We start from the raw sequence: 144,179 nt of genomic DNA, 5'->3' as shown, positions 1-144,179 counted from the left end.
TAATGTTATTTTATCCTTATATTAGAGATGAGGAGTTTAAGTCCCAAATAAATGAAATAACTTGCATAAAGTCACACAGTAGAAGGCAACGCTCGGATTTCAGCTCCAGGAAGTGTATGACAAAGGGTGTGTCCTTTTTTAAAAAAAAAATTTCAACTTTTATTTTAGGTGCAGGGGGCACATGTGCAGGTTTGTTATATGGGTATATTCTGTGATGCTGACATTTGGGGCACGAATTGCATCACCCAGGTAGTGAGCAGAGCAACCGATTGTTTTCCATCCCTTGCTCCCCTCCATCCCCCCTAAGTAGTCCTGAAGCTGCCTTTGCAAAAATTATATCAGGAGAGCAATTATAACAGTGAGCTGAGCTAACCCACCCCCTATCTTGCCTTTCCCTTAATTATTCCAGGGCTATTGGGCTTAGCTAACTTTGAAAGACATTTAGGCTATCATTTAAATGATAAGAAGCCTTGCCCAGAACTCAACCACTTTTGTAAAGCTAATAGGAGGCGGTTAGGCTGCAGGGAGGAGAGGAGCCTGAGACCTGCGAAGGTACAGACAGGCATGATTACGAGCCATTATTCCAGAGGTTATAAACTACGCAACTTCCTCAATTACTCCTGCAAATAACACCACTACTGTAGCTTGGCCTCTTGAGATATCTTTTCAGATTTTTTGCAAGTCTGACACCCATGGCACCACCTAGACCCACCCCCCATTCTGTGGCCCCACACATAAGTGATTCAGCATGCAGGACGACAGCTTCAACCCCCTCTAATTTCACCTCTGCCCCAACCAATCAGCAGCGAGCACAGGGGAGGATGTTTTACAGTAGGTAGTTAGTCATACATGAGCAGGGCAGGAGAGGGCCCCACAACCAGGAATGTCAGGTGACCATCAGGTGATGGTTAGGTGGTTCTTAAACTATCTCTCTAAAATAATATAATAATGAGTCACAACTGGCACCAGGGAAAGGCAGTCTCCCAATAGGAACACCTGAAACTGGTGATCAGCAGCTCCCCAGTAAGATCTCAGGAGTTGAGCAAGTGGGCTCAAGCATACACAACAAGAGGAAAAATGGCAGAGCTTAACTGGTATATGACCTTCCCCTAAGAACATTCAACTGGCAAGGGAAAAATGCCTCAAGTAAACATGTGTACAACTTCAGTAAACACACTACAAATACAGCCCCTCCCAAGGGCCGGCAGACCACTGCACATGTGGACAGCCCACCCCAAGTGAAGAACTAGGGGAGAAGAGACACAACACCCTGGAAGCATGCCAAGGTAGAAAACCCCAAGTCAAAAGTCAAATAGTGCCAAGGTAGAAAACCCCAAGTCGGCCGGGCGCGGTGGCTCAAGCCTGTAATCCCAGCACTTTGGGAGGCCGAGACGGGTGGATCACGAGGTCAGGAGATCGAGACCATCCTGGCTAACACAGTGAAACCCCGTCTCTACTAAAAATACAAAAACTAGCCGGGCGAGGTGGCGGGCGCCTGTAGTCCCAGCTACTCGGGAGGCTGAGGCAGGAGAATGGCGTAAACCCGGGAGGCGGAGCTTGCAGTGAGCTGAGATCCGGCCACTGCACTCCAGTCCGGGCGACAGAGCGAGACTCCGCCTCAAAAAAAAAAAAAAAAAAAAAAAAGAAAACCCCAAGTCAAAAGTCAAATAGTGCCAAGGTAGAAAACCCCAAGTCAAAAGTCAAATAGTGCCAAGGTAGAAAACCCCAAGTCAAAAGTCAAATAGTGCACTTGACCTCTCAAGTCACCTGTTTGGCTGTCTTCCAAGTGTACTTGACTTCCTTTCATTCCTGCTCTAACAGTGTTTAATGAGCTTTTATTCCTGCTCTAAAAAACTTGCCTTGGTCTCTCCCCCTGCCTTACGCCCCTCGGTCAAATCCTTTCTTCTGAGAAGGCAAGAATTGAAGTGGCTGCAGATCCATACAGATTCACTGCTGCTAACATTTCTTTATGCAGCAGGCAGGAAGACCCCATCAGATGGTTACAGTCCTCAGTATCTATCACTGCCATCTTTATGTCCATCTGTACCCAATGGGAAAATAAATCCTTCTACCAAAAAGACACATGCATTTGTGTGTTCATCACAGCAGTATTCACAATAGCTGTGTCTTAACAAAAGAAGATATTTGACCCCACCCCCGCCCCAATCGCGTCCCTTCCTTAGAGGGCCACTTAAAATCATCACATGGTATGAGTCTCTTCAGACCATTCCCTCCACATTTAGATACATTTATAAAATATAGAGCTTTACGGCAACTTACTTTTTTTTCTCCCAAGGGCATTCCATGTAATTCTTGGTAAATACTGCAGAAGGCTCCACAACACAGACGTACAATATCTGGGGTATTTAGTCTTCCCCTACTGATGGACAATTTTTTTTTTTTTTTTTTTTTGAGATGGAGTCTTGCTCTGTCGCCCGGGCTGGAGTGCAGTGGCCGGATCTCAGCTCACCGCAAGCTCCGCTTCCCGGGTTTATGCCATTCTCCTGCCTCAGCCTCCCGAGTAGCTGGGACTACAGGCGCCCGCCACCTCGCCTGGCTAGTTCTTTTGTATTTTTTAGTAGAGACGGGGTTTCACCGTGTCAGCCAGGATGGTCTCGATCTCCTGACCTCGTGATCCGCCCGTCTCGGCCTCCCAAAGTGCTGGGATTACAGGCTTGAGCCACCGCGCCTGGCCCTGATGGACAATTAAAACCTGTTTTTATCACTAAAAATAATGCTTTAGAACATTACTGCTCATCCTCTGTGCACATACACAACATTACATGTGATATCAGGGTAGGTACCAAGGTCTGGAACTGCACATCAAAATGTGTCTAGTTTAATAGAGCCTTTTTTTGTTTTGTTTTGTTTTTGTTTTTGTTTTTTGCTTCCTGGGCAACTGCCTTGGACCCTGTCCTCTTCCCACTCCACTAAGCAGCATGTGCTTAAGTCACTAGTGACCTCCTAGCCATCAATAACATTCTACTCTATCTCGTCCTATCACATGACAGGGTGGAAACAAGCACTCTCCTTCCTGAAGCTCTTCTGTTTGTTTCTAGGATGCGGCAGCCACCTGTTCCTCTACCTCTCTGACTACTTTTTCTCATTCTCTTTATCTAGTGATCTCAGACTTCCGTGAGCAGAGACTCACCTGGGGAGCTTAAGAAATGCAGAATTCAGGCCTCCAGCTTATAGAAATTACAATTTAGTAGGTCTTGGTGTGGATAAAGAAGGTACAATTCAACAAGTCCAGGTGAATTCTTATGTAAAGCAAGATGATTCTGGTGCAAGTAACCCATAGAAGGCACTAAAAGAAACACTGAGCTGAATTATGAATTCCCAGGTAGAATATGACCTGTGTCTCATTGGAGCTAACTATTCCCGTACTGAACTCAACTCAACACCATGCACTCTTTGATTACTTAGCCTCTAGAACACAGCTCCATAAGCAAGTGTGTCATTTCCCTTTAGAGAGCTATGTGAATCACACGTACACGAACAATAAAGAGAGGACCCACCAGCTTGAGCAAAGCTAAAGATCCTGTTAGTTATCCTACCAAAGGCAGAGCCTCAAGGTAGAGCACTCCAGACAGGCTTAAGAGCTTAAGGCGTCAAGTGTACTCCTTGCTTTAATGCATTTTGCATCTGAAGCTAAAGGGAAGAATGTTTCCAAAAGTGTTCACCAGCTGTAATGAGCCTCTTGCTATCTGAAGTTCACTTTGAAATAAGAAGGATGACCTTACAATGTCTGTAAATTATAACAATTTTATAATTATTATATTTATTGTTATTATAATTATAGTTATAGTAACTGATTCCACATTTCATGGCAAATTTCTTTGTAGGATTTAAGCCATCTAAGTCTGAAAACATCCTTAGTGACAAATATGACAAAGAATCAACCCCATTTTTCCTTAAAATATCAACTTTATTGAGGTATAATTCTTAAATACAACAAAATGGGCCAGGCTTGGCCTATAATCCTAGCACTTCGGGAGGCCAAGGCAGGAGCCTCACTTGAGACCAGGAGTTTGAGACCAGCTTAGGCAACAGTAGCTGGGCATGATGGCACAGGCCTATAGTGTCAGCTGCTTAGGAGACTGAGATGGCAGAATCACTTGAGCCCAGGAGTTCGAGGTTACAGTGAGCTATGATCATGCCACTGCACTCTAGCCTGGACTACAAAGTGATACTGTCTCCAAACAAATAAAATAAAATGCATCCATTTTAAGTGTACATTTTAATGCATTTTGACAAGTTTATACACCTGTGTAATCACACATACTAGGCTGGAAAATAGCTCCCAAAGGATGTCTATGTCCTACTCCCAAGAACCTATCAATATGTCATCTTACCTGGAGGACGGCCTGACTTGTGTGCAAACCACATGAAAACAGCTCCCAAAGGATGTCTATGTCCTACTCCCAAGAACCTATCAATACGTCATCTTACCTGGAGGATGGCCTGACTTGTGTGCAAACCACATGAAAACAGCTCCCAAAGGATGTCTATGTCCTACTGCCAAGAACCTATCAATATGTCATCTTACCTGGAGGATGGCCTGACTTGTGTGCAAACCACATGGCCCTCCAAGAAGGCAGTCCCATGGCTTCAGAGATTTGAGCCTTAAGCCACAAAGGATCATTCTTAAGGCCTTGAAACCTAATGGAGTTTGTCCTGTTGAATTCTGAAATTGCTCAGAACCAGTGGCTTCTTTCCTTCAATTGTCTCCCCTTTCAATTGTGTCTGTAACTGATATGCTATACCTGTCCCTTCTTAGTATTTTGGAAGCAGAGAATTTGTTTTCTAGTTTCATAGGTCCACAGAGGAAGAGAAATTGTACCCCAGGATGGATCCTACCCAGAGTTTTACCTGTACCTGATTTCAATGATTTAAGTGATGAGATGTGGAACTTTGGAGCTGACGAGACTTAGATGAGATTTTGGACTTGAATTGATGCTACAATAGATTAAGAATTTGGGGAATGTTGGAATAGGGTAACTATATCTTGCATGTGAGACACACATAAGTCCTTAGGAGTCTGAGGGCAAATTGGTGGGCTGAATAATAGCCCCCAAAGCTGTCCCCAAAGATATCCACGTTCTAAACTGCTGGCCACCCAGAGCAACCATTCTCTACTCTCAGACACTGTAGGGTAAGATTAAACTTTTCTAGGATTCTTATTAATGAAATTATATAGCATGGATACTTTTATATCTGGCTTCTTTTGGTTGGCATAATATTTTTGAGACTTGTCCGTGTTGCTTGTATCATTAGTTTATTCCTTTTGTATTGGTAAGTAGCATTTCACTGGGTGAACATAATAAAACTTTGTCTTTCTGTTGATGGACATTTAAATTGTTTCTGATCTGGATAACTGTAAATAAAAACTGCTATGAATATTTATGGTCAAGTCTTTATGTGGGCAGATAAATGCTATTTTTAAATTTAAGAAAACTAAACAACAGAAGTGAATTGATTAGAAAGTTACCCATATTTAAGTTGGAATCATATGAAAAGATTATATATCTCGTTTAAGACTAAAAACTAATATAATCTTTATAAAATATAATTCTGCATCTGAAAAAGTCTTTGAAGTACACTCAAAGTTCTCATTCACACAATTTAGGGTAAAGTCACACCAATCTGGATTATAGAATAATCCAAAAAGAAGTCTAGCTTTGTTAGAATTGATTTCTGCTGCTATAACAGAATACCTGAGACAGGGTAATTTTTGATGAACAGAAATTTATCTACTTTTGGTCTTTGATGTTGGTGACCTTCTGATGGAGTTTTTACCCGGGCATCCTTTTTGCTGATGTTGATCCTATTGCTTTCTGTTTCCTTCTAACAGTCAGGCCCCTCTTCTGCAGGTCTGCTGGAGTTTGCTGGAGGTCCACTCCAGACCCTGCTTGCCTGGGTATCACCAGAGGAGGTTGCAGAACAGCAAAGATTGCTGCCTGCTCCTTCTTCTGGAAGCTTTGTCCCAGAGGGGCACACGCCAGATGCCAGCCGGAGCTCTCCTGTATGATGTGTCTGTCAACTCCTGCTAGGAGGTGTCAGGAGGCACAGGGCTCTGGGACCCACTTGAGGAGGAAGTCTGTCCCTTGGCAGAATTTGAGCGCTGTGCTGGGAGATCTGCTGCTCTCTTCAGAGCCAGCAGGCAGGAACGTTTAAGTCTGCTGAAGCTACACCCACAGCTACCCCTTCCCCTGGGTGCTCTGTCCCAAGGAGATGGGAGTTTTATCTATAAGCCCGTGGCTGGGGTTGCTGCATTTCTTTCAGAGATGCCCTGCCCAGAGATGAGGAATCTAGAGAGGCAGTCTGGCTACAGTGGCTTTGCTGCACTGTAGTGGGTTCAGCACTCAGTTAGAATGGCAATAATTAAAAAGTCAGGAAACAACAGATGCTGGCGAGGATGTGGAGAAATAGGAACGCTTTTACACTGTTGGTGGGAGTGTAAATTAGTTCAACCATTGTGGAAGACAGTGTGGCAATTCCTCAAGGAATTGAACCAGAAATACCATTTGACCCAGCAATCCCATTACTGGGTATATACCCAAAGGATTATAAATCATTCTACTATAAAAACACATGTACACATGTGTTTATTGCAGCACTATTCACAATAAAAAAGACTTGGAACCAATCCAAATGCCCATCAATGATAGACTAGATAAAGAAAATGTGGCACATATTCACCATGGAATACCATGCAGCTATAAGAAAGAATGAGTTCATGTCCTTTGCAGGGACATGGTTGAAACTGGAAACCATCATTCTCAGCAAACTAACACAGGAACAGAAAACCAAACACCGCATGTTCTCACTCATAAGTGGTAGTTGAACAATGAGAACATGTGGGCACAGGGAGGGGAACATCACACACTGGGGCCTGTCGGGGAATGGAGGGCAGGGGAATGGATAGCATTAGGAGAAACATCTAATGTAGATGATGGGTTGATGGGTGCAGCAAACCACCATGGCACATGTATACCTATGTAACAAACTTGCATGTGCTGCACATGTATCTCAGAACTTAAAGTATAATAAAAAGGAAAATTGATATAAAAAATATTGAATAAAGATAACAATTCCTGGAAAATAATGTATTTGGCTTATGGTTCTGGAGACTAGAAGTCCAAAAACATGGCAACACCATCTGGTATGCGCCTTTGTGCTGTGTGATCCCATGGTGGGACACAGAAGGGCAAGAGAGGGTGAGAGCAAGAGAGCAAGACGGGGAAGGGGGCCAAACTTGCTTTTATAACAACTCACTTTCACAATAACTAACCACTTTCATGATAACAATATGAATCAACTCATAAGGGCAGATCTCTCAGGACTTAATCACCTCTTATTAGGCTCCATCTCCCAACACTTTGCAATTGGGGGTTAAGTTTCTAACACATAAACTTTGGGGGAGCACATTTATATTAGTCCGTTCTCACAATACTATCAAGAAATACTTGAAACTGGGTAATTTATAAAGAAAAGAGGTTTGATTGGCTCATGGTTCCATAGGCTGTACAGGAAGCATGGCTGAGGAGGCCTCAGGAAAATTTCAACCATGGCAGAAGGCAAAGGGTAAGCAGGCACATCTTACATGGCAGGAGCAGGAGGAAGAGAGCAAATGGGGAGGTGCTACACACTTTTAAACAACCAGATTTTCTGAAAACACACTCACTAACAACGAGAACAGCAAGGAGGAGCTCTGCCCCCATGATCCAATCACCTCCCACCAGGCTCCTCCTCTGACATTGGGGATTACAATTTGACATGATATTTGGGCAGGGACACAAATCCAACCCATATCAACACTCAGACCAAAGAAGGTCTTTATGATTTCTAGGCGTATCAAATAACTGAGATTATTTGCCTAAAGAGATGTTTCTCAGGAAAGATCCTATGCTATTTATCTCAATGATCAATTATATGCTGTTGTAAGTTGGCTTTGGTTCTTAAGCATTCTCCCTGGGATCTTGATTACACTATTAATTTGCTTAGCAAACATTCCCTTCAGAGTATAACAAAAAGCATGAGCTAAACACATTGAGGTATAACAAATCCCTAGTCAATGGGGCCTAATTAGTGAAGTTGTGACTTTATGTGAGCATAATCAGGCTCTCAACGGGTCAACCCATGAGCATAGGCAAGTTCTAAGATATCAAGCAGGTGGGTGGGATTGGGGAAGGTGAGGACCCCCAGAGGGGAGGCACCCTAGTTAGCATCACTAAAAGTCTGCCTTTGGCAACACTGAGTGGCAGGCTTCTTTTGGCTCAGATGCTCCCTGGTAAGAGAGCTCTTTATATAAACTTCAGCAAAAGGAAATGTTATATTATTAATAGATGATTAAAGGTAGAAATAATTCATCTTAATTCTAAACACACCAGATCAGCCCAGGACTGATGATCAAACATAACTCTACGAAAAAAACAATAGGTCTATTAAATTCCCCCCAAAAAATAAACTAGAGAGGATGGTGTGTCTCATAACCTGCATTTTACACACACACACACACACACACACACACACACGAAAATGGGAAGGCTATGGAGCTCTTGCCAAGACTTTTGGGGAATTCAAAGGAAAGGAAAGCCACTGACCTACAACCAAACCTGCTCAGCTTCCTAGCTATTTGCCCTGGAGATGCATGTACCCATCAAAAGACTTTTATCTAGAGAAGCAATAGTCTAAGGCTCACCCTTAAGAAAATGATTTTAGCGGTGGGGCACGGTGGCTCACACCTGTAATCCCAGCACTTTGGGAGGCAGAGGCGGGCGGATCACAAGGTCAGGAGATCGAGACCATCCTGGCTAACATGGTGAAACCCCGATTCTACTAAAAATACAAAAAAATTAGCTGGGTGTGGTGGCGGGCGCCTGTAGTCCCAGCCACTCAGGAGGCTGAGGCAGGAGAATGGTGTGAACCCGGGAGGCGGAGCTTGCAGTGAGCCGAGATCGCGCCACTGCGCTCCAGCCTGCGCAACAGAGCAAGACTCTGTCTCAAAAAAAAAAAAAAAAAGAAAGAAAGAAAAGAAAATGATTTTAGCAAGGGCCCTGCTCTGCTCTCTTGGGGCACTGTCTTCAGGGGGTAGTAGAGCCGGCTCCAGGGACTCCCAAGAACCAATTGATAATATCTCTTCCTAAATCTCCCTTCAGCGAGGTCTCTGTTGGAGGCTCAACCATGGTGGGAGCGTTTACATCCCAGAAATTGACAAATGCTCAAACCAGGTCTCCTTACCCTCAAGCATTTATCAGCACACCACTGCTAGTGATGCTGTGTGGCCAGCTCAGCACGCTCTGTCCAGAGTTCAGCTGATAATAAGTTCTCAGCAGGTTCTTTTAATGAGTGCAAGAAATTTATAAGAGGTAAAAGGAAAATGAACTGCAGGAAATAAAAGACTTGTTAATTATCTTATTGCTGTTAAGTGTGCATCTTTGTTTCTAATGTATGAACTTAAAGCAGGCTAGTTTAAGAACACTCTCCCAGGTGAGTGAGAGAGCATGGAGGTATAAGGCTTTTTTTTTTTTTTTTAACACAAACAGAAAACTTGACAAAGGGTAGCTTCAACAAATAACGAGGTTAATTTTCTCACATAACATCGAGTTTAAGGGTAAAAGCCCAAAGCCAACAAATCTGCTCACAAGGTGTTTACGGTCTTCAGCCTCATCATCATCATCATGTGACTCTAAAGGTGAAAAGATGGCTGCTGCTCCTCCAGCTATTACATCTACATTTCAGGAAGACAGAAGAGGAAAAGCACAGGAGAGTCCTCCCCCAGGAACTTCTGCCTATATCTCATCAGCCAGAATTGTGTAAAGAGCCCTTTAGCTGCAAAGGAGCTACTGAAATGGAATATTTTTACCTGGTACTCTTTAGAGTGGAGTAAAAAAAAGGGGGGAAAGGGTATGGAAAGAATGTTCCAACACTGATTCAAATCCCATTGCCTCTAGAATTCAGGTTCAGAATATATTATTTCAGTTATTTCAAAGTCACAGGACATCCACATTAAAGAAACATCCACATCCTTCCCCCCGTCTCTACTAAAAAATACAAAAAACTAGCAGGGCGAGGTGGCGGACGCCTATAGTCCCAGCTACTTGGGAGGCTGAGGCAGGAGAATGGCGTAAACCCGGAAGGTGGAGCTTGCAGTGAGCTGAGATCCGGCCACTGCACTCCAGCCTGGGTGACAGAGCGAGACTCCGTCTCAAAAAAAAAAAAAGAAAGCCTTCCAACTCCTCTAAAAATACAAAAATTAACCACGTCCCAGCTACACGGGAAGCTGAAGTAGGAGAATTGCTTGAACCCGGGAGGCGGATGTTGCAGTGAGCCTAGATGGCGCCAGTGCACTCCAGCCTGGGTGACAGAACAAGACTCCATCAAAAAGAAAAAAAGACAATCTTTTTCAGCTGGGTTCTTCATCTAAACTACAGAATAAAGAAATTATTTGAGCAGCTACTTCTCAATTCTCCCAGGAGTGGAATTTCATTGCCATTCTAGATTCAGAGGAGGCAAGGTCGTTTATCATATGCAGTGGATGGGGCCCAAATCCATATATACACGGAACTCAGAGCAGACTATGTTTCTTGGACATTAGCAATGTGCTGTGTTTGGCCGGGTGCGATGGCTCATGCCTGTAATCCCAGCACTTTGGGAGGCAGGAGGATCACTTGACTCCAGGAGTTTGAGACCAGCCAAGGCAACATAGTGACACCCTGTCTCTATTTTTTAAATTTTTTTTTTTTTAATTTTTAAACACATGCTGTAAGGAAGTGGAGAAGGAAGAGTTTTGTTAAATAATTGAATGATCCAGGAAGCTTTCCCAGAGGTATGGAGATCCAGCTGGGTGTTGACAGAAGAGAGCTTCAACAGGAAGGTGCAGCAGGTTGGTGAAAGGGGATCAGACCTGTGCACCTACAGGTGTGGGTGCATGGGGTGGGCAGAGCAAGGTAAGGTTCAGAAGGTGGGCAGAAACTAACTTTTGGAAAGCTTTGAATGTCAGGGTTAGAGTTTTAGATTAGGATATCAACAGTTCAGGACAAGCAAACAAGAATAGGGAGACTGGATATAAGCAGACCAGTTAGGAAGCTGCAGTGTGGAGGACAGAGAATGAGGGAGGAAATGAGGACCATCAGCCCAATGGCACAGAGAAAGAGGCTGATTCCAGAGCAGAGGCTCTCAGCCTGGACTGCACATCAGAATCACCTGGAGGACTTCTAAGGCCCATGCTACACCCCCCAGAACAACTCAATCAGAGTCTCTGGTGTCTGTGACTCCAAAGCTCTCCAGGGACTTGAGCGTGGGCTGAGGATGAGAACCATTATTCCTGAGATGAGGCGAGAGGTGAGTCTGGTGACAAGTTCGGTCAATTCTAGTGGTCAATTCCATGAATCTTGAGGATCCCCTAATTGGGGCGGGTGGGTCTGAAGAAGAAAAGGAACAGCTGCTAGAGGGAAGGAGCGCGCTATTTTGTACAAGTTACATCAGAGAACCAGACAGGGTGCCCAGCTGCAGATTGATGCTAGCAGGGGGCCCAAGAGGCTTGCTTCCTGTTGAGGTCTGAACGTTTGTGTGCTCTCCCGGGTAATTCAGATGCTAAAACCTAGTCCCCAAGTTGGTGGTATTAGAAGGCGAGGCCTATGGGAGGTAACTAGCATATGAGGGTCAAACCCTCATGAATGGGATTAGCACCTGTATAAAGGGGAAGCCAGAGAGCTGCCTTACCCCTTCCACCATGAGAAGCTACAGCAAGAAGGTGGTAGTCTGCAACCCGGAAGAAATCCCTCATCAGAACCTGACCATGCCAGCATCCTGATGTCCGACTTCCATCCTCCAGAACTGTGAGAAACACGTTTCTCTTGTTTCTAAGCTTCCCAGTATACGCTAACTTTGAATAGCAACCCCAGCTGACATCTCTCTCGGAGATTAGCAGAGGTCCCTTCCATCTGTACCCCTGTGGCACTTGTTGGCTTAGCAGTTTGCATGGGGAGAAGAAGACCCTTCTGAAATGTTTTTTGTTTGGTTGTTTGAGACGGAGTCTTACTCTGTCACCCAGGCCGGAGTACAGTAGCACAATCACAGCTCACTGCAGCCTCGACCTCCCGGGTTCAAGTGACCCTCCCACCTCAGCCCTCCAAGTAGCCGAGACTACAGGAGCATGCCAACCCACCTGGCTAATTTCTGTGGTTTTTTGTAGAGATGGGGTTTTGCCATGTTACCCATTGCTGGTCTTGAACTCCTGGGCTCAAGCAATCCATCCATCTCAGCCTCCCAAAGTTCTAGATTACAGGCATGAGCCACTATGCCCAGCCCTGAAATGTTTTCTTTGTACCTCAGGTCTAAACAGAGACCACAATTTTGCATTTGGACTAGAAGAGCATTTGGTGGGTACAACAATGGCAAACCTCGCTCTGTATTCCTGGCCTAACATCAGGGCCAACTCGAGTAGTGAACAGGTTTCTCACATGCCATAACTGTCTCCTCTGCTCTGATTTTCCTGGTTTTTCTAAATCATCTTGGCTTTTACAATTTCTGAGGGTTGAAGAACTGATTAATTGTTCATTTTTCGGAAGTTTAGCAAAAGGCTGAGTTCTTTGGAGATCCTTTGAAGAACTTCAGTCTTTATCATAAAGCAGTCTTGCCACCCAAATTCCAATGACAAGCCAATATCAAAGCTCCGAGGGAGTCCAGAGAAAGAACTCATCTTCTCAATGCCAATCGTTTCTCCCTTATGAGTTCCGTTTAGCCACTATCCCATCCAACTTGCATTTGCTTTCTCCTTGGCGAATATCAAGGGCGCTTTCCCCAGGCACTTCTCATTCCTTGTGGTATTTTTCCCTCCAGAGTTTTATTTTTTTTGGAGACAGAGTCTCACTCTGTCGCCCAGGCTGGAGTGCAGTGGCCGGATCTCAGCTCACTGCAAGCTCCGCCTCCCAGGTTTACGCCATTCTCCTGCCTCAGCCTCCCAAGTAGCTGGGACTACAGGCGCCCGCCACCTTGCCTGGCTAGTTTTTTTGTATTTTTTTTTCAGTAGAGACGGGGTTTCACCATGTTAGCCAGGATGGTCTCGATCTCCTAACCTCGTGATCCGCCTGTCTCGGCCTCCCAAAGTGCTGGGATTACAGGCTTGAGCCACTGCGCCCAGCCTATTTCAGACTTTTTTATTCATAAGTCACATGCAGAAAAGTTCACAAGTTGTAAGCACACAAACTGATACATTCGTACTAAGTAATCACACGTGGGTAACTGCCCAGATCACATCATGGAACATGGTCAGCAGCCCGGAAGCCCCGCTCCCCACCTCGTCCCTGCAAGTTCTTCCAACTCCCTTCCTCTCACAGGTTAGGGACAATGACCATAGTCAAGACTTCCAACACCACTGATTAGTTTTGCCTGTTTGGGGACTTTATGTAAACACATTTTGTTCTATTTGTTTGGTTTTCACTCTAAGTCACGTTTGTGGGATTCACCCACAATGGTGTACGTGGAGCTGGTTCATTCCTTTTCTTTGCTGGGTGGCATTCCACTGTATGAACAAATGACAATGTATCCATTATACTTTTTGGATTGTTTCCCCTTCAGGGCTGGTAGGAAAGATGCTGCCATGAACTTTTGGTGACCATGTCCATTACTGAGTTTTAATCATGTTTCTTGTATTTAGGTTAAAAAGACAATGTTTCACTTGCAGACAGAGGGACTGAGGGGAGGAACAGAACAGTATGTCTTGGGCAAATGAAAACAACAACTAGGCCAGGTGTGGCGGCTCACGCCTGTAAGCCCAGCACTTTGGGAGGCAGAGGTGGGTGGATTACTTGAAGCCAGGAGTTTGAGACCAGCCTGGCCAACATGGTGAAACCCAGTCTCTACTAAAAATACAAACATTAGCCAGGTGTGGTGGTGCACGCCTGTAGTCCTAGCTACTCAGGAGGCTGAGGCAGGGGAATTGCTTGAACTGGGGAGGTAGAGTGCATTGCAGTGAGCCAAGATCACACCACTGCACTCCAGCCTGGGCAACAGAGCGAGACACTGTCTCAAAAAAAAAAAAAAAAAAAAAAAAAAAAACACTGATTATCCCTCAATGACAGTGCGGCCCTAAATTTGGACAGGGTGGTGTTCTTTTCTGTACCCGGAAGTTCTGTTTAAAAAAACAAAATCACGATGCTGGTGCTCTTCTTGTTCATTGGTGACACAGCTCATCTTGGATGAGAAATGCATTTGGTATTTGAATTTTTGGATAATGTCCACTAAAAACTATCAAAGCAACAGAGGGACAAAAGAATTGCGCTAGAAGAACATGGGGAAGAATATGCTTACTTACCTCAGCTGACTGCAAAGCTGGTGGGAATTTCCTTTCCCCCGAACATGTGCCCCCAACACACACACTTTTCATTTTAACCGTTTAGGATACAAGATATTTGTTGCAAGTGGCAGAAACCCAATTAAGGATCATTTATAACAGAAAATAAACTTGTTGAAAGGACACTAGCGGAGTTCAAAGAACTGGAAGAAGAACTAGAGAGTCTGGCCTGCTCTGGGGGCCTCAGCGATGGGGACTGGGCACCGGACACTAGTGGGACCCTCTCTGCCATCACCCGCACCTCTTGCCTCCCTGCTTGGTGTCTTTCTCTCCTTCTACTGAGAGGCCTTCTCTAAATGGGGGGGCTACAGGGGAAAGCAGCTGGCCCCCATTCTTGTGGCTCCCTGAGAGACACATGTGGGCCCTCCTGAGATTCTGGTAAGAACAGCCTCAAAGAAGGACTCTGATCTGGGCTTGCACGAAGCTGGAAGCTGCCGTCCATGAACAATTCCCGGGTCAGGGAGTGGGGAGTGAGGCACCCTGATTGGCCAGCACTGGATCACCCTGTCAACAGAGGTGAGCATTTGTTACCAGAGAAACAAGAAGGGAGGAGACTGTAGCCAAGCCACCGCCAGCTGCTGTGCTGCAAAGTGTAGGATCCTCCAGAATACTGGAGGAAATAATAATTCTGTACTGTTTCTGATTTTCTAATAATTCCAAGACAATGGCACCAAAATAGTTTTACCCAGAAAATCTTTTCTGTGCACCCATGGTGCGTGAAGTACAGTTCAAAGCTTGGTTCTGCAGAGTAGAACAGACATGTGAGACAAAACCCTGTCCTCAAGCTGTTTTCCTCTCCCAGCAGGAAGCAACAGAGTTTCTGAGACTGTTAGAGGGAGACACTCTTGCCGCAGGACACGTCATCGCCCTCCTCCACACATCTACTGCTGCCTGCACCGGGTGAGCGGTGTGGAAGCAGCCAGCCAGGTGGAAAATCACTCCATTCATGTTTTGTTGCTTTGCTTTTTTTATTTCTCTACATAAATATTTCTCTAAGACTAAGCACAGGGCTTATGTTGCTGAGGTTGGTCAAGCAAACTGGAGTTTATTGTATTAAAGTTTGTCACCAAAAAAGTCCACAAAGTATGTATCTCTGCTATGCTTAATGTGACTCATCTTAAGAAATGGCATTCTACCTACTCATTATGGTGATACTTAAAACGACGTTTTTCCCCCAGTGCTTTGAGGGGCTGAGGTGGGAGGATCATTCGATCCCAGAAGTTCAAGAGTACAGTGAGCTATGACCATGTCACTGCACTTCAGCCTGGATGACAGAGCAAGACTATGTCTCTAAATAAATCAATTATTTTTTAATAAAACAAAAATTTTCTTCTGTTTTATACAAAAAATACAGGCTTACTATATGAATAGGAAATTTAAATAAACCCAAAAATACCACCATGCTTCACCAAGAGTCTGGCAGTTGGACTAGATGCATTGCAGACAGTTATCTGCTCAACCAAAGGAAATCTAAAGAATAAAGGCATTCTCATTTCTGGTAACTGTTTATGGACTAGAGCTGTACTGCCCAATATAGTAGCCACAACCACATGTGGCTATGTAAATTTTAAATCAAGTAAAATAAAAAAATTTAATTTATCAGGTGTGCTCAATAGCCACAGAAGGCAGCAGCTACCATATTGGAAACTGAAATAGAGAACATTTCCATCCCCACAGAACATACTTGAACAATACTGGGCTAAATTGTTGAGATCAATAATCTTCTGGAAATAATTTAAAATGCTGTCTAAATGTTTTTTATATTTTGTTAAATGCATTGAAGAGTTGACAACATAGTGATGAATGACCAAGCCTAGACCTAAAGGAAAGCAAGACCCCAGAGAAGTCAATGAAATGCTTGATCCCCTTTACCTTCAGCCAGTCCAGATTGCAAGATAAAGCCTTATTTTGATAGACTCACAGAGTTGGGAGGGACAGAAATTAAAACCCAGGGCCCAGTAAAGTTTGTGAGTCTATTAGGATCCCAGCACATTCACTGCAACCATACACAGCTCCACAATTAGGGTTGGGGTGAGCCTGCTTGTTTCCTCTCACCCACAAACAGCTGTGAAGAATGCTGCCTTTGGTGCTTAGTGCAATATAAAAAAACAAGAAAGGAGAAAATATGTCCGAAAGTGGGCAGGTGCTTGGGCAGGTGCTTGGCAGATTTGAAGCCCAGATCCACTACACCGAAGCATTCCAAGAAACCTCAAGCTGTAAAGTTGAAGTGTACCAAAAGGTAGTGCACCTCCATGCCTAGGGAGTGGGCCTCAGAGCTGAAGGCAGGTGCTTTCATCCTAGGCCTCAGGGAATCCCATAAGTAATTTTAAGAGCAATGATCAGCGCCCAATCAAAGGAAGTCAACTACACAAGGACACAAGGCACTGTGGGGAAGAATAACAAATGGCAAAACAGGCTTGCAAGACTTCAGATACAGATTCCAAGACGCTCACGCTCCCTAAGTTCAAATTATAAAAGACAGCCTTGGAAATATCAGCAATTCAAGAAGTTCAATGATTCCCACAAAGAGAAGATAAAAATAAGTCCACATCTATAGTGAAAATGCAGAATACCAGACAAGGGAAAAAAATCTTAAAGCAAAGAACTGACAGACCAGTAGCTGGTTTCTCAGCAGCAACAATGGAAGCCAAAGGGTGGTTGGAATGAAATCTTCAATGTCCTAAAAGAAAACAACTGCTAACTTCCAATCCTATATCAATTTTCAAGGAGATACTTTCTGCAGAAGGAAAACAATCCCACATGGAAGGTCTGAGATGGGCAAAGATAAGCAAACATTACCTATAAAATAATAATAATAACAATTAATGGGGTTGAAATGAGAGAATTATGATATGTGACAACATTAACTCGTGTCAGGAGGAGAATAACTATAATTAACATGTTTAATCTCTTTGTATGAACCAAGAAGAGGATAAAGGCATTGATTAATTCTAGATTTTTATCAAAGAATTATGGTTGTGTGGTTTCAGAGTGACCACTAAAGCAATAGAATCAGAGTTCACAATTTCCAAACTATTAGAGGGACAAAAATAATTAACTAAACCCAAAATAAATCAAGATGGGAGAAAAAAGGAAGCAGAACAGGTAATACAAATACAAAGCTCAAAATAATAGAAAATCCAAATATGTCGATAATTATATTAAATGTAAACAAATTAAATACTTCAGTGAAAAGGCATAAAAACTGTTGGATTAGAAAAAAATCTCACTGTATGCTATTTACAAAAGACACATGTAAAATATAGGGATATACTAAGGTTGAATATTGAAGGATGGGAAAAATACAGCATGCAAAAAGTAAGAAAGATAAAGCTGATATATTAAAATCAACAAGAATGGAAGGCACAAAACATTACCTGAGTTAAAATGGGTCATTCACAATGATGCAGCGCTCAGCTGACCAGGGTGATATACTCTTTTAAATTAATATATATCCAGTAACTTGGCTTCAAACTATATGAAGCAAAATCCACAATACTTATGGGAGAATTTTAACATTTTTCTGTCAGTAATTGACAGAACAGGCAGACCAAAAAAAATGGTAAAAATAAATACCATGAATAAACAAATGTCATCTAATGCACATGCCTGAGAAATCCTCATCAGTTAGATAATAAACGTTACCTAACTGAAAGTTTGTGGAAATACTACACGTCAAAACTTGTGGGTTGCAGTTAAAGCTGTGTGTAGGAAGAAACACATAGCCCTGAATACACAGATAGAAAGGAAGAAGGGCTGAAATGAATGGGCTGAGAACCCATCGCAAGGAGTAAGAAAAGGAACAGCAAAGAAAACCCAAGAAACAGATGGTGAGCCAGGGGGATATAACACAGTGCAACAGAAGCATTCGCTGCACATTCTGAGTCTCTTTATTAATTGAGGAAACTCAAATTAAAACTTCAGGGATGCACTGTTACCCACCCACCATACTGGTAAACACTACGGAACTGGGAATACCAAGGGCTATGAAGCATTTAAAGCAATGAGACTGCTCATATACTGTTTGTGGGGCTAAGTCAGCATAATCAATCTGGAAACCCATTTGTGTTTTGTATTAAAGTCGAAAATATGCATCACCCGGCAATGCCACACTAGGAACATATGCCCTAAGGAAATCAGTGTATTTGGGCACTGAGGACATCACCAAGACGGTTCAAAGCACATCGGTCATAATAGCCAATAGATGCAAACAATGAAAATGTCCATCAACAATAGAGAGGGTCAATGAGGTTCCATTCACGCAATGGAACATCCTACAGTTTCATTACAGTGTAATGAAACATTACATTTACAGTGTAAACTACAGCTACAAAGCTAAACAATTTTTTAGATACAAGGAAACAACTGGATTGTTTAGGAGTCCATGCACAGGCAGAACTACAAAGGCAAGAAATGGATTATCAAAAGAATCAGGAGTTTTCAGGCGAGGCATGAAACGAGCTTTAAGTGCTAGTTGACCAGGTTATGGTTTCCTGCGTTTGCCTTATAGCGATTCATTAAACTGTACGGGTGTTTCAAGTTTCATGTATATTTCATTTTTTAATTTGAAAACGTAGATGAAAGACAAGTAATACCAAACATGCAACACTAATTAAGTCTGGAGAGCATTTAGCATGTATTCTTTTTAAGCAGGAATTAAATCCAACAATGATTAAACACTGCTGCTGGGAATGTAAATTAGCTCAGCCATTGTGGAAAGCAATGTGGTGACTTCCGAAAGAACTTAAAACGGAATTACCATTCAGCCCAGCAATGCCAATACTGGCTACCTACCCAAAGGAATATAAATCATTCTACCATAAAGACACATGCAATCACTGAAGCACTGTTCACAATAGCAAAGACATGGAATCAATGTAAATGACCATGAATGGTAGACTAAATAAATAAAATGTAGTACATATCATATATACCATGGAATACTATGCAGCCTGAAAAAGAATGGAATCATGTCCTTTGCTGTGACGTGGATGGAGCTGGAGGTCATTATTCTCAGCAAACTAACACAGGAACAGAAAACCAAATACCACGTGTTCTCACGTATAAGTGTGAGCTGAACCCCTGCGTACAACAGACACAAAGGAGGGAACAACAGACAATGGGCCCTACTTGAGGGTGGAGGGTGGGAGGAGGGTAAGAATCGAAAAACTACCTATCAGGTACCATGCTTATTACTTAGGTGGTGAAATAATCTTTACAGTAAACCCCTACAACTATCAATTTACCTCTATAACAAACCTGAACTTGTACCCCTGAATAAAATAAGTTTAAAAAATCCAACAAATAGTAAATAAATAATTCATACTACTACACACTTATTAGAAATGGCAAAATCCAGAACACTGACAACACCAAATGCTGGTGGAAAGTGGAGCAACAGGAACTTTTACTCATTGCTGGTGGGAATGCAAAAGGGTGCGGCTACTTTGGAAGACAGTTTGGCAGTTCTGCACTAAACTAAACATACTTTTACCCTATGATCCAGCAATCACACTCCTTGGTATCTTTCCAAAGGAACTGAACACTTATGTCTGCACAACAACTGCACATAGATGTTTATAGCAGCTTTATTCATAATTGTCAAGACTTAGAAGCAATAGGTGAATGGATAAACTGTGGTACCTCAAGACAAGAGAATATTATTCAGGACTGAAAAGACAAGAAATGAGATAACAAGCCACAAAAATATAGGTAGGAAACTTAAATGCACATTTCTAAGTGAAGAAAGCCAATCTGAAAAGGGTGCATCCAGTATGATTTCAACCATATGACATTCTGGAAAAGGCAAACTAAGGAGACTATCAAAAAAATCAGTTGTTACCAGGGGCCAGAAGACAGAGAGATAAATAAGCAGAGCACAGATTTTTAAGGCAGTGAAACTATTCTGCATGGTGTGATAAGGTGCATGCATGTCATTATACATTTGTCCAAACCCATAGAGTTTACAAAGCACCAAGAGTGAACCCTAATGTACGCTATGGACTCTGGGTGGTAGCGATGTGTCAGTGTAGGTTCATTGATTGTAACAAATGCATCACCACTCTGCTGGGGGCCATCAATAGTAGGGCAGGCTATCCATAGATGGAGAGAGGGGTGTCTGGGAAATCGCTGTACCTTCTCAATTTTGCTGTGAACTAAAACTGCTTTAAGAGATAAAGTCTATTACATGGGGAAAAACTAATGGAAAATCTATATTGCCAAATAAATAAACATATGAAGATAAGAGTGTCTATGATCCGTCGGAGATACATAATGACCTCTTTCACTTCCATCTCTAGAGGTCAGTATCCTCCCTAGAGCAGTGCTTCTCAGGCCTGGCTGCATTAGAATCACCTGGAGAGCTTTTAAAATTCCTGATGGCCGGGATGTAACCAGACCAATTAAATCAAAATCTCTCAGGAAAGACCCAAGCATCGGTGTTTTTCAAGGTCCTTGGGTCATTACACCGTTCAGCCTGAGTTGAGAACCACTCTCTAGATTAAGAACCACTCTGTCGCTAGATTATGGGAATTTCCCTTTTGCAAACATTTTAAATTATTTTATGTATGTGTCCACTGAAGGCTCCTCCTTGGCCATTTTCCCCCACAATTACTGGGAAAGATTAGCAAAGATTATCTGTATAATTTAAAATGCTCTTGGGTTGACCATGGTAGGGAGTAGGATGGATAGATAGATAGATAGATAGATAGATAGATAGATGATAGATAGATAGATAAGGTAGATGGATAGATAGATGACAGATAGAGATAGATAGATGATAGATAGATAGATGGTAGATTAGGTAGATAGATAGATGACAGATAAGATAGATAGATAGATGTTTTTAAATGTTCTAATGCCTAAGGACAAGCCTGAGAGCTCTTTATAATAAGAAACATATCACATTAAAAACATGGTGAGATATATATATATATACACACACACACTATGTGGCCATAAAAGAGAATGAAACTATGTCATTTGCAGTAACATGGAGGGAACCAAAAGTCACTATGTTAAGTGAAATAAGCCAGGTACAGAAAGACAAATATTACCTGTTCTCACTCATATGTGGGAGCTAAGAAAGTTGATCTCATGGAGGTAGAGAGTGGAATGATAGACACCAGAGGCTGGGAAGGGTTGTATGGGTGGGAAGGGGATGAAAAGAGGTTGGTTAGTGGATAAAAACATACAGTTACATAGAAGGAATAAGTTCTGATGTTCAACAGGAGAGTAAGAAGACTTAATTAGAAATAGTGTACTGTATATTTCAAAGTAGTTAGAAGAGAGGCCTTGAAATGTTTCCAACATGTAGAAATGATAAATGCTCAAGGTGACAGATACCCTGACTTGATCATTACACAGTCTGTGCATGCAACGCAATATCACAGGTACCCCATAAACATGTAAAATATTATGTAACAACAAGAAGAGCATTTCACAGAAGATACAGGTTGAACCATGTCCCTCTCATATGTTCACTTAACTTGTGTAACATGATGTAACTGTTGCAGGTAAGTCGTTAGCCAAATGTCAGTTTTCTTGTTTTGCATTGCCCATGGAGATGCCTACCTTTCTGCAGAGTTGCTATTTAGTTTAACTGGGAAAGTCCAAGAAAGCCCACTTAAAGCAACCTGGTTTCTGTGGAAATGGTTTGGGGTGGCATTGTTAGGGAGAGTAATGGTAATGGTAATGGTAAAGGCAGTAAGAATTTCAGGATATAGGAAGACTGTTAGAGACCAATTGACTTCCATCTTTGATACCCAAAATTTGGTTTACATGTGCTCTTTTTCCCTAAAATTTCCAAATCTTCATTAATTTCTAAAATCTCTGAGATAACAAGGTTATGAATTTCCATTATAACATGCAAGTATGATCATGTTTGGGCTTACCACATTTCTGGCGTATAGAAAACCCTTTCAGTGCTAAAATTCTTGTATTGCACTAAATGCATTTCTCATAGGACTAAAACAGTGTTAGATATAATGTAGCACATGGTAAATTGGGGGCAGTATATTCTCCATATTGCTCATGATTTCTGTTTACTAATGTCTTTTTAAGTTTCATAAAGCAGAGTCTACAAATGGTTTCTAAAAGTTGAATAGTGCAAAAGGTTATATAGTGAAGTAAGTCTCGCTCCATCCCTAACCTGTTTTCCTCCTCAAGGGTGACCACTCCCAGTGTGTGCTTCCAGAGACAGACTGGGAAGGAAATTATTTTCTACTCCATTTCTAAGTCCAAACTATCAAACTATCCACAGCAATATCAGCAAACATTTTCACATAAGCAAGATATCAAAAGTTTCACCTTTCATGCATCTTTTCTCTGGAAACTCCAAAAGGGTGTGCTCCATTCACAAAAGACTATAAACCAAAAAGAAGGAAGACATAGACTCCAGGAAACAGGATCTGGGATGGCAGCTGAGGAGCCATCCAGCCAGACCCAACCGTGGGAGGAAAAGCAAGTGCCATGAGTACAGGCTCCAATCAGAAAATGATCCATGACCTTTAGCCATGTGGAAACTGGAATTGACAGGCGCCTGAATGAGGAGAGTAGCATTATTGATGGCTACGTACACAAGCTAAGCAAATAAAAAATAAAGAGGAACTTACACAGAAAAAAATATATATGTACTCGAAGCACACTACTTGTCCTAGCAGTCAGCAACATTTACGTGGTTATAAATAATAAATAGTAAATTCAGATTTAGCCAAAAATTGTGATATAATGAGAATATGTGAGAAGATGGGGGAGGCGCAGTGGTGGTGAGGGGGGAAAAGGTGGCTGAATCTTCATCTGCAGTAGCAGAAAGTCAATAGAAAATGTCTGAAACAATAGAAACAAGACACAGCAGGATAAGTGTTTTACAAATATCGACATAAATGCCAGGGGAAACTGCAGAAAGGAATCAGACCTGGGAGAGAAAGGCTGGGGCAGAGAGCTGCTGCTGTCAGTACTCATAAGCCTGACAGCACCAGTGACATTTTACACTATGTAAATGTAGGATTTTGATAAAAAGAATTATTTTTTATGATTCTGCCTAAGGGAAAACTCATGTAAAGTTAAAAGTAGAAATGATACTGATCATGTGCTGGAGTGTTTCAGCATTCCAATTTCAGAGCCCCAGTTTCTAAGGATTCTTAGAAACATCTCTTAATGATACACTTAGAAGGGCTGGAGAGTAAGTAATTTTATTAATCAGGATAGGATATGTTATGATGAAACCACAAAATAAACCCTGAAATGTCAGCGTCTTCACACAGGAAAGGCTACTTTCTGATTTCTAAGGCTGACAGAGGTCGTGGGCTACACCGTCAACTGGAATACACAGCCTCCACGGTCAGCTCAGCGGGGAGAAGGTTGCACAGGGCACTGTGGCTCTCAATTGCCTTCTATCTTAAGTCAACGGCCGGTAGGAGTTGGTCCCAAACTAATTGCAAGGGCAGCTGGGGAATCTACAGGAGTTCATGAGTTATGAACTGAGCTTAACACACTCTGCATGGAGAACAATTTGCCAAAGCATTATCTGTAAATGGACAAACAAAGAAAAGAGTGTAGAGTGCTAAGTAAAGCTAGGAAGGGGCATGAGGGTGAATGAGGACATGAGGGCACCCTCCCAGGAAATGGGGGTTTAACCCCTCTACCCACCTCTCAGAGTCATCCTGAGGCACTAAAAGAGAAAACGCTTTGTAAATCATTAACAGTACACAAACATAAGATGTTAGATTATCTACTCTAATTATCAGTGTATTGCCTTGTGGCTGGGAGAAAACTTCCTTACCATTTATCTTGTTTTCAAAGGTCTTAATCTAAGCGTGGTATGGGCAAATCTCTAGCACACACTCTTATCTTTCTAGTCCAGTTATATTATTATTTTGTCCTGTCTTTATAATTCTCACAAGATACAAATATTGCTTAGCCTCTATTTATTTTCATCTTTGCCAAGCCATTTTTTTCTTTAATGGCAATAAGAATCCTTAATAAGCAAATAAGATACATTGATGTCAGACAGTAGAACAAAGAAATATTAACTTGAATACACAGCCCTGCTCACTGCAAGAGTCTCAGATTTTGTAGTGGAAACACACACTGTTTCATAATTGGTTAACTCTTATTATGGTGTTAACATCTCTGATACCGGCGTTAAATAGTACTTCAGTGGTTCACTGAGACCTAAGCCACTTCCAACCTGGGGCTCTACCATGTCAACAAGTGGCCTCAAAAATCACCACTAAGGGTGAAAAAAAAAGCATGGAGAATTCACACTTGCTCTTCCATATTTCAATCCAGAAGCGACGCCTGACACTCTGCTTGCAACCTATTGGCTAGAACCAGTCACATGACCTCAGCTTAATTGCAGGCATCACTGGGAAACGCCATCCTCTGCTGTACAAGGAAAAGGAAACTTACGGGATTTAGTGACACTGTTTCTATTTTAATTGGAAAATAAAAAGCTGCACCGGGAGTTCACAGAGTTCATAGGTTGATGTGAGAGCTGAGCAGGAAGGGCTGCTGGGGAGAAATCCCAACGTCAGTGACCATTAAACGGATACCTTAAATGTTATACCTGGTTGTATCTAGTGTTTATGGAAAATGTAATATGGATTTACATGCATCTTTTTCTTAATAAACAGAGTATTCTGAACACATCCCAGCATTTCTCTGGTGGTTACCAAGGCAATTTGGTGCAGTGGAATCAAAAGAGCTTGGTCCCGTTCCTCATCTTGCCAGTTAACCAAGAAAAGTTAAAACGAGTCATTACTTCCGAAGTCTCAATTAACTTCTTCAACTGCAAAAGGATAAAAGTATACATATCCTGCCCAACAGAAAGGTTGTTGTGAAGTTGAATGAGAATGAGTACAAGTGTTTTATAATGGTAAAGTGCTATTTTTAATTGATTTTTTCCTACCAATTAGCTTCTTTTTATATAACTCACCACCACATTACAGTTTTGCTTTGAAAACAAGAAAATAAATTAGGCAAACTAAATTTTACCTGTAGCATCATCCTATAATGGTTCCTCTTTCTATTCAATGCTTTAGGTGCAACCTACATAGTGATGAGATTACAACATCTGCATTTTCCTCCTGGTGTCATAAATAAGGCAAAGTTAATATCCTCATTACCGTGGACCATGTTCAATTTTTGCTCTAAGCTTAATTGGTTGTGCAGACAATTAATAAACACAGTCTATAGAAAAAAATGAAGGGTATGCTTTTCCTCAGGTAACTTTTGTTTATTGTTTTCTACATTCTATTGTGGAAAATGTTTAACATATAATGTGGTAGACAGAATAATTCCATCTGCCAAAGATATCTACATCCTAATTCCTGGACTTTGTGAATATGTTAGATTACATGGCAAAGAGGAATTAAGGTTGCTAATCACCTGACCTTGAGATGGGGAGATTATCCTGGACTAACCTGTGAGCCCAGTGTAACCACAGGAAGTTTTTAAAGCAGAGGATATTTCATGGCTGGTGAGAACCCAAAGAGACGGCAGCATGAGAAGGACTCAACCTGCCCTTGAGGCTTTGAAGGTGAAGGAAAGGGTCACAATTTAGGAATATTCAGCCTCTAAAAGCTGGAAAAGGCAGGGAAACATTCTCCTCAGAGCTTCCAGAAAGGAATGCAGCCCTGCCCACTGCTATGGCTAGACTATGTCCCCCAAAAGGCATGTGTTGGAAACTTAATCCACAAAGCAAGTGTTAAGAGGTAGGCCTTAAGGGTTTAGGTGATGAGGGCTCCACCCTCATGAATGGATTAATGTTGATTATAAAAGGGCTTGAGGCTTTGAGTTTAATCTCTTACCCTCTCTTACCCTTTCTTGGTCTTCTAACTTCTGCTATGGGATGACTCAGCAAGAAGACCCTCACCAGATGCCAGCCCCTTGATCTCCGACTTTACAGTCTCTAAAACTATTAGTAACAAGTTTCTGTTCATTATACAGTACCCAGCCTCAGGTATTGTTATAGCAGCACAGAACAGACTAAGACACCTACTGACACCATGATTTTAGCCCCATGAGACTCATGTTGGACTTCTGATCTACAGAACTGTAAGATAAATTTAACCTTGTTCTAAGTCACTAAGTTTGTGATTATTTCTTACAACACCCACAGAAAACTAATATATATATATAAAAGTAGAGAAAATAGTATGATAAGCCTACATGTAACTATTAGCCAACTTCAATATTATGAACTTATCTTGCTTCACTGACACACCCACCCACTTCCTTCCAATTATGTCAAATTATTTGGAAGCAAATACCAGATTTTTTACTGTTCATAAATATTCCAGTATGCATCTGTAAGAGACAAGAACGCTTTTAAACACAACCATAACTATCACATCTAAAATTTAACAATAATTCTGTGATATTATCAAATATCTAGAATGTGTTTAATTTCCCCACTTACATATGTTTTATCAGAGTATTTGTGTTGTAATCAGAAGATAACAAACAGCCATAAATTGCAATTGCTCACAACGTTGCTTTCTTTCTATCTTAATCCATAAGATCTTCCCCATCCCACCACTGCATTCTCTTTTCCTTACAATGTATTTGTGGAAGAAACTGAGTTGTTTGTCCCATAGTTTCCCACCGTCCAAGACTTTGCTGTTGGCCTGTGTTGCTAGTCAAGAGATTCTTCTGTCCCCTGTATTTCCTGTAGATTGGTAGCTAGCTATAGAAGTCTGACCTGATTTAGGTTTGATTTTTCTTTTTTTGTTGTTTTTGCAAGAATATTTTATAAGTGGTGACATCGTTTGGCTGTGTCCCCACCCAAATCTCATCTTGAATTCCCATGTGCTGTGGGAAGGATCTGGTGGGAGGTCATTGAATCATGGGGGCAGGTCTTTCCTGTGCTGTTCTCATGATGGTGAATAAGTCTCATGAGATCTGATGGTTCTATAAGGGGGAGTTTCCCCGCACAAGCCTCCTCTTTGCCTGCTGCCATCCATGTAAGACATGACTTGCTCCTCCTTGCCTTCCACCATGATTGTGAGGCTTCCCCAGTCACGTGGAACTGTAAGCCCAATTAAACCTCTTTCTTTTATAAATTGCCAGTTTCAGGTATGTCTTTATCAGCCGCATGAAAACGGACTAATACAGGTGGTATCGTGCAATTCTATCAGAAAGCCCTTAGTATCTGGTTGTCTTTCTTCAGTAATATTTGCAACCATTTATAATTATTAATTTGTTCCCCCATTTGTATTAAGAGGTGCAAGTCGGTGGTATTCTATCACTCCTTTTTTATTTATTATCTTCAATACAGCTATTAAAAGACAGTTCCCGGCCGGGCACGGTGGCTCAAGCCTGTAATCCCAGCACTTTGGGAGGCCGAGATGGGCGGATCATGAGGTCAGGAGATCAAGACCATCCTGGCCAACACGGTGAAACCCCATCTCTACTAAAAAAATACAAAAAACTAGCCGGGCGAGGTGGTGGGCGCCTGTAGTCCCAGCTACTCGGGAGGCTGAGGCAGGAGAATGGCGTAAACCCGGGAGGTGGAGCTTGCAGTGAGCTGAGATCCGGCCACTGCACTCCAGCCTGGGCGACAGAGCGAGACTCCGTCTCAAAAAAAAAAAAAAAAAAAAAGACAGTTCCCTTTATATCAAAATATCTCATGTGCCCCATAAATATATATGCCTACTATGTACCCACAAAAATTAAAAATAAAAATTATATTTTAAAAAGGATAGCTCCCCTTGTCAAATATATAGATACCCTAAAGCAGGGTTCAACCTATTTTAGGGCCCAGTGGTAAATACACTTGGCTCTGTAGGCCATGTGGTCTTATGGCAACTACTTAGCTCTACTGCCATAGGGTGAGAGAGGCCACAGACAAACCTACAGTGTTCCAATAAAACTTCATTCACAAAAACAGAGCAGCAGGCCCAATTTGACTCTCAAGCTCTGGTTCTCCAACCCCTGATATGCAGTTTATTTTATATAGGAAAATCAAGGTACATGTTATACCCTTTCTCTTTGTTTATACTTCCAAAAAGAGTGAATTGGTCCTCTGATATTTTCTAAATATGACTGATGTGTGTGTGTGTTTTGGTATCATTAGACGACTAATGGGATTCCAATACAATGATGTTTGTTGGTTGGTTGGTTGGTTGGTTGGTTTTTGAGACAGGGTCTCATTCTGCTGCCCAGCATAGAGTGCAGCAGCCCAATCATGGCTTACTGCAACCTTGACCTCTCAGGCTCAAGTGAGCCTCCTGCCTCAGCCTTTCATGTAGCTGGGACCACAGGTGCATGCCACCATCCTGGGCTAATTTTTTTTTTTTTTTTTTTGTAGAATTGGGGTCTCAGGACATTGCCCAGGCTGGTCTTGAACCCCAAGACTCAAGTGAACCTCCTGCCTTGGCCTCCCAAAGTGTTGGGATTACAGGCATGAGCCACCACACCTAGCCCAATTATTCTTATTACAACTAATTGTAATGAGACTACAGGCTTGTTATATAGACTACAGGCTCCTAAGTCTTTTTGACATGATCCTGTGTGTTTGCTAGCTTGCCTGCTTTCTGGTAGGATAACATATTTCAAGCTTATCTTCTACAATTTCTACCTCAATTCTGAAATCAGCCATTTCTTCAAGGATCTCTAGATTGTGTGTTTTGTGTGTGTGTGTGTGTGTATGTGTGTGTTTTTAGCACAGTATGGACAGTGAGAGTCTTCATTGCTGAAGGATTATTCATTGTCTCTAGTCCTGTAGCCTAGACAAAAATAAGGAAATGTTTTTAAGACAGAAAGAAATTACATCATGAGTGTAGCTTGATATTGCCAAATCAAGTTCGGAGCAACAATGTGTTTATTTAACCTCATAGATCTTACATTCCCATCTCCTCTCAGCAATACTGAACATTCTAGTTCTCAACATAATTACTCACTTGCTTCATTTCACATTACAGATACAATAGTCTAGGAATGACCACATCAACTCTACCACCACAGAAAAGATCCCTGAACAGAGTTTTAAATATTTTTTTGCTGTTCTTTTGATTGTTAGGGTTTATCCTACTAAGGGTAGGCAAGGTACCATGTTTTAAAGTCACTTGAAATACTGTGAAACCGTGTGTTACTATGCTGCAAAGTCAATACACAGCGAAATTCATTTGTTTTATTTTGCTTTTTTCAATGCACTTTGAAAACTACTTTTTTATTTTGGTGTATAATCATAAAAATATTCATACTGTTATAAAGTCAAATTTACAAAACAAGATGTTCTCAGTGAGGTTTAGATCCTAACTCTTCTATCCAACTTGTTCCTTTGTACTATGTATGGGTAGTCATTTTTGACTTACACAATCACCACTATTATCTCCCAGGCCGTGTGCTACAAATTTAGAACAAATTCATTTCTCAAGGTACAGACAAAACATTTCTAAAGCACTGGCCTTGTGTTGCATTTTAAATACAGTCTTGTTGCGTAACAATAGGGACATATTCTAAGAAATGTGTGCTTAGGCAATTTTGTTGTGAGAATATCATAGAGTGTACTTACACTTAGCCTACCCCAAACTTATAAAAATATTTTTCTTTCTTCAATAATAAATTCACCCCTGCTTGCTATAACATTTTCACTATATAAGCTTTTTAATTTTTTAACTTTTTGAATCATTTGTAGTAACAGTTAGCTTAAAACATATACAGAAATGCAAAAATATATTCTTTATATCTTTGTTCTATAAGCCTGTTATATTTTTTAACTTTTTTTTTTTTCAGATGGAGTCTCACTCTGTCACCCAGGCTGGAGTGCAATGGCACAATCTCGGCTCACTGAAACCTCCCACCCCCAGGTTCAAGCGATTTTCCCGCTTCAGTCTCCCAAGTAGCTGGGACTACAGGCACCCGCCACCACACCCGGCTAATTTTTTGTATTTTTAATAGAGACAGGGTTTCACCATGTTACCTAGGATGATCTCGATCTCCTGGTCTCGTGATCCACCTGCCTCGGCCTCCCACATTTTTTAATTTTTCATTTTGCTTTTTCACTTTTTAAATTTTTTTGTTAAAAACTAAGACAGAAACATACACATTAGCCTAGGCCTACACAAGGTCAGAACCATCCATATCACTGTCTTCCACCTGCACATCTTGTCCCACTGGAAGGTCTTCAGAGTCAATAACACACATGGAGCTGTCATCTCCGATGATAACAATGCTTTCTTCTGGACACCTCCTGAAGGATCTGCCTGAGGCTGTTTTATCGTTACCTTTCTTAATATAAGTAAAAGAGTACACTCTAAGAGATCAAAAGCATAGTGTAGTAAATATACAAACAAGTAATATAGTTGTTTATTATCAAGTATTACATATTTTACATAATTATGTTTGTTAGACTTTTAGACAACCAGCAGCCCAGCAGGTCACACCAGCATCACCACAAACTCAATGAGCTACAATGTTACAATGGCTATGGCATCACTAGGCCATGGGAATTTTTCAACTACATTATAATCTTACGGAACCACCATCATATAGGCAGTTCATTGTGATCAGAACATTGTTACATGGTGCATGACTGTATGCTCAAATAAAGTGTAGCATCTGACCAGTACAAAATACATAATAGATTAATACATAGAAGATAAATGACAAGACAGATTAGATAGATAAATGACACATAGATGATGATGATGTAGATAGATAGATAGATAAATAGACAGACAGAGAGACAATATATAGAAAGAAAAATCAGCCCAATGTAAACCTACTACAATCGGCAGCACCTCCTTCTCTCTTCCTGTCTCTCTCGCTCTTTCTCTCTCCCGTTTACCCCCAGGTTCTGTCTGTTTTAATTTTAATTGCCATTTAGCCAAGATTTCATTCTTGCCTGGTCCCCCCAAAAATTATAAAGTCATTTTAGGCCCTCTCAGTCCCCTATTTTACTATAATCATTTACAATAGGTGAGCCATTTTTGTAGGTGAAAAATAAACAATTTCCTGTGGTTCTAGCTAATATTTACATACAGGCTCACACAATTATTTCACACATATCATCTCAGATACTTTCCCCAGAAATGCTGAGTAGGGCCACTGTGATTGCAACTTCTACTCATGGCCCTGAAGCAATCTTCTCCCCCTGAGTAGGGATAGGACCCAGATATTTACTTCTAATGAATAGAATGCAACAAGAGAAACAAGATGTCATTGCATCTTACATGGTCAGGCTAAAGAAGATTCTGATGTGGGCCTTGCATGGACTCATCACCTGCCGTGTTGTGAGCTGAGTGTGGGGAGCTACCTGACAGGGAATCGAGGGTGGTCTCTGTCGACAGCTAGTAAGGAACTGAGACCCTCAGTCTCACATCCCCAAAGGAACAAACTTGTAATGATCAGGCTGGTGTGTCCTTATGGCCAGGCTACAGTCCCCATGATTTGATATGACCCTAGCCTAGGTGTTGCTGTGAAGCTATTTTGTAGATGTGGTTAACATCTACAATCAGTTGACTTTATACAAGAGAGGTTATCCTGGATAATGTGGGTGGTCCTAAGCCAATCAACCAGAAGTTCTTAAAAAACAAAATTGCAGCCCCTTTGAGAAATAAGAAATTCTACCTGCAGACTGCAGCATCAAAAGGATTCCTGCCAGCCCTTCCTGATGGCCTGCCCTGTGGGTTTCAGACCTGTCAGGCCAATAACTATAATTGCACAAGCCAATTCCTTGCAATAAAGACATCGAGGTAGAGCTACAAATACGGATATGGATGGAAATACATCTCCTGCTGGTGCTGTCTCTCTCTGATAGAGTCCCAACTAATACAGAACTAAGTCCTGCCAACAACACTAAGTGTGCTGGGAAGAGTACCCATCCCCAGTCAAACCTTCAGATGAGACACCAGCCAACACTTTGTCTGCAGCCTTGTGAACAACTCTGTGCCAGAGACATCCAACTAACCATGCCTAGAGTCTCAAAGACATTCTGCAATGATAAATGTTGATTTAAGTTGCTGGAGTGGTAATTCATTACATAGCATCAGCTAACTCATGCAGCCATCACTGAAGCTCGTGCAGGACGTCCCCTTCCCAAGGACATCCAGCGGAAGAGCCAGAAGAAAGGGATGCTTTTCTTTTTTATGCACAGGTGGTCTTATGGGACAACAGTGGCCCTGGGTGGAAGGTAAGGAAAAGATAGTTATCTTTATTTTGCTGATAAAAAAAAAAATTTGCAGAGGCCTAGGCTCAGAGAGATTAACTCTCTTGGTTAAAGTTCAAGGTCCAGGGCTAAGACTAAAACCAATAGTCAGTTTGCAGCCTGGATTTCTGCCACCTGATTTTTTTGCCCTGTGTCCTTAGTATTCTCTATAGCACGCCATGGTCCCCACTCTTCCTGGTTTGCAGACGGTCACCTTCTTGGCCTTCTTTTCCTGTCCTCATATGGAAGGGAGAGAGGTCATTTCTCTTGTGTTTCTTCTTATAAGGGCACTTACTGCATTTATGAGGGCTCCACCCCCATAACTGAATTACCTCCCAAAGGCCCCATCTCCTAATATCATTACACTGGGAATTAGGGCTTCAACATGTGAATCTGCGAGGGGCATATTCAGACCATAACAGGCCTCATCTCTGCGTCTTACCACTTTGGACTCAGTGCTCCTGCTGTGTTGAACCTCATGCCCTTCCCCAGCCCCCTGCTTCAGCTCCTCAGGCCCTTGCTTCTTTTCACATGCTGGCCTGTCTCCATGGAGCCCCCTTCTCCTCCCATGTGACTAGGTCTTACTTGGGTTTCAGGTTAGACTTCACTTTCTTTGGAAAGCTTTCCTGGCCTCTCAAGAATACTGTTGGAGGCCAGGTGTGGTGACTCATACCTTTAATCCCAGCACTTCGGGAGGCCGAGGCAGGTGGATCACCTGAGGTCAGTTCGAGACCAGCCTGGCCAACATGGCGAAACCCCATCTCCACTAAAAATACAAAAATTAACCAGGCACAGTGGCACATGCCTGTAGTCCCAGCTATTCAGGAGGCTGAGGCAGGAGAATCACTTGAACCCGGGAGGTGGAGGTTGAAGTGAGCCAAGATCGCACCACTGCACTCCAGCCTGGGGGATAGGGCAAGATTCTGTCTCAAAAAACAACAACAACAATAACAAAAACATTGTTGGTGCCCTCTCTGTGTACACCCACTTGCACCCGGCAATATCACGTGGCATTGTAAAGTCCTGTTTACAAACAGAAAATAAGTTTCTTTCTTAAACAGAAAATAAGTTCATGACACCAGGAACTGTGGTGCATGATAAGCATCCAACTAAAATGTGCTGATAAATGCTTAGCAAGTGCCAGTCAGTACGCGACTGGAAGTCTGAGCACAGAATTATAGCATGCCTCCTTTAAGATGTACACCTTTGGGTCTGTTTTTGAATTCTAGGCTTTAATGCAGTAAAGTTGAAGTTAAAACTCCAGGGTCAATTTCTAGCTATATGACTTGGGCAAAAAAAGTAAACTTTCTGAGCCTCTGGATGGAATGGTTTTCTCTACTCTTATATACAGTCTTAACTATAGTCTTCTCTGATATATGGCAGGATCAGCAAATAACACAGAAAGGATTTTTTTGTTGTTGTTTGTTTTTTTGAGACAGAGTCTCTCTCTGTTGCCCAGGCTAGAGGGCAGTGGTGCAATCTCAGCTCACTGTAACCTCTGCCTCCCAGGTTCAAGTGATTCTCCTGCCTCAGCCTCCTGAGTAGCTGGGATCACAGGCATGCATCACCATATCCAGCTAATTTTTGTATTTTTAGTAGAGATGAGGTTTCACCATGTTGGCCAGGCTGGTCTTGAACTCCTGACCTCAGGTGATCCACCCGCCTCGGCCTCCCAAGTGCTGGGATTACGGGCGTGAGCCACCGCGCCTGGCCAAGGTTTTGTTTTTCAATGTAACATCTTACGCACTATTATTTATTGTGGCATTCAATATCCAGAAACAGCTAAAATTACAGACATGAGTAGGAAGGCCTTGTTTCTGATGCCATTTCTTGTGGACAAGGCAGCTATGAGTGCCTTTCGTCCTCTGTACAATAGAAAGGTTGGGCCAGGGGATCTCCAGGGTCCCTGCCCTGTCTGACACTCTTCTTTCTTTCCTGAGATGAGCAAGCATTACCCAAAGCACTGCTGCTAAAAGCACTAATAGAAATATTCTCTTAAGTGAGGCACTGCCAGGTTCTCATCACTGAAGGGAATCTAATTGTTGCGCTCCAGTCTCCATCTGCACTAACAAAGAACAGAACCTGAAAAAAGCCTGCAGGGCCACAGCACTGTTCAAACAACCATAGAATAAACATATTCAAACAACCAGAGAATAAACAGACACATCTGTGTTCCGAGAGCTGGGAGAGGCCTGCCAGGGACAACGTTCCTGGCCACGGATGCCTGACAAAAAGAATGTTTCGTCATGGTTCAGAGGCGTAAGTCTGAGCATGTAAACCACGATTACCTAGAAACCTAAAGACAGTCATAAGTGCATTGTTCTCGTGGTTTTCTGCCAAAGCGATTCCTTCCTGTATCTACCTGATGGTTCTCACAGGATAGCACAATCAAATAAGGACCTCATGACTAGGAGAGGGCATTCCTTTGTTCAATCTTTATGCTTGTGTGGCTAGAGAAAGTCATTAGGCCATGTAGAGGGAATGGTTGATGTCATGGTTTATTTCTCCTTTGGCTTTCCTAATAATCTAATGCAGGCCACTTGTGTCTGTTGTAAAGTGGGGATAATTCTAGTAGCTATTCAAATGGCATGAAATGAAATATGTCCCCACATTCATTCTTCCAAGACACTGTGTGACAGGAGGCAGGTACCGCCGCTCTCTTTCCTCACACCCTTTCCTGGCTGAAGCCCACTCAGCAGCCCCTCCACCAGGTAGTCCTGGCCAGTGCAGTCACAGACCCACCCTCCAGCTCCTAAAGTCAAACACTCTCAGACTCAAGTCCTTCAAACCACAAGCTCATCCACTTGTTCAGAAAAACGGATTGCTGGGTGGGAGGCACCATTGTAAACGCTGTGTAGATGCCATGGAGTGTAGGCAGGAAGGCAGTGTTTGCACTCATGGAGCTTACAGTCCACGGGGAGAGACAAGAGTTGCGTAAGTGTCCAGTAAAACGTGGGCAGGGATGAGTGACATGAAGAAAATAGAGCACACTGAAGGAACAAACAAGGCGGGGGGGTACAAGAAGTACTCACAGAAGAGGGGGGCTGTTAGGAGAGGAATTGCATTCCCCCAAGATCCATATGTTGAAGTCCTGACCCCAGCACCTCAGAATGTGACTATATTTGGACACATGGTATTTAAAGAAGTAATCAAGGTAAAATGAGGTCGTCAGGTTGGGCCCTGACCCTATCAGACAGGCGTCCTTGTAAGGAGAGGAGATGAGGACACAGACAAAGAAGGATGGCCCCGTGAGGACACAGGGGGAAGATGCCATCTGCAAGCCCAGGAGAGGAGTCTCAGGAGGAACCAGCCCTGTGACAGCTTGATCTGGGACTCCAGCCTCCAGGACTGGGAAAGAACTGAGGTCTGTTGTTGAAGCCGCCTCGTCTGAGAGGCACCCATGGGAAGGTCCTGGGGAAACACATGACAGTGACGGGGCTGGAGGGGCTGGGCTGGCTGGAGGAAAGCACAAGGGCTGCTGTGTGCTGGCCCAGGGGTGAAAGGCAGGGTATGGTGGGGAGTTGCAGGGGCATTCAGGAGCCGGAGGTAATCTTGCGAGTCACGGTAAGGACCTCACGGTCACATTGAAGGTAAATAAAAACTTCTAGAACGATGAGCAGCAGTGGTCCACGATCTGATTCATGCATTTCAGAGACCACTCCATGCAGATCAGGCCACACACGAGTCAGAGAACACACAGGGAGGCTCACTGGGAGACTCCTGCAGAAGTGCAGGTGAGGGATGATGGCTGCCTGGGTGGGGAGCTGGGGGCAGTGAAAATGGCCCGATTTAGGCTCTTCTCCCCCTGAGAAGGCTCAGGACCTGCTGCTGCAGGATGTGCAGGAGAGACAGGAGCCAAGGCGAACTCCTGAGCATGAGGCATTGGAGCAGAAATGTGGAGATAGCAGAGAGGCCAGTCTGAAGGGGAAAAGTGAAGAGTTCAGCTTTGCCCATTTTACATTAAAGTGATGCTACTGAACAGGAAGTGGGATATCTGGGTTTGGGGTTCAGTGAAAGGTCAGTGGTCGTGGCCCATATTTGGGAGCCATCAACATAAGAGATGGAATTGAAACTCATGATGTTACAGGTTGAATTGTGACCCCTGTCAAAAAAATTCATCTGTTGATGTCCCAACCTCCAGTAGCCAGAGACAGGGTCTCTAAAGAGATTGTAATCGAGTTAAAATGAGGTCAAGAGGGTGGGCCCAGATCCAATGTGACTGGTGTCCTTATAAAATATAAAAGGAAACAGACAGAAACACACAAAGAAGAGGCCACGTACAGAGACAGGAGGAAGGTGCCATCCACACCCCAAGGGGAGAGGCCTCAGGAGGAGCCAGCCCTGCCGACACCTTGATCTTGGACATCTGGCCTCCAGGACTACGGGGAGAGAAACTCCTGTTGTGTTTCTTTTCAGCCAGATGGCTTGCGTACTGTTTCCCCAGTCCTTAGACAAACGAACACATGCAGAGACAGGTGCTCTGACTGGGAGGCGGTGCTGATGGCAAGTGGGAGACCTGGGGTCTCAGCCGGGGACCTCCACCACGGGAGGGTGGGACGAGGAGGTAGAGTGAGCCAAGAAGAGTGAAGGGAGCTGCTGGGAGGGGAGGAAAGGCTGCAGGTTGAGATGTCCTGGAGCCAGGAGGGTGCGGGAGGGAGCAGGGCAGGCTCCAGTGCCAGGCGCTGCCAAGGCCTGGCCAGGCAAGCACCCAGGGTGACGTGGTGCTGACCCAACCCAAGCGCTGTGGGGCCCCCAGAGCTATTTCAGGGCCATGGTGGGGGAAAGGAGAGGGGGACTGAGGTGGCAGTGGAGGGGAAGGCCACTCTTGGGAGGAGCTTTAGCCTTAAGGGAAAAAAGAGAAAGAGGCACTACTAGAAAAGAGGAAAGTCCAGCAAGTCATCTTTGAGTGGGCAATGAGAGCAGGCTTGTGTGCTGAAGAAAGTTCTAGAAGGGAGGAGAGACCATTGGGGAAAGGAGATGATAGTGGGCATGGAGTCCCAGAAGAGGGAGCAGCCAGTGAGAAAGGACCCAGGGTCCAGGGCCAGGGACAGCTCCCACATTGCCACAGGTGGATGGCAAGGCCAGCTGGTGGGGAGGGAGCAGTAGAGACCCTCACCCTCTGAAGCTGCACCACCCCCCCGCCCACCTTCAGGATCCATCACTCCCTCCCTGCCACCTCCAACTCCAGATTCATTTCTGGGCGGGCCCTGGAGGCAGCCTGCCAGAAGCGTCAGTGGGCAGATTTCCAGGCCTGCAGTACTACAGGAACGGTGACCCACGCATGATGAATTCACAAACATACATCGGTTTCAGACCTTTATTTCCATTTAAATGAAACTTTGAAAGATCGAGGAGCCAATCTGTACCGCAAAGACAAGTTATCATCAAAGACTCTAGAAGTACAATCGTATCAATTCACAAGACTTGATTTCTTCAAGTTAAATGATAGCTTTTAGTTAAAATATACCTGAGAGAAGAAAAACTCCAAAGGATGCCTGCCTCATAATCCACCCTGGACTTGTCATTCCCAACAGGACACCTCAATGGACACTGCCCCACCCCATTAAGACTCTGCAGCATAGGGTCCCATTGCTTCGCTTCCGAAATCCAAGGGGAATAAGAAGTACCCATCTCTTACAAAAATAAGCATGTCAAAACTGTTCAGTATATTTTTCTACACATATAAAATCAAAATAAATTTTTAAAAATATTTTTCCAGGTACAAAATAAATATAGAAAACATCAATGTAAAAACAAAAGGATTGTCCAATTCAAACCACACTTTGCCAAATTTTCAGTAAGAATGAAATTATCACATCAATCGACAACCTAAAACTCACCCGGTTAAGTGCATTATTTTTATAATTTAATTTTTGTTAAAAATAAATGATTTTTAACCAATATTAAGTACATATACCCATTTCCAAAAGATGATGACATAAGAGTCCAGCAGATCCTCCGAACATACAAGGAAATGACACTTTCAGATATCATTCAGTGACATGTAAATTTAATTTCATATTTTTTAGGAAAAGCAAAATTTGACCCCAAAGTCTCCTCCGGGTGCATTAAGTAATTTCCAGTCATGGTAGATTTTTCTGATGTCTTATTGACCAGGTAAAACAAGTCACCTATTTTCCATCTCATACCTTCTGGAGCAGAAATCAACCTAGTATCACTATGTCTTTGGCTTACCGCTTCGGGGACCAAAGGACTGGACCCCTGAGCCAACAGCTGGCTTCACTGTTGGGAGGGTCTGAGCCTGGCTGTGTCCACGCCACACTGGCCAACTCAACTCTGCGTTTCTTTGACCAGTGAATGGAGGTAGAAGAGATGATGTGAAACTGTATGACACAAAACGTTGCATTTAGCTATGGAGTTCATTTTTCTGCTCGCACTTAAAAGTGATTGTATCTGATAAGTAGGAAGATCATTTTTTAAATTAACTAAAAACTATTTTTTTGTTTGTCAGTCTTCAAAACAATTGGCAGGTGCCAGGATGCAATCCAACTTCCTCCTTTTGGCGTGGCTCTTTGCCCTGTGCGGAGGCTGGACAGGTTCCCTTCAGCTTCAAGACCAATCTGAGAGCAAGAGGTCCATTCCTAGCACTCAGATTTCAACAGCAGGAAAACAGACAGAAACTCATGCCTCTACATTCCCAGGGGCCACACGCTGCAAATCCTTCTCTCTACATTCCCAACAGAGAATGTAAGCACCTTTCGTATCCCAGAGACATAGTTAAGAGTTTACTTCAAATACACCTCAGCCCATGATAAAGTTTCCTAGTATTCACATATAGATTCTGGGGCTATGTAGAATGAAACAGAAATAAAAACAAGTCCCAACAATAATGAATAAAAGAGGCTTCAGGAATCGGTGTTCGAAGGAACCTTACAGCTCACTTCCAGGCCACCATTCTTTCTTGTGATGGGAGTTGCCTTGTGGGTGCCTGAATACCACCTTTGAGAGATCCCCTTAGAACCCAAGAGATAGTTATCAAGTATCTACTCTCCAGCAGGCACCATGCCAGGGACCCAAACAGAGAGAGGAATCAGGCTGGAAGAACTTTAAAAATCTGCCAGGAGAGACACAGCTATGGAAATTGCTATAATGTCCGTTCAGATATAACAAATGCTGAAAATTCATTATTTAAAAAATGTTACAAGAAAGCAAATACTTCCTGCTATGGTTTGAAAGTGTCCCCCAAAGTACTTGAGTAAGGAAACTTAATCCCCAATGCAACAGCGTTGAAAGGTGGAACCTTTTATGAGGTGGCTGGGTCAGGAGGGTTCTGCTGGCATGAATGAATTAATGTTATTATCAGAGGAACGTCAGTTGTTGCGAGAGTGATTTTATCAAAGCAAGTTTTGTTCCTTTGCCCTTCCATCCACCATGACACGGCACGAAGGCCCTCACCAGAGGCCAGTGCCAAGCTCTTGGACTTCCTAGCATCTAGAACTATGAGCCAGATTAATTTCTATTGTCTATAAATTGCCCAGTCTGTGGTATTCTGCTACAGCGACACAAAGCAAACGAAGACACTTCCAAATGGAGAACATGGAGAAAATGTAAATATTGTCTCAACTGTTTTTAAAATGAGGGTGCATGGCAGATGTTATATTAAATCAGGCTTGTTAATTATTTAATCTATCACAGAGTCATAGACTCTTGGCATGGAGGGCCCATGAGAGTCACCAAAGCCTGGCTTTTTTTCTTTTGGAACTAAAAGAATTATCAAGTGTAATAAAAGTGTATCAAGGATTCTAAATACTATTGCCTCCCCAGTTCTTGCTTGTAAAAACCACAGATACTCAATGGGCTGGTTGATCTGTTTCACGTTCACTTTCTAAATGTTCGGCCTGAAAGTTGGTGTCACATCCTTCAGAGATGTCTGGAACTGTGGACCACACCCGCAGCTGGCTCCCACCTTACTGAACATGGGTGTGTGGCACATAGCTGTCACGTAACAAATGTGTGACTGATTGTGCAAAGCTGAAAACGAGTGAGGCCCTCAACTCCACCCTGCTACCCCAACAGCTGAGGAGGGCAGTGGGGGTGCCTGATGTTTTCCAGCCCAGGTAAAATGAAACTGCCCCTTGCTCTTTCACTGCCCTTCATGGACAAGGGCAGGGCAGTTCACATTGTTCAGAACCAGCTTCCACTGAGCATGGTATCTCTAATTAGAGCCAAGGATCTGTCTGTCTGTCTCTCTCTCTCATAGACACACACACACACACACATACACAGTCTGAGTGTGGAGCCCCTAGGCTTGTTTTGCAAGGGCATTAGATAGGGAGACAGGCAAAGTGGGCTGGACTGGAGAGTTTATTTTCTGAAGCCAGACATTTGTTTGGGCTGCCACCTGGAAACTTGAGTGACCTCAAGAGAGGGCTGGCCAGGACAGGACAAGTCATGGGATCCAGCTAAACAGGAAGTTCTTGGGAAAGACACAGACAACTAAGCACCAAATCCCGGGAAATCAAACAGGCTCAGGAAGGGGCAGACTGAGACTCATGTCAACACTTGGAAAAAAAAGTGGCAGCAGACAGGAAAAGGGGCCAGATGGCACACTCCTTGGGCAGGGCTGGTCCCAAGCTTCCTGTGAAAGCAGATACATTGGAAGACTCGCCACTGTGCCAAGTGGAGAAAGGCAAGGCTGCTCGTGGGAGGCAGCATTTGGAGGCCGAGGGGCTGTGTCTCCACCACGTCTGAGCCCCCAGGGAAGTCACTGAGTCACTCTGACCCTCAGTTTCCTCCTCTTAAATCCAGGGGCGTAATTATAAGAATGGTGCCCTCCAGAGGCTGCTGTGGGGTTTCAGTGAAACAGTAGGTAAGGATGGACATGGCTTATGATGCTCACAGGGAAGGCACTGGAACATTTCTTTACTCAGCTGTCAAGGGAGCAGGTGCCCCTGATAATCTTCTCAGCATTGTGTATCTACCCAGTGAAAGCTCTGTATGCAAAACCCACAGCCTCGAACCTCAGCTTGATCCTCATTCAGGATGTCCAGTCAAAGCACTGAGCACCCAACAAATGAATAAATAAAAGAATGAATGTCTGACATGGGATTTCTGATGCCAGCTTTTAATCCTGGATGTGCCACTCACTGAAGGACTTAGCAAAGTCACTCCATTTTTCTGAGCTTTGATTTTCCTATCTGTAAAAGGAAGGTTTTATCTAAAAAATAAAAAAATAATAAAAATTTTTAAAAACTGTACATAATTTCTAAGGCATCTTCCAGCTCCAACTTCTTTTACCTCGTTCGGATTTTCACATATTCTGATTTAAGAGGGTCAAGAACACAGTGCTCTGATTGTGAAGCATCTCATGAACAAAAGAACTTCTCCAAGAGTTCCAGGAAAAATTCAAATGAAGGAAAAGAACAAGAGCTGAAACAAAGCCCTACAGACACAATTGGAAGAGGTCTTGATTTGCACAGAGATCACCAGACACCAGCAGGTACACTGAGAGAGAGTGCTGTATACACCACCACAGAATCCACCAAAATTCACAGCCCAAACGTTGACTATAATCATAAGCACCTGCACTGACTGAGCACCTACCATGGGATGTTGAGCAATTTATACTCATCCTCTCATTTAACCCACATGATCATACCATGAGGCGGGAACTACGATGGTCCCATTCTTCAGATAACAAAACTAAGGCAATTAGAAGGTAAGTAACTTACCTCTCACGGGACTGTGCGAGGAACGTAAAATTCAAACCCAGGCAGCCGGACTTCGGAGCGCAGGCCCTGCACCAGCGAACAGAGCCCCGGGGGTTAAGGGTATGCCCAAGGTCCTACTGGAGGGCTGAGGCTGAGCTCTAAATGCACCACAGCTGGGTGCCATGCAAGCCTGTCCCTCCCGCATGCATACATCACTCACATTGATTCAGAGCAGGAGGGGGAAAATGCCTAACACTGAGCACGTGTGAGGATGATGTCACGGGGAGGAGGTGGCTACAACTTCCATTGAGCCAACCATTTCACACCTGAGCACTCCACACCACGCCGTCTTAACAAGACCTCCTTCTTCATATCGTTACTCTGCAAACCACACAGCCCTGTCCCCCAAATCAGGGATACTTGGAATATATATCCTGAGTTTGCAGAGGCTAGCTTAGAGCCTCGATCTGCAATGGTGGTCTTGGAATCTCAGGTCACAAAGGTTGGCTTGGTACCAAGGTCTACCAGGATAAGCCTAGACCCTGGGTCTACTTGAGCAAGTTGTAACCTGGGTCCTCTGCAGCCTGGGACCATGGAGACTTCTCTGGTACCTGGGGTCAGCCCGGTGCTGGGGATAACATAGAACCTTGGTCTCTGGATCTATTTCCCCCAAATCAGGAAATAACCAAGCAAACCTGTTGCTGCTAAGCAACCACCACAGGCCATTAGACACAACATGGCGATGGCAGCCCACACATTCAGCTTGCACCCAGTGCTAGGCACAGCTGTGCCAAGAACGCAATGTGAATTATCTTAATTTCCACACCTCTGACAACCTTCTAAGGTGAACACTATTATCATCCCATTTTACAGAGGTGCAGAGACTGAGGCGCAGAGAGAACGACCACCTGGGGTCCACAGCTAGCAAGTTGTAGAGCCAGGGCTCAAACCCGGAGGCGGAAGCTTGAGTGGAGATATAAATGGAATGGGGCCTCCCTAAGTGGGTCGCCCAGCACTGGAAGTGAGGTCTCCTCTTCCCCAATTAGTATCCTCCCATTGGCCCTTTTCCCCAGCTTCCTCACCAGGTAGGCAGTAACCTGGTGTCCCAGTAACCTCCTTACCTGGTGGGTCTCTATTTTCCATGGCTCCTGCCACCATGGAAGCTGGAGGTTCTGCAAGGCTGTACGTCAGTCCAGTTTCTACAAGTGCAGAGGGCTAGCTGTAAAGAGCGGACAGAATCCACCTTCTGCACTTCCAGCTATTCTAGCTGCACAACCTTGGGGTGTGCACACACACACAATGCTTCCTTATTCTTACCATTCCCAGGGGCCCTTCTCATATTTGTTAGCTGAAATTTAAAGCTTAGGAAGGAATTTTAATAAATTGCTTTTGAAACCAAAGTAAACATCGGGATAATTTTTTGCACAAAAAAACCCACACTCAAAGGGATCAAAAACTCGCATGAAAATTAATTAATTTTGCTTTTCAAGTTCATTTGGGCCCTCCGTGCCAGTCTTTCGGGATAACCGGTGCAGCACCCGGTGCCCAGTGGGAGCTGGAAATCACCAGTCAGACCTCTCATGGACAGCATGGCCAAAGTTAACTTAGCAAATTGAGGGCACTGCGAAGCTCATTCAATAGGCAATGACGGTTGAAGCAATGAGAATTGCTGCTCTTGACCACGCTCACCCTCCTGCAGCCTGCAGGGAGGTAGCCTCGGGGCTCACTGACCCTATGCCAGGACGCTCTACCCTCAGGACAGGGTGCCAGAGGGCAAGTCCCTGGCTTCTCTAGGCCTCTGAGTTTCCTCATCAGATTTGCTGTTTTAAAAAATTACTCTAAATGTCAAGTGGAGGACAGACTGGAAAGTGGCAGGGCCAGGCCCATGGGACCAGTTAGGAGGAGGCGGCTCAAGTCGGGCTGAATCCAGACAGGGGCCTGGCCGAGGTTAGCATGGTGGATGCGAGATATGGGGCTCAAGGACAGAAGGCCTGGCGCGTTATCGTTGACTTGGATTTTTCTTTCCTCTCTTTTCACACAGTGTATTATGTGGTTACAATGGTGCGTTTGAAAAGGAGCAGGACTTAAATACATTTAGGGTTTTGGTTTTTTTTTAAGGCATGGAGGATGCTACCAGGCTGAAGAGTCAGGAGGTCTGGTCTTCCCACTGCCACTAAATGCTGAGCTGTAGCACAAATTCTTGAAACAGGAGTGGGTGCAGTAGCACACACCTATAATCCCAGCACTCTGGGAGGCTGAGGCAGGTAGATCACTCGAGGTCAGGAGTTCAAGACCAGCCTGGCCAACATGGTGAAACTCTGTCTCCACTAACAATACAAAAATTAGCTGGGTTGGTGGCACATGCCTATAATCCTAGCTACTCGGGAGGCTGAGGCACAAGAACCCGGGAGGCAGAGGTTGCAGTGAGCCAAGACTGCACCGCTGCACTCCAGCCTGGGTGACAGAGTGAGACACTGTCTCAAAAACAAACAAAACAAAACACAAAAAAGAGTGTGCATGAGAGTGTAGATGAGACAGGACTGGCCAGGTATCAGGCTGGAGGACAGGCACACAGACTGTGCCGTGTGATTCTGTCCACCCTGCACTGTGTGAGGTATTCCATTTTGGAAGAAAAGGGGTGAAGAGCATGGCTGTGGAGCACTACTTGGTTTTCAGGTCACAGAGTCGCACCCATTTCCTACTTACTGACTCACGTGAAACCACGGTGTTGGCTGGCTTTGAAAAATATTTGATTTCTTTTCAGTCCTGGTTCACCCATTCCCTTCTAAAAACCACCTACCATACCGATACATTCAGTTCCACTCAACAAATGTTTATTGAGCATCTACTACGTGCTGGGACCATGCTAAGAATCCAAGGTGCGTCAGTGAAGAAAACACAGAAAGACCCACGGCCCACACAAAGGTTACATTCAAGTCAGTTGAAACGTAAACCATAAAATACAGATATGTTATAATAAATAGATATTATATGCTTTGTTAGAAATTGGCAAGTGCAAGGAAGACAATATAAGGGATGGGGCACAGGAGTGAGGTGAGCTGCATTTTCCTACAGGGAGGTCAGGGTAGGCCTCACTGAGAAGGTGACATTGACCAGATGTCAACCAGGCAAAGGAGCAACGCATGAGAGCACCTGCGGAAAGGGCACTTCCGGCAGAAAGGACAGCCAGCGCCAAGGCCGACAGGCATGGGCAGATAAGGGGAAGGGGGCCGCTGTGGCTGGAACAGACTGCTGTTCAGGGAACAACAGGCCAGAGTGAGCGAGCAAAGGGACGCGATTAGGGAATCACAGGCAGACAATGGTATGAAGCATGTGGCTTTTATCCTTAATATCCCTGGCGATGGGAAACCACAGTTTTGAGCAGAGAAGTGAGATTTTCAAAGGATCACTCTGGATGCTGCTGGGAAGAGACTAAAGGATGCAACGATGGAAGCCTGGGGAGGGTCTGGAGGTGGCTGCACGAATGCAGGTGAGAGGCGACGCAGGCTTGGACAAGGGTGGTCACAGTGGAGGGGCGGGAGGCAGTTGGCTCCTGGAGATAATTTGAAGGTAGTTCCCACAGTCTTCCCTGATGCACCAGATGGGAGAGGAGTCAGAATGGCTCCAGGGCTTCCCACTTGAGCTGCAGGAAGATACGGGAATGGCTGCAAATGGGGTGGTGTGGGGCAGTTAATCAGAAGGTCAGTGTTGGATTTGTTCACTGTGGAAACTCAGGTAGGCAGTGGATTGAAGAGCAAGAAAGAGTTCTACACTGGAGATAAATGGAAACATCATCAACATATTTAAAGCCATGAGACAGGGTGGGCCCCTCGGAGGACTGGGTATAACCAGGGAAGAAAGGGGGCCCCAGGCAGAGCCCAGGAACCTCCAGCACAGTACAGTCAGAGCAAAGAGAAGGAACAAGCAGAGGAGATGGAAAAGGCGGGCAGCAAGGAGGAGGGAGACCAAGAGCACCCGGCATCCTGGAAGCTGGTGATGAGGACTCGCCATGTCAAGCAGGATGAGGACAAGAACTGCCCACAGGACCCAGCCACAGGAGGTCGTGGGTGCCCTGAGAAGGGCCATCTGGGTGGAGTAGAGGTGCAAAAGTCTGATGAGACAGCATTTGGGAAAGAAGAGAAGGATTAGGATGAGGCAACAGACAAGTAAAACTCTCGTGCGGGGTTCCACCAGACACGCAAGAGGATGGAGCAGTGGGAGGGGGAGAGGGTCAGGGAAGGGGTTGGGGAAGGTGGTGGTCGTTTCTGGTTGGGTGGGAAATGGCAGTGTGTCTGTGCGCCTATGGGATGATCCAGCAGAGGGGACAGCAGGTAGCAGGACGAGAGTGAGCTGAAGCAGGAGTTGTGGAAGAAGAGCTGGAGTCAGTCCAATAGCAGGGGTTCTGGCACCACGGGGGCCAAGTGGCTCCTGCCACAGTCACAGGAGAAGGCAGAGTACAGGGGTCTGGGGGCTGGGGGATGGGTGTGTGTGGTTGGGGGAGTCTGAGGAGGCGCCCCAGAGAGGCAGTGGGAGCAGCCAGTGCAATGAACTCCTGCAGTTTGTCAGCAGGTGGCTGGGGAGGCCACAGGGCACCTTAGGGTCACCCGTTTCCACCACTTTTCACTTATGTAACCTCGAATGAGTTGTTCGCCCTCTCTCTCTCTGCCTCAGTTTCCTAATCTGTAAACCTGAGCAACTGGGGGTCCCTGTCCCCGGAAAACTCATCGACAGCATGTAGATGAGGCAATACCTATACAGCCCCTAGCTCAGCATCTGCCCATCAGAATCCTTCCTCTCTGGGTGCCTGCGGTGAAGCCCCAGCCCAGCCAACCCGGGCCTCTCCAGTCCCATTCTGGAGCTAGCACTGGGTGTTCCTGGGGAGGCACCGCTTGGCCTCCTCATTCATGCTTTCACGTCATTTCTCACTCTCACATCCACACAGACAGCACCATGAAATCCAGGCTGAGCTGGAACCCGCCTTCTGCAACAAACCAGCTGGGAAGGTCCTGGCAAGTTGTTAGGTCTCTCTGGGCCTTGTTTGCATCTCACATAAAAGAGGAGGCAGAGGGCCGGGCGCGGTGGCTCAAGCCTGTAATCCCAGCACTTTGGGAGGCCGAGACGGACGGATCACGAGGTCAGGAGATCGAGACCATCCTGGCTAACACGGTGAAACCCCGTCTCTACTAAAAAAAAAATACAAAACACTAGCCGGGCGAGGTGGCGGGAGCCTGTAGTCCCAGCTACTCGGGAGGCTGAGGCAGGAGAATGGCGTAAACCCGGGAAGCGGAGCTTGCAGTGAGCTGAGATCCGGCCACTGCACTCCAGCCCGGGGGACAGACGGAGACTCCGTCTCAAAAAAAAAAAAAAAAAGAGGAGGCAGGATTGAATGAGCTCTAAGGTTCCTTCAAGTTCTAGATTCATGTAATAATGTCTTCCTCAAGAAAAAGAATTAGTCGTTGTGTAAAGAAATACACACGTGTAATCCCAACTACACATTGGCTGAGGCAGGAGGCTTGTTTGAGGCTCATTGAGTTCAAGGCTGCAGCGAGATCAGGCCACTACACTCCAGCCTGGGTGACAGGGTGAGACCCTGTCAGAAAAAAAGAAAAGAAGAGGGGAGGGGACAAGAGGGGAGGGGAAACAATGGGGAAAACAATAGGTCTCAAAGAAAATCCTTTAAGAACACACAGAAGCAGTAGAGAGAGCCCACACCTGTCCTCATTTGTCCCTGGAGCTGTGGGCTGATGCTGTGAAGACCAGACCCAAAGCCAGTCACACAGAGGCAGCAGCTGGACAGGCCTCGCCGACTGAGACCAGTGGCCACACAGACACACACCTGACAAGGTAGACCATGAAACACAGACCCAGGCCTACTGCCAAAGCACAGTTGTCTTCAGAATGACAGACAGCCCAGCCTATGGAACCGAGGGGCGTGGCTCTTAAATTTGGGCTTCAAAAGACAAGCTCAGTCCCTGATTTTTTCCACCTGAGAAGGAGGCTTTTCTGAACAAGACCCAGTGCGTTCAGAGCGGCCAGGATGAGGAAACACGTCTACAAAGCAGCAGCATAATCCAGATACAAGAAATGGTATGCAAAATAGGATATCAAACGTACTTTTGCAATTGAACATGGTCAAAACCATTTTGCAGCAAGTAACTTTTCCTGAGTTCAAGTAAGAGTTGAGTCCGACATTTATATGTGACACAGCCATGTGAGGCCTGTTCTCTGAGTACAAAGTAAAGTCCGGTAAAGTGAAAAAAAAAAAATCATTTCTATAATTAGGAGCAAGATTACTTTGCATGTCACATGACCGTGGCTGAATGGGCAAAACCTCTTACAAAGAAGTGCCTTGGTTTCGCACAACCCTGCAAAACAGGCTCGCACAAACCTCTGGGTGGGAGGCAGCGGAATAAACTGAAGGCTAAACACCAAACCACGAACTTCAGTTGTTTCTCGGCCAAATGAGAAATTGAGTGAAGATGAGCTTGGCTCAGGCTTAGGAAGTGGACGCAGGACCACCCCGCCTCACCAGGGTCCACTTTGGGGCTCTGTGTCCGAAAGGTCCTCGAGAGCATCTTGACTTGACTCCAGCTGAATTCCCAGAAAGCTCCCAGAATCCCGCATGAAACACATCTGAGTTCAACTGTCCTTTGGTTTGAACTGAGAGCCCTAAAGTGCTCTTGGGGCAGGGGCTGGTCCCCATTGATTGAAAACAAGGGACAGCTGGGGTGAAGAAACGAGAGCGCAGCAGATGACTCAGAAGTGACATGCTGCTCACCAGCGAGGTCAGCAGTGTGGGCAGTCTGTACAGCAGGTCAGACTGCAGTGGTTTCTGAGCCTAATTTATACATTTATAAGAACTCTGTCCAGAGCTGGGCGTTCCTCAGCATATGAGCTGCATCCACTGCGAGGACACTTCCTGGGATGAAACTTGGGTTGTGTTGAGTACCGAGCCGGTAACATGGACTTGGTCCCAGCTACGTCCAGCCCCGTGAATGAAGGAGCTGGGGCGAATTTGGTCATCCCAGGCTTAGCTCTAAAAAGCACAAGGATTGGGAGCTGAGGTGGAGGGGACTCTGGATAGGGACAGAAGGGTGTCGGCTCAGAGACTTCATCATTACTGTTCCCTCCTAAGGGAGGCAGCACACGGGAGTGATTCAAGTCAGGGGCTGCCCACCAGATTCTGAAAGTGCTCGATTTTCATTCCTGCTCCTATGTCTACTGGCTGTGAGCCTTGGGACAAGTCTCTGTACCTCTTGCAGCTGCTGTTTCCTTACCTGTAAAATTGGGATGGTAACACCCATCGTGTCATAGGATACTAACCCCTGACATGCGAAAATCCAGGTGTATGTCAAACACTTAGTATAGAGACTGTGCGTGCCCAAGAGACAGGGTGCCTATTATTGCCTGGAGCACTTAAGTGGGAACTCATCAGCGGCTTCATGGACACCGACATTCTGGCATTGATTTCCGCACTAAAGAACGGCATCCTCTGTCCCACCCCCTCTTCCAAAATCTTGCAAACACTGTCCCCACAGGTTATCTGAAACTTGTCCAGATGTGCCTCTGGGCTCCTCTCAGACAGGCGGACAATCTTTCTCCTGAGAATTCTCTAGAGCCTGCCAGTAGTCCAGGAGAGTCTGGGGCTTGATGAAGTGGCAGGCCACGATCCTCCTGAAGCGGCACACAGAGAAGACTAAGCCCTCTGGGAAAAAGGTCTGCTGGGAGTGGAGCTCCTCCAATCTGATGTTCAGCCTTTCGAGGCAGAGCCCTACAAACACGTCTTCCAGTTTAATGTATGGGACGCTGTCGGAGACATTGTACACCTGACTTGCCACGTCGCCAGAAAACACGTAGCCAGTGCCAGAGCAGAATGGTGGGTACCTGTCCCACGGATATTCAGATTTACTGACAAACCACTTACTGAATGGCTGCCTGATGGGAAACTCATGGAGTTTCAAGAAGCCAGTGAAAAACCGGGTTGTTCTGTTTTTCTTCAGAAGCAGTTCGGTCAGATAGTCGACATTGATGAACATGTCTGAGTCTGTTTTCATCACAAATGCTGCCTGAGGACAAAAGCGATGGACCCATTCCATGCCCATCATGGTCTTCAGGGTCAAATTGTAATAGACGTCTAGGAAATCCTTCTGGATAATGTCCTTGTGTCGCTCGCTCTCCTGGTCCACCTCTTTTGTTTCTGCCGCACCGCTGGTGGTCCCCAGGAGGAAGAACGTCTTCAGCTGCTTTCCTTTCACCATTCTCTCTTTCCCCCACGTCTGCCGGATGGCCATGCGCTCAGCCAACTGTTTGTGGGAAGAGGTCACTAGCAGGACAAGGAAGGGGGGTGTTTGACTGCAGTCTGTATCTGGGAGCTTAAGGAAGGGCCTGTCCTCTTTCTTGTAAGCAAAGGACTGTTGTTCTTTGAAAGGATTCAGATTGTACATGCTAAAATACCAACAAAGAGCCCCCAGAACCAGAAGGCAAATATACACCAATTTCATCTTTGGGCAAGCCATCTGAAAGGAACAAAATCCAATGATTAGACCTCAAAAGCATGAGAATGTGTCTAGTTTCATGCTAGAAGGCTGAGGTGGGAGAGGAGACCCATGTTTTGGAAACTCTAGAACCTCGCTGAATACAGAAGTCGGGTGCTGCCTGGTTAACCAGTTAAACACAGAGGTCTAACATCTGCCAGCATCTGTCACTTCATGGTGTAAGACAAAAAGCTCAGAGATTCTGGGCATTGGTCCCGGCTCTGCATCCCTTAACCTACGGGAGTCACTGATTGCCTGTCTGTAGGGATATGGGACCAGGTCCCTCACTCACTCCTCCATCTCTGCCTTTCTATCACTCCATGATGACGCGCAGCAAAACAAGCTGCGGGTCTGGAAACCACGCTTGCGTTCTTCTCTGATCTAATTCAGCAGCATTCCTGCTCCCCAAAAAAAGCAAGTCCAGTGTTCTGATGTGCACAAGTCCCTTCAAATTCCGTCTCTGCCAGAATTATTATTTTTTTTAATGTTACTTTTTACAGTCTCTGATCTGATTCTCTCCTCTTCTGCCCACCCGTCTCTGCTATCCTCAGCAAGTTCAGGATCATCCGTGGTAATGTTATAACATTAAGAAAGCGTATAACTCACTTTTTGCTGGGTAAGAGGAACCTCCGGTTTGAAAGCTAAAGCCACAGTGTAAATGCCAGGAGAAAATTTGTTTCAAAGAACTGTCAGTATAGAGTGCTTCACAATTATCAGGTTCTGGGCTTGGTTTGTTTACCAAAAATGATGATTCTGTCAGGAATCACTAGGAAAAAAAAAAAAAAAAAAAAGAGTGTCGTTCAAATCAATCGTGCCTTACCAGCAGGCCTTCACAATTTGCTGTGTCTGTAGTGTCATCTTCCAACCTACTTATGTGACTCTGAGCATGCATTTGAGCCCCCATCCCAGCCTCACTTTTCTCATGGGTATGATCAAGGCAAACAAAGTCCACAACAGTAACAATACGCCAATCCCCCAGAATCCTTCAAGCCTAGGAAGTTAAGATAGGACCTAGCAGCTTTTTAAAGCGACACAGTAAACTCATAAATTAGAGTTTCACTTCTCATCCTGATAATTTACCTTATTTACATAGCCGAGTCTGTAGGTAATGCTGAGAGAATTTAACACAGAGAATAAATCCAATTCTTTTTTTTTTTTTTTTTTTTGAGACAGAGTCTGGCTCTGTCGCCCAGGCTGGAGTGCGGTGGCGGGATCTCGGCTCACTGCAAGCTCCGCCTCCCGGGTTTACGCCATTCTCCTGCCTCCGCCTCCCAAGTAGCTGGGACTACAGGCGCCCGCCTCGTCGCCCGGCTAGTTTTTTGTATTCTTTAGTAGAGACGGGGTTTCACCATATTAGCCAGGATGGTCTCGATCTCCTGACCTTGTGATCCGCCCATCTCGGCCTCCCAAAGTGCTGGGATTACAGGCTTGAGCCACCGCGCCCGGCCGAATAAATCCAATTCTTAACACAATAGCGGCACTTTAAAAATGTCATCCTGGGTGAGAGGACAGAAAGGACAGCAAGAAATGAAACTGAAAGAGTGAAAAGCAGAGTTGGTTTGGGCTTTTAAATTTTATTTCAGAGACCAGATGTCACCCTGTCTCCCAGGCTGGAGCACAGTAGCACAATCATAGCTCACTACAGCCTTGAACTCCTGGCCTTAAGCAATCCTCCTGCCTCAGCCTCCCAAGTAGCTGTGACCACAGGCGCATGCCACCACACTCTTCTAATTTTGTATTTTTTGTAGACATGGGGTCTCATTATGTTGCCCAGGCTAGTCTCAAACTCCTGGGCTCACGCAGTCCCCTGCCTCGGCCTCCCAAAGCACTGGGATTACAAGGGCAAGCAGCGGTGCCCAGCCAAGAGTTGGTGATTTTGATGGCCAAAAGAGCACCTCAAAATTTCACTGTCAAAATTCTGTTCTAAATATATTCATCAAAAGCAACATGAAATAATAATGGAGCTTTCTAGAATCAGCTCGCTCTCCAGAGACTTCTTTCCTGGAGGCAAACTACCTGCTCTGCTTGGCACCCCTGGGGAGTTCCTGGTCAGTTCCTGCCCCCAGCAACTTCAGAGAAATCACAGCAGAAGGCAAGGAGGAGACCAAAACTTGTCTGAACTGGTGCTCCAGGATGCTGCAAAGTTTCTTTCTTTTCTTTCTTTCCTTCCTGCTTTCCTTCCTTTCTTTACTTTTCTTTCTTTCTTTCCTTCTCTTTCCTTCTCTTTCTCTCTCTTTCTCTCTTTCTTTCTTTCTGTCATTATTTATTTGCATGGCTAGGATGTGTAGCTGATCAAGGGGATTGGGGGCCTGTTTTCTCCCCCACAATACATTTTACAGAGAAGCATAAAAACCAAGTGCAAGGGAAAGAAGATATTTTTCTACTTTGTTTCCTTGCTTGAATAATTCTGCTCTTTTTCTATGGGTTGCTTTAACAGTAAACCTTAAATTCTCATTCTCTCTGATGTGCCTTTTCTCAGGACCCTTCACAGGGATCTAAATTCCAGGGATGGGCGCTCACCTCATGCAGTGCGTTGGCCAAACTGCTTCCCAGGAGTCCGAGCAGGTGCCAAACCTAACTGGCCAAAGCCCCAGGGTCGCTTGTTTTCATGAGCAACTGAACATTTTTCCTGCCTAAAGTGGAGTTACCAAGAAACCACCACCAGAAGTCACAGCTCGGAATCCTCATACATGAGGCATCTGCATCTTTGGTTGAGTCTGTATTGTGCCTAAAGAGGACTGGGGGGCCAGCCTTCCACTGGAGGAGTCAGGGGTACCTGCAGCACCAGTAGACAGAGCCTGGAAAGGGCAGCCTGTGCCCCCAGATCCTAGCCATTCCAGGCCAGCTGGAAAGCAGAAGCTCTTTGCACAAACTAGCTCTGCCTTACCTGGGACTGAGCCATGAACAGGCACTATCTGTGCTACAGAAGCCCTACCTCCAAACACATCTAGACCCCCAGGCTGTGTGGCCTGACCAGCCAGTCAATAATGGAATGGCAGTTTCTCCAGCAGATTCTGCACTCTAGGTGTATTAGTCAGGGTTCTCTAGAGAGATGGAAACAACAGGTTATGGATAGATAGATCAATAGGTAGATCAATCAAAGGATAGGTAGGTAGGTAAGTAGTTAGATAGATAGATAGATAGATAGATAGATAGATAGACAGACAGATAGATGAGAAGAAATGTCTTAGGAGAATTGGCTAGCGTGATTATGGAGGTTGGGAAATACCATGAAGGCCATGCAAGCTGGAGACCCAGGGATGCCAAAAGTGTGGCTCAGTCCAAGTCCAAGAGTCTCAGAACCAGAGATGCCAATGGTGTAACTATCAGTCCAAGGCCAAAGACCTGAGAACCCAGAAAGCTGCTTGGTATAAATCCTCAGGTCCAAAGGCCAGAGAGCCTGCAGCTCTGATGTCCAAGGGCAGGAGAAGAAGGATGTCCCAGCTCTAGCAAAGAGAGAGGAATTCACATTTCTTCTGCCTTCTCGTTCTATCTGGGCCCAGTCAATGGATGGTGCCTGCCCACATTGAGGGCAGATCCTCCCCAGTCAGTGCACTGACTCATAGCCAATCTCCTCTGGAAACACCTTCACAAACACACCCAGAAATAATGCTTTACCAGTTCTCTAAGTATTTATTAATCCAGCCAAGTTGATACCTAAAAGTAACCATCACACCAGGCTTTGCTCTGTAACTTGTGAGCAATATAGATGCCAGGAGAGAACCTTGGAACTGAAGGAGATAAATACAGTTCAGAACGTGTAGACCTCCCTTCTCTGCCTCTGCCTGCTGCAGGCTCCTCTGAGTACATCCCATCTGCTGGCTCCCGCCTCCTGCCTAGGTCACCGCCCCACTTCTGGCCATAGTGCCTGAAGGACAAAGGTTATGTCTTACACCCCTCCTGAAACCCCAGAGAGCTGTGCATAAGCTGGTTGCTGGGTACATTTTGAATTAAAGTGGAACAAGTAAGTAACACACAAAGCTAGAGCCGTCAGGACAGGGAAAGGCTCTCTAAGGGGAAATCTGGGTAACCGCATCCTATCCGCGCAGGCATGTGCAGCGTCCTGGGACTCTCCCCAGGCCAGGTGAGGAGACCTTGCCTTAAGCCTGACCTGAGGCTACAGGGCACAGAGACAAAGGAATCAGAAGTCCACCTCTCTAAGGACTGGAAAACTGAAGGGAGGGTCTGGAAAGTTCAGTTCAAGATGCACCTCCTGGATCTGAAAGGAGAGATCTGGAGTGAAGGGACAATGGCCAAGCCCCACAATGAGGCCAGAAAGCGTACGCGAGGACAAAGTACTCAACTCAAGGGGTCTCCAGGGGCTGTGGCCCTCGGTGGAGAGGGAGCTAGTGAGCATCCCGAGCCCTGCGAAGGGCACAGCACCTGCACTGTTCCGTGAAGGGGAGGTGTGATGTAACCGGTGGAACCAAGGGATGGGAATTCCAGACCAAGGAAACCCGGGAAGGGTGTTGGCAGTCCTGAGTGCTAGGGTCCACGTTCAGGACACTCGCTCCAGATCACTGTCTTGTATCCTTGGAGACTCTCACCACTGCACAGGCCTTGGGAGAACAGCACGGCATCACCAGGAATGCAGAAGGAACAACATCAACGTCCCTGCTATCTGAACAACCCCACGGTTCTCAAATCCAGTGAGTGTCAGCCTGGGAGGCGTGTTTAAAACCCAGGCTGAAAGGTTCCGCCTCACACAGATTCTGATAAAGTGGGTCTGGGGCCCAGGAATCTATATTTTGACATGTGATCATTCCACTCTAGGCTGGCCTGGTGAAAAATGCCAGTGGAAACTGCCTGCACCGAGCCGACTAGTAACAGGCACCATGTTATAAACAAGAAGACCTCAGACCACCGTGCCCACCTTAACGTGTCAGTGGATTCGTTGTAGAGACTGAAAATATCCCTTCCCCTGGGGAAGGTGGAAAAGAACATGACAGGGGTGGACAAGAACGATGCTTCTCCATTGGAAACTGGGATAGGGTGAACTCCCGCGCCATACATGGCCTGCAGCCTCCCAGCAGCTGACCCCAGACTGACACCAGCCTGGTTGGGCCTTTGGAGGCCTGGGCTTTCTCAGAGGAAAGACATTTTAGGAGGCAAATTTTCCATGAGACTAGTGGAGCTAAGCTGCAGGACGACTCACCCCTACTGTTTTCTTTTTCTTAAAGAGGAATGCCCCCCCACCCCAATTGTATAAGCTTCAGACCCCATAAGACCTGGGCCTACCCCGGCCTCAAGCAAAGAGAATCTCCCAAGTGAGCTGAAGTGAGCAACCAGGGTGACCCTCCAAGTAATTAAGACGTCACAGGGCGGAGGGAGATTCTCAGAAACTGCCCAGGCCCACACTGGGCTGGCAACCCCAAGCCCTCCCAGCATCCAGCTCCCTGCCCACTGGAGGAGGGCTGAGCGTCAGTGTTAGAAGCAGAGAGGGTTTTGCAGCTCTTGCAACGTGATGGTGAATGTTATGTGCCAGCTTTTCTGGGTCACTCAGTTGACAGCCTGAACAGAACAAAACGCTGACCCTCTCGTGAGTAAAAGGAAAGTTCTCCTGCCTGACTGCCTGGAGCTCGGCCTTCAGTCTTTTCCTGCCTTCAGACTTGAACTGAAACCTCAGCTCTCCCTGGGTCCGGAGCTTGCCAGCTTTTGGACTAGAACTTAGACTACTGGCTCTCCTGGTTCTCAGGCCTTGAAACACAGGCTGGGGCCACACCATCGGCTCTCCTGGGTCTCCAACTTGCTGACTGCAGATCTTGGTACTCTCCAGCCTCCATCATTGCATGAGCATTTCCTCATAATAAATTTCTTTCTGTATACAGGCGTACCCAAGAGATATTGTAGTTTCCATTCCAGACTACTGCAATAAAGCAAATATCACAATAGAGCAAATACTTTTATCTCCCAGTGCATATAAATGTTCACCTAGAAATACCATATGACCCAGCCATCCCATTACTGGGTATATACCCAAAGGATTATAAATCATGCTGCTATAAAGACACATGCACATGTATGTTTATTGCGGCACTATTCACAATAGCAAAGACTTGGAATCAGTGACAAATGTCTATCAGTGACAGACTGGATAAAGAAAATGTGGCACATATACACCATGGAATACTATGCAGCCATAAAAAAGGATGAGTTCATGTCTTTTGTAGGGACATGGATGCAGCTGGAAACCATCATTCTCAGCAAACTATCGCAAGAACAGAAAACCAAACACCGCAATGTTCTCACTCATAGGTGGGAATTGAACAATGAGATCACTTGGACACGGGAAGGGGAACATCACACACCAGGGCCTATTGTGGGGAGGGGGGAGGGGGGAGGTATGGCATTGGGAGTTATACCTGATGTAAATGACGAGTTGATGGGTGCTGACGAGTTGATGAGTACAGCACACCAACATGGCACATGTATACATATGTAACAAACCTGCACGTTGTACACATGCACCCTAGAACTTAAAGTATAATAAAAAAAACAAAAGTTATGTTCACAATATACTGGAGTCTATGAAGTGTGTAATAGCATTATGCCTAAAAAATAGCATACATATCTTAATTTAAAATACTTCATTGCTAAAAAAAATGCTAATGTTCCTCTGATCCTTTAGAGAATCATAATCTTTATGTTAGTGGAGGGCCTCACCTCAATGTGGATGGCTCCTGAATGATCAGAGTCATGGTTGTTGAAGGCTGGAGTGGTCGTGACAATTTCTCAAAATAAGACAACAATGAAGTTTGCCACATCAATGGACTCTTCTTTTCGTGAAAGATTTCTGTGTAGCATGCGACGCCATTTGATAGCATCTTACCCACAGTAGAACTTCTTTTGAAATTGGAAATGATCCTCTCAAATCCTGCTACTGCTTCATCAACTAACTCTACGTAATACTGTAAATCCTTTCTTGTCATTTCAACAATGTTCACAGCATCTTCACCAGGAGTAGATTCCATGTCAAGAAACCACCTTCTTTGCTCATCATAAGAAGTAGCTCCTCATCCGTTGAAGTTTTACCATGAAGCCACGCACAGTGGCTCATGCCTGTAATCCCAGCACTTTGGGAGGCCAAGGCAGGCAGACCACTTGAGGCCAGCAGTTCAAGCCTAGCCTGGCCAACATGGCAAAACCCTGTCTCTACAAAAAATTAACCGGGAGGGTGGCACACACCTGTAATCCCAGCTACTTGGGAAGCAACTGTATTTCTCCTACCTTGCTAGCATGCATGTAAATTAACACACTTTGGAAAGCTGTATATACCTTGGCAGTTTCTGCTGCAGCAAAACATGTGTGCTATGATCTAGCAAATCACTCCTGCACACAGACCCAGCAGCAATTATTGCTTATGTCCACCGAGACACGGTCAAGAATGTTCACAGCAGCATTGCTCATAATTGCCAAAAATTATTGTATCGATCTAGATCCAAACAGGAAAGAAAAACCACATAGTACTTTGACCAGGTAAAGTCAAATACAAAGAATCATTTAGTATGATAAGGAAATGGAGTCATGAGAGACTAACAGTAATAACATCAAGACAGCTCCAAAGAATATACAAATAACTATATATAAGGAATGGCCACTGGCCCTAGGGCTGAGATTGAGCCACTGAGAAAATGCCCCCAATCAGGGCTGAGATCTAGACCCCACTGAAAGGGCACAACTATGCCCACTGAATGGCAGAGACATTACTGCAGATCCACATTGGAGAAACATGCTTGGAATCCACCTTCTGGAACTTGCCAGAAATCTGCCCTCTAGGTTGCCAGGAATGCAGTTCACCAGATGCACTCTGCTACAAAACACCTAGTGGGTGTACCCGGAGAAACTGCTGTCTTGCCAAGTACTCCTGTAACACCACACGGGCTGCTAAGCCAGTGTCCCTGAACCGGGAAGGAAAAACTTGTTCCCCTGCAATGCCCCTCCGGGTCCCTCCACTGATAAGTTTCAAGAGCCAGATTGCAGAGGGAAACTATTTAGAGGGCCCAGACCCATTTCCAGAGACCAGGCAAAAAGGGTGAATTTGGAGCCAAGAGGCAATACATCGATAACACAACTCTAGTCAAGAAATTTCCCTCAACAGCAGAATGGATGAATGAAATGCTACACAGCCATAAAAACTACAAACTATTGACACATGATGTATTAATCTGACAGACGTTACACTGAGTGAAAAGAGAGACATGAAATGATTCCATTTATACGAAGTTCAAAACCAGGCAAAATTGATCAGTGATGAAGGAAGTCAGCAGAATGGTTACCTCTGGTGGAGAATGATTGGCTGCAAGGGAACAGAGGAACCTCTGGAGAGACGAATACATTCTATTCTAGAGCTGCGTGGTAGTTACATGGGTGGACTTATACGTAAAAACTCATGGAGCCGTGCAGCTAAGATCTGTGCACTTCACTATATGCACATTGTACCACGTTAATATTTTAAAATAATTTTAATGAAAAATAAGTCTCTGAAAAAGACACATCTTCTGTAGAATTGCCCAAATGTATTCAACCATAGACCCGACTATTTTGGGGAGAGCATTTCATGGGCCAGTGTCTCACAAAACAGATCCCAGGAAATAAAGTCTGGAGTTTGCTTTTTTGGTCAGCTCTGAAGTTCTTGCAACTGCTTTTGCACATCAGTTGGCCAGATATGGAAGGCAGGATCCTTGATCAAATTGTGAGATCTGCTATGATAATTCTTTTTTTTTTTTTTTTTTTTTTGAGACGGAGTCTCGCCCTGTCGCCCAGGCTGGAGTACAGTGGCGCGATCTCGGCTCACTGCAAGCTCCGCCTCCCGGGTTTACGCCATTCTCCTGCCTCAGCCTCCCGAGTAACTGGGACTACAGGCGCCCGCCACATCGCTCGGCTAGTTTTTTTTTGTATTTTTTTTTAGTAGAGATGGAGTTTCACCGTGTTAGCCAGGATGGTCTCGATCTCCTGACCTCGTGATCCGCCCGTCTCGGCCTCCCAAAGTGCTGGGATTACAGGCTTGAGCCACCGTGCCCGGCCGGATAATTCTTATAATATTTCATTAATTGCCACATCAGGATCTACTCTGTTTTCCCTTATAAATCAGCTGAAGAAGCTGCAGAGCAGATACAGGAGTCCCCTTTTGTTAACTGCAGGCAGCCTACTAGGATGGAAGGAATGAGGAATCAGAAGGCCCTGCTTCACATCTCAGCTCAAATACAGTGGTGGTGTAGCACGGCCCAGGGCATTTACATGCTCGACACCTGCATCCTTGTGTCAAACTGGTGAGACACTGCCGCCTCACAGGATGCTTGGGAAGCACTGCATGCCCAGCAGTAACTATTTCTGTCCTAACTTCTAACAAACCTCAACTCAGTTTTGCCTTCAAGGTCTACCTTGCCAGAGGCGTTCTGCCCACCACCCATCCAGTTATAAGACAAGCAGAGTGTACACTTTCCATGGCCTGACCTGAACCCCAGGGAGAGTGGGAAGTGTGGTCCAGAAGGTGCTGAGCACCTCACTCCTGGCTCACCGCTCACATCCCAGGTCACACCTACTGAGAGCCCGGTGGCACCTGCAGGGAGAGCCCAGCCTGGGGGCCACCAGCTGCTACAAGGACAATGACCTTCTCTTGGAGCTCCAGGGGGAGGAACAGAATTGGGCCTCACAGGGTTCACTATGGAAGTAGGCTCTTTCCAGAGCCAGTTAAGGAGCCACAAGCCCCTCCCACAAACGTCCTTACATCACAGGTCCTTTCAACACAGTCGGGGAAAGCCTGTGAACTCCTCTGAATAATGTTTTTACACGCACAATACAAAACATACAGAGTTACAGGGGAAATCGATTACATTGAAATAAATGAATCAAAATATTTTTTAAAGTGAGCCAGAATAATATACACACTTCTTCACTGCTGCATTTAATAATGATTTCCAGCTCTAGATCTGATAAAAACTACCTCAACTTTGCAGGCAGGACTAGCTTCACCCGTATGTGGAGATGTCCACCGCTGCTACAGTGTGATGTGAAAATAAGTGATTTCTTTCAGTGACAAAGTCACAAGTTCTACTACTGTAGATGAGGGCCCCCTCCCAAAAAACTCCCATGTTAAAGTCCTCACCACCAATACCTCAGATGTGACCTTATTTGGAGACAGGCTCTACACTAAGTTTCAATGAAGTCATTAGGGGGATCCCTAACCCGTATGACAGGTATTCCTTAAGGGAAATTTGGATACAGACTCACAAATAGAGAAAACACAGCGTAAAGAGGAAGGCAGGACTCGAGGCATTGTGTCTCCCAGCCAAGGAACGCCAAAGGCAGCCAGCCACCCCCAGAGCCCGCGAGAGGGCCTGGAGTAGATTCTCCCTGACAGCCTCAGAATAACCAACCTCAGCGACACTTTGGTCTCAGATTTCCAGCCTCCAGATCCCTGAGACAGCAAATGTCTGTGTTTTAAGCCACCCAGTTTGAGGCACTTTGTTACCACAGCAGCAGAGAACTAAGACAGTGCCTATATTCATAAAGAAAGGAAGAGCTCAATTTCAGTTAGAGGTTCCGGAAAATAAGGATGTCATGTTTTGGGGTGCTCAGGGTCTGCTTCCACCAAAGGTGAACAGTGGTGGACAGGCTCACATAGCGGGGACCCCTGAGCTGAGTGACCGTCACACTTCAAAACCACGATGGCACCGATTCAGGGAAAGACATCAAAGTGGCCTCATTCCCAGCCACTCCAGAAGGTTTTTCTTTTTTCTTTGCAGTTGTTTTATCTGACCTTGTCTTCTGGCTGGACCACGGCTGAGGGAGGGCATTGGCGCCAGGGTGGAAGAAGCGGGACATGGTGAGCTGCTCATTATCACCTTTTTTTTTTTTTTTTGTAAAATACACTTTTTAATCTTATTAAAAAATGGTGATAGTAGCTGACAATTTTCAATTGTTTTTCTATTAAGCAAAATAAACTGTCAAGTCTATTTCAGCGGCTCCTCCATCTAAATGATGTTTGAACCATCTCTCCGGCATCCTGTGGCTGCCCCACCAGAGCCACAGGAGAGCGCCCCGGCTCAGCTGGGACCCTTGCTGGTCACCAACAAGCCAGGCGCTGATATCTGCACGCAGGTATGAACAGGGTGCCTCTGGCCTCCCCTTGCCTGAAAGGGAATTTCAAGCGTCCCCACCCAGGGAGGAATGGTTTCTTTCTCAGTCTTTCCCATCTGCTTGTGGCAGCCCAACCAAGAACGGTGGACAAAAGTCTCACTCATCGTCCCCTTTCAAGCTCGCAGATGCTGCTGCTGCTGTGGTAACAAAGTGCCTCAAACTGGGTGGCTTAAAACACAGACATTTGCTGTCTCAGGGATCTGGAGGCTGGAAATCCGAGACCAAAGTGTCGCTGAGGTTGGTTCTTCTGAGGCTGTCAGGGAGAATCTATTCCAGGCCCTCTCGTGGGCTCTGGGGGTGGCTGGCTAACTTTGGCGTTCCTTGGCTGGGAGACACAGGAAGTTCCGTGAGGTACTGCCCTGGCCACACGGCCTCAGGAGCAGCCTGTGCCGGCCTTTTGCAGCTGACCGGTGAAGGCAGGAACACACCCTGTTGGAAGGGCTCTCATATCACCTGCAGCTGTCACCTACAAATAAGGTCACATTCTGAGGTCGTGCAGGTTAGGACTTTAACACAGGAATTTTTGAGGAGGGGGCCCTGACCCACAGGAGTAGAACTTGTGACTTGGCTACCAAGAGAAATCATCCGTATTTATTTTATTTTGTCTCTCAGTGGAGGCGCAAAGTCCCGCCCCTTCATCCCAGGCCCTTCCACTGGCTCGGGAAGCCTCTTCCGACCACCTCCCCTGGGGCAGGCAAGGGTCCAGGTGCTGGGGGTTCCACAACAAAGACGACAAATCTTTGCAGGGTTCAGGGCTCACAGGATGAGCCAAGCAGTAACTGGGATCTGACACAGTAGGGTGGGGCGTGAGGTCTGGCAGAGACCCCAGTTGGGTGCCTCTGAATCCCTAACCAGGCCTCCACCTTTACATTTCCATGTCTGTCTCTGCACTGCCCAGTTTTAGCAAGAATCCTCCATTCGTTTGGCCAGGATCCCCCACCATGGCTATCTGATCAGTTCCTTGTCCCCCACCCTCAGCGTCTGGTCACCCTGGCCTCAGCCTCCAGATTCCCACCGTCACTATCTGATCAGTTCCTCATCCCCCACCCTTAGCATCTGGTCACTCTGGCCTCTGCCTCCAGATCCCCACCATCGCTATCTAATCAGTTCCTTGTCCCCCACCCTTGATGTCTGGTCACCCTGATCTGCCTCCAACAAGGTGGGTTTAGCCAGAATCCCCCTCGCCCCTGGGGTCTCTTCTAAGTAACTTTCCACCCACTGAGCCTTCCACCCTGCTTCTGGGCTGCACCTCCCCACTTGTCCACGCTGTATTCAGAATTAAGCCCAGCTCTATACTGAGGTCTCTTTCCCCTACTGCAATAGTTCCTGAATAGAAACTGTCTTCACCTTCTACCTCCTGTCCAGCTCTGGCTTTTCTTTAACGGGGAAGGGGAAAGAACAGAGGACCTGCCTGTGGATATTCAGGGAGACCTGCTCCAGGGAGGCTGGCCAGCAGAGGCAGGGAATCCGGAAGGGCCCCGTGGGTTCCAGAAACAGCATGGTATGCAGAGGGAAAGCTGGGAAAGGAGGCTGGAGACAGGCAGAGTGGCTCAGAGTGGCCGAGAGGAGCAAATGAGCAGTCTGGACTCTGGCCAAGGACATCATGTGGCCCATGGTTCTTCTCAGGGCTTTAAGGGCCCATGAGTCTCGAGTCCAACAGGGCCTCTCTGTCCCATTCATCAATACAACACAGAAGCCTCCAATCAAATTAAGTGACTGGGGAGAAAAGCGATTTGGACACATGATCATTGGTCTCAGGACTGATGAATTTAGAGCTGGAAGGCATTTTAAGGATTGTCTTAGTCACCTCGGGCAGCCACCACAAAAAACCATACACCGGGTGGCTTAAATATCAGAAATATCTTTTCTCACGGTACTGGAGACTGGAGTCTAAGATCAGGGTGCCAGCAAAGCCGGGTTCTGGCGAGGGCCTCCTCCTGGCTTGCAGATGGTCGGCTTCCTGTTGTGTCCCCACAATGGCAAAGAGACAGCCCTGGTGCCTCTTTCTACAAGGACGCTCATCCCATCATGAGCGCTCTACCCTCAGGACCTCGCTGAACTTACTCAGCTCCCAATGTCCTCATCTCCAATCACCATCCCTTTGGGGGTTAGGCCTTCAACATACGAATTATAAGGAGACACAATTCAGTCCACAGCAAAGATCGTCTCCCAGCATTTATTGAGCACCTGCTGTGTACAGCATGGCACTGGTCATGGGGAGTAGCCATTGGGGTCTACTCAGATTTCCCTCAACTGCATGGAGATCCAAACTTGCCCCCAGAACACACCACCAGAGGGAAGTGCTGCTCTCTTCCAACCTATCCACTGTGCTTCATGCTAGGAAGCATCATTTAACCCCCTAGACTCTTATTCTCTCCTAAACATGGAGAAGATGACCTCACCCGGTCTTGGGACTAGGACTCAAGACAGTGAGAAAGAGAAGGTGCACATGCTAGGAGGGTCTGGCCCCCATTCAGGCTCTGTCCCCTCCCCTCACTCTACAATCTACCCTCTGCTGAAGCTCTTTCTCTTTTTATTTTTTTAACTTAAGTACCTCTACTAGGAGCTCCCAATCTCTAAGCAGCCAAAAGCACAGTCAATATTTTTATAACCCGATTCTTTTAAATCTCTGATGCATTGTTTTCTGATTAATAGCCCAAATAACACTGAATGATTTTATTTGAACAATTTTGTCCACTGTGTCAAATATGGTGTCTACAGATGCAGGAAGGCCAATCTACAATGGACTTTTTTTAAAAGTAAGCTTTTGATTACACAATAAGCTAAGAATCAAAGCACTGAAGTCTTTCTTCTGACCCAAAACTAAACTAAACAAATTAATACCATAGCAAAATAAGATCACCAGAACATCATTAATAGGGCTGCCAATTATTCTGTGCAACCAACCACACTAGAAATCTCTGACAATTCTGTAAAACTTTTTAACTGTCTACATCTAGTGAGATAACAGGAGGATGGCATCTTTAACCGCACATAAAACACCTTGAAAACAAAGACAAGTGCTGTCTCCCAAAGAACATCTTCTCCCAGGTTATTCTGGAAACTTGTTGCCCTAATGGTAAAGCCACAGACTCTAGGCTGCTTAAGTAAGGTCTCCATGAAGAATTTGAGAGCAATAGGAATTCAGCGTGCAAACCACAGGCAAAGGGGTGGGGAAGAAAGAGGAAGATTTTAAACAAGCGGCCGAGCATGGTGACTCACGCCCATAATCCCAGCGCTCGGGAGGCTGAGGTCAGTGGATCGCTTGAGCTCAGGAGACCAACCTGGCCAACATGGCGAAACCCTGTCTCTACAAAAAATACAAAAATTACCTGAGCATGGTGGTGCACACCTGTAATCCCAGCCACTCGGGAGACTGAGGCCCGAGAACCAAAAATTTCATTAATTAAATAATTAATTAAAACAAGGGAGTATGATCATTCTAGAAACCGGCCTACTGGATTTCAATTTATATGAGGCACCCTAAACCAGAGGCAATGGAACCAATTCCCAGCACTCAGATTTAATTGTGCTACATGAAGTCATCTTAACTCTACACGGCGTGAGATTTTGTTCTCGACAAACAAGTTTGGCAATCCTTAACATAAGCACCAAAGACTCCTTCAGTCGGCTGGCAAGGTCCTGCTGTTCCAAGTGACTTCCTCTGCCTCTCAGCCATCAGGATATCCTTGTTCCCTTTCAGCTCTGTGGAGCTTTTGTTTTGTGTTGTTTTGCTTTGCTTTTTTGAGACAGGGTCTCACTCTGTCACCCAGGCTGGAGTGCGGAGGCACCATCTTGATTCACTGCAACCTCCACCTCCCAGGGTTAAGTGATCCTCCTGCTTCAGCCTCCCAAGTAGCTGGGACTACAGGCATGCACCACCACACCCAGAGAATTTTTGTATTTTTTGTAGAGACCAGGTTTTGCTATGTTACCCAGGCTGGTCTCGAACTTCTGAGTTCAAGGGATCTGCCTATCTCCATCTCCCAAAGTGCTGGAAATAGAGCCATGAGCCACTGCACCCAACCCCCTTTCAGTTCTTGACCCTCCTGCTCTTTCCCAGTTTTGCTTTCTTCTTTCTCTCTCTGCTCAGCTAACTCTTCCTTACCTTTAATCCTCATTTCCTTATCACTACTCACAGCACCCCATATTATACTGTATCACTTTAATTATTGGGATTGTATTTTATTAATTCCTGATACAAACCTTGGAATACCACTCACCTTTCTCACTAGTCAATCACTCCAGAAGGTCAGCAGGCACCATTTTCTGTATCTTTCATCATTCTGGACAGGATGTGGCACTTAGAAGCCTAGCGGAGAGTTCTGAATGAACAAATGAGAAATGAAGCTGCCCACGTCTCCAAAAGCCAAATGATGCTTCTTTGTGACTTGGATATACTTTCTTACTTGAACACAAACGCATGGTTTCAATGGCCTCTTTTCCAGATGAAACTGTTGTACGAAAAATTTCAGAGTGTTAGGTAATTTTGCTTATAGACACTGCAAAAGACTTCAATTATTCCTCAGAAGAAAGAGAATCTGGCTTATTCAATGGAGGAAGAAGTAACATCAAGAGTTTCACCCCTGCTGTTCATACAGAGGAGGCCAGTGGATGATTACAGCCAAAGGGAACTCCTCGGGAGTGTTGAGAAGCAGTAGTCCAGGGCACCAGCTTCTGGGCAAAGCTGCAGAGGCAGCCTGCTACCTTTCCACACCAGCAGGAGACCTTTGGTCACATCACACGTTCTCTGTTCTCGCTTTTGAAAATGGAATTTTAAAAAGCATGCAGAATCAATAAAAGAGATGTTTTCATAAGCACTTTACTCCAACCGTGCAAGGGGCAAGAATAAATGCACTCAAGATCATCCCGCCCGTGCTGGGAGGCAGAGGGTGGCTGCGGGATCAGCGTCCGAGTCTAAGATTTCACTGAGAACATGTTTTAATGTGGGGACCTTTGCTTAACAGAGTGAAAAAACTATTATACTAACAAAGTGATCGACCCCCGGGTCGGGACAGTTTGGCTAACAGGGATGCTGACAGTGAATCATTCTCACCGTTTGACCACTGCCTGCCCTTGGGTGTGCGGTGTTTCTCAAAGCTTGTCCCAACTGGAACAGGGACAACAGGTCTGTATTCCAAGTCCAGCATGACTCCCCCAATTTGCCTCTTAGCCAGCAGAGACTCTGGAAGGAGCTAGTCCAGGAGGTGCTGCTGGTCTCCAGCACCTCAATATGTCCAAGCCACCTCACACAGATAGGAAATGGGGAGATACCACGTGGTGGCAGCCACAGAGAGGCTCCACACACACCAAACCCCTGCTGGGGCAGTCCCCACTGGTTATTTTCCAGATGTGAGGAAACCAACGCATCCATCATGACCCACTACCTCCTGCTGGGAAAATTCTGATAAGGAAGAACTTAAGAAAAAGAAGCCACCTCTGGCTGAATCCACCAGGATAGGAGAACTTCCTGCTTCCCTCCAAAGGCAAAGAAAAGCTTGCACACGCAGGGCGAGACCTGAGGGTGATTCCCAGAAAAGGAGAAACGAAAACAAAAACATCAGTTGAGAAAGTTGTCTCTGTTCCTGGACCAAACTGCATGGTAGGAAGAGGGCAACTGTGCCTTTATATGCCCGCTGCCTGTGGTTACCAAAAATGACTCCGGGAATGGTCAGGAAAGTGCGATTTTGAACACAATAGAGTTGTCAGCAGCAGGGTGAGTAGACACAGGCCAGCAGAGAAACACGTGGTGTCTTCCAGCCATGACTTAGGGAGCACGTTGCTAACCAGGCCATGCCTGACGCCTCCATTCCCTGTGGCTCATGCTCTTGACAATGACTGCATCATAATTTGGGCCAATCATTTGACAACACAACCCACTCCTGGCAGTATAAGAAGAGTGAGAAGACAGGGGGGTGAGCCAGTCAACACCCATTCGTCCCCCCAAGACAGTCAGTGCAGCATGGTGGGGAGGTAGAAGCCTGTGACCCTGAGGAGGCCAGGGCTGGGGTCTTCCAGTCACTCCTGCATAATCTTAGCAAATCATTTTTTCTCTCCCAACCCAAGCTCTCATTTTTAAAAGGTCACAATGCCCAATCTGAAGGTTGCTGTGAGAATTAAACGAAAGCGTTCATGGCACAAGGTAGGAGTTTAATCAATGCTGGCTCCCTTTCCCTCCTTGTGCATCACAAGAACACAAGACATTCCTTCACCCCCTCTAGGAATATACGCCATCGTTTCAAATGTCAGACAGTGGTTCCGTAAGCCGCTGAAGCTGTACCTTCTCTATGTTTCCCATCACTGTGAACTTTGCACTTTTTGCAATGGAACTGTGAGAGGAAAATAAATCTTGGGACCCCAGACTTACTAAGCCAAAGGGAAGAGTCAAGCTGGCAGCTGGCTCATGCAAGTCTGCCTCCCATTTGGGTTCCTAAATAAGATGGCAACAAAGATGAAAAGCTACATACCTCCCTCATATTTTGCCCACAAGCTCTGAGCCCCAAGCTCTTTACCCTACAGCATTTCTGCTAAAGTTCAACATGGTAATGTAATTAATGTTAATGTAAATTAATAGCTTATCTTCACAGGTGTGGGGGACATAGGACAGAACTCAGAGTCGTCTCTTTGCCCGCCTGAAATAAATGCATGTCTGATTGTTTCCTCTGCCCTGCTGTCTACATTACCTAATGTAAAAATGCAGATCCACCGAGCCAGACACAGGCATGAATGACTATTTACCCACCTCTCACATGAAAACCGCCTATTTCTTAATATCCTGCCCTTTCCCCTGTAAATACTGAAGACCTCAAAATCATCTTAGGAGAAAGGCATAGACCTGTCTCCCGGGCGCCCATCCTTAACTTTCGCAAATAAATGTCCTGAAATGATTGAGACTTGCCTTGGTCATTTTCCTTGATTGACATAACTGTCACTGTCAGTCACTTCCACAAGAATGCATGATTTTACGACAAAATAAGCCACAGAGAGGAGCAGGGAAAACTCATACTCCCCCTGCATACCAGCCTCGAGGAGCTGCGGGAAGGTCAGGGGAGCAGGCATGATCTCCTCTTGCCAAACGCTAAAGCACCTTTCCCTCATCAAGGAGCATCTCTACCCCATCTTTAAGCACACATAATAAAAAGCTTTAAAAATTTCAGCTGTCTCCTAGCAATCTGTGGCACCCTTCAAAACTTGGGAAGGAAGACGCTGACAGAGCAGAGAATGTGGGTACACTTCTTTTCAAACAATAACCCACAAATGAAAAAGGAAACTCAAATTCAACCAGAAGAAAAAGCTCAATTGTTCTCCCATCCGCCTGTCACCTACATAAAACAGCTGCAAAAGCAGAGGCAGGCAAGGCAGCTGTTGCTGCCAGGAGTGCTAATGCTAAGGCTTTTCACACAGGCTTTTCTTTTCTTTCTTTCTTTCTTTTTTTTTTTTTTTTTTTTTTTTTTGAGATAGAGTCTCATTCTGTCAACCAGGCTGGAGTGCAGTGGTGCAATCTCGGCTCACTGACCCTCTGCCTCCCAAGTCCAAGCGATTCTCCTGCCTCCCAAGTAGCTGGGATTACAGGCATGCACCACCACGCCCAGTTAATTTTTGTATTTTTCGTAGAGATGGGAGTTTCGTCCCAGTGGCCAGGCTGGTCTCAAATTCCTGACTGCAGGTGATCTGCCTGCCTCGACCTCGCAAAGTGCTGGGATTATAGGCATGAACCACTGTGCCTGGCCCAGGCTTTTATTTTCATCAACATGAAACTGCATTGACAGGCTTTGTCAATCCTGCGACGCTGCCCATCTCCATCAGCGTCTCCACAAGGCCCTCGCCAATGGCCCCACTGAGTCCAGTTTAGTATTCATTTCATTGCATTCATGTAATGGATGCAAGCTACCCCTCCCTGTGTCTATCCCATTAGTAAAGAATATTCACAAAATCTTTTTTTTTTTTTTTGAGACAAGTTCTCACTCTTTCACCCAGGCTGGAGTGCAGTGGCACGATCTTGGCTCACTGCAGCCTTGACCTCTCGAGCTCAAGCAATCCTCCTGCCTCAGCCTCCCAAGTACCCAGGACCAAAGGCGCACACCACCATGCCCAGCTTTTTTTTTTTTTTTTTTTTTGGTGGAGATGGAGTCTCGTTATGTTGCCTGTTCTGCAACTCCTGGCTTCAAGCCATGATCCTGCCTCAGCCTCCCAATGTGCTGGGATTACAGGCGTAAGCCACCATGCCCAGCCAACAAAATATTTAAAATAGGCTATTTTGACTAAGACAAAATCAAAATTATCCCACTTCCTCCATATGTTAATCCATTTTAAAAATTGAGGAAAATGTTCTCGTCTGTATTTTCTAACGTCTTCAAAAACAGCTGATCCTGCAAGTACTTTCCAAAGAAAGAGACACAGCAAACAGAAACATCCAAAAACAAACAAAAAAAGAAAGGTAAAAATTCAAATAGGAGGTATATAAGAAGAGGAACCTCAATGTGTGTAACTCCTCAAGTAACCGTACCTCAACTGCTTTGTCTGTGCAGGTCCCTAGGCCTGGAATGTCCTTCCTCACCTTCTCAGGTCGGCCATTCCTACATTCTTCACATGAAATGTCCCATCCTTTGGTTTCCCGAAAGCAGAGATAAATAATTTATTACCATTTATTACTAACTTTCTATGTGCTTCTTTAGAGCAATTATTACATTGTAATACAAAGGACACTATTTTATGAATGTCTCTGAAGCTGACCTTTGCTTTCTTCATTTGCTAATTCTCGTGCCTAGCTCAGAGCCCGTGAACCCGAGTGCAATGTACACTTGATGAATGAGTGGATGTGATAAGAAACCAGCCAAAGGAGAAATTAATTATTTAAACTTGAAGCATGTAACTTGGTATAGGGAAGATTTTCCTATGGAAAGTAACACTTACGGAGAAAGCTGCTACAGAACAGAGACAAGTCAAATTGGTATTCTACTGCGAAGGACCGGTGCCTCTTTACTTTTCATATGTAAAATGGGGATCATGAATTCTACTTGAAGTTGTGGGATTTGCTACCAAAACAGCAAAAGTCCTCTTAGTCAGGCTATCAAAGCACAGCGTTTAGAACACAAATCAAAAAAACTTCTGGACAGTCAGTTCTATACGTCTCACTTTTACCAGAGATTTATAAAGCCTGAATTACAATTATAAAGCCTGAATTATGTTCAGAAGAGAGAGGCCAGGAGAAAGAGAGCATATATTATATGATAGAATATATGAAGAATTATATGATGGAATATGAAGAATTTTCAACATCACTTATAATGCTTAACATTTAGAAACCATGTCTCAGAGAAAGAAAAGACTAGAACAAGAACCAGTGGGTAGAAAATACTGAGATCAAATTCAATCAAAGACTTAACAATGGTTATGCAAATAATTAGTAAAATCTAAAGGTGGAATGAGCTATTCCAGAAAACAGTTAATTAATGTATCATGAAGATATTTAAAAACTTGGAATTCAAGCATTAAATGGACTGTAAAAGACTAGCTTAATTTTAAGAACTTTTTTTAATCTAAATTCCATAATGCTAATATTCTAGTTCACAAAGTTAGAGTAAGACTTTAGGGCATCAATTTGATATCACATTTCAGCTTTTTAAATTTTTTTATTTATTTTAATGCTTTAAAGAGACATCATTGACACTTATTTTCATAAAATCAGTTTAACCGTGGAAATCCCAGGCATAAACATGGTTCTGTAGTGTTGGAAGCTAAAATACAATTGCTATGGATTTTAACTTCATGTTTTTAATAATGTGAGATTTATCATGTTTGTAGTAGTGCATAACTCTAGCTAATATCCCAAACTTTCTTTACAAATGGCAAACTACTTTTTGGCATTTTCTAACCTTGAAATACCCGTTCTCACCACCATATTATACTAGAAGTCTTCACCATTCAACACAGCAAGAAAAGGAAATAAAAATGCAGCTGGGTGCAGTGGTTCACACCTGTAATCCCAGCACTCTGGGAGCCTAAGGCAGGTAGATCGCTTAAGCCCAAGAGTTCGAGACAAGACCAGCCTGCGCAACATAGTGGGCCTCCATCTCTACAAAACATAGAAAAAATAGCCAGGCATGGTGGCATGCGCCCATTGTTCCAGCTACTCAGGGGGCTGAGGCAGGAGGATCGCTTGATCCCAGGAGATAAAGGCTACAGTGAGCCATGATCATACCACTGTACTCCAACCTGAGTGACAGAGCAAGACTCTGTCTTGAAAAACAAACAAAAAAAGCATCCAGATTGGAAAGGCAATATTAAACCTGTCTTCATTCTCAAAAAAAAAAAAAAATAGAATGGATTTCATCTTTCTTGATAGAATCCATTTGTCATCAAATAATTCATCTTTGCAAGGCCTCATAGTTCAGTACAAGCTGGGCAAATAATTGTTTAACTCCTTCAAAACGTGTTTGAGAATTTTTAAGGATAGGCCCAAATACTGACAGCCTTACAAGTACTCTCAAGGCGTTTTCCTGTATTGAGACACATAGATCCTGAAAAGAGCTGGACTTCTCACCCACGGTGTGAGAGCAACTGCTGACCCAGGGAAGAGGGTCTGAGCCAGGGAGCATGAGGGAGAAAAGGGCCTCAGGAGCAGGGATGGGTGCATCTAGGCTCCTACGCAGCCACTCTCTAGGGTGACAAGCCAACCAAGACAGGAGGAGCAGGGCTGGTGGGACCCCCTGTTTATCAACCACAAGACACTGCCCACCACCGAGAGTTATGATCGGTGGTTTAAACCACGTGCTCCACAGAGGGTCTGAATCAAACACAGGCAGCCTGGTTGCAAGGCTGTTTCTGCCTGTCACTAACAGTGAGAGCTCAGGTGAGTTATTTACCTTCTCAGACCTGCGCTTTCCTCATCTGTCAAATGGGAATAACACCGTAAAGTCCACCCCCACCCTCTACCATGGCAGCAACTAGAGGAGCTTCAGGTATCCTTCTCCATGCCAGAGGCTTGCTAAAGAGCCCTTCAGGTACATTTTACAGTTATTTATTTACATTTTACAGTTACATCATTTACATTTTATAGTTATTGATTGACAGCTTGTTATTCAGCCCTTTACAGACCTTCTCTTCATGTGCATGAAGAGAGGAGACTCTAACAAGCCCTGCATCCCATAGTTTCAGGTTAGCCGCTGGGAGAGCTACAGGATGCAGGGGCCACTGACTTAGAAAATGCCAGATGCAGGCTGGGCTGGGCGCGGTGGCTCACGCCTGTAATCCCAGCACTTTGGGAGGCCGAGGCAGGTGGTTCATGAGGTCAAGCGTTCAAGACCAGCTTGACCAATATAGTGAAACCCCATCTCTACTAAAAATACAAAAATTAGCCAGGCGTGGTGGCACCTGCCTGTAATCCCAGCTACTCGGGAGGCGGAGGCATGAGAATTGCTTGAACCCAGGAGGCAGAGGTTGCAGTGAGCCAAGATCATGCCACTGTACTCCATCCTGGGTGACAGAGTGAGACTCCGTCAACAAAGAAGAAAGAAAGAAAAAGGAAGGAAGAGAAGAGAAGAGAAGAGAAGAGAAGAGAAGAGAAGAGAAGAGAAGAGAAAAGAAGAGAAGATTAGAGAAGAGAAGAGAAGGGAAGAGAAGGAGAGAGAGAGGGAGAAAGACAGAAAGAAAGGAAAGGAAAGGATAGGAAAGGAAAGGAAGGAAGGAAGGAAGGAAGGAAGGAAGGAAGGAAGGAGAAGAGAAGAGAGGGAGGAAAAGAGAGGAAGAGAGACAGAAAGAAAGGAAAGAAAGGAAAGGAGGGAAGGAAGGAAGGAAGGAAGGAAGGAAGGAGGGAAGGAGGGAGGGAGGGAGGAAGGAAGGAAGGAAGGAAGGAGGGAGGGAGGGAGGGAGGGAGGAAGGAGGAGGGAAGGGAGGGAGGGAGGAGGAGGGGGGAGGAAGGAAGGAAGGAAGGAAGGAAGGAGGAAAGGGAGGGAGGGAGGGAAGGAAGGAAGGAGGGAAGGAAGGAGGGAAGGAAGGAGGGAAGGAAGGGGGAGGAGGGAGGGAAGGAAGGAAGGAAGGAAGGAAGGAGGGAAGGGAGGAAGGGGGGAGGAAGGGAGGGAGGGAGGAAGGAAAGGAAGGAAGGAGGGAAGGGAGGAAGGGAGGGAGGGAGAGAGGAAGGAAGGAGGGAGGGAGGGAGGAAGGAGGAGGGAGGGAGGGAGGGAGGAAGGAAGGAAGGAAGGAAGGAGGGAAGGGGGAAGGGAGGGAGGGAGGGAGGAAGGAAGGAAAGGAAGGGAGGGAGGGAGAAGGAAAGAAGGAAGGAAGGAAGGAGGGAGGAAGAAAGGAAGGAAGGAGGGGAGGAAGGAAGGAGGGAAGGAAAAAGAAGGAAGGAAGGAAGGAGGGAGGGAGGGAGAGGAAGGAAGGAAGGAGGGAGGGAGAAGGGAGGAAGGGGGAGGGGGGAGGGAGGGAGGAAGGGGAGGAAGGAGGGAGGGAGGGAGGGAGGAAGGAAGGAAGGAAGGAGGAAAGAAGAAGGAAGGAAGAGGGAAGGGAGGGAGGGAGGGAGGGAGCAGAAGGAGGGAAGGAAGGAGGAGGGAGGGAGGGAGGAAGGAAGGAGGGAAGGAGGAGAGGGAGGGAGGGAAGGAAGGGGGAAGGGAAGGAGGGGAGGGAGGGAGGGAAGGAAAGGGAGGGAGGGAGACGGAAGGAGGGAGGGAAGGAAGGAAGGAAGGAGGGAGGGAGGGAGGAAGGGAAAAGGGAGGGAGGGAGGAGGAAGAGGGAGGAAGGAGGAAGGAAGGAAGGAAGGAAGGAGGAGGGAAGAAAGGAAGGAAGGGGGAGGAAGGAAGGAGGGAAGGAAAGAAAGAAGAAGGAAGGAGGGAGGGAGGGAAGGAAGGAAGGAAGGAGGGAGGGGAAAGGGAGGGAGGGAGGGAGGAAGGAAGAAGGGAGGGAGGGAGGGAGGGAGGAAGGAAGGAAGGAAGGAAGAAAGAAAGCAAGGAAGGAGGGAAGGGAGGGAGGGAGGGAGGGAGGCAGGAAGGAGGGAAGGAAGGAAGGAGGGAGGGAGGGAGGAAGGAAGGAGGAAGGAAGGAGGGAGGGAGGAAGGAAGGAGGGAAGGAAGGAGGGAGGGAGGGAGGGAGGAAGGGAGGGAGGGAGGAAGGAAAGGGGAGGGAAGGAAGGAAGGAAGGAGGGAGGGAGGGAGGAAAGGGAGGGGGGAGGAAGGAAGGAGGGAGGAAGGAAGGAAGGAAGGAAGGAAGGAAGGAAGGAGGGAGGGAGGGAATGCCAGAGGCCTGAAGCTGCTTGCAAAGGAAACAGAATCACACTTCTGGAACGGGTTATGACTTACCTTTCATGCTACACAAAGTCAGGCAATCTAAAGGAAGAGAGGTGGCACCTCACCTACAAACTCCATGGAGTATGACCTGTTTTGTTAGTTTAATGGGTGGCTTCCGTCTACACGGCAGACATTTACGTGGACCTTCCCTTCGTGGTAATGTGGGAGTGAGGCTGTGGGAAAGGGGTCCACCCGGCCCAATGTCTCATTAGCAGTTTTGTGATCTACTACTAAGACTGAAGAGCTGTACACGGGAAACTGGCTTCGGTCAGCACGCAATCCACCCATCGCTCACCTCTCGCCAACAAAATCCTTCTCTTAGTCACACACCCCATCTCTGTGTCAACATGAAACGGGAGAAATTCCCTTGTCCCCCTCTCAGGGAGTGTGATGCAGGAGTGGCTCGCTTCTTCCATGTCCCGCTGCTCATACCTCCAGGGGAGCACGCAGACGGGCAGGCTGTGGGGCTCCAACCCCATGGTAGTGTCTAGTGGTGAATGTTTACTGCGGCGGCCCCAGTGGGCATGTGTTCCAGGGTGTTCTTTTAGTTTAGCCATAGGAGGCTTCTGTTAGCTCAATCAGACCCCTGCCTTATTGCAAGGACAGAGGGCTTTCTGTATCTTGGGTTCTTGCCTTGCTGTATCCGAAGAATCGGATCACATGTGGGCTTGGAGAATGAGTGCAAGGTTTTATTGAATGGAAGAAGCTCTCAGCAGATGGGGGAGCCAGGAGGGAGATGGATTTCCCCTGGAGTTAGGCCGCTGAACGGCCTGGGGTCTCCCCTGACTGCCCTCACCCAACTCCACATCCTTCTACCGATCGGTGGCCTGCAGCCTGCTGGTGCCTGTCGGTGCCTGTCTGTGCGCCCCTCTTGACATCCAGCCACCCATGTGTTCCTCCGCTGACGTGCTCCTCTCCACATCCAGCTACCTATGTGTCTGTCTGCTAGGGTCCTGGGGATTTTACAGGCACAGCGTGGGGATGTGGCAGGCCAGGGTGGTCTTGGGAAATGCAACATTTGGGCAGGAAAACAAAAATGCCTGTCCTCACCTAGGTCTGTAGGCACAGGCCTGGGGATGGAGCCCTAACCAGGGACCATGCCCTTCCCCTTCAGTATATTTAAAGGGACCGCACCCTTCCCTTCCCAGTATTTCTCTTCCCCTTTTCTGTATCAGACATAAAAGTGAGAAATGACCCAGTGAGGCAAGGACATTATGACAGGTGGACCCAAAAGGCAACACCCTGACCCTGACTTGCTCCAGGAAACATCCAACCACAGAAAGCTTCCTGCTCCCCTCCCTTAATAGTAAATAATCCTTCCTCTTTCGAAATGTCCCCAAAGGGCTCACCTGTTCCCTTGCAGCCAAACCATGGTCTGCCCAAGGTACCCTAAGACCAATTAAGTCTTCCTGCTTCTAAAACTGACACCTTAAGAGAAGCATGGCAAGTATTCCCTTTTGACTCTAGAAAAACCATTGTCCTCTCTAGCACCTCTGATGCCTGCTGCAAGAAAAGCCAGGCAGGTGGGTTCCCTGGTGGAAAGTTAATGAATCAATGACTTCTGTTCCTTTTGTCTTTGCAACCACAGCTGGGAGCAGTGCTGCTAGGTGTGCCCAGGAAATAAGCCCTGGGCGGGGCAGTCATCAGGGAGCCTGGGACACACAGAACATGGCAGGACTGACAAACACCCAGGCAACTGTTTCCTGCATACAACAGGGAAGCAGTGAAGATTTTTCAGTTGAAAACATCGTAAGCCTCGGCTGACCGACATGACAAGAGTCTACACAGTGGTTTCATGCCAGCAAGGGTTGGACCAGGGATACTTCGTACCTGATGGGCTTTTGCATGCAATGCCTGGTCTCTACCCTCCAAAGAGGGAATGCACACAGATCATCCATCTTTAGGATTCCCTGTCATGCCCATCAGAATGGCAATGGCCCTCCTGGGAGGAAGGGGGCTTTTCTCCTCTCGTGGAGCCGCAAGTGCAGGAACAGACATCTGCCACAATGACCCTAGAAAGGAAAAGGGAGGAACCAACAGTGCTCCTCGGTTTTAGGACTCGGAAAAAGTCACAGCTTTCCAGGTAATCCTTGTGAAATTTAATTCAGAAAGCTATGTGCTGGCCCCGTGTGCTCGGCCCTGATGGTAAATGTCCCAGGGGATCAAGAGGAGCACAGCACAGGTCCCCTGTTTTCGAGGGCAGGGTCGCTCCAAAAACACAGACACTAAGAGGAAAACACTTGCAAGCAATAGTCCCATGAATGAGAAAGACAACACGTGGCTCACTGTAAAAATGTGGTGCAGCTGTAAAGGCTAAAAATCATGAGAAACAGCGGATCCCTTCCACCACCACGTTCTGAGCATGTTCTGTGTGCTCTGCTCCCCAGCAGACTCTGGCAACACCAATAAAAGAACGCCATTTGACCGCCACCAAGACCACACTGGAGACAACCTCGACCTTTCCTCTGTATGAAGGGACTGGGTGAGGAGAGTGATCACAGGGTCCTTTCCAGTCCCAGGATCCTGAGATCCTATACAGAAGGAAGGACTGGTCAGGCCAAGGACTCTGGTAGAAAACAGGGAATTCGTGGGCAACAATAAGGTGTGTGCACAGCCCCTGGAGAAGATGTACCAGTCCTTATCTAAGCCACAGGAGCCTGTCTCCTGTGAATGCCATCATCTGGGGCTGCCTTGTTGGCCAACGTCCTCTGGATTTGGTCATGGGGAAGCAACAACAAGGGGTTTGGATCTGGCCAATGGGAAGCAGCAACAAGGAAAGCAGTTGGAGTTTCTCTCCCCAGGATGCCTCCTTGGCTTCTCCTGGCTACAGCCACATTTCTCTGCTCAGCTCCTTCTTCACAGCCCCTCCCAGTACAGCTGCAGTTCCATGCCCTCTCTCCAGGCCACAGCATGGTCTCACTCTTGTTATCCTGGTTCATTCTGTTAAATTCTTGAGGAAGTTAGTATATCAACAATGGAGTGATGTCTCTATGTGTCAAGCACTGCATTAAATTCTTTACATGCATTTTCTCAATTAACTTCACAATGATTCCATGTGCTATTATCATCCCTGCTCTAAAGATGAGAAACTGAGGCTTAGAGATATTGGGCAAATTGCCCAATAGTAAACATTCCAGTACTTAACTTCTGTGGTTTACGGTGGATCGTGTCCATGGATGGAAATTTCAAAAACTTGTCAGTTCCGCAACATAAAATGTCCTGTCCTAGTTGTTGGGACAAGAGAACGCAAAAGACATAGTCCTGGCCCTAGCAAAGATTCTAATCTTGGAGTATCAAAGGGAATAAAAAAGCTATGCAGAGAAGAAGGACAAGGAAACAGCACATGTACAGAACTGACAGTTGGAGGTGAATAAACACAGATTCCAGCATTGAGACCGTTGGTCCCAGGAGACAGGTATGTGAGGATTAAGAGCATGGAAGCGGCCGGGTGCGGTGGCTCACACCTGTAATCCAACACTTTGGGAGGCCGAGATGGGCGGATCACTTGAGGTCAGGAGTTCAAGACCAGCCTGACCAACACGGTGAAACCCTGCCTCTACTAAAAAAATACAAAATTAGCTGGGCATGGTGGCGCATGCCTGTAATCCCAGCTACTTGGGAGGCTGAGGCAGGAGGATTGCTTGAACCCAGGAGGCAGAAGTTGCAGTGAGAGGAGATCGTACCATTGCACTCCAGCCTAGACAACAAGAGCAAAACTCCATCTCAAAAAAAAACAAAGAAAGAGCATGGAAGATAATCTCTATTCAGAAAGTAGTACAGACACAATAACAAACCATAGATGTCCACACAGGAAACTCAAATGCATCCGTGATTTGTTAATATGGCAGAAGAGATTCTCAGAAGCAGCCACCCCTCCACAAGACCACCTCTTGACTCACACATCTTCACTCTCCATGGCACATCTTGCCCTCAACCTGCTATTTCCTCTAGTTGTGGGAAAAATCCATGGATTTCACCACACACGGCTACCTCCCAACCCTAACAAAAGATGACCCCCAAAAATCTACAAACAAGCAAAAATCCAAATCCAAATATCAACACAGGTCCCACCGGCAGGCCCACTCTTCAGAGACTGCCATTGTTCATTGTAATCATTGCCATTTATCTTACACTATCATGTCTTTTGGACTGTGGGCTTTGGGGGGCCTTCAATTTCATTGCAGATGGCATGGTAGAACATTCTGATTTCACAGTGGGACATTCTTATAGAAAGTGGGTGATTTCTACCTTGAGGTGATGAATGATTTCTTACGCCTGCCGTTTTCCTCTCTAGGGTGATTACAGAGCTTCCTCTGGCCTGCCATAACGTATTGTCTCTGGGAAAATGGGAAGATTTTACTGCCCCGACATGAACAGGGAATGTGCTTTGAGTTATTTTTCTGATAGATATAGAGCAAACGTCATGACTTCTGTTTTTCGGGTTCAAGATCACCTGGCCTGGCCTGAAGCAGATTCCCACGTCCAGACTTCGGGCAACACTTTGAGACCAAGATGCTCGGCCAGGATCAGAGAACCAGGCACTGACGGGGGAGGGTTAAGGCCGCCTGCAGCCCCTGCAGAGATGCAAACGCTGGCCTGCACAGCTGCCAAAAGACTCCACTTGAACCTCCAAGACTGTACAACCTAGACCGTCATTTACAGATGTGAGCGGCTCCCAGTAAAACAGTAGACATATGAAGAGAGCTAGCAACCAGAAGGAAGAATTGGGCAGAGCCAACCAGCACAACAACGATGGCCACAAAAGTGGACTGAATGCAAGAAACAAGAGGTGCGGCAGACAGTGATGCTCCCCACCCACCTCACCAGCTCCCAACGTTTTCCCACCTCTGAAGTCAGATTGGAACATGGGAGCAGTTCTGACAAGTGGACTGCGAGAGGCCATTTCCCTCCCACACCACACTGGAAAAACACACACCCCATTCTTTTCCCACCATCCTCCATTTCTGACCTTCCTCTACTTCTTAGGGAAGGAACTGAGTGTAATTTTTTTCAAATTCTGCATCATGACCCATTACTGCATCACCAAGTCAATTTAATAAGACAAGACATTGAAAAGAAAACAGAATTGGGTAGAATAAAATATTAGAAGGCCTGGGGAATGGTCAAGGCAAGTACTATTTGGTGGGTCATATGTGTGTACTGAGTCATCAGGTAAAAGGAATTTACTGTGGTTCCAAAGAGCTTAAAAGTCACTGACTCAGAAGGAGAGCTGTGTAGTCAGTCATGCACAAATATTACAGAGGCCAACACCCAGTGCTTAGAGCTCCACCACATATCCCATCCTTGCCATTTGACTTTAATCAGCTTTCTTAAACTGCTAAGCCTCCATTTCTTCAAACAGAAAACAAGTTACACAATAATGAAGCCAAGGACTGTCCGGAGGGCAAAATATACCAAATATATGTGAAAGCAATTTGCACAATAGAAATAACCTTGCCAATGTTAATAGCTGAAACCTTAAATCCATGCCTTTGCACAATCTGAACATTGGTTCTAGAATTAAAAGCTTCATTCTCTGTGGAAGGAATTTCAAGCACTATTAGAAGGAGAAACCTGAGCCACGGAAAAGCTCTGGCTTCATCCATAGGGATGCAATGGTTTCTGGTAAGTTTACAAAGAGTTTAGGAGATGTCTTTGTAGTCAATGCACTTAAGAAAGCAAATTATAACATCACCCCTTAGAAACCAATTTCACAGTGGCCATTCATGTATAAGTATTGTGCCGGTTACAAATACTCTCACCCAGATGGTAGTTCAGAACTTGTCAAAGTGCCTCCATAGCAATATTCTGTTAACCATCTTGTACATCCAGGTGTCACATAAGCAAAGAACCAAGGAAAATGAATGTCATTACAAAAAATAACCTGTCTACATCCTCTTCCCCTTTTAGAGGAACCACAGCCACTATTTCCTTGCTCCCAGGTCTAAATCGCTTAGCCTTCTATTAGAAGAGTGCAATCATCATTTTCCAGTGGAAATGTTCAGATCAGGAAAAACTTAGCATGAGAATGATGAGATATTGCAACTGCCTGCCTACAGCCCCAGGACTCACAGGAACCCCAGGACTCACAGGAACTCCAGGACCTACCTAGCTCAGTGGGAAAGAAGTAGGAAGAGATACACAAAGGTTTGCTGAATAAATCATCTGAAATGTATAAACTGGATAGACTGCATAACCATAAAACAAAGGCCACTTTCTCCCTGCATCCCCGGGCTCCATCCCTCTTGGCTCATTCCTTCCTCTCAAGGAGCACCCACATTCACACCCCCATCCCTACCACCAGAATGGTCCAAGGGGATTTTCAAGCCACTCTAGTAGGAAATGTCCACATTCCAACATGCAGGCTTCCAGCCTGGTGAGACGGTGACTGCCTTCTTCACCAGGTCCAATGGATGAAGTTCCAATGCATATTAATAATGAGGGATGCAAATGGTAATTGATTTTTCTGTTAAAATGAGGGCCATTTCCTTTGTAAATTTCTACTCTATTAACACAAAACAAAATTTCAGGCCGGGCGCGGTGGCTCAAGCCTGTAATCCCAGCACTTTGGGAGGCCGAGACGGGCGGATCACGAGGTCAGGAGATCGAGACCATCCTGGCTAACACGGTGAAACCCCGTCTCTACTAAAAAATACAAAACAACTAGCCGGGCGAGGTGGCGGGCGCCTGTAGTCCCAGCTACTCCGGAGACTGAGGCAGGAGAATGGCGGGAACCCGGGAGGCGGAGCTTGCAGTGAGCTGAGTTCCGGCCACTGCACTCCAACCTGGGCGACAGGGCAAGACCCCGCCTCAAAAAAAAAAAAAAAAAAAAAAAAATTTCACCCCCAAAAAACATTCAACAGACCTTACCTCAATTACCTGGCATCTCCTAGTCAGCCTCTTATTTTCTTTTCCTTCCAAATCAAGCTTCTGCAACAAAGAGCCTGTACTCACCACTCGTACCGCCTCATCCACCAAGTAATTAATCCTCAACTCACTGTACTCTGGCCTCCACTCCCACTGCTTATCTGAACATACCAAAGGTCACCAATAGCCTACTGGGGGCCAGAAAATACTTAACATAGGAATATTCATATTCCTTTCCCCAGTCTCCCAAAAGTGCTTTTACCAGCTTGTTCCTTTTGCAGATTTACCGTAAAGGGTAAGGGAAGACTTGGGAAATGCTGGAAAAGACAGACAGTTACTAGTAGAACAGGATGGACATGGAAAATAAGAGGTACCTGACAGCCCAGCTCCATGCCAGCCACCAGGCTGTCAGGCAGAACTTCTCAAAACCGCAAGTCCAGTAGTTTCACTCCAACACTTGAAACTTCACAGTGGCAACCCATCACCTCCCAGTAGACACCACACTCCCATATAAGATGGCTTAAAGTCCTGCAAACACACCCTTTCACGTCAGATCTCCACACCGTGCTTTCCGTCCAGACTGCCCTGGAGCTCCTCTTAACACTTTGATATGCAGCCCAAATGTAGCCCCTCAGTGACATTTCCCTGACATCTCCCCTAAAAAGCAGGCTTCACCAGCATCCCCTTTCTTGGTACCAACCCTATTCCTCGTAAATGGCTTCATATAGCTCTGTCGTATTCTAGTTATTAAGTTATGTCTCTCTACTTCTTTACTGAAAGCGACTTGGATACAGGAAAATATTTAAGCCTATCTGTTTCAATCTCAATACCTCATGCATGTCACATCATGGATGCTCAATAAACATTTACTTCCTAAATAAATATCAGCTTCCTAAAGTGAGTTAATAAATCTTCACTGTTATGGGTTGATTTACGTTCCCCTAAAATTCATGTGCTGAAGTCCTAACCCCAATTACCTCAGAATGTGACCTTATTTGGAAATAGGATCTTTGCAGATATAATTCATTAAGAGAAGGTCCTACTGAAGTGGAGTGGGCCGCTAATACAATATCCCCGCTGTCCTTATTATAAGGGGAAATTTGGACACAGACAGTCACACACAGAGAACACCAAGTAAAGATGAAGGTGGAGATGAGGGAGATGCTTTCACAAGCCACAGAACATCAAATATTGCCATTAACCAGCAGAAACCAGGAGAGACGCACCTAACAGATCCTCCTTTGGCGCCCTCAGAAGAACTCACCCTGCTGAGACCTTCATTTCTGACTTCAGCCTCCAGAACCGTGAGATCACAAATTTTTGTTATTTAAGGCTTTCAGTTTGTGCTACTTTGCGATGCCAGCCCCGGCAAACTAATACATTTACCAAATGAAAACAATTTCTCAACACAGCTAATACCTGAATATTTGCAATGTGCCTTCTATGTACTTTGCTAAGCAGCAAATGCAATCATAGCAACATTAGACAGCATTGTGTCCGTGCATGCTTCCTCTCTTCTCTAGGAATATTTTGAAAGGAAAATGGTTTTTTGCATATAATTTTCCCCCAATCGATTTTTATTTCTGTCTGGCAAACACTCTTAAAGCAGAGACACTTATCAGAGGAGAGAAATGATGGGATGAAAGGCCTGAAGGCTGCTGAGGAAACATCACCACTGAGCTGAGGCCTGCCCCACCCTCTGGTATTCCTGCCTCACCTTACCTCCCCATGGCCTTCTCTCTTCTGGTCACCACTCTCGGCAATCCCGGCTTTGAAGTGAATGCACGGAAACTACCTTCGCTGAAACTAAATGAGTTTGGCCCCACTCAGTTTAACATGCAAGAAAACGCTGACATGCAAACACCATCCTGGAGTCAAGTGCAAGCCATCCCCTTGTGTATTTCACTGTTTCTCACTTGAAAGCATAAACGCAGCACAGATGCTATATGGGCTGATGGAGGAAGCCAGCAATATGTGAAAGAGAGATTGCACTCACCCAAGTCACTGATTCCCAAGCAGTTCCGAGTGAGTCGCTGTAATGGGCGTGGTGGAAGAGCGTGGCCAGGAGTGTCAAAGGAGGTACTGAGAGACCTAGGACTCCGACGCTCAGAAAACCCCCCTCCAACATTTGGGTTTCTTGCAGAATCTGCTTCCAGCTTCACTCACATTCACTTCACTCCAAATCTGGCTGCCAATACACAGTGTTTACTAAAGATAACTCTGGCAGGAAAATCACAGATTTTAATGTGAAGTGATTCACAGCTAAAATATGACACTTTTTTAAAGCTCATTAAGATTGTTAATTAAGATTGCTAAACACTGATGGGTTTATCAGAGAGGTCTCCTGTTCCATTTAAAACACGTCAGTTTTTTCACAGGTATCTAGCTTTGAGTGTTGGTTATTACAGAATACGCTGGACCGTTTTCCCACAAAAACCAAAACTAGTCATTTGCTCTATAATTTTTCTTGAGAATATATATTCTATTTAAATTTTCAAAATCAGTTGGAAAAAATTCAAGCTTATACTAAAATAAGTGACTTACAAGTACCACTTTCGAATACTAAACATTTTCATTTTAAACCAGCATTACTGGTATTATATGTGCTTCTGTACATCAGTGTAACTGTACACAGACTTAAGAGAAAAATGATAGCCCACTTATACTAGTCACAAAACAATAAAACCAGAAATTAACAGTAAGTTTTATAAAGATCGTTTTAAAATTCCAACCACTCAAAAATAAAGAAAATTAACTATGAGGTCAAAGGAGAAATGACATGTGCAATAACAGATCATTTAGAAAACAAAACTAATGAGAACACTAGATATGATTCCTTTAGTGCATTCAAAGTTGCTTTCAGAGGCAGCTTTAGACTTAAGCATGCTCATTATGCAAGAAAGAAAAAGACTCAGCTCTCAAAGAATTTAGAAAACAATTTCTAAAAAGTTACAAAAAGTTATAAAAAGTTTTAAGAAACTAGCAGGAATAATAAAATTAAAAAGCAGGATTGAATTAATTCAAATATTAAAACACAGTATTACTGATAAATATGCACTCACACTCTAAAATGGATTAAGCTCCAGTGTATCTAATCAGTATAGAAAAGAAAAAAGAACAAGAAAAATGAGAAATAGACAATGTGAAATGGCACGTATAGAATACAATCAAGATGTTAAGGCTGGGCGCGGTGGCTCACACCTGTAATCCCAGCACTTTGGAAGGCTGAGGCAGGCGGATCACTTGAGGTCAGGAGTTCGAGACCAGTCTGACCAACATAGCGAAACTTCGTCTCTACTAAAAATACGAAAATTAGCCAGGTGGGGTGGCGGGGGCCTGTAGACCCAGCTACTTGGGAGGCTGAAGCAGGAGAATCGCTTGAACCCAGGAGGCGGAGGTTTTGCAGTGAGCCAAGATCACATACCACTGCACTCCAACCTGGGCAGCAGAGTAAGACTCTGTCTCAAAAAAAAAAAAAAAAAAAAAAAGGATGTTAAGAGTTCTACATGTGGAATCCAAGGGAACTGGGTAGAATCTCAAGTCAACCACTTTTTAGTTACAAGACTTTGGCCATAGCTAACCTCTTAAGACTTGATTTTCTCTAAAAATAAGAATGGAAAAATAAAATGAAAGAATACTACTAACTACTTCCTAAAGATTTTGTGAAAATCAGACAAGTACTTCATAGAATCCAGGGACTAGTTAGCACTCGGGTCATAATTTAGACCATTCTCAAGACTTACATCTGCTCAAGATGTAATCCCTTGACATGGTCCCATTAGGTCCCCTGTTGAGGGTGACATTTGTGATTTCATCTTCAAAGCAATGTATTTCACAGAAACTGGTGAAAGGTCAAATTCTTCCATCTCTGACATGGTTGTGTATGAGCCAGTGGCAGCTGATGTGGAGTGATGTGACAAGGGTGGAAACGTCCTCCAGGAAATACATCCTTAGGCGCCATTTTGTGCTACAGGAATCCTCCCACTAAAATGTTGAGAGAGCATCCCTAAGTGGGTGCTAAAACATGTGCACATGGATGTAGAGAGTGGAATGACAGACAACAAAGACTCCGAAGGGTGAGGGGGTGGATGAGAAATTAACGGGTAAGATACGTGTTATTCGGGCAATGGACACCCACCCTAAGAGCCCTGACTAGACCACTACACAATCTATGCATGTAACCAAATTGCATGTGTACCCCCATAAGTTTATATGAACTTTAAAAAAGATTACATGGTTATGTTGATTTCTCCATCTTTTCACTCATTTGGTTCATCAATTCCCCTAATTTACTTAATGTATTTATAATAACAATTTTAAAGTCTTTGTCTGCTTAACGTATTTGTAAGGATTTTGAAGTCTTCATCTATCATGTCTAGTGTTCTCATTAGTTTTGTTTTATAAATAATCTGTTATTGCACATGTAATTTCTCCTTTGACCTCATAGTTAATTTTCTTATTTCTTAGTGGTTAGAATTATAAATGATCTTTATTAAACTCAGTGTTAATTCCTGGTTTTATTGTTTTGTAACTAGTATAAATGGCCTATCACTTCCTCTTAAATCTGTGTACAATTACACTGATGTGCAGAAGCACATATAGTTATAATACCAGTAATGCTGGTTTAAAATGAAAATGTTTAGTATTTCAAAGTGGTGCTTGTAAGTCACTTATTTTACAGTCCATTTAAAGTCTAAAAGACCACCTGCAAGTCGCTAGGAAGATGTATCATCTTCTAGCATTTAGACATCCTAGCACCTCTGTACCCTATGCTTTCTTACATCTTAAATAAACAAACATAGATAAGTAATAAATTAATAAATAAAAGGTAGAGAGAAGACTTGGCTGGAATCTCCTGAGTAAAGAGGAACATTGAAATGGCAAGAATGGGAAAACGTCCAGGAACAGAACAATGAAGAGCAAAGAACAGAATTTAGAAAACAAAAGGTTGGGGGGAAACGGAGGTGAAAAGGGATCGACTGAACACACGGGCAAAACCAGCTTAATGCTCCAACAGTGGCTAACCTTGCTAACACTTCCTCTCTGCCAGTCACTGTTCTAAGTACTTTTCATGTGATTTCCCAACAAATCCTCACCACCAGCTGCAAGGTAGGTGCTAATGTCCTCTTTCACTAGGGAGAAACCCCACAGGTGACTTTACCAGCCTGGGATCAAGAGTGAGTTCACAGGCAAAGACAGCATCTGAAGCCAGGTGATGCACCCCAAAGTCTGCACCATAAACCCTCCTGCTTGTTCCCCTTTATGGCATCACAGGGAAGTGTCCCAGAGACCAAAGGAGCCTCAAGAACAAAGGGCAGTCACCAGTGTCAATTCTACAGGAAATCTGGGAGCCAGAGGCCTTGAACTTCCAAAATGCAACTTCAGCCAAGCTACTGTGGCTAAAATCAGAAAGCAGATGACACTCCTTTAGGAAGGAAAAGGAAGGTGATCATGGCAGTTAGCTTCAATAAAATCCCCCCCTCCACAGTACCAACAGCTGAAAAGAAGAAAGTCCATGATATGGAATGTGGGAAGAGATGGGAGGGAATGAACTCTTAGATCCAGCCTCAGAACAGGACAAGCTAGGAATGTAAGAAATGATGACTGCTGGAGAATCATGATGGGCCTAGGAAAGCAGAAGAGAAATGAATGCAGCCAGTATCTTCTCAGAAGTCAAGTTCATCACAGTGAGAGCATCATATCTGTTAAGAATTAGGAGGCTGTCAACAACAAAAAACAAAAATGCCAGTTTAAAAAGGGGCAAAGGACTTGAATAGACATCTCTCCAAAGAAGATATACAGATGTCCAATAAGCTCATGAAAAGATGCTCAACATCACCAATCACCGGGAAATGCAAATCTCAGTCACAATGAGACAGCACTTCACACCTACCAGGATAGCAATTAAAAATAACAATAACAACAAATGTTGGCAAGGAAATCTGGAAAATCTGGAACCCCTGTGCACTGCGGGCAGGAATATAAAATGGTGCAGCCAGTGTGGAAAATTATATCACAGTTCTTCGAAAAAACTTAAAACAGAATTACTGGCCGGGCGCGGTGGCTCAAGCCTGTAATCCCAGCACTTTGGGAGGCCGAGACGGGCGGATCACGAGGTCAGGAGATCGAGACCATCCTGGCTAACATGGTGAAACCCCGTCTCTACTAAAAATACAAAAAAAAACTAGCCGGGCGACATGGCGGGCGCCTGTAGTCCCAGCTGCTTGGGAGGCTGAGGCAGGAGAATGGCGTAAACCCAGGAGGCGGAGCTTGCAGTGAGCTGAGACCCGGCCACTGCACTCCAGCCTGGGCGGCAGAGCAAGACTCCGTCTCAAAAAAAAAAAAAACAGAATTACTGTATAATCCAGCAATTCCACTCCCATGCATATGCCAAAAGGAAGTGAAAGCAGAGACTCAAATATTTGTACACCCACGTTCATAGTAGCATTATTCACAATAGTCAAAAGGTGAAAGCAAGCCAAGTGTTCATTGGTAGATGAATAGACAAGCAAAACGTCGTATATACACACGGTGAAATACTATTCTGACCTAAAAAGCAAGGAAATTCTGTCACATGCTCCAACATGGATGAACCTTGAAGGCGTGCTACATGAAATACATCAGACACACTAGGACACATACTGTATGGTTTCACTTACATGAGCTACCTAGACTAGCAAAATCCATAGAAACAGGAAATAGAATGGGGGTTCCCAGGGGCTAGCGGTGGAGAGGAGAAATGACTGATACCGGGTACAAGGTTTCCTCTGGGGTAATGAAACACCCTGGGGCTAGACAGTAGTGAAGGTCGCACAATACTGCGTATGGACAAAATGCCACAAAACTGTCGTTAAAATGGTACATTTAAATTTTGTGTATTTTACCACAATTTTAAAAGAGTTAGGGGTTCACTGAATTGTAAACTTCACAAATGACATGTATAATATTGATTATACCCCCAAAAAACTATGAATAAAAGAAAGAAAACATTCAAGGGCTTGAAGGGAAGCAAAGACTAGGGCTAGAGGGAACGTGGAGTTCTCTCTGCAGGTGGAGGCAGAGTTTCCCTAACCGTGCTGCTTCTGACATCAGGCGTCCCTATGTGTGCCCCTGCCGGGGTGAGAGGAAGGTAGCATTGCAAACTGGGAAACCACTGGGTTAAACCAAATGAAAACAGATTTCTTTACTGAGGACTTGTTGGAAACCTTCCAAAATTAATATGCAGAATGAATCTCAAAAAGGAGACTCACAGGCAAGATTACCCAAATTTATTTGAAACAAATAAATTGCTGCAAATGCCTGCACATAGTTGGGAGGGGCCAAAGGCAAAGCAAAGTGAGCAAGGCCTCGTGCAGCTAGGTTAGGCGAAAAGAAGTTAAGCTTGTGAGGAACACACCCCATGGGCTAATAAGGAAATCAGATAAATAAAAGGACCGACTGGGGTTGCAGCCGGGTCAACCGAGGTGGTCAGCAGGCGGGGTAGAGCCATCAGGCTCTGTGAATCAGAACGACTGATCACACACGATAACTGCTTTCTAACTCCATCACTCTTCACTAACCTTTGGTATCATCATGTTTCATTAGCCTGGAAAAACTCCTCCCTCTACCTGAGGTATGAATAGCATGCACAAGCCACCTGGCTTTTTGTGCCATAGGTGGCTACAGACATCAATGAAAGAGCTTCCTTTAGACATGTGTAAGTGGCATGTATTAAAAGTCACCAAAACAGGAAACTGAAAAGGTGTGCGTGTAATACTGGACATAAGTGTTACACCATAGTCTGCGATGTGGAGTGGAGAGCCAGCCATCAAAGAAGAATGCAGAGAAAAATCCTCATTTTCCATGTAGTTTAGTTATCCTTCATGCAAATGATTTTCTGTCTGGGAGGGAGTCAGTTAGTAAACTGAGTCTCAGAGTAGAAGCACAAACGGGATTTTCAAGAGAGCGAGGATGGAGAGAAAAAAAAAAAAAACTATGACTTTGAAGGAGGTCATTTTATTTGCACATTTTTTTTAGGTAAACTGATTAGCTAACAACTAGCAAAGAGGTCATTTGCACATTTTTAGCCTTGAAGAAGCCAAGTTCTGAAAAATCAAAATTCAGTCATTTATGGATTCTCCAGAAAACCTTTGGAGAGTTCGCTGTCGCAACATTCACGACAGGCTGTGTCTATGGAATGTCCACCACCATCCTTCCACCAGCATCTCCACCTCGGTAAAACCAGCACTCCACCATCTGCCTCATTCAAATTCCTCAATTCCTTCATTTATGTCCAATTATAATAGGCACCTGTTTCTCTTCAAAGCTTCCAGACACCTGGGCCTTGTGCCAGACTCCCTACAAAACCGAGTCATTGAACACCCACTCCGAGCAACTGCTGATGAGTTGAATAATATTCACAACTGTTACTGCTCAAATGTGTAGTAGGGTCTGGAGGCATTTGTTTCTCTCCTTTGCCCACACTGAAATGAAAAAAGTTAAGTTCAAATTGGCCAAAACTATACAGCAGCACCCAAACAAAGGGACACAACTTTTGGAATAGTCCTTGAAAGTGGTGGCCAGGGAAAAACACTGAAAACACCAGAATTTTACATGTATCTTTTATGGGGGAGCGAATGCAGAAAAGGGGTGAGGAACTGAAATTCATGAAAGTTTCACTAATAGTTTCCCTTCCCAGACTGGAGAAAGGTAAACAGAGGTGGTGAAGAGGAGACTTAAGAGAAATGATCCTCTGGAGATAAATGAGAAAAAAACCTTCAGACTTGCCATTCCACTTGTCACAGAGAGAAGGAAGGCTGTGACTGAAAGAATCACTCTCCTTCCCCAGAGATGACTGTCTCCAGTAACAACCAGGACTTATTGGACAGACAAAAGAGATGTGGCAGATACATGGAGAGGGCTGGCTTACTCTGATAAGGGTTCCTGAAGAAAGGAATGGAGGAAAAGCAGAGGAAAAAACATGTGAAGAGAAGACATATCAGCTGAGAATTTTCCAGAATTGAAAATATGAGACCTCAAATCAAAACTGGACTCTAGGTACTCACCATGATAAATAAAGATAAACTCATATCGTCCACATCATAGTGGTCTACAGAACGTCGAAAATGAGAAAGTCCTAAAGCTAATGTGGAGAAAGGCAAATTATCAACAAAACAGTCACAATTAAGCTGATAGCCATTTTCCATGACCAATAATATATGTAAGCCAGAAGATATCAAAATGCTGGAAGTAACTGCCCATCTAAAATTTTACACCCAGTTAAACTAATACACAAAAGTAAAGCCGTAATTAAAATGTTTTCAAACACAGAAATAGTAAGAAAGCTTATCATTAACGTAGCCTCAATAATAGGATGATTCATGAATGTAGTTCAGCAAGAAGTTGCATAAACTCAGGTGTACGTCAAGGGACACAGGACACAAAAATGAGCACCGAAATTGATCAAACATATCATTAAATTTAACTAATTTATGCCCATAAAAATAACTACATTTTCATGTTTAAAAAATCCAAAAATATAGGAAATTACCCAAGAAAAGAGAAAGAGAGGAAGGAAGGGAGGAAAGGAGGAAGGAGGGAGGGATGGATGGAAAAGACACAGAGAGAGAGAGAAAGAAAGAAAGAAAAGAGAAGAAAGGAAAGGAAAGGAAAAGACAAGAAAAGGAAATTTACAAGTTCGAACTAAGGAACAGTTACAAAATAAGGGAACAAGGTGGTTAGTTAAATTGTGCTTAGGTCCTTGTCATGATAGAGAAAATAACAGGAATACCAAAAATGTTTATATATGGTGAAAATACATGATTCAAGACTAAATATAATCATTAAAAATATATATACAGTCTACAGTCTGAAAACCAGCAAAAGAAGTAAAATGGGAATATAGAAAACTGTATCAATCCAACAGGAGACAAAAAAATGAAGAAAAGAGAACTAAAGAAAAAAGGTATTAAAGATAAAATACATATGAGATAAAAGAATTAAATCCAAAGGCCTCAGAAATTATGTATATTATAAATGGATTAAGTTCACTTGTTTAGAAACACAATAATCAGGTTGGAAAAAATCTAGCTATATGTGAGTTCAAATGACACACCCAAAGTAAAGTTACAATGATAGGCAGGAAAGATACTTGCAATTAGTTAGGGGAAGAAAAAGAAACCAACCCCTAGTAAAGCTATGTAAAGCAAAAAGAATTCAAGCCAAAAGTATCAACACTACATAGCAATTTACCATATATTATTATAATATAGATAGCACAATATAGATCTTTAGAAACTTGTAAGCTTCAACAACATGGCCTCAAAACATATAACAAAAAACTGACAGTATTCTAAGAATAAATTGTATTTTTATGCATTTCTCTCAGAAATGTGTAACCAAAAGAACAAAAATTAGTAATAATGATTTGACAATGAAAATTAATAAACTTCATTTACTAAACACACAGAAACAGAAAGTAAACATTCTTTTCAATTGCACACATACCACTTGGGGGAATTAAAAATCAACAATAAAAACATACTAGAGAAAAATATATGTTTTGAAACTTTCAAAGGCAGGCCTCAAAAAAACTTATGGCTTAAAGAAGAAATCATAATAGATATTTTAAACCAAATAACAATGAAAGACCAACATATCAAAACCTGTGGACAGCAACTAAAAATTATTTAGGAATAAAGTTATAGGTCAAAAAAATAAATATGTAGAATACATTAAGCATATACTTCAAGAAGCTAGGAAAAAATAACAATAAACATTTGAAAGGTAAGAAAAAGAAAAAGAAAAAGACGAGGATATAACTATCAAGTCATTGATACACAGAATAAAACAACCTAAGAAATTATCTACATACTCAAAAACTGTTTCTTTCAGAAAAACTAATAAAGTAAATAAAACTTTACCAAGATCTAACAAGAAAAAAAGGGACAGAAATAAATCATATTTAAAGTCAAAAAGGTCTGCAACAGAGAAATTTTTAAAATTTTAAATCATAAGAAAATACTCTGAAAAATTTTATGCCAATAAACTTCAAAACTTTGAAATAATTTTCCAGCAAATAATGAATTAACATAGTTTACTGAAAAGGCAATAGAACCTGGATAAGTAAAAGGATATAGAACCTAAATAAACAATGAATGTGTCATCAAAAGTCCACCGCCTCCACTCTAAAATGCAACAGCCCAGAAAAATTTAGAGGTGAGCTTTACCGAATTGTAAAGGAACAACAAAAAAAATCCTTTTTGGCCGGGCGCGATGGCTCAAGCCTGTAATCCCAGCACTTTGGGAGGCCGAGACGGGCGGATCATGAGGTCAGGAGATCGAGACCATCCTGGCTAACACGGTGAAACCCCGTCTCTACTAAAAAATACAAAAAACTAGCCGGGCGAGATGGCGGGCGCCTGTAGTCACAGCTACTCGGGAGGCTGAGGCAGGAGAATGGCGTGAACCCGGGAGGCGGAGCATGCAGTGAGCCGAGATCGCGCCACTGCACTCCAGCCTGGGCGACAGAGCGAGACTCCGTCTCAAAAAAAAAAAAAAAATCCCTTTTTGTACAAGCCATTTCCAAGAGACAGAGAAAAAATACACAACTTCAGACAAGGAGAGTAAACGAAAAGAAAATTACGAACAATATCTCTTCTGAATACAAATGGAAAGTTCCTAAATAAAGCACAAGAAATGTATTAATAAACTATACCAGTAAATTAAAGTAAGAAAAAGTACATGATTATTTCAAAAGCTACATCAAAAAAAGAATCAATAAAATTCAGCACCAATGCATAATAAAAAAAGAGATCTTTCTTAATTTGGCAAAGGGCATCCATCAAATACCTAAAATAAACATACTTGATAGTGAAACTTACAAGCATTCCCATTAAGGTGAAGATCAAGACAAGGATGTGCATTATCACTTTTTTTCTTAGAGAAAGGGTCTCACTATGTTGCCCAGGCTAGTCTTGAACTCCTGGCCTCAAGCAATCCTCCTGCTTTGGTCTCCCAAAATGTTGGGACTACAGGCATGAGCCTTTATACCTAACCTGTCACTGCTTTTCTTAAACATTGCCCTTGAGGTCCCAGCCAATGGAATAAGACCAGAAAAGATGTATATAAGCAATGAAAGAGAAGAAACTAAGCTATTCTTGTTTATAGACAATCTGATTATTATGTCAGACCACATAGGCTAGGTTATGCCACAAACAACCCCAAAATCTCAGGGTCTTAACACTGCAAGTTTATTTTCACATAAGCAAAATCCATTGCTGATTCAGGCTACTCTTGAAGGCAAGAATACAAAGGTCGGTTTATTACTGTATGCTATTTTGATCTAATGGCATGCTCATATCAATACGTGCTGACACAAGCAGAGCAAAGAGAGCTGGGAAATCATGCACCTGCAATCCAATGTCTCAGCACACATCCCTTTAGCTCCCTTTTCATTGGCCAGGAAAAGTCACATGCTGTGCCTAACTTCAAGAGGTGGGAGAACCAAAATCCTCCCATGTGCTAGAAAGACACAAATAACCAAAATACCTAATACAATTAACTAGAGAAAACATTCAAGAGAATCTACATGTAAACTATCTGAACCAATAGAGAACGTATCACATTTATCAAATTTCCGTGGTATTATTACTAAAAATGCATAACTTAAATCTGCATATAAGAAAATATCAGGCAACTCCAAATTGAGGAACACTCTACAAATAACCACCCTGAACTCTTCTGAAATGTCAAGTTTACAAAAGAGAAGACTGAGGAACTATTACAGATTGAACATGAATAAAGTAACATGAAAACCCAATGCAATATGGGATTCTGGCTGGGATCCTGGACCGGAAAAAGGATATTACAGGAAAACTGGAAAAATTCAAACAAGGTCTGAAGATTAAGAATATTACGGCCGGGGCACGGTGGCTCACGCCTGTAATCCCAGTACTCTGGGAGGCTGAAGCAGGAGGATCACTTGAAGTCAGGAGTTCGAGACCAGCCCAGCCAACATAGTGAAATCCTGTCTCTACCAAAAAATACAAAAATTAGCTGGGCATGGTGGCACACGCCTGTAATCCCAGCTACTTGGAAGGGTGAGGCACGAGAACTGCTTGAACCTGGGAGGTGGAGGTTGCAGTGAGCCGAAATCACACCACTGCACTCCAGCCTGGGTGACAGAGCAAGACTCTATCTTAAAAAAAAAAAGAAAAAGAAAAAGAAAAAGAATGGCTGAAAAGAACAAAGTGGTAACTTACCTTCCCAGAGCAAGACATAAAGTCAGAGCAATTAAAACGTGGTGTTTTGGCAGAAACAAACAAAATACATCATGACAAAACAGAACAGAGATCTCAAAAATAAACCTACAAATTTTGGGACCACACTTGACAACTGAACCTAAGATTCGTACGTAGACTAAAAGGCAAAAAATAGCTAAATACATTAAAAAGTAAAACAAGATGGGATAACTCGACCTAACTTGATCTAGTATATATAAAAACGTATTACATCAATAAGATACTTGTGATGTATAGACCAATGCTATGGACTGAACTGTGTCCACCCGAAGTTCATGTGTGTTCAAGCTCTAACCCCAATGTGACTGTATTTGGAGACAAAGCTTTTAGGAATTAATTAAGGTTAAATGAGGTCATAGGGTGGGATCCTAATTCAATAGGGTCAGTGGCCTCATAAGAAAGAGAAAGGAATCTCATTCTGCATGCAAGGACACAGACAGAATTTTTAGGATGTACCTGCATTCCTGAAGAGAGTCCTCATCAGAACCTGGTCAAGTTGGCACTTTGATCTCAGAATTCCAGCCTCCAGAACTGTGAGAAAATAATTTTACGCTGTTTAGCCATCCAGTCTATGGTATCTCATTATGGCAACCCAAGCAGATCATAAAATAGAATAAATAGCCTCAAAACAGATCTACACAAGTATGACAGAAATGGTATTACAAATCGCCAGAAAAAGGAGTATTGAGTTAACAACCTATGACTACTGACTATTCATTTGAAAAAATCAAATTTGAATCCCTAACTCACAACATATCAAAAATAAATCCAAGGAGGATTAAAAACCTAAGTGTGAAAAGCAAAACTTGAAGACTTTTAGGAAAAAATACAGTATATGAGACAATATTTAAAGGCTTAAGAGTGGGGAAGAATTTCATAAGATGAAAAACTTCCTCTTAAGAGAAAGCACACACCATAAAAAAAAAAAAAACTTGGTAAATTTCATCAAATTAAAAATGAAAACCTATTGTTCAATAAAATGTAAAAATACAAGCCACAGACTAGGAGTAGATATTTGCAATGTATATTACTAAAATGAAGGATCTAGAATTTCTAAATGAACTTCTATAGATCTATAAGAAAGTCATCCCAGATGAAAAATGATCAAAAGACATGAACAGGCCATTCACAGAAGAGGAACTCCAAATGGTTGAGATACATAATATACGAAAAGATGATTAGTTTTACTAGAACCAGGAAAATGCGCCTTAAAACACTGAGATTCTATTTCATACTCATGACAATAACAAAAATTTTAAAATCCAATAATTCCAAGGGTTGGGGAAGGTGTGGAAAAACAGGAACTGAGTTAGAGTTATACTATGTAGGAGCATAAATTGGTATAAATCCCTTGGAAAACATTCTTCAGTATCCAGGAAAGATGCTTTATCACCTGATGTATCTTTTCTAGGTATGTACTCTAAAGTACACTCTAACATGTATGCAAAGGAGATACATAAGAATGTTTATTATAGCATTTTTATATGAAAAATGAAAATCATCTAAACATACATTAACAAAACAATAGCTGAGCCAATTGTAGTACAATCCTACAACATAATTTTTTTTAAGAGACAAGGTCTTGCTCTGTTGCCCATGCTGGAGTGCAGTGGAATGATCATGGCTCACTGCATCCCCAAACTCCTGGGCCCAAGCAATCCTCCCATCTCAGCCTCCCAAGTAGCTAGGACTACAGGTGCACACCACCACATTTGGCTAATTTTTTATTTTTCATTTTTTTTATAGAGATGAGGATTCGCTATGTTGCCCAGGCTGGTATCAAACTCTTGGGCTCAAGAAATCCTCCCACCTCAGCCTAACATTTTATATAGCAATGAAAATGAATGAACTATACCTGCAGAGGTGCCCAATCTTCTGGCTTCTCTGGGCCACATTAGAAGAATTGTCTTGGGTCACACATAAACTACACTAATACTAACAATAGCTGATGAGCTTTAAAGAAAAATCTCACAATGTTTTTTAAAACTTTATGAATTTGTGTTGGGCCACATTCAAAGCTGTCTGGGGCTGCAGGTTGGACAAGCTTGAACTACAGCTATGATATAGTTTAGCTCTGTGTCCCCACCCAAATCTCATCTCCAATTGTAATCCTCAAGTGTCGAGGGAGGGAAGTGATTGGATTAAAGGGCAGTTCCCCCATGCTGTTCTCCTGACAGTAAGTGAATTCCCACGAGATCTGATGGTTTTATAAACGGTAGTTTTCCCCACACTCTCACATGCTCTCTCACTTGCTCTCTCAGGCCATGTAAGACGTGCCTGCCTCCCCTTCTGCCATGATTGTAAGTTTCCTGAGGCCTCCCCAGCAATGCAGAACTGTGAATCAATTAAACCTCTTTCCTTTATAAATTACCCAGTCTCTGGAAGTTCTTTATAGCAGTGTGAAAATGAACTAATACAAGTTATGTCTCAACATGGATAAATGTTGAAAACAATCAAAAAGAGCTGCAGTAGGACTGTATGAAACCATTTTAGAGAGCTTGAAATATTGAACTCAATACCATAATTCATCACAGATTTATACATAGAAGTGATGTGGAAACACACATGGAAAAGACAGTAATAATTCAGGATAGTGCGAAGGGATGAAAGGAGATGAAGAGAACTAGGGAAGGACAGAGGGAGCTTCAATGATGCTTTCATATTGTCTTCTAAATCTAAGCAAGTATGGCCAAGTGTTACGACTCAATAGAGCTGGGATGTGGACTCACACATGCTTTTTCTATTATTATTTCACTTCTGTATGTTTGAAATACTTCAAAATTTGAAAAATAAAAAATGTAATGTCTCCAAGTTACACCCTGAATTTGGGGGCAATCCAAAACCTGAGTGTATTCTGACAGCAACTTTTAATAAAAGTATAAATTTTAATAAATTTAATCAAAATGAATAGAGACTAAATCCACCAATCATGATTATCCATCATTCCCACTGCTTCTACGACTTCATATCCTCAGGCCACAGAAAAGCTAACAAACCACATCTCCAGGACACCAAAGGATGCTCTGGGAAGGAAACAATGTTCACATAGGAGAGAAGCAATCGAGGACAATCAAAAAAAGTTATCTAAAGGTTCAGCTCAACCTGCCCTTGTTAAATATGCTTGACAAATAAATGTCAGAGCAAACAGGCATAAACACTACAGAAAGGAAGAAGGAAATGAAACAAAAGGCAATGTGCAAAAGACAAGTGAAGAAGCCAGAAGCTGGAAGAAAATACACTCCCAGCAGTGGATTACACGTTTTCACAGTAAATGATTTGTCGCTACAAGAAACTAAGAACGGGAAATCAACAAAACAGGGCCACAAGCGATGACAAAGAGACGGAATGAGATTAAAAAGGGAACTTGCAGAGTTTAGGAAGCACAGTTATCACCAAAACACCTCTATGGAAAAATGAATAAATTAGAAACAGTAAGAAAAAAAGAGAGAGCATTGCAAATGTGAATAGGAACACTGAGGAATGATTTCCAATAATTATAAAGAATCAGAGCTCTTTTATTTTCAGAGACGGGGTCTTGCTACATTGTCCAGGCTGGTCTCGAACTTTTGGGCTCAGGCAATGCTCCCGCCTGCGTCCACAGCTTAAACAAAAAAAGACAGGGACCAAAATTTAAATAACAAACTAAATATTGTTCCCCTGATGTTTGTTAGTCATCTTATTAAAATAATTCTGCTGTTGCTCATAATATTTTTTTCACAACTTTTTGGGAATAACTTTTCAAATCATATTATTTTTAAAAATTCAGTAAGAAACAACTAGTTTTGTTTCCTTCTTTCCGTACCTCATTCTTGATCCAAAACAATTATTACTCAGCATGGTAAAGTGCCTGGCACACAACAGGAAACCATAATAACAATAGCTATAACTTACATAGCATGTACATATCTGGCAGTGTTCTATTGTTCTTTATTACATACAGAACGATGTAATCCTCACAACCATCTCTATGAAGTAAGTACTATTATTCTCTTCAATTTTAATTAACGAAACTGAGGCATAAGGAAATTAAGTCACCTGCCCAAGGTCGTATAACAAGTACCTGTCAAAGCTGGGATTTGAACCCAGGCATCTGGCTGAGCTATTTATCTCTGCAAGAATATTTATTCAGTGCGTGAATGAGTGATCAGCCACTTTATTTACCCAACTTGGTCCCAAACGACTTCTGGCTCTGATGTCTTCTATTGAGGATGTGGGGGTGATGTTCAAAATTAGATATAAAAATTCCGGTTGATTTTTTTTTTTTTTTTTTTTTTTTTTGAGACGGAGTCTTGCTCTGTCTCCCGGGCTGGAGTGCAGTGGCCGGATCTCAGCTCACTGCAAGCTCCGCCTCCCACGTTTTACGCCATTCTCCTGCCTCAGCCTCCCGAGTAGCTGGGACTACAGGCGCCCGCCACCTCGCCCGGCTAGATTTTTTGTATTTTTTTAGTAGAGACGGGGTTTCACCATGTTAGCCAGGATGGTCTTGATCTCCCGACCTCGTGATCCGCCCGTCTCGGCCTCCCAAAGTGCTGGGATTACAGGCTTGAGCCACCGCGCCCGGCCGATTTGTTTTTCAAATGAATCTCACTACACCTGCACGATACTCAGAGCTCCTAATTCTGGTTTTCAACTGAAGGCCATGTTAGTTCTCAAAATCTCTATAAATCTTCTTACCCACCCCTTCACCTGACACAGGGTCAGTTATCTCCCTCCTTCCACAGGCAAAGCAGTGTTGTCAAAACTCAGAAGAGGTCAGCCACAAAGCTTGACGGAACCCTATCCTCAGGCCAAGGCAAAAGAGAAGAAACTGGAATTAACAAGGAATAGGGGAGCCCTCACCAAGTCCAAGGACTTACCTGGCAGCAGGAAGTGGCAGCAGAGGAAAATAAGGAGTAGAAGGAGAAGGGTCAACAGAAGGAAAAGGAACACAGGCTGCAAACCTGGGTTTACCCAGGGCCACGAAGCCTGCGTGGGGCCCAGGAACAAGGATGTTATAGTCAAGGAGGTAGACGTCTGTCAGGTCCAAGGAGGGACTCCATCCTCATCAGCATCCCGGTCACCTGGGGAGAGAGGCTGATAAAGCCCAGGCAGCTTTTCAACCAGGATTCAGGATCAGGCTCTAGGCCTGGCAGAAAACCAAGCAGAAATCTGATCAGACACCCAGTTAAATGGACAAGTATGCATGGGGAAGCATCCCCTCGGATGCCAGTACTGGGCTCAGTTCCATGCCCAGGAAGGAGAAGATGGAGACTCTGAAACTCTTCTGGGACCCGGCTGAACTGGCCTCAATCTGTAGCTGTCCAGGACAGAGGAGGGAGGGCTACACCCTGGTATCCTCTGCTGAATGGATGAAGGTTACCATCCATGTGGAGAAGTTTGGCCATGGTGAATTATGCAGATTTTCATAAAACCGACTATCAAAGGTGGCCCTTGTTCATTCAAAGTACCTACTTGGAAATCCTACAAAAGAAGGGATGCCCCTGTCTGGAAGAACCTTTGCAAAGACAACCTTGTCCTTGTCAGTCCTCTGAGGTAACAGCATAGTGAAACATCTCTTTCCGACTTGCATTTCCGGGAGGTAACGTCCATGGGCCTCACACTGAGTTCCTTCCTGAACACATCAGATTTTTATTATTATTAAATTTACCTAACAAAGAAACTATTTAAGACGAACTGACTTTAAAAGAGAGGGAAAAAATGAAAGGAGATAGGAAACAAGATTACATATGCAATCATTCCTTAAAAGATATAAAATTCTCTCTTTGAAACCAAATTTGCATATTACACGCACCTGTTTTAAAGAGGAAACACGACAAAAGGTACATGTAAAGATGGGCAGAATCAGCATGCATTTACCCACAAACGCCCCTCTAAGGACTTCCTACATCTGTAAAATACTCTCAACAGCAGCCACTGCCCACTCCAGGCACCCAACGAAACATGACACTTCCCCAGATCTGTATCTTCATTAAATTCTACTCCTCCTCCATCTCCATCTCTTTGAAAAAGACAAAAATAGTAAACAAGGAAGATGTGGAGATGAGAAGTAATGTTAACATTTACAATAGGTGGCCACTCATAACAAAGACTTAAGTTTGTTATGCTAACATAAAGGACATGTGAAAAATTATTTTCCAACAATCTGATTACTGCAGATTCAGTTGCTATCATTTGGAAGCTGTATTTATCCCTCAAAAGTCAGAAACCTAAACAAAAAATGAAACAAACCCACGAAGGAAAACTACAGTGCGGCGTGTGTGAGAGCACACTTGCACATGCACACACATAGGCGCACACACGCACACGCACACACACTCACACACACACCTGGTACAGATATTGTTTTTAAAATAACGTTCATTACTGAATCTTAAGGTACCTCGCTGTATTTACCAATGACCTACAGACTCCCTTCTGGTCCTCCCAAACTCAAAACCCCTGGTGTCATCCCTTAATGAAAAGCTGTCTTTCTCACCATTCTGCCTATCAGCCCGCTCCACAACCCCCACGATACAGAAGCTGCCTGCCGCAGGGTGCTTCAGAGTTTGTTTTGTTGTTGTTGTTTAAGATTACGCTATTCTTTCTAATTGTGTGATGTTTCCATCCAGTACTGATTCCCTAAGTCTTGCGTCCGCACCGTGCCCACCCAGGAACACAACTTCCTGGGTGCGTGGCGTGAGTGGCGATAAGACTTGATAAATGAATATGTTTTCACATCAAGTTTGATGACATTTGGTCTGTAACAATTTTCTTTCCCTTCATTCAAAAGGAACGAAGGAAAACAGAAGAGCACGCCTGCAATGCGCGGCCGCACCGCGGTCCCCGGTGCCCGGCACCCACGCCCCCGCGCGCCGCAGGACCCGGCCCCGCGCTCCCGGCCAGCGCTCCCCGCGCCCCGCGCCCCAGCCCCGGGCCTTACCGTGCGCGGGACAGCCCCGGCAGGCCCAGTCGGGCTGGAAGCCGCCGCGGGCTCAGAGCCGCACCCCAGCCCGCAGACGCAGGGGGCGCGCGGCCGGTCCCCGGAGGCGCTGGGTCCAGGCCGAGGATGGTTTTCCGCCCCGCTCCGCACCGCATTTAGGAGGTGGGAGGAGCGCGCGGCGATGCGCACAGGAAATCTGATAGGTGAGGAGGCCAGCGGGCCGCGCAGGGCGGCGCGGGCTGGGGGACGCGGGGGGCGGCTCCGGACCCCAGCGCGGGCAGCCGGGGGAAGAGGCAGGAACTATCTACAAATGCTCCAGCTCCGAAGCCCCGAGGGAAAGAGCATCTTTCACGGAGCACCAGGAATTGACGAAGGTGGAATTTACTCAGATCCCCTGAGGCCGGTTCTTTGAGTTTCTGTCCGGCCCTCCGGAGAACGGTCCCAAAGTTAACTTTGAAAACACTCACAGGAGAAGGAAGCCTGCAGGGTCCTGCGCTTCTCAAACCCCACATGCCCCCGGAAAGAACACCGCCCCTCCCCAACCACCACCAGATCTTTTTAAAAAGAGATGCTACCTTCACAGCAAAAGGCCTAATTATGAGGAATGAGCCAAAGTCATGCAAGGCGTGGGGCGCTATGGGGCTGCGCAGTGACGACCCAATGAAGTAGGTGCCTTGACGATTCCCATTTTATGGATGACACGACTCCGGCACACAGAAGTCAGAGGGCCTGTCCTGGGTCACACAGCCACAGGCGGCCCCCAGGTGACTGAATACTGATGTGTCATAGCCACAGTGCGGGGCGGGAGGGGGGAGGGGAGCTGCAGGAGCTGAAGCCAGTAGGACCCCACCTTTCTCTGGCAGGAAAAATAGACATATATTTAAGTAAACAAATACACATTTTTAAAGAGTTGAGAACATATTCAATTCAGTGATCTTCAACCCTGGCTGCAGTAAAATCTCCTGGGAAGCTCTTAAAATTTCCAGTGCTCAGGCGCCTACCCCAGGACCAATGAAGCTGGCTTATTTTCCTTAATGTCATAACTTAAGCAGCTTCAGAGCAGTGCCAGCCCTTTCCTCCCCATGGCTGACAAGTGATCCTTTTTGCACAAAGATGACGTGAGCTAATGGGGAAGTGGGGAGAGACCCCCCGCACAAAGAAATTAGGAACATGGAGTCCAGAGCCATGTTCTGGTGTAGAATCGCTTCAGAGAACGGACAGACCTCAGAAGCTGGAGCGTCGGGTTGGAGGGAAGCCTGTGAGGGGTCTAATGGGGAGGAACGCAGCAGCAGGGCAGCAATCACCAGCTGGGATTATTAAACTCCCACGCGATTCTGCACGTGGCTTTGTGCAGCTCCCATTTCCTGGGGTAACCATACGGGCCTGGCACACTCACAGCCAAGCAGGGCCAAACAGGATGCCGCCTCAGGCAGCATCAAGTGGGGCGGGTACCACCCCAGAGGGGGCAGGAGGTGAGCCTGCCTGCCCTCCGGGGTGTCCCCTGCCCTCTCCCTCCCAGTCACCGGTTGCTGTTCCCCCGACTCCCTTCCCATCCTTTCCTCCCTTCCCACCCAACACCTCCTGCACCAAGAAGCACATCAGACCTCTGTCCAGCCACGGACACCTCAGTTGAGCCAGTACCTGAGGGGCTATGACATGGGGCAGGTGTTGTTTTAATAAAGGTGGCAGGGGGGCCGGGGGGGAGGAAGGTGCAGGACCCCGAGAAAGGGCCCTGGGAGACTTATACTTAGGGCTGTGCTCTGAGGGGGCAGGGGGCCAGTCTTAGCGGGGGCCGCAGAAACCCAGCCTGGATATATGTAAATACCGACAGAACAGTTAAAATACATTTATTGCATTCCAAGTATAAAAATCAGGGAATCGTTTAAGTAGAATTTCAGCTTTGGGTGCAGGTGGTGGAGCCGGAAGCTTCTTCCCTGAAATTGTCCTGGGGAGGAGGGTCCTCCGTTTTTTGTTTCCAAGACTAGCATAATCTAATTATACTACAATGACTTCTTCATTTGAGTAGCTTGTTTTCAATTAGGCTAGTAAGTGGTATGAAAACAAGGATGAAGGAAACGAACTGGAGGGGTGAGGGCCTCTGCATGGGGGCAGGGTTCCAGCTGAGACCCGGATACTGAAAGGGCAGGAGAAGTGAGGAGGGAGCATTCCAGGCAGATCAGATCACAGCAAAGGCAAACACCCTGCACCAGGAATGTACCTGCTCACTGCTCAGCACTACCATGTAGAAAATAGGCTGTAGCAAAGGGCAGATCATAGGTCAATGTGTGCAAATTGCTTAGCCCAGTGAGCACCACAGTGAGATGAGCTAGCCATGGCCTTGGGTCTTGGAGATACCTGTCAAGAAAATAAAAGCATCCATCCATCCATCCTAAGCCAGAGCTCATGGTCTCAGGCTCTGACATTGGTCTTTGCTAAACTATATGAGAGGCCGAGGCAGTGGCCCAGGCAGTGGTCTGCTCTGTCCCGGTCACTGTGGGGATGGGTCACCTGTGAGCCCTGCAGACTTCTCTCCCATGGGAGAAGGATTTGCAGAAGCCAAGCACCTCTTCCCCATATGCCTTCCACCACCCACAAGGCCCTCCAGAGCCTGGTACCAGGGACTGTCAGTCAAAACGTGCATGCTTCCCCATGCTCACTGACGCTCCTATTTGGACTCAAGGTTCTTAACCTCAGCGCACTTGACATTTTGGGTTGGATAATTCCTTGTTGTGAGATTGTCCTGTGCACTGTGGGATGCTTAGCAGGACCCTTGGTCTCCACCCACTGAATGTGCACCCCTGCACACACACACAAGTTGTGACAACGTCTCCAGACTTGCCAAATGTCCCGTGGGGAGCAAAGTCACACCCAATTGGGAACAACTGCTCTCGTAGAAAGGAACGGGACCCAGTGCTCCACCATAGCTACAGAAAACATTTATCCATGACAGCTCCATGGAAAGGGCCACTTAAGAGATTAGAAGATTGTGCCCCATGATGGAGCTGCCAGTCAATGTCCCCTGCTGCCCGTCCTGCGCCGCATGAAGGAGTCGCTGGTCAAATTTCCCTGCGGCCAGTCCCTCCCTCTATGTCAGCCTTCAGGTGCTCCTTTCACAGGCCAGGCCCATGTCATTTCAGGACCTGCTCCTTCGCTGCCCTGTGCCTGGACCAAGCCTCTCCCCCGAGTATACATGGGACTCTCCTGGACTCTACCAGATCTCTGCTCAGAGACCACTTCCCCTTCCCTGAGGCCCTGTTTAGTGCACACGTCCTCCCACACCTCAGTCCCCCACTTTTGATCCTTCTGGCTCAGCATTGCTACCTGACATTTCGGGGTCCACTTACTCATTTGTCCATGCTCTGTCTCCCCTGCCAGAACGGGACTTCAGGGTGCACCACTGCACCCCAGCAGAGGCCTCCACCTGGCACACAGGGGATGCTGGAGCAATACTTGAACAAATAAGTGGAGGGATCAGCCAATGGCATCCATGGGCAGTGGCTGGGGAAATGGAGCAAGTGAGGGCTCTTTTTTTTCCCTTTCATCTATCTTAAGACCCACTACGAGGGCCCTTTTCTACCATGGGGTTTAGTTGCAAAATGTGCAAGCAAGTTCCTTCTCCCCTCCTGATGCAGGCTGGTGATGGTGGGAGGCAGGAGAGCTCACCTGCTCTTCACTCATCCCAAGGAAGCTCCCGCCACTACCAGTGGAAAATTCCTGCATTTCTGATTCAAAAACCTAAGTGGAATGAGCTTCATGGTTGAGATGTCCCAGGGACCCTCATGAAAAGTTAGAGAATCATCAGAGGTTCTTTGAAGCCTGGAAAATGATTTTCCCAGGGAAGTCACAACACTAATTAGAATGCCTCTGCCTGAAAAGCTTTCCAGGCCCACAGCAGTTTTCTGAAGCATGAAACAAAGCTTTCTCGTGGAGCAAGGTGAAGCGTGGGAGAACCGAGTGGGCCGGGGAACTGGGAGCTGAACCCTGGAGGTAGCGGCTGCTGCCTGGAGTCTGAGGTGTGTGCCGCCAGCATCCTGGGGCCCCTGGGAGCCGCATCACTGCCTCACTTGAGGGATACCCTGCCCATGTGGGCTGATCTTGCCGCAACAAACAGGCTGACTTTTCCTCAACTGGGTGGGAGCCTTCATTGGGACTGCAGAACATGATTAGAACGACCACCACTCCCAGGGGGCTGAGGAAACGTGGCCCAAGCCAGGGTGGCCCACGGGGTTATTACATGACAATTGTGTGTTATACGGATAGGTAAAGCTGTGGCCAGTTGCACCCTATGGGGTAGGATGAAGGTGGCCCCTCATTCCTATAAGTAGGTGGGACCACGCCTTCCCAGCTAATGAAGGAATTCGCTCTCTGAATGGGACCAGAAGAGTCTATGCTGGTTAACAGAAGGTCACATTAACGGAAGGAGGCTGTGTTTGGACGGTCCCTGGTCACCTCTGAAAAAACACAGCCCTCCAGCCCTGAGGCCACAGAGAAAGTACTGTAACCAGTTTATAAGCATGCATCAGTAAGCTTTTCTTTTTATATTTTCATAGAACTTTTTGATTTGATTTTGGGGATTTTTCCTGAATAATACAATTTTATGACACATGAAAAACCAAGGCCACTTGAAACATGATCACCACCTTTCACTGTTGAGCTGGCTTCTTATCCATAATTCTCAGCACAATGCACCCGCTTCCCCACGGCTGTCCCTTCCCTGACATTTCTAGTGAGTTCTGGAGCATCTAAACCTAAACTGATTCTAAGGTCTCTAAAATTAAGGTCCATTTGGACTCTTCAGCATGGAAGTTCCAAGCCAGGGAGAAGATGGAGTGGTAAGAACATGTAGAGTTTCGTCAACTTGGTTTTGCAAACTCTTGCTCCGTAAGTAAGCTCCACCCCTCAGTTTCCCCATCTGCACAGTGGGCATAACAGCGTTGTTGTAAAGCTTAGGGAAAGATGGTGCAGCCAAACGCTGGAGGACTCCTGTGGTACTCTGTGCTTTCTTTTTGGTAACACAACAATTCTCAGGCGTTTTTGTTTTTGTTTTTGTTTTTGTTTTGAGACTGAGTCTCGCTCTGTCACCCAAGCTAGAGTGCAGTGGCACGATCTCGGCTCACTGCAACCTCCACTTCCCAGGTTCAAGCACTTCTCCTGCCTCAGCCTCCGGAGTAGCTGGGATTACAGGCATCTGCCACCACACTCAGCTAATTTTTGTATTTTTAGTAGAGTCGGGGTTTTATCATGTTGGCAAGGCTGGTCTCGAACTCCTGACCTCAAATGATCCACCTGCCTCGGCCTCCCAAAGTGCTGGGATTACAAGTATGAGCCACCGGGCCTGGCCAATTCTCAGACATTTTTGTGTTTGTTTGTCTTAATTTCTGTCTTTACTACAGGCCTCCTTCATGTATCTCACTGACTTCTGTTTCCACCAGTGCCTATCACAGTTCGTGAGATATAGCAGGTATTCAAGACAGGTGCTAAGTGAATAAACGAAGTGATGCATTAATAAATAAATTTTTTAAATGAGTGACTGAGTAAAACTCAACACAGAGCCTAAACATAGTGAGCATTCACATAGTAACAATGGCACCATTCATCCTTAAAACATATGATCTTTTGCTTTTAGACCACAAGGGCCTTTAAATAGTGCAGTAAGCTTGGGAGGAAAGTTAGTCACTTTAAAGTTAGTTTAATGTATAGTAATATTGGGAAAGAGGATCTAAAGGCAATCCCACTTCCAACATGCAAACAAACAAGTGAAAACCACTTTGCTTTGGTCCTTTTCCTATTTCTTTCAGGAATAAAAATTTCTATTTAAAAATTTGGGATAAACTAGGCTAGGTGGTGTGCGCCTGTCATCCTAGCTGCTTGGGGAGGCTGAGGCAGGAGAATTGCTTGAGACCAAGAGTTCCAGAGCAGCCTGGGCAACATATTGAGACACAGATCGTTTAAAAAAAAAAAAAAAAAAGGCCAGGTTTGGTGGCTAGCCCCTGTGATCCCAGCACTTTGGGAGGCTGAGATGGGTGGATCACTTGAGGCCAGGAGTTCAAGACCAGCCTGACCAACATGGTGAAACCTCGCCTCTACTAAAAATACAAAAATTAGCCAGGTGTGGTGGTGCATGCCTGTAATCCCAGCTACTTGGGAGGCTGAGGCAGGAGAATCACTTGAATCTGGGAGGTGTAAGTTGCAGTGAGCGAAGATCATGCCACTGCACTCCAGCCTGGGTGATAAAGAGACTGTGTCTCAAAAAAAAGGGGGGGGAGGGATCTCTTTTGTAGAAACAGAGTCTCAGTATGTTTCCCAGTGTGGTCTTTTTTAATTTTTTTTTTTTTTTTTTTGTATAGACAGGGGTCTTTCTGTGTTGTCCAAGCTGGTCTTGAACTCTTGGACTCAGGCAATCCCTCCCAAAGTACTGGGATTACAGGCATGAGCCATCACATCCAGGGTCTCTTTCTATCTGTTGGTGGTGATCCTGACTTCTTCAGGATGCAGCACCTGTGGACATGCCATGTTGCATGCAGCTAACCAGTGCTTGGAGACACTGGACTTAAGCTCTTGTTTTCAACCCAGACCCAAGGACTGCCTGTCCCTTTGCAGAACTGCCTAGCACACAGAGTTCAATGTCATGTAGCTTGTACAACTGGGAAGGAAGCAGAATTCTGAAATAACAGAACTGATTTTTTTTTTTCAACCAGCATAGCAGCATTTCATGTTAAGAAGCCTTCAGAATCATTTCCTACCCTCTCAAGGAACTCATTCTTTAAAGGCACACACCGTTCCCGTCAGAGAGATGATCTTCCTAGTGCTAAACGATTTTTTGATGCACTGAAAATTAAGTTCACACTCAAAGACTTTTCTGCATTTGAGGAGATTTTCCTGTACCTTGAGCTCTGTCGAAAGAGGCATATTGAAGAGAGGGTAGTTCTGGGACCATTTGCAAGACAGCGCATTGATCAGAAGCCTGTACATTCTGGAGTGTCGGCTTAATATGTTGATCATCCTTTGAGGTGGGGCACAAGGAAAAATAAACTATTTCTCCTTCGTGAACATGCAGTGGCATAAGAGATACCAACTTGGTGATAACTGACCATGCTAGGATTGGACCAAAGTGCAGAAGCAAACAGAACCTCCACAAAATGTAAAGATGTCTTGTGCCTGCAATCCTAGCACTTTCAGAGGCCAAGGCGGGACGATTCCTTGATCTCAGGAGTTCGAGACTAGCCTGAACAACACAAGACCTTATATCTATTAAAAAATAAAAATAATAAAATTAGCTGCACACCTAATTGGTGGCACACACCTGTGGTCCCAGCTACTCGGGAGGCTGAGATGAGATCACTTGAGCCCAGGAGATCAAGGCTGCAGTCAGCTATGATCATGTCACTGCCCTCCAGCCTGGACAACTGAGCAAGACCCTGTCTCCAAAAAAAAAAAAAATTAAAAAAATGTGATGGAGTGCAGAGGAAAGGTCAGTTGATTCTCACTAAGGGTTGGACTTCATTGGTGATTTTCTATCTTTTTAAGAGTTAGAAACTCCTTTTGCAAATGAAATGTGTGTGGACCTCTAATGTCTTAAACCAGGTCAGAGATGTTTTGTTAGGGACGGGGGCTTCCAGCCCACTAAACACCTCTGTCCTGCCGTAGCCCCAGAGGTACCACCCTGGGCTTTGCCCAGTGCTACTTCAACACCTCCAGATGGAAGGAGAGGGACCTTTCCTTCCAGTTCTAACCTCCACATCGGTCAATGGGAGCCCCGTACAAAATGCTGAGGAAGCTAAGAAAGTCAGAGTGCAGGCAGTTTCTTGTGACTTACCGCGGGGGCTCTTTGTGTCTCCCCTCCTCCTGCCTGTTAGACTTCTCCTTGCTGGCTGGGCCCACGCGTGGATGCACGGGCATGGAGGACGGAAACCCAAGATCACTCAGCAACATGCTTCTTGTCGGCTTCCTGCAAAGGGGAGAAATCACGCATCAACCAGAAGCTTTTCAGTGAAAACTTGAGGACCTCCTACATTCATCTACCAGAACACTACAGCCTTCAAAGTACTTTCTAGACACTCAGTGTCATTCAAGCTTCTGATAATCCCACCGGGAGGGATGAATGGGAGGTGTTATTATTTCACAGATGAAATTGAGGTTCGCTGGTGACTGAGCGCCTCTTGTCACCTCACTGTCCCATGTCCACAATGGAGATGCAGGAAAGGTGCTTTGAACTTTGCTCGGCACCTGGTAAGCCCTCAGTGCACGTTAGCGCTGGTCATTCGGTAGTGACCCAGGAGCCCATCACTAGGAAGTGGGGGACTGGGAACCAGGACTCTGACCTCCAAATTCCCCCCAGGACCTCTCGCTCACTCTGCTATTCGAGTGTCCAGACCAGAAGCATTTTTGGATCTCCAGAATAAAGTAAAAAGTGCCAGCAATGCTTGGTGAATTAATAACACTGTGATGTTAAGGCTCTGTTTTCCAGGATTTATCATGATTGATTTTATTGAGTAAAGCCTGGGAAAAAGAATTAGATGTAAATTTAGAAAAACTCATTTAAGTATCTCTTTAGAGTAATATTATTATTATTGTTTTGTTTTGGTTTTTTGTTTTGTATTTTTTGTTGTTGCTGTTGTTGTTGTTTTTGAGACAGAGTCTCACTTTGTCGCCCAGGCTGGAGTGCAGTGGCGCAATCTTGGCTCACTGCCAAGCTCTGCCTCCCGGGTTCACGCCATTATCCTGTCTCAGTCTCCCGAGTAGCTGGAACTATAGGCACCTGCTACCATGCTCGGCTAAATTTTTTTTTTTTTTTTTTTTTTTAGTAGAGACGGGGTTTCACCATGTTAGCCAGGATAGTCTCGATCTCCTAACCTCGTGATCCACCTGCCTCGGCCTTCCAAAGTGCTGGGATTACAGGCATGAGCCACAGCATCCGGCCTTGTTGTTGTTATTATTATTAAAGCTCTGTGCCAATCATTATTCTAAATGTTTGACATTTCTTTCTGGCTACAATTTTGTGAGTTACATACTGTTATTCTTCCATTTTACTGATGAGAAAAGTGAGCCACAGAGGAACCAAATAATTGACCCAGGTAAAGCAATCTCCTGACAAACAGAAATAGCCTGAAGTTTTAACATGTACATATTACTTTGTTAGTCCACCTAATTCCTCTCCCACTTTTTGGACTGACTTAGGACTTTGTTGGTTTTTGTTTTTGTTTTTGTTTTTGTTTTGAGACAGAGTCTCACTCTATCACCCAAGCTGGAGTGCAGTGGCACGATCTCAGCAGACTACAGCCTCCACCTCCTGCCCAGGTGAAGATTGCACAAGCAATCTTCCCACCTCAGCCTCCCGAGTAGCTGGGATGACTGGTGTGTGCCACCACACCTGGCTAATTTTTGCCTGTTTTCTGTAGAAATGGGGTTTTGCCACATTGACCAGGCTGGTCTTGAACTCCTGGCCTCAAGTGATCTGTCCACCTTGGCCTCCTGAAGTGCTGGGATTACAGGCATGAGCCACCACACCCAGCCTCCTCTCCCCCTTTCTATCATTAACAGTATGAATCTAAAGTGAAGGGAGAGATTTAGGCCTACAGAGCTTCCCACTTTAGCTTGAAGTGAATGAGAAGCTGGCAGTATTTAGCATAGATGTATTTCAAAGAAGGAAATCCATAAAGCCATAATTGGTCCCTGAGCTGGAAGCCAGATGAAATTCCTTTAAAACAGAGATAAGGAACTAATTACCCTACTTTCATCTGAGGCAAAACACCAAGAAATGGGGTGAAGAGCAATAAGAAAAATTGATTAGAGGCAAAGTAAAAATGGAAAAGGGAGATCAATGCAAAAAGGAGTGAGATCCTCTCTTGAGGGCCAGGAAAAGCCTGCTGCCCATTTCCCAAATTTCCTCCGCTTTTACAGACTCAACAACATGACTTAGAAAGGCTTTCATGGTTTGTGTATCCTAGGGTGGTCTTCACGGAAATCTGTACCCTGGCTGTTCAAAACGCATTTAGAAAAAAACAAAAACCACTAAGCGGAGTCCAGGATCTCATGTGTGACAACTTGGGGAGACCCTGTCTGCACAGTTTTATAATGCAGGCCTTCTCAGAGCCTTTATTGTGAGTTGAGAATTGATGTGCAACAGGAGCACAGGGAATGCAATATTTCCCAAGCATCTGAAAATGAAATCCATTTTTCAAAGATTATGTTGTAGGACTAGCATTTCAGGAGTTCTGCTTTGGGTAATGGTGTTCTAAAGTAAAATAAATCCACGGGAAATAAATCAATAAATGTGTGATACATGCGTTATTTCTGCCACTACCTGACACTCATTTGACAACATGAAATTCAAGTCCATGAACACAGATAGGGGGAGCTTGTGGAGGCCTTTGGAGCCTGAGAAGTGAAAGTCTTTGCATAAACTTGAGTTTTTGACATCTGTGGAACCAGACAACACTGTCGCCAAAGCCCGGGGGGCAGAAAATAACTGCTATGCTAGGAAAGAATGATGAGCGTTTTCAGAAAAGCCAAGTGTTCTTGTCACATTTTTCAGGCACTAGATCCCTCTCTCCCTGAACCAGAAGATCTCAGCACTTTGTGCTTTGCCACACCCCTCAGAAGCAGCTGGGGAAGGACTGAGTTCACCATATACCTTGTCTAAAGAAAAGCAAGAGGAAAGCGGGAAGCTCCACATTTCCTTGCTCGGATGAGACCCAGCCGCTGGCCTGTGGACTAGCACAGGCTAATAGAATGCACAAGCGTGGGAGCACCAGCCCAAGCCGCCGCTGGCCCCCACAGAAGGAGGCGTGGGCAGGCTTCTCCAGGTCACACTCCTCCTGTGCACCCCCTCCAAGCTGGGCACAGCTTGGGCCATGGCTCTGCCTCTCCCGGTGAGGTTCCCCGACGCTCACCAAGGCTCACAAGACTGACAAGGGCAGGGCAAGGGGCGAAAAAGAGAGAAAGTAGGCAGATGCCTCGAGGGACTTTCTACCAGCTTCCCCACCAACCTGCTGGACCTCCTCTGACTGCCTTTCTGGGTGCATGGTGTCACCGTCCACTCGACACTCCCATCAGAAGCTGCGGGTCTCCCATCTCACTCCCTCACAAATCGCAGTCGCTTCTCCCTAAGCATGTCTTTTGGGTCCAGCTTCTCCGTCCTCCCCAGTCCAGGCCTCACCATTTCTGGCAGGCGCTTGGTAGCCACCCTATGCCTGGACTTCCTCCTGAGCTCCACGTTAGAAGAATCTGATCTATTTAAGTCCTTGCTTGAAAACCATGACTGTGCCTGGCCAGAGCCATACACACTAGAAAGCCCATTCATAGTCTGGCCCTGAGCTGCCCACCCAGCCCTACTGCTGACTGGGTGCTGCACGGCCCCTCCCACCAGCTGTACTGACAGTCCACCGTTTGTGACACAGAACTCTGGCATTATTTATTTCTGCCCTGTCCACTCTTCCCTTCCCCAGGTTCCTAGGAAACTCCTGTTCAGCCATCAAAACCCACATCCCATGCCCCCTTTTCTCTCTCTCCCGCTCCCAGTTAGTGGCTTCGTCCTCAGGCATGTCTGTCCCTCCTTCTGCAGCAGTACACAGTACACAACCCCCCGCAGGGGCTGCTGTCCTTTGGTCTGCACGCTACTCATCTCATCTGGGGAAGAGGACCCGACGTCATTTGTTTTTATGTCCGCGAACTTCGCATGGTGTTACCATGTGAGTGTTAAGTTGTGCACAAGTGGATGCTGAAGCAGTCCTGGCCTGCTTGCTCCTCCTCTAAGAGCTGACCTTCTGCATCATGCTTGGCTGAGGAGGGAGAAAAGAGGAAGCAGCAGCAGCTCTTCTTTTTGTTCTCTAGTTTCTGCCTCCCATCACTGAATACAACCAGCATCAGCCATTCGGGCTAAAATATGGAAGAGCTATGTTGAAACTGGAGTGATAGTTGCAGAAGGAGTAGCACATTAGGCTGTGTGCTGAGACACAAGACAGGTCTGTCCCATGAGCAGGCAGTGTCTACGGCTGCAGCACTGCCAGGGACAGCAGCCTCCAGCCACAGTGAAGCTCCAAGAGTCAGGGTGGGGGTAGTTTGGGGTGGGGAGGGTTGCTCCATATTTGGGGGGTGGCATTTTTGTTTACTTTGCCACTTACTTTAAACCCTGGTCACAATGAAAGGACTCTGGGGAACGATGCTCTGAACAATTATTTCTTGCTTATCCACTGAATTACAATTAAAATTTCAACAATACATCCTCATTGGGAGCCTCATGCAAACAAGTCAGGATCCCTCATATTACCCAAGTTCTACCTGCAGAACTATAAACAGGACATGCTCATGTATTCCTATTGATGACTGACAATAATTCCACTGTCAACCATAAAAGAACTCCCTTGTATGAGAAAGTACAGTGCCATGCAGTTAGTGAATAAATTTATGGAATAAATTGAACCACTAGAGTTAAATCAATAAATTTAGAAAACCTAGGAAACCCAATAAATGGGAAGGTAGAACTTTGCAGTGGGCACAGGGGTCTGTCACAGTCAGAGAAGGTAAGGTAATTCACCCAGGCCTCGAAATAGCAACAGCAATGAACATTTTCCACATCAAAGATTTTAATCTTAGAAAAGGGATCATTAAAAAAGACACATCATTAATCTTATTTTATAGCATTAGAAAATGGTTTAAGTGTTTAATGCCTAGATCTTCCAATCTCTAAATGTAGCGCTATAAATTTTATGACATCTATTTTTTTAGTGATAATAATAGATGTTCTGAGATGTTCAGCTTCCCACTGGTTAAAAAAAAAGAAAGGAAAGGAAAGAAAAAGTTGCTATTCAATAATTTACTCAGCCCCATTCTTCCTTATAGAGTTCTATAGGACAAGCCATCATTTTCACAGTTTTCATGCCTGACCTGCCTCCAGAGCTCTTGAAAACTTTGGAACCAAGAATGTTTTATCGGCCATCCTCCAGAATCACCCTCAGGTTACCTGACCCCACCAAATCCAAAATGAGAGTAAAAATCTCTGCTGCAAATTCTTCCTGGTTTGCCATCTTGGCCAGTCATTCCACCAAGCCTATTGTGCCTTGCAGATAAAAGTTGTAAAACTGAAAGGAAAGTGGCAGTTACAAACTGATTTCCTAATTGATCCTTTTGTTCAACCTGCGTCTACAGGGGAGTTACTGTGTCCGGCACAGTGGTGGACGCTGGGACACAAAGGGTGCATCTTGGAGGTCCTTAAGGAAGAAGCATTCTCAGCCTGTAGAAGGCTCCCAGAAGAAGAAGGGGGAGAAGTGTGTGAATCATGACTCTGAAAAGCATGAGGAAAGATGTCCCTGCAGCTGGGGGGTTCTCCTCCCAGCTTTCCCAGCCCAGCTGCCTCACCTCTGGCCAGCAAGGTCAACTGCACACAGAGATAACCATCGGGAGAAGCAGCTGGAAACCTCAGCTTCTTTCCCTGTAGGGAGCTTCCAATTCATGTCTGTTGTCCCTCCAGGAGCTTCCAATTCATGTCTGTTGTCCACATGCTGAGGCTTCTATCCATTCCTTGACGCCTGCTGCACAGGAGACCCTTCCTGCCTCTTCTCTGGCACTGAGCCCCTGACTCTCCCATCCAGCTTCCAGCTCAGCCCAACATATGTCTCTCTGTGTCTCTGTTTATCACTGGTGAATCTTCAGCCTTGGGGTTACCCCATGCCAGCTCAAGGCCCTGCTGAGCCAGCCTGGCCCCCAACTTGCACTGTGGAGATGGGGACGTGGTCACAGAGATTAAAGTAGATAGTGGGGGTCAGGGAGGCCAGGGATGGGAGGGAACTTAAATAAGGCCACAGGTAAGTGGATTCATGTGCTTGGGCTGCCGTAAGACCCACAGACTGGGCAGCTTAAGTAACAGGCATTTATCCGCCCATAGTTCTGGAGGCTAGAAGTCTGTGACTGAGGGGTCGGCAGGGTGGATTTCTTCTGAGGCCTCTCTGTTAAATGGTAAACTGAGCCACCATAAAAGTTTAGAGTTTATTTGTGAAAACACCGATCCAAACAGCTCCAAGCCAGAAGTGGTCGGATACACTACTGAGCTAACACAGACTAAGCCAGTTAGGCCTTGTAAGAGATGCAGATCTTGCTTGATTTCCCAACATAAGCAAAACTTAGCTTCAGCTATTTCTTGTAAATGCCTGTATGAAAGAAAAAGGCTAAACCATTAGCAGACCCTGATTAACCTGTAGTTATATAACTAGGGACTTTATAGCAGGAAAGACTAAATAAAACAGCTATACAATTGTCATCAATCAAATGTTTTCTTTGCTTTACTTCTGTGCGTACCCTAGGTTTGTCGTAAGAATTAAATGTCATTGCGAATGTGAAAAAAGCCTTTTGGAAACTATGTGTGTAAATATTATTGCAGTCACCTTATAAAAAGGAAGTTTGAGGAGAAAAAGGAAAGCGGCACTCTATTGTGCCCCAGGCAAATCATGGCTGAAGCAAACACAACCCTGTGATGAGCATTCCTGGTGCCCCACACCTTCCTGCAGATGGCAGATGGTCTATGCTGTGGGAGGAAGACTCATGTGTGCATATACATGAGGCTGCCCTGACAGAGAGACCAGGCCAATCCTGCTTCCTGGTGATTGTGGCTTGTCTCTAGGAGGCCTTCGTCCAATTAACTTAGCAGATGTTTATGAGGCCCTGAATATGTGTAGCCTAGAAGGTCTATGAGAGAATGAAGGGCCCTGGGTCTGACTTAGGCATCCCTGTATACCTAGTACCTATGACACATCTGTGTGGCACAACATAGAATAAATAAATATTTGATTGACAGGCAGACTATGAGGCACTGGGCTAGGGACAAGGGTCAGACTGCAGCAAAAGGCGACCATCGCGTAGATGCTAACCACTCACCGCATGCACTATGTTGAGATAGAAGCAAAATTCTCCAAGCACAGAGAAGAAGGTGATCCATTCTGTTCTGTCATTAAGGGCAGGGCAGTGCTGCTCAGGGTGGCCGTGGAAGCTGGGCCTTCCAGGACAGGTGAGATTTTAACTTAGTGGCGAGCTGAAGCACAGGTGTTCCCAGCAGCAGCAGCACGCAAGAAAGCATGCAAATGAGGACATGTGCGGGGCAATGTTTCCTGTGGCTTCTGGAATCAACTGCGACTAACGTCGTTTAAAACGATACAAGTGTATTATCTTACACTTCCCAAGGGAGGTCAGAAATCTCACGGGCTCTGCTGGCTTCTGTGCTTCGTCTCTCAAAAGCCAAAACCAAGGTATCCTCAGGGCTGAGTTCTGGGGGAGGATCCACATCCAGGCTCACGGAGGCTGCTGACAGAATTCAGCTGTGTGAGGTTGTAGGCATGAGGTCCTTGTTTCCTTGCTGGCTGTTGCACAGGGGTTGCCCTCAGCATCTGGAGGCCGCCTGCCCTCCCTGGCTCATGGCTCATCTTCTCCTGACAGCCAGCACCCGCGGAAAGAGTCCCTCTTGCACTGTGACTCTCTCCCGCCTCTTCCACTCTCCATGGCTTGTCTGCCTCCCTCTTTCATCTTTAAGAGTGCATGTGAGTGTATTGGACCCACCTGAATCAGCCAGGATACCCTCCCCATTCTAAGGTCTGCAACCTTTTGCCATGTAAAGTGCCATATTCACAGCTGTTAGGGATCAGAGGGCAAGTATCTTGGGGTTACATTATTCTGCCAGCTACACAGGGCCTTATATGGTCTGGCTCTGTCCCCACCCAAATCTCATCTTGAATTGTAATCCGAATTGTAACTCACACGTGTCGGTGGAGGGACCTTGTGGGAGGTAATTAAATCATGGGGCGGTTAACCTCATGCTGTTCTTGTGATAAGTGAGTTCTCACGAGATCTGAACGTTTACAAGGAGCTTTTCCAAAACCCTTTTGCTCAGGACTCTCCTTCCTGCAGCCAAGTGAAGAAGGACAATTTTGCTTCCCCTTCCACAATGATTGTTAGTTTCCTGAGGCCTCCCCAGCCCTGTGGAACTTTTGAGTCAATTAAACCTCTTTCCTTTATAAATTACCTAGCCTCGAGTATTTCTTCATAGCAGCATGAAATGGATTAATACAGGGCCCATGTACTAGAAGACAGAGGACATAGAGTGGAAAGTGATGTGGGAAGAGAAGGAGCTTGGGGCTTTAATGTGAAGGCCTTTTTTTTTTTTTTTTAATTGAGACAGAATCTTACTCTGCCATCCAGGCTGGAGTGCAGTGGTGAGATCTTGGTTCACTGCAACCTCCGTGTCCCAGGTTCAAGCAATTCTCATGCCTTGGCCTCCCAAATAGCTTGGACTACAGGCGTGCACCACCACACTGGCTAATTTTTGTATTTTTAGTAGAGACAGGGTTTCATCATGTTGGCCAGACTAGTCTTGAACTCCCAGCCTCAAGGGATTCTGACACCTTAGCCACCCAAAGTGCTGGGATTACAGGTGTGAGCCACCACGCCTGGCCACATAATGTGAAGATTTGTGAATGACTTTCTGAAGAATTAGAATGTGATCATGCAGCCACTGAGAAAACCCCAAAAGACTTAAAGCCAGGGCGTGGCAGACTCTACATTTTACAAGAAAACACAAGTAAAGGATGGAGTCAATATGTCTTTGGCCTGGTGTCACCTTCCACTGAGCAAAACTATTAGATCAGAGAAGGCAAGCTGACTCCCCTCCATCAGTGGTCCAAAGGAGAGACTGTCTCAGCATCTTAGTCTGCATGGGCTGCCATAGCAAAATTCCACATACTGGGTGATTTAAACAACAGGCATTTATTTTCTCACAGTTCTGAAGACTAAAGTCCAAGATCAAAGTGCTGGCAAATTTGGTTCCCAGCAAGGGCTCTCTTCCTGACTTTCAGACGGCCACCTTCTTGCTGAGTCTTCACATGGCCTTTTACACAACAGAAAGAGATAGAGGTCTCTGATGCCTTTTCCTCTTCTTATAGGGACACCAATCCTATTAGAGTCTCATCTTTCTGATCTCATTTATCTTTTATTACCCCCTGATAAGCCCTACCTCCAAATACAGTCACATTGAGGGTTAGGGATTCAACATAAGAATTTGGGGCAGAGGGCACAAGTCAGTCCCTAACACTCAGGTTTCTCGATGGAGGATTCAGGAAGTAGGAACAAGGCTCATATTCTAACCCTTCATGCCTCAACGGTCTCTGGCCATGGTTGACATTAAAATACATCAGTGCACTGATGGAGAAGAGAGAAAAATCTTATTTCATTTCTTTAATGTTTACTTCTTGCCTTCCTTTTGCTCTAGCTGTATTTCCTTGGTGTGGCAATTTATAGCTATTGAATCTTAAAGGAAAAAAGAAAACACAATTTTTATTGAGAACTCATGTATGCTGAGTATACATTAGTCAGAAGAAAATCTTGGTAGGAAATTAGAGGAAAGAAAATCTTCCCACTTACAGCAGCACTTGCCAAGTCATTATCAAAATGAATGTTGTGCTTTGTCTCAGCTGGCTCCAACCAGCTGCAGTATGAGTATCTGGGACCTGGGATGTCAGAACCCATTGGACTTCACGGAAGACAATTTCCTGATCAATGAGCAGTGGGAATTATTTTGACAGACTGCATATAGACCCATGGAATAATTTCATCCTGTCTAGAAGACAAAAGTCAGTGCTTAATTAGCATAATCACTCTGAACTTCCCCATTCTAGCAGTTAAAATCCCCAGAGTTTTCTGTTCAGCACACTAGTTGTATTATCCAAGGTCCTCCAGAGAAACAGAAACAATAGGATGTGAAGAGAATGAGAGAGACAGATTTTAAGGATTGAGTCACACTATTTTAGGGGCTGGCAAGTCCAAAATCTGCAGGGCTGGCCATCAAGAGTAGAGACCCAGGGAAGAGCTGCATTGAAAGGCAGTCTGGGCTGGGCATGGTGGCTCATGCCTGTAATTCCAGCACTTTGGAAGGCTAAGCTGGGAAGAACACTTGAGCTCAGGAGTTTGACACCAGCCTGGGCAATGCAGCAAGACCCCATCTCTACAAAAAAAATTAAAAATTAGCTGGACATGGTGGCACATGCCTGTAGTCCCAGCTACTCAGGGGGCTGAGGTTGGAGGATCGCTTTAGCCCAGAAGGTTGAGGCTCCAGTGAGCCATGATCACACCACTGCACTCCAAGCCTAGGTGACAGAGCAAGACCCTGTCTCAAAAAATTAATAAATAAATAAATAAAAGCAATCTGGCAGCAGAATTTCTTCTTGCTCAGGGGAGGTCAGTCTTTTTCTCTTAAGGCCTTCAGCTGATTGGCGGAGGCCCACCCACATTATGGATTCTGCTTAACTCAAAATCTGTTGACTTAAATGTTAATGACGTCTAAAAAAAATATTTATATTGTTGAAACAAAGAACAGGGCACCATGGCCTAGGCAAGTAGACACATAAAATTAATCATTACACCACTCAGTAAATTTCTTCACTGGCATATGTTCCTTTCCCTGTCAAAATAATAAAGATGGCTTTGTATTATTTAGCACTGGTGGTCTTTGTTTTATTCTTGGATGGTCTGGTGAGTCCACTGACATTGTCCAGCCGGAACTTATAAAGCAGAAAAGCACAGCTCCTGGAGCCCTCAAGTGCTGAGGCTTGGTCTTCCAACTCTCCTGCAGCCTGGGTGCCTTGCAGAGGCAACTGAGCTCAGAGTGCTCCTGGACTTTTCACTGAAACTACAATTTGTTGTGTTGAAGCTAAGCTGTCCAAGTACCATAGCTCATGCCTTGTGTTGTAACTGATCAGTAGTCTCCTGTGAGACTTTATTTTTTTTCAATTTTGTGTTTCCATTGGTTATTGGGGAACAGCTGGTGTTCGGTTACATGAGTACGTTCTTTAGTGGTGATTTGTGAGATTTTGGTGCACCCATCACCCGAGCAGTATATACTACACCCACTCTAGAGTTTTGTCCTCTGAGGTTCCAGTCTCAGTTTGTTTTTGGTATGTCTGTGATATGTCAGAAGATGAAAAATTGCCACATTTCCCAGGACTCAGGCTGTAGAGGGAAACGCTTCTATGTCCCTGACGTGCTCAGCCTAGGACAGCTGAGTTTGAAATGGTTAACGCCACCCCCACCACTCCTTAAGAAACTATTTCAATTCTGCAATGGCCATTATCTGCAAACTCTAGAATTATCTAGTTCAGACAGTTAACACTAAATAGAAGAAAATTAACACATCAGTTTCATGTAATAAATGCTTTATACAAACTTGTAAGTACTTAAATAAATTTTAAATAGAATAAATCCAAAAGGAAAAAAATGAACTCCTAATGCTTCAAATGTTTTGGTTCTTTTAAGCAAAACATTCTTACTGAGACTGCAGTTCTGAAAGCAAAAAGAAAGGTTTAGCTAGAGTTGATTTAATAGCCTTGGCTAATCATATTTGGCTCATAAGGAGGGACACAGCTGAATCACCACTGTTAACAATTTAAAGAGAGAGAGTTATACACTCATATCCGTATAGACAGAAATTTCTCAAACAATTAAACAATGTTTAATCAAAATGAATCATTCAAAATTAGACCATTTTGAGGCCAGATATGGTGGCTTACACCTGTGATCCCAGAACTTTGGGAGGCCAAGGAGGAAGGATCACTTGAGGCCACAAGTTCAAGGCCAGATTGGGCACTATAGTGAGACCTTGTCTCTGCAAAAAGTTAGCCAGGCAAGGTGGCACTTGCCTGTAGTCCCAGTTACACGGGATGCTGAGACAGGAGGATCCATCGAGCACAGGAGTGCAAGGCTGCAGTGAGTAATGATCACACCACTGTACTCCGGCCTGGGCAATACAGTAAGACTCTGTCTCAAAACAAAAATAAACCATTTTGATAATCTGCTTTCTCTTTGGTTTAATAATAGTATAAAAACATTAGTAGTATAATATTCTAATTTATGTACATTTACTTTATTTACTTCCTCATAGAAAGCTTAGTTAATCTGAACTTCTTAAATTTCCTGTATTAATTTCCCCTGGTCTTAAACTAACATTGCTTTTATACATTTTTAGATTACAAAAATGTGTTCAACTAAATTGAATTTGGGCCAGGTATGGCGACTCATGACTGTAATCCTAGCACTTTGGGAGGCCAAGGCAGGAGGATCACTTGAGCCCAGGAGTTTGAGACTAGCCTAGGCAATATAGGAAGACCCCATCTCTACAGGCGAAAAATATCAAAAAAAGCCTAAGAGTGGAGGATGAATCTCCATATGGTTTCCCCTTTCAATTTTTCTCTTTTGACCATTTCCCAAGGTGTGGCTGTGGTGTGGAACAATCTGGAAACAATATTGACAGCTTTGTCTTTCTGGCAGGGAGGAGAAACTGGAGAAAGAGACCTCTGTGTTCCAAAGAGTGATTTTTTCTTTCTCCTTTCTCTTACTGCTTTACCCTAAATAGAGCTCCATCTGCATAGGACTGTATGGCAGCAATGGCAGCAGCTGGAACTCTGATAGAAATTTATTTTTCAGGAGAGAAGAACAGACAAGGAGCCTCTTGGGAGCTGGGAATATATAGATAATTCTGACGTTGAAAACTGAACTGACCTTGAAACTACGGCCAGAGAAGGTGAGAAAAAACTTGTGGTCTGAATGTAACCAGGTTGACTGAGTGCTTAAATAACGATGATAAGAATAAAAAAAAAATCAACATTCTTCAGAAGATTTTAATGTGACCCAGAGTCATATTACAACATAATATTCAGGCTATCCAGGATACAATGCATATTTACTCAATATACAAAGAACCAGAAAAATGTAGCCAATTCTCAAGGGAAAACACAATCAACAGATGCCAACCCTGAGATTACCCAAATGTTGGAATTATCAGACAAATACATTAAAGCAGCTACTATAATTATACTCCATAAAGTAAAGGTAAACACTACTGAAATGAGTAGAAAGTTAGACATTATCAGCAAATAGAAAGTTTAGGACTGAAAAATTCCCTCATCTGAAATTGAAAGAGAAGTTACTGGATGGGCTCAATAGCAGACAGCAACTAGAAAAATGGGTTTTTTCATCAGGTTCTTGTTGTCCACAGCTAAAGCATAGTTCCATGACTAGGACCACCCACAGGTCAAAGACAAAAGGTGAAAGAGGGCAGGCGCGGTGGCTCATGCCTGTAATCCCAGCACTTTGGGAAGGCAGGTGGATCACGAGGTCAGGAGTTCAAGACCAGCCTGTCCAATATGGTGAAACCCCATCTCTACTAAAAATACAAAAATTAGCTGGGCATGGTGGCAGGTGCCTGTAATCCCATCTACTCAGTAGGCTGAGGCAGGAGAATCACTTGAACCCAGGAGGCGGAGGTTGCAGTGAGCCAAGCGTGCCACTGCACTCCAGCCTGGGGGACAGAGTGAGACTCTGTCTCAAAAAAAAAAAAAAAAAAAAAAAAAAAAAGGTGTAAAGAAGAAAGACAATAGAGAGCTTACCTCATATGGGTCACTTTTTTGGGCTTTGACTCCTCTCCTGAATTTGCCTTTTATTTTTACTTTTCAGAGTCATCAGGTAATTGCTTTTTTTTCTTTTTCTTTGTAGTTGACATGTAGTAATTGTACATATTTATAGGATATAGAGTGATATTTTGATACATGTATGCAATGTGTAATGATCAAATCAGGATAATTTACATATCAATCACCTCAAACATTTATCATGCATTTGTGTTGTGAACATTCAAAACCCTCGATTCTAGCTTTTTGGACAAAACTTACTGTTAACCATGTTTATCCTACAGTGCTGCAGAAAACTAGAACTTATTCTTCCCACGTAGCTGTAACTTTACATCATTAGCCAGCCTCTCCCTATCATCCCTTCCCTCCTACCCTTCTTATCCTCTAATAACTAAAATTCTACTCTCTGCTTTTATGAGCTCAATTTTTTTTTAGTTCCCACAAATGAGTGAGAACATTCAAAGTTTGTCTTTCTGTGCCTGGCTTATTTCACTTAATATAATGACCTCCAGTTCCATCCATGTTGCTGCAAATGATGTGATTTCATTCTTTTTAATTGATGAATAGTGTATGTGTATATGTATATATACACACCATATATATTTTTATATATACCATATACCATATACATATACCAAATTTCCTTTATCCATTCTTCCATTGGTGGAGCCTTAAGTTGATCTCATATTTTTGCTATTGTAAAGAGTATTGCAATAAATGGAAGTGCAGGTATCCCTTTGATATACTGATATCTTTTCCTTTGGGTAAATATCCGGTAGTAGGATTGCTGGATCATACGGCAGTTCTATTTCTAGTTTTTTGGGATATCTTTATACTGTTTTCCATAGTGACTATACTAATTTGCATCCCACCAGTAGTATATGAGTTCCCTTTTCTCCTGACCCTTACCAGCATCTATTATTTTTTGTCTTTTTGATGACAGCTATTCTAACTGGGGTGAGATGATAGCTCATTATGATTTTTATTTGCATTTCCCTAATGACTGCTAATGTTGAGCTTGTTTTCATATCTTGTTGGCATTTCTACATCTTCTTTTGAGAAATGTTTATTCAGATCTTTCGCCCATTCTTTAATCAGACTATTTGTTTTTCTCCTGTTGAGTTGTTTGAGTTTCTTGTATATTCTGGAAATTAGTTCCTTGACAGATGAATAGTTTACAAATATTCTCCCCCATTCAACAGGTCATCTTGTCACTCTGTTGATTGTTTTCTTTGCTGTGCAGAAGCTTTTTGGTTTGATATAGTCCCATTTGTCTATTTTTGGTTTTGTTGCCTGTGCTTTTGAAGTCTTACCCATAAAATCATTGCCTACACTAATGTCCTGAAGTATTTCTGCTGTTTTCTTCTAGCAGTTTTATCATTTCTGGTTTTATGTTTAAATCTTTAATCTATTTTGAGTTGGATTTTTATATGGTGAGAGATAGGGGTCTAGTTTCATTCTTTTTCATATTGCTAGTCCGCTTTCCCAGCACCATTTATTGAATAATACGTCCTTTCCCCAACGTATGTTCTTGATGTCTTTGTCAAAAATCAGTTGGCTATAGATACATGGATTTATTTCTGGGTCCTCTATTCTGTTCCATTGGTCAATGTGTCTGTTTCTATACCGATACCATGCTGTTTTTATTACTGTTGCTTTGTAGTATATTATGAAGTTAGGTAGTGTGATGCCTCCAGCTTTATTCCTTTGGCTCAATGTTACTTTAGCTATTTGGGGTCTTTTGTGGTCCCAGACCAATTTTAGGGTTGTTTTTTCTATTTCTGTGAAGAATGTCATTAGTATATTGACAGTGATTGAATTGAATCTGTAGATTGCTTTGGGTAGCATCAGATATTTGTTTTCTGTGTTTGCCTGGAGTTTTTAGTTATAATCTGTGGTAAAAATAAGCTATACTGGGCTTAATTCACATTGGCCAGCACCAGAAGTAGGTGTCTTCGGTTATATTAGATGAGGCAATACAGATTCATCTTTAGAAAGAATTACAATTCTTAATTATTATTATGTTAACTTTCATCATGCTCATTTTTAAATGTGTATTTTCACTCTTGCTAATGTGGATACCAATATAACAACTGTTTCTTATTCTGTAATCGATCTATCCTGAGTAATCATTTAATATTGTTTTGCCCAAATTTAGTCTCCAAATTTAGAATCATAAACTAAGATGTCTTCTAAACCTAAAATGTCTTTGGGGTTTCCTGAGTAGCTACTAATATACGTGACTATTGGCTACTTCACTGTATAAAAGGGAAAATAACAAAAATAATTGAGTTTGTTTGGCATTCTCCAGATTTTGATTAGGCAAAACTATCTTGACAGCTCTTCTGCTTATCAAACTCAGGATATAGGAATATCCTGGATGGGCACAGTGGCTCACGCCTGTAATCTCAGCACTTTGGGAGGCCGAGGTGGGTGGATCACAAGGTCAAGAGATCAAGACTATCCTGGCCAACATTGTGAAACCCCATCTCTACTAAAAATACAAAAAATTAGCTGGGAGTGGTGGCGCGCGTCTGTAGTCCCAGGTACTCAGGAGACTGAAGCAGGAGAATGGCTTGAACCTGGGAGGCAGAGGTTGCAGTGAGCCAAGATCGTGCCATTGCACTCCAGCCTGGCCACAGAGCAAGACTCCGTCTCCAAAAAAAAAAAAGAAAAAGAAAGAAAATCCTAACTAATTAAACAGGAAATTTAATCTTCCTAGCTTAATTAGAAGCAATATATTGTTAACATAGCTATGTCTTTGTGAATACAAACTTTTCAGGTTAAGAAGAAGGATACGTATGTTCATGCACAAAAACTGGTATGTTAATAGTCTACCAATTCGTTTGTTGTAAGAGATATTTTGTTCTACATTTAAGTATCCTTCTTTTTTGAGGATAATTATAATTCGCTTTATGTTTTAAAATAGAGCACTAGAGGTCTGTCAATGCTCTTTCTATAATAAGTTCCTACTCCAAAGTGATTATTTATGATATTTCTATACATTTACATATATTATACCTTAAAGGAGGATATTTCCTTTATTCTGATACTATTCATTATCACAATAACTCTAAATAGTAATATGGTTTACATTTAATTTGCTTAAATTGAGGCTTCTATTTCTTACTGACTATTCTAATTCCATGATAAACTGAAATCAAGATGATAGTGCCAACCCGAAAATGTGATAATTTGTCTTCCCCAAAAGAGGGATTGGAAAAGAGTTGAATTTCCATTTATAGCATCATTTGAATTATCAAAACTGCCTGTCGTTTCCTGACCACGAACAACTAGTCTTCTTTTGACAGAATGGGTACATTTATGGACTCATCCCATCCTGTCTAGAGGGCAGTTTTTAAGGCTTAACTATCATAATCACCATGAACTCCTCATTTCTAGCAGTTATAAAACCCTGACTTTTCCCACTAGCAAATACAGTCATACGTCGCTTACCAAAGGGGATACATTCTGAGAAATGCGTCCTTAGGCAATTTCATCATTGTGTGAACATCATCAGTGACATAGCCTACTGCATAGCGTACTACACACCTGGAGTAGATGGTACAGCCTATTGCTATTGAAAGGTGAAGCTGGCTGAGCTTCTGGATGGGGTAGGGGACTTGGAGAACTTTTCTGTCTAGCTAAAGGATTGTAAATACACCAATCAGCACTCTGTATCTAGCCAAAGGTTTGTAAACACACCAATCAGCACTCTGTCAAAACAGACCAATCAGCATTCTGTAAAACGGACCAATCAGTACTCTGTAAGATGGACCAATCAGCTCTCTGAAAATGGACCAATCAACAGGATATGGGTGGGGCCAAATAAGGGACTAAAAGCAGGCCACCCAGGCTAGCCTTGGCAACCGGCTGGGGTCCCCTTCCAGACTGTGGAGGTTTTGTTCTTTCACTCTTTGCACTAAATCTGGCTGCTGCTCACTCTTTGGGTCTGCACTATCTTTAAGAGCTGTAACTAACACTGCAAAGGTCCACAGCTTCACTCCTGAAGTCAGCGAGACCACGAACCCACTGGGAGGAAGAAACAACTCGGGACACGCCGCGTTTAAGAGCTGTAACGGCCGGGCGCGGTGGCTCAAGCCTGTAATCCCAGCACTTTGGGAGGCCGAGACGGGCGGATCACAAGGTCAGGAGATCGAGACCATCCTGGCTAACACTGTGAAACCCCGTCTCTGCTAAAAAAAAAAATACAAAAAACTAGCTGGGCGAGGTGGCGGGCGCCTGTAGTCCCAGCTACTCGGGAGGCTGAGGCAGGAGAATGGCGTAAACCCGGGAGGCGGAGCTTGCAGTGAGCTGAGATCCGGCCACTGCACTCCAGCCCGGGCGACAGAGCGAGACTCTGTCTCAAAAAAAAAAAAAAAAAAAAAAAAAAGCTGTAACACTCCCTGTGAAGTCTGTGGCGTCACTCTTGAAGTCAAGCGAGACTACATACCCAAGGGAAGGAAGAAACTGCCTACACATCTGAACATCTGAAGGAACAAATTCCAGACACACCATCTTTAAGAACTGTAACACTCACTGCCAGAGTCCTCAGCTTCATTCTTGAAGTCAGCAAGACCAAGAACCCACCAGAAGGAGCCAATTCCGGACACACTATAGCCTACCCAATGACACAACCGACTACACACCTGGGCCACAAACATGTGCAGCATGTTACACTATTGAATACTGTAGGCAGTTGTAACCCAATGGTATTCATTTATCTAAACGTGTCATCACTCACAAAAAAGGCACATACAAATATATTATAATTTAATGGGTCCACGATTGTACATACATCCTGTCATTGACAGAAATGTTATGTGGCACATGATGGTAACTGTTTTGTAATTGTTTATTTGTTCTCTGACATGTACATTTTCCCATTTAACTCTCACAAAAGTAGTAAAATAGAGAAAATATTATGTTCATTGGAACTTAAGAGAGGTTCTGTGTTTTTTACCCAAGAATAAGCAGCTGGTTAAGACAAAACCAAGATGTAAACCCGGGCCTGTCTGATTTCTGCGCTCATGCTCTTGTCTACTGCGTTAATGTATTAGTGTCCTGTGGCTATGGTAACAAGTGACCACAAACTCAGTGGCTTAAAACAACACAAATTTATTATCTTCTAGTTCTGGAGGGCAGAAGTGTCTCATGATCTCATGGGGCTAAAATCAAGACAGCAGCTGGGCTACCTTCCTTTTTGGACGCATTAGGGGAGAATTCATTTTCTTGCCGTTTCTGACTTCTGGAGACCACCCGCATGCCTTGGCTTTTGACCCTCTCCATATTCAAAGCCAGCAACAGCCAGTGGAGTCCTCCCTACGCTGTCATCCTTCAGGTCCTTCTGCCTCCTTCCTCCACTTTTAAGAACCCTCGTGATTCTAATTGGCCTACCTGGGTAATCCAAGGTAACCTCCCTAATTTCACGTGAGTTGATTACCAAACCTAATTTCATCTGCAATTTCAATCTGCGTTTCCGTGTGAACGAACATAGTCACAGGTTCCGGGGATGAAGACGTGGACCTCTTTGCAGGGCCATTATTTTGCTAGCACACCTATGTGATAGACCATCGCATTTCAGAACACCTTTAGCTGCCCTGTGATTAGTTAGAAAGTTACCTACAGATGGAGAATTTGCCATTTCTTTAAAGTTTGGCTTTACTAAGTGACCGTATCAAAGGTTACCACCTGTGTTGCCAATGTCATATAATAAATGACAAAACCAGAGTAGCCAGGGCATCCTGACTGCTCTCTACAAGCCCCTCGGCAGGACAGCCTCATATCTACCCACACACATTTCTCATAGACTTAACTCACAATATCCCCATTTCCAGGGACTCCCACCTGTTAGTGGTGTAGGGATCTGTTCACCACTCTTGGCCTAGACCTTGCCCCACTGGCCAGGACACTAAGTGGCCAGCAGGGGCAGTAGCATCAAATACCTCTGCCACCTCCTCCCAAGAGGTAGGTAACTGTCCCTAGCCCACCTGCCCACCTTGCATTTATGTTGTCATTTAAAAATCATCAGGAAAAAAAAGGAACAGCTTATTGCTAAGTCGTCTTTCAAAATCAACTCTGTGTTAAAGAAAGCACAGACGCTCAGTGAGGCAGGACACAGAGGCAGCAGGCAGCAGCTAGGCCTGGACTGGCAAAACTAGGCCAACTAGAGCCCATTTCTGCTCAGATCGCCTCGCTCCCTGGACAGTCTTCAAGGTCTAAAGATGACATGGCTCTGTTCTGACTCAAATCCATTCATCCAACCTGCTTTCCTAGGACACGGGCCTTCAGGCTGCACTCAGCTGAGCCTGCTGTCCTTCCAGATCCCCCAAGAGCGAGTTCCAGAGCCTGTACCCTCACCAGTGTCCCCACAGCTATGACCCTGCCAGGGCAAGAAACCAGCCTGAGCTGTCCTTCCGCTCAGCAATGTCTGGGAATCCTACCTGCTTGGTCCCAGGACTGACTTAATCCATGGCAGTGCTCGGCCAGACACACCGCAGGTCAAATGCCTCAAGGGAAAAAAAGAAAAAAGTTACAGCAAAGCAAACTGCACCCCTCCCTTGATAAAATGCAGGAAGTATTGCACCATATCAATTTAGAGAACATGGAGATTTGTCAAGGACAGAGAGGAGATAATAAAAGTGAATACTAGTAAAGTGGGAGGAGCCCTACACAATGAATCTTAAGATAAGGTCCTTCTGTTTACAAGCTCATAACCTTGGGCTAGCCTCTCCGACAGCCTTGGACCAAAGGGTTGTGTGCGGGTTCACTGAGAAACAGGCCTGACACACAGTGGCCCTCAACAAGTGATGGCTGAACGAATGCGTGCAGGGTAGGCTGAAATCCAGAGCGAAGGAAGGGAAGCCATACGTAGAGATTTATTTGAATCCTACCTAATTGGTAACTAAAATCTTAAGATCAGTCATGGCATGTAGGGTTAAAACCAAAAAGGGCAGTGTATTAGTCCCTTCTCATGTTGCTATAAAAAAATCCCGGAATGGCGTAAACCCGGGAAGCGGAGCTTGCAGTGAGCTGAGATCTGGCCACTGCACTCCAGCCTGGGCGACAGAGCGAGACTCCGTCTCAAAAAAAAGAAAAAAGAAAAAAAAGAAAAGAAATCCCGAGACTGGGTAATTTATAAAGAAAAGAGGTTTAATTGGCTCACAGCTCCCTGTCCCTATAGGAAGCTTGACAGGCTTCTGGGGAGGCCTCAGGAAACTTTTGGTCATGGCAGAAGGAGAGTGAGAAGCAGGCACACGTTTTACATGAGCAGAGCAGGTGGAAGAGAGAGAAGGGAGAGCTACTGCACACTTTTAAATAACCAGACCCTACAATAACTCACTCATTGTCACAACCAAGGGCAATGGCACTAAACCATTCATGAGAAAACTGTTAACCACCCAATGGGTTCACCTTGCCCGCTGCCTAGAGAAGAGCCAATTTATCAAGACGGGAATTGCAGTGGCAAAGAGTAATTCACTCAGAGCCGGCTGTGTGGGAGACCAGAGTTTTATTATTACTTAAATCTGTCTCCCTGAGTGTTCAGGGATCAGAGTTTTTAAAGATAATTTGGTGGGTAGGGGCTTGGGAAGTGGGGAATGCTGATTGGTCAGACTGGAGATGGAATCATAGGGGGTTGAAGTTAGGTTTTCTGAATGTCTTCTGTTCCTGGGGGCGGTGATGGCAGAACTGGTTGGGCCAGATTACTGGTCTGGGTGGTGTCAGCTGACCCATCAAGTGCAGGGTCTGCAAAATATCCTCGAGCACTGAGCTTAGGTTTCACAATAGTGATGAGATCCCCAGGAGCAATTCGGTGAGGTGCAAACTCTTGGAGCCAGAGGCTGCATAACCCTTAAATTATCATTTCTAATCTTGTAGCTAATTTGTTAGTCCTGCAAAGGCAGACTGGTTCCCAGGCAAAAAGGGAAAGGGCTGTTATCAATTTTGTTTTAGAGTCAAACGATGAACTGAATTCCGTCCCAAAGTTAGTTCGGCCTATACCCAGGAATGAACAAGGACAGCTTAAGGGTTAGAAGCAAGGTAGAGTCAGTTAGGTCTGATCCCTTTCACTGTCATGATTTCCTCAGTTATAATTTTGCAAAGGCAGTTTCAAAATGCCTCCATGTTCCAGTCACCTCCCACCAGGACCCATCTCCAACGCTGGGGATTACAACTGAACATGAGATTGGGGTGGAGACACAAATCCAAGCCACATCAGATAGAGGATTTGTCATCTTTTAGGAAGGCAGAGGAAGTGGAGACGTGCCCTTCTGACAGTGGAGTCACAGCCATGCGGAAAGCACCCCTTACGGTGCAAATGCACTGGGGTTTTTGTGGGTCTTGGGTGAAAGCCAAGTTCAGGGATTCCCATGTATTTTAGTAAGAAGACTGCTTGCTTTTTTTTTTCTTTACCTAAAAAAAGAGGTCCTGGATCCCTTCACAGAATAACATCTGCTGCCTGAGAAGATAAACACTGATGAAAGGCCACCTAGAATTTAAATGCATTTGCACCTTCTATTTCACAAGGATCTTTCCACATCTTTGCACAGAGATTCTTTATCCAGGATACTCCCACGGTTGAGGGCACACTGGGATTCCAGAGCCCCTTTTCAGAGCTCTCTGCTCCTCAGGGGTTTGGAAATTCTAGTAAAGTGGAGAAATATCCTGAACTCTGAGTCAGACAGTTGACTTTGAAGTTATGTTCTGGCTCACAAAAGCTCTATGATTGTGAGCAGCTTATGTAAACTCACTAAGCCTTAGTTTCTTTATCTGTAAACAGGGAATAATACTAATTCCCTTACAGGTTTACTGTGAAGATTGACTCCAATAACATACGCAAAACACCGGACACAGTGTAGGTGCTCAATGAAAGTTAGTGTCCTTCCTCTCAACATGAAGGTCACGTGTAAATTCACACCCAAAAATAAAAACCCAGGAAAAGAAAATCAATACAACTCTGAAAACTTATATCAAAATAATTATCAGATAAATCAACTTTCCTCTATTCCTATTTTTCCCTAGATTTGTTTGGAAATTATTTTCCCTTTCTATCTGTTGGGGCAACTAAGTTCCTCTTCAAAGACTCAACTTTCTGGTCATAAGTTGTAAAAGTTGTAAATCAATCCTAGCCCCCTTCTTCTTCAAATGCAAATCGCACGTTTCCCCTTTTTGGAAAAAGTTTAAGTCTTAGCCAATCGAGATTAGCTTAGATTGTGCGGCCCAACCCCAGCCAATAGGAGAAGGACACAGAAACAGGAACTGCGTTAGGATTAAAAACTCCTTTCCTCCTTTGTTCAGTGTGCTTTTACGATTGTAACAGGTGCAAGCAGCACCCTTCTGCAGAAGTAAAGGTACCTTGCTGAGAAATGTTCTAAGTGCGGGTTTCTTTTGCCTACACTGAGCACTTGTTTCCTACATATCCTTTCGCTGGTATCCTTTAAAATTAGACTAGGCATATGTGACTTACAAAGTCCAAAGTTAGTCCAATCTCTCTCATCCTCCTGTGCAATGCAAAAACATCACAATGTGGACTCCAGTCACCCTTCCCCAGGTCACATGGCATTGTCCTGCATTGCATCTCTTACCTCATTTATAACCCAAAACTAGTCTTCATCATTTTTATTTTATATAATCTGTGCTTTTGTTTTTTAGTAGTCTTTTTCATTGAAGGTTTACTACTTTCCATTTATGTTGCATTCACTCTTCAATGATTGCTAGCTGGCTCTAGAATTCTAGATTGATAGTAATTTCTCTCAGATATTTGAAAATGTTCTTGTTTGGCATAATATTTATTAAACACAGGCTCCATCCTCAGAATCCCTGGGATCCCATCCTGACTTTGTCAGTTAGGAACTATCCGACCTTAGCAAATGACTCAGTCTTTCTGCCTCAGTTTTCTCATTGGAAACATAAGAATAATATCAGCTCACATCTTATAGGGTTACTGCAAAAATTAAATGAGATAATGAATGTAAAACACTTAGAACACAATTCCCTAAATAAGGCTGGCTATTATTTTTATTATTATTTTATTGTCTTCTGACTTTTATTGCTTCTGTTGGGAAGTCTGATGGTGTCAAACATCCTGTGTCGCTTGCATTTAACCTGACTTTGCTCCTGGTTACTTTTAGGTAGGACCTTTGTTTCTGGCGTTTTGTGGTTTCATTGCTATGTGTCTAGATATTGATTTCTTATTTTTTTTTTAGTTTATGCTGCTTAGGTCTCATTGTGCTTCCTGAATCTAAGGTTTCATTTCCTTCATGGAAATTAGAAAATGCTCAGCCATTATTTCTTTGAATATTGCCTCTATTTCTTCTATTATCTCTCTCTGGAAATTCTATTACACAACTGTTGGGATCTCTCATTCTATCTTCCATTCTACTGACCTTGCCTTTATATTCTCTCCCTCTCTCTCATCTTCTAGATAATTTCTTCATGTCTCATTTTTATTTCATTTATTTGGCTCTTTGCCCCATTTAGGTTTTAATTTCAATAGCGTTCTTCATTTATAGAAGTTCTATTTGATTCCTTTGCAATTCTTCTGGTCTTTTTGTGTCTTTTTTATTTTTTCGTTCTTTCTAATGTCCTTGATTATTTTAAAATAAGTATTTCATAATGTGTAACAAGTATTCTTTCACCTGAAGATCTTAAAGATCCTGTCCTGTGCTGACGTGCCTGCCGACATTCCTGCATGGCGAGTTGATTCTGTCATTTCTAATTGTGAGCTCATCTCAGTGGCGCTCTCTCTGTCATTATGGATAAAATAACTAGATTATGGTCTAATTTAAGAGTGTAGCCCCACAAAGCTGTTTGTTTCTGCTAGACACCCAGGGAAATTATCAGCCAAGACCACCTTGGTTCGTTGCTCAGTTGGACAGGTTTGTGGCTGTCAGACTCTGCAGGTAGAACAAATACAAGCCCCACCCCTACCTGAGGGCAGGTGAACAGATTCCTTTCTTTCCACCCAAAGTCTGAGCCACAGCAGACATGCTTCCTTGTCACCTGCCCTGGTGAGGAGATGATTCTTCTAATCTGCCCTTTTATAGAAGATGCAACAGTCTGTAGGTCCTGACCTCATATAAATGTTCTCAGTTCCAGATTTCTACTATAAGTTGGCCCAACACGATGCTCTTTTCCCAGCATGGGTATTAAAATCTAAACCCCTTGGTTAGGAAGATGAGCCAGTCTCCCCAGGCAGTAGCAGCATCATTCCTCTCTGACTGCTCTGCTTCTTAGGTTCTGCTCTGTTGTGGCCTAAAGGTGTCCCTCACTTTCTTGCAAGTGGAACCTTGAATTTAGAAGAATCTTGGTTGTATTTTATCCATTATTTCTAGTTGTTTTGTTTTGTTTTCTATGACAAAACTATTGTTTTGCTATAAAAAAACAACAGTTTTGGGGTATGTGGATTACATCATTGATAAAAATAGAAGTCCTAATTTACTGTGTATTTTTAAAGTTTTTAAAATTTAACATTAAATTCAAAAAGAATACCAAAGAACTCTTTAGAACCCTAAGCTACTTTTTTAAACCATAGTGTTTGAATACATTTAATACAATGACATTATTCTTATGATGACGTCTAAGCTAATCATGGAAGCAAGGGAATGTTCAAATTTAAATTTCCGCTTACTGAAGCTCAAGGAAAGCTCAAAAACCTTCCTGAGTCAGCATCCTTTTCTCAAAAGCTTAACTGCCTGCACTAACACCTTACCAAGGCCAGTGAGTAAGAGAGGAAGTACGCCCGTGTGTTTCCCTTCTAGGACTGCCAACCTGCCAAACTGTTATTCTCTTCCATTTGTGGGCTAATTAAGCAGCATGATTTCATTCTATTAAATATAACAATGCTAAATTTATAATATATATGTGTGTGTGTGTGTGTATTCAGAATACTTGATAACACTTCATATACTGCCAATTTTCCAATGCCTAAATTCACACTTAAAATCGATTTTTCCTATTTCCTTTTTTCCGGTTAACTCTTTGCTAGGAACCTAGGAATACATTTGTTTCTAAGTCAAATTTTTCCCTAATCATGCCTTAGGATTCTCCTTCTTCTATTTTGACCCTCTTTACATCTGGACTTCGTTGAAATCATTCTATCAGAATGTGAGCTCCCAGAGGGCAGGGATTTGTCTTCTTCAGTCCTAGAACCTTTGCCATATAGTTTGTGCTCAGCAAATATATGTTGAATAAATGAAAGAACCTTTGAGCTTTTCCAAACTAACTTCCCTCCCAAAGCTGGAATTCTTTTTGATAGAATTCCCACAACCCAAACTTCGCCTAAATATTTCTAACGACACAGAGCTTTCCACAGCAGGAGGAAGCCTGTTCCACTCATGGCTACACCTGCTTATTTGCTTGGTTTGGTTTTTTTACTTGAATCACTCTACACCTACATCTGTTCTACGTGGGTTCCAGTTTATTCTTCTGCAGTAATGTTCCACTATGGTGTGAATGTTTAGGTCCCTCCCCCAAAGTTCATGTGTTGAAATCCTAACTGCCAGTGTGATGGTATTAGGAGGTGGGACCATTGGGAGGCCATCAGAGTCATGGGGAGGGAGCTCTCATGAATGAGATTAGTGTCCTTATTAAAGAGATCCCAGAAAGCTGCCTTGCTCCTTCCACAATGTGAGGACACAGGGGAGAAGGTGCCCTTTATGAACAGGAAGCAGGCCTGCACCAGACACCGAGTCTGCTGGCACCTTGATCTTGGATTTCTCAGCCTGTAGAACTGTGAGAAATAAATGTCTGTTGTGTACAAGCCACCCCGGTTATGGTATTCTGTTCTTGTTATAGCAGCCCAAATGGACTACGACATGCTCCCCGGGATTGTACCTGATTCTTCATGGTAGCCTGTAAAAACACAACTCCCTTATCTTATGATAGATTCTTAGAGCTGGGCATGATCTTAGGTTTCATCCTAGAAATTGGGATCTTTTAAGAATTTCCTCCACAGATTTGGATGCAGTTGGTTCATGGGCCAGCACTAATGCATCACTATATTCTGGCAACAAGTTCACCCCAAATTTCTCTCCTCCCTCCTCAGTTAATGGTTTCTCATTCCCGTAACCGGTCCTGGACTTGGTTTAATCTGGGCATCCCTTCAGAAAATACGTCACCCCCATAAATGGATACACACTCTAAGTGCTGTCAGCCCACCACAGGCAACGAAGGAAACGATGTGACACCGTTTTTCTATGAATGTGGCCTGAGCATTTCCATTGCCTTATGTTTTGTCCCATTTTTAACTTATTGTCAGTTAAGTCTCCAGTTCTTTCTCAAAAGCATAGCACACGCAGTCAGGGAAAGAAAACTCAGTGCAGAAATTTGCATTTACTCTTTTTAAATTTTAAAACGATTTTTGGTCGATGTTTCAATATTTAGATCAATTGAAAATAATACTACATTCCAAGCAAATGACAGAGATGAATGACCCAAAATAAACCTAGACCTTGACTCAATACCAAATATCTTAGCTGCTTGATTCAGGGCCTGGAAAAGAGAATCTGGAAGAAGCAACTGAATGGGCATAAGAGAGATCTTCCAATCACATGCCAATGCCCCAAGGAGACAATTCACCATCAAAAGGGCACTAGACAAGCAAGTGGGCAGAATACCCAGCCAGTTACTGTAGCCAGCCTCTGTCACCAGCCACACTAGCAGGCTCCTGAACGAAGGAGCCGTCATGGCAAGGGTGAAGGTTACGCACGAGTCCAAAAGCATGGGCTCCTATTCACCAGCTGATCTCACTACTGCTACTACCCAATGTCCAAGTTGCAAGCAACAGAGACTATCTCCGAGCCTCCAAGACACCATCATGCCTGGAGAAGACTAGCAAGACATGTCTTTGCAAGTTAATTACATCAGACCCCTTTCTGATGCAGCAATGCCTCTCAATGGGAACCTACACATTTTCTGGGTATGGTTTTGCCTTTCTTTCCTAGACAGCTCAGCCGGCAGCACAATCTGATAAAATTTTTAAAACTATATGTATATATACACACACACATACTTTTTTATCCACCAACTAAACAGCCTACATAACATTGCACTGGGTCAAGAGACCCACTTGACAATAAAACAAGTGTAGCAGTGTATACCAGAGCATGCAGTCCCCTAGTCCTATCATATAATACAACACATGGAAGCTGCTAATTTAGTGAAGGCTTGCAATCACCTTTTGAAGATGCAACTGAGGCATCAGCTTGGAGGTGATAACCTGCAAAGATGAACCACCATCCTCCAGGAGCAGCCTAAACCCTTCAAGAAGGACCTCATATGGTGGTTTGTCTCCGATAAATGGTCACAAGAACAAAAGGGGGTGACGGAGTGGCCCTGCTCCCCATTACTCTCAGCGATCTGCTTGGGAAATTTGTGCTTCTCGTGCCCACACTCAGGTGCTGTGGATATAAGATCCTAGTTGACAGAGAGGGAATGCTTCTTCTAGGGCACACAGTAAGAGTCCTATTGTGGTTCTGGCCCACTCTCTTTAAGCTTCTTGTGCCAAGAGACCAACCAGACAGGAAAGTATTTCCCTCCCAGCAGGGCCCATTGACCCTACTCATTGGGGTGGGTAAGGCTACTGTCATGAGGGGCGGTAGGAAAGATCACGCTGGTAACCAGGTGATCCACTGCATGTCTTTTATTACACCCCTGCCCAATCTTGACAACAAATGTCCAAGTGTAGTTCTATGTCAACATGGTAGCCAGGTGTTCAGACTCCTTAGGATGAGGGTGCAGGTCACCCCCATGAGGTCAGCCACTTAGACCAGAAGTGCTACTCAGCGAAGGGCATAATGTGTAAGGGTGGAGGGAGAAGATGAGTAACTGCTGTGGCTTTGAGATGAGCTTTAGCAATAAAGACTACAGGACTACAGGGCTCTCCTGAGTTTCCCCAGGAAAGGAGATCAGCCAGAATGCTGGTGCAGCTGTTTAATGAAGCATGATTATGCGCTGCTACATCATCTGTTAGAAAAAAGGGGAAAAAGACACTAACTTGGAACATTTGCCAATTACCGTGGTGTAAAAATTTCCTCCATAGCCTATTTCAAGCTACCAATAGCTTAACAACTGTCCTGCAAAATTCCTGAAAAGTCTAACAATCTGCTGTCACAATCTGTTACAAGCTGGTTTCAGCACACCTTTGAAAGCACATTGCTCTGTGAAGGGAGTAGATCTGAGTTGATCTGGAGTAGATGCTCCAGGAATGTGAGCTAGTAGATGCTGGCGCGTACTTCCCAGGTCTGCCACCCTACCCTTTTCAGCACTGAGTCGTCCAGGAATTGCCCTTGGCAAAGGAAGCTGCCTTTCCTAAGGTTTTGCTGGGACCACCTGCATCTGATGAGGGGGGCGGCGGGGGACAAAGGCTCAGCCCCCTTGCCTCAGTGGGACAGCTTTCAAGGGCCATCCTAACTCCAGGGCTCCTAGCAGGATCCACTGATGACCTGCATTCAACCAAGGGCAGCTATCACAGTTCACCTTCCCCCTCCACCCAATCATATTCCTCTCACCCCTCAAAAGAAGATATTCTTCAATATGTCCCCAGCATGCAAATCTCAGAGGCTCAGAATCTGGTTCCCAGACCTACAAAAATTCAGAAGACACATTTTTGGCAAGAATCATCAAAATAGTGAGGAAGAGAAAGACCAAGAGAGTGAGAGAGAAAATATATAAATAAACATAATATAAAATAAAAAGGGGACACAACTATAGGCAAAATGAGATTTGAAATAGTGTAAGAACACCCATATCATAATAAATCTGGGGACCTAAGTTAGAAAGGATCTATTTCTAGGAAAATTGGCTGTTTACTCTGCTGATAGTTTATTTTGCTTTATAGAAGCTCCTTAGTATAATCAAGTCCCACATATCTAGTTTCAATTTGTTGCAATTGCTTTTGAAGACACTTGGGGTACAGTAGGGAGCTGTGCCTGCCCAGGATGGGGAAGGTTCACTTGGGGTGCAGTAGGGAGAAAGATACTCAAATGCCAAAACTGGCACGAGGAGAAAAAGACAATAGAGAGTAAATGTTAAAGAAACTGAAGTAGTGGTCAAAGATCTCTGCTACCAAAAGACCTTCAGTCGCTGATAATTTCCCTTGTTAGATCTCTCAAACATTCAAGAAACCATTAATTCCTAAGTTATCTTAACCTAAAATGTTCACAAAATATTAAAAGAGCAAAATAAATCGGACACACTCACTTTAAGAGACCAATGTAATCTTAATTCTAAAACCAGAAAACGATAATGCAAATTACACACACACACGCGAGCACACACACACACACACATACACATATCTATATTTGCAAACTCATTTTGTTCTTTATTTTACTAAGTCATTTGTTCAGCAAAAATGCTAAATAAAACATTAGCTAGCTAAATCTAACTGTATGTATTTTTTAAAAATACAATGTGACCACATAGAGTTTATTCTAGGAAAGCAAAGAAAAATCTGTCGATGTAATTTACAACATTCATAGACAAAAAGTATGTACAATCCCATGACCATTTCGATCAGGAATGAAAAAGCATTTGACAGGTTTCAGTGTATATTTTATAATTAAAAAGGTCTCTGCAATAAGAATCAGTTTCTTAAACTTCATAAAGTTTATATACCAAAATCTTACAGCAAATGTCAAGGGAGAGATGCTAGAAGCACTTTAAAATCAGGATAAGACAAGCATGTCCGTGATACCACTTCTGCTCATTCTAATAAGGAAGGAAACAGCAACCAGAGATGTAGGAATTGGGAAGGAAGTGACAAATCTGTCATTTTCTGTACCTTCTAAGAAATACAAACAGAATCAGGGGACAAAGCTCTTGAACTAGTGAGTGGGTTCAGAAAGAGTGCCAGAAACGAGCTTACCCAGGCCGGACTCAGTGGCTCACATCTGCGATCCAAGCACTTGGGGAGGCCAAGGCAGGAGAATTGCTTATGCCCAGGGGTTTGAGACCAGCCTGGAAAAACATGATGAAACCCTGTCTCTACTAAAAATACAAAAAATTGGCCAGGTATGGTGGTGTACATCGGTGATCCCAGCTACACAGGAGACTGAGGTAGGAGGGTCACCTAAGCCTGGGAGATCGACGCTGCAGTGAGCCATGATCACGCCGCTGCGCTCCAGCCTGGGCAACAAAGCGAGACCATCTCAACAAAAACAACAACAACAACAACAACAAAATGAGTTTACCCTGCAAAAATGCGATGACATTGCAACTAGAACACGTTGTTGAAAATAAGATGCTGCTAAAGAAGAACTAAAACTCTTAAGTATCAAGATATTAATATAGCCAAAAATTTACAGACTCTCTGTGGAAAAAAAAAAAGTTAAAACTCTGTACAGGACACATTCGCTCACGCAACAAAAATGGTTGCTTGGTGCTATGCGCTATACTGGAGTCTAAAGGTAGAGCAAAATAACAAACCAATACCTGCTCTCGTGAAGTTCAAATGCTAGTGGGGGAGAGAAAATAAAAAGTAAATATAAGAAATAAATTCTATAAGGTAGTATAAGAATGTAGTATAACGTCATGGCTTACTGCAGCCTCGACCTCCCAGGCTCAGGTGATCCTCCTACCTCAGTCTCCTGTATAGCTGGGACCACAGATGCACACCACCATGCCCAGCTAATTTTTTGTATTTTTAGTAGAGACAGGGTTTCACCATGTTGTCCAGGCTGGTCTTGAACCCCTGGGCGTAAGCAATTCTCCTGCCTTGGCCTCCCCAAGTGCTTGGATTACAGACATGAGCCACTGAGTCCGGCCTGGGTAAGCTCGTTTCTGGCACTCTTTCTGAACCCACTCACTAGTTCAAGAGTTTTGTCCCTTGATTCTGTCTGTATTTCTTAAAAGGTACAGAAAATGACAGATTTGTCATTTCCTTCCCAATTCCTACATCTCTGATTGCTTTTTCCTTCCTTATTAGAATGAGCAGAAGTTTAAACGCTAGTGGAAGGGAGAAAATAAAAAGTCAATATAAGAAATACATTCTGTAGGGTAGTATAAGAATGTAAGTTTCCTGGGTGCAATAGAATGGGTTTAGGGATGCTGGAGAGGGGCTCTCAGATTGGAGCGGGTTGCCAAAGTAGGCCTCATAGAGAGGTTGATAATTGAGCAAAGACTTGAATAAAAAACAGAGTGAGGCATGGCGATACATCGGGGAAGAGTGTTCTAGGCAGAGGAAGCAGCCAGTGCAAGAGGTCCGGGGTGCAAATGTGCCTGGCATATTCAAGGACCAAAGTGAAGGCCTGCGTGGGTGGAGCAGGGTGAATGAGCAGGAGCTGTAGAAGACGTGTCCCGGGGCCATTGGACAAAGGAATGAGCGTTCTGACTGACATTTAAAAAAGCATTCCGGCCCAGGCACAGTGGCCCACACCTGTAATCCCAGCACTTTGGGAGGCCAAGGTGGGCAGATCACTTGAGGCCAGGAGTTCAAGACCAGTCTGGCCAACATGGTGAACCCCTATCTCTACTAAAAATACAAAAGTTAGCTGGGCACAGTGGCACGAGCCTGTAATCCCACCTACTTGGGAGGCTGAGGCATGAGAATCGCTTGAACCAGGGAGGCAGAGGTTGCAGTGAGCCAAAATCGCACCATTGCACTCCAGCCTGGGCAAAAGAGGGAGACTCCATCTAAAAAAAAAAAAAAAATCATTCCAGATAGAGTGTAAGGGAAGATGGGAAAGCAATGAGAAGGTACTGAAAATATCTAGGATAAGCAAAGAGACTTGGACCACAGAAGCAGCAGGGAAGACAGGAAGAGGCAGTCAGATTCGGAAGTATTTTGGAGGGCCACTCAACATTTCCTCATTGATTCGCTGTGAGGTGTGAGAAAAAGAGAGGCATCCAGGGGACTTTCAGTGTTTTTGGCCTGAGCAGTTACAGGTGTAGAGCCGCCACTGAAGTGGAGAGAGCAGGTTGGAGGGAGACCACATGTTCGCTCCTGGACGAGTTCGGTTTGTGTACCAGCCATCCCAGCAGAGAGGTCGGGCCGCACGCTGGAACAAGGCGTCCAGAGTTCAGGCGAGAAGAGAAGTAGAGATGCAAATGTGTGAGTCATGTGCGTGTAATTTGTATCCACAGCCATGAGCTTGGAAGAGAGGAAGCAGGTGTAGACAGAGAAGAGAAGAAGTCCCAGGACAGGGACCCAGGCAGGAAAGCAAAGGAGAAAAAAACAAAAAAAAAGGCAGAAAGCAGATGGAGAGGCAGGAGGGAAACCTGGAGCGGGAGACCACGGAAGGCCGGGAAGCAGGCAGAGGAAGGAGAGTGAGCCGCGCCAGGCGCTGCTGATGGCTCCGGGAAGCCGAAGGCTGAAGTTTCATTGCTGCAGCTTGGTGAAGGGGAGCGTATCGATGACAGTGACAAGAGCAGTTTGGGGAGAGGGGTGAGAAAACCCAATTACAATAATTTCAGATTAGAATATCACCTTTGCAACATTTCCATAAATCTAAGATTATTCTGAAACAAACATTTTCCTTAATAAAATAGAACAAGAGGAGAGGAACTAGGAACCGGAAGTAGGGACGATTCTCTCAGAGGTTTTCTGTAAAAGGGGGCAGAGAAATAGACAAGAGCTAAGGAGGAGAGTGGGATCAACAGAAGATTTTTTTTTAAGGTGGAAGAAATAAAAACATGTTTGTGCACTTATGAGCCAGGAAAGAGATAGAAATGATGATGTAGGAGAGGGAGGGGAGGCTTACGCAGCAGCACACCTTTCAATAGGCAATGGGGGACAGGTCCTAGGCGCAAGCAGGAGAACTTCCCCACTTTAGGAGCTTGGGCAGTTCATCTCTATTGCAGCAGAAGGGAACGTGGAGGATATAAATGCAGACACAGGTGGGTGGATAGGTGCAGTGGGAGTTTGGAAACGTTCTCTTTCGTGTCTTTAGTGAAGAAGGAAGCAAGATTACCAGCTGAGAGGGGAAGAAGGAGAGGATGGTGGGAAGCTGAGAAGAAGGGAACCTCTTGGCATCTTCACCTAAGAGAGTGGAAAAAGCCAGTGCGTCGGGAATACACAGCACTGCGGGCTTGCAGGGGAGTGCGGATGCCCACTTGATGAGGTTGGGCATTCGTGTAAGTGGGACCCGTGGGTGCGGTTGTGTTTTTCTCTAGCCCCATTCTGTTAAATCGGCATGAATGAGGAGCGCACATGGCAAATTGCAGTAGGCAAATTGCAGTGCATCAGCACCATGACCTGAGCAAGCAAGAGCAATAAAATCACATGTGCAATGAAGCGAGCAGCAACAGGGAGCTGGAAACATGGCAGCAAGTGACTATCGTGTGTGACCAGGACATTCAACTAAGTGAGCAGGAATGAGGACAGGCTGCAGGGCCCACAGGGAAAAGACAGGGGAGAGGGGTCCATGAGTTGTGTGCAGGTTGCTGAAGGGTCCGAGGATTGGCAGAGTTCGGGCAGTAGACAGAGCAGAGCGGCAAGGCCAGGAGGTGGTGGGCAGGGAGTGGACATGTCCAGCTAGGATTACAGAGACATTATACTAACCGGTAATGACAAAGCCCAGGGCAATGCTAGAAAGTTCCAATAG

General features: G+C 44.5%; 1 protein-coding gene and 1 long non-coding RNA gene across 4 annotated transcripts; one reads left to right on the top strand and one right to left on the bottom strand.

The window, feature by feature from the left end:
• Positions 1-48,354: 48,354 nt before the first annotated feature.
• On the bottom strand, positions 48,355-102,387 carry B3GALT5 (beta-1,3-galactosyltransferase 5). Of its 3 annotated transcripts, none has more exons than XM_033232512.1 (5): positions 102,200-102,387; positions 95,737-95,811; positions 66,078-66,308; positions 51,322-51,481; positions 48,355-50,697 (listed from the first exon to the last, which is right to left on the bottom strand). In XM_033232512.1, exon 5 carries the CDS (start codon positions 50,695-50,697, stop codon positions 49,759-49,761), a length of 939 nt encoding a protein of 312 aa, XP_033088403.1. In that variant the 5' UTR covers positions 51,322-51,481; positions 66,078-66,308; positions 95,737-95,811; positions 102,200-102,387; the 3' UTR covers positions 48,355-49,758. The 3 variants fall into 3 exon arrangements, with proteins under 3 accessions (XP_033088403.1, XP_033088402.1, XP_033088404.1); XM_033232511.1 differs by lacking the exon at positions 102,200-102,387 and adding an exon at positions 99,959-100,049; XM_033232513.1 differs by lacking the exons at positions 95,737-95,811; positions 102,200-102,387 and adding an exon at positions 82,004-82,188.
• A 58-nt stretch (positions 102,388-102,445) lies between these two features.
• Positions 102,446-109,638, top strand: LOC117095799. The gene is made up of 3 exons (XR_004442187.1): positions 102,446-102,963; positions 105,575-105,661; positions 108,898-109,638. It is a non-coding gene; the product is annotated as an uncharacterized LOC117095799 (long non-coding RNA).
• The last annotated feature ends 34,541 nt before the right edge of the window (positions 109,639-144,179 follow it).

Source organism: Trachypithecus francoisi, unplaced genomic scaffold, assembly GCF_009764315.1.
Source record: "Trachypithecus francoisi isolate TF-2019V2 unplaced genomic scaffold, Tfra_2.0 Lachesis_group14, whole genome shotgun sequence".
Lineage (NCBI taxonomy): Eukaryota > Metazoa > Chordata > Mammalia > Primates > Cercopithecidae > Trachypithecus > Trachypithecus francoisi.
The sequence above is the reverse complement of the archived record's forward strand: the minus strand, read 5'-3'. Positions and strand labels throughout refer to the sequence as shown.

Bases quoted from the DNA above. Each gene is read 5' to 3' on its own strand.
- B3GALT5 (XM_033232512.1), bottom strand. From the start codon at position 50,697: ATGGCTTGCCCAAAGATGAAATTGGTGTATATTTGCCTTCTGGTTCTG.